Source organism: Mya arenaria, chromosome 2 (genome assembly GCF_026914265.1).
Source record: "Mya arenaria isolate MELC-2E11 chromosome 2, ASM2691426v1".
Lineage (NCBI taxonomy): Eukaryota > Metazoa > Mollusca > Bivalvia > Myida > Myidae > Mya > Mya arenaria.
Window position 1 is genome coordinate 58,438,248 of NC_069123.1, and position 141,674 is coordinate 58,579,921.

The 141,674-nt window shown below is 35.5% G+C and overlaps 8 protein-coding genes across 23 annotated transcripts; 5 read left to right on the plus strand and 3 right to left on the minus strand.

Annotated features, from left to right (window-relative positions):
• Positions 1-1,989: 1,989 nt before the first annotated feature.
• Positions 1,990-33,640, plus strand: LOC128206238 (transmembrane channel-like protein 7). Of its 7 annotated transcripts, none has more exons than XM_052908576.1 (20): positions 1,990-2,192; positions 4,464-4,714; positions 15,771-16,069; positions 16,812-16,990; positions 17,963-17,986; positions 19,972-20,053; positions 20,565-20,842; positions 21,098-21,252; positions 21,536-21,680; positions 23,554-23,715; positions 23,941-24,101; positions 24,364-24,508; positions 25,868-25,965; positions 26,583-26,693; positions 26,955-27,030; positions 28,432-28,458; positions 29,728-29,858; positions 30,195-30,362; positions 31,215-31,293; positions 31,522-33,640. In XM_052908576.1, exons 2-20 carry the CDS (start codon positions 4,482-4,484, stop codon positions 31,582-31,584), a joined length of 2,616 nt encoding a protein of 871 aa, XP_052764536.1. In that variant the 5' UTR covers positions 1,990-2,192; positions 4,464-4,481; the 3' UTR covers positions 31,585-33,640. The 7 variants fall into 7 exon arrangements, with proteins under 7 accessions (XP_052764536.1, XP_052764562.1, XP_052764571.1 ...); XM_052908586.1 differs by having other exon boundaries at positions 2,173-2,305; XM_052908602.1 differs by lacking the exon at positions 17,963-17,986 and having other exon boundaries at positions 1,992-2,192.
• Positions 33,641-35,260: 1,620 nt separating this feature from the next.
• Positions 35,261-40,842, minus strand: LOC128216249 (WD repeat-containing protein on Y chromosome-like). Its single transcript, XM_052922822.1, has 3 exons — positions 37,750-40,842; positions 36,534-36,818; positions 35,261-35,952 (listed from the first exon to the last, which is right to left on the minus strand). The coding sequence occupies exons 1-3, from the start codon at positions 40,840-40,842 to the stop codon at positions 35,470-35,472; spliced, it is 3,861 nt and encodes a 1,286-aa protein (XP_052778782.1). The 3' UTR covers positions 35,261-35,469.
• Positions 40,843-41,320: 478 nt separating this feature from the next.
• Positions 41,321-59,683, plus strand: LOC128218557 (ADP-ribosylation factor-binding protein GGA1-like). 4 transcript variants are annotated; one of them, XM_052926252.1, is made up of 18 exons: positions 41,321-41,369; positions 45,117-45,277; positions 45,901-45,999; positions 46,330-46,488; positions 47,000-47,074; positions 47,351-47,431; positions 47,661-47,798; positions 49,061-49,145; positions 49,497-49,598; positions 50,076-50,102; positions 50,539-50,652; positions 51,328-51,437; positions 51,790-51,961; positions 52,252-52,381; positions 52,779-53,059; positions 54,253-54,416; positions 55,372-55,482; positions 56,383-59,683. In XM_052926252.1, the coding sequence occupies exons 1-18, from the start codon at positions 41,327-41,329 to the stop codon at positions 56,470-56,472; spliced, it is 2,142 nt and encodes a 713-aa protein (XP_052782212.1). In that variant the 5' UTR covers positions 41,321-41,326; the 3' UTR covers positions 56,473-59,683. The 4 variants fall into 4 exon arrangements, with proteins under 4 accessions (XP_052782212.1, XP_052782217.1, XP_052782225.1 ...); XM_052926257.1 differs by having other exon boundaries at positions 50,539-50,646; XM_052926265.1 differs by lacking the exon at positions 50,076-50,102.
• A 2,581-nt stretch (positions 59,684-62,264) lies between these two features.
• Positions 62,265-77,786, minus strand: LOC128209623 (AP-5 complex subunit zeta-1-like). Of its 2 annotated transcripts, none has more exons than XM_052913746.1 (19): positions 77,702-77,786; positions 77,325-77,462; positions 76,601-76,787; positions 76,299-76,339; positions 75,888-75,985; positions 75,061-75,228; positions 74,555-74,820; positions 73,828-74,284; positions 72,096-72,133; positions 71,764-71,926; positions 71,377-71,555; positions 70,846-71,135; positions 70,139-70,225; positions 66,105-66,227; positions 65,670-65,802; positions 64,707-64,895; positions 63,855-64,006; positions 63,533-63,580; positions 62,265-63,261 (listed from the first exon to the last, which is right to left on the minus strand). In XM_052913746.1, exons 1-19 carry the CDS (start codon positions 77,740-77,742, stop codon positions 63,189-63,191), a joined length of 2,871 nt encoding a protein of 956 aa, XP_052769706.1. In that variant the 5' UTR covers positions 77,743-77,786; the 3' UTR covers positions 62,265-63,188. The 2 variants fall into 2 exon arrangements, with proteins under 2 accessions (XP_052769706.1, XP_052769698.1); XM_052913738.1 differs by having other exon boundaries at positions 71,350-71,555.
• LOC128209638 (dynein intermediate chain 3, ciliary-like) lies at positions 77,786-85,394 on the plus strand. 2 transcript variants are annotated; one of them, XM_052913766.1, is made up of 13 exons: positions 77,786-77,873; positions 78,566-78,782; positions 79,337-79,498; positions 79,953-80,071; positions 80,410-80,552; positions 81,051-81,164; positions 81,358-81,620; positions 81,976-82,199; positions 82,511-82,646; positions 83,093-83,239; positions 83,544-83,648; positions 84,002-84,142; positions 84,863-85,394. In XM_052913766.1, the coding sequence occupies exons 2-13, from the start codon at positions 78,600-78,602 to the stop codon at positions 84,902-84,904; spliced, it is 1,779 nt and encodes a 592-aa protein (XP_052769726.1). In that variant the 5' UTR covers positions 77,786-77,873; positions 78,566-78,599; the 3' UTR covers positions 84,905-85,394. The 2 variants fall into 2 exon arrangements, with proteins under 2 accessions (XP_052769726.1, XP_052769717.1); XM_052913757.1 differs by having other exon boundaries at positions 77,813-77,879.
• Positions 85,395-88,642: 3,248 nt separating this feature from the next.
• Positions 88,643-96,401, minus strand: LOC128209649 (uncharacterized). The gene is made up of 10 exons (XM_052913779.1): positions 96,260-96,401; positions 94,138-94,239; positions 93,645-93,768; positions 93,280-93,343; positions 92,638-92,718; positions 92,256-92,404; positions 91,709-91,858; positions 90,783-90,822; positions 90,083-90,273; positions 88,643-89,629 (listed from the first exon to the last, which is right to left on the minus strand). The coding sequence occupies exons 1-10, from the start codon at positions 96,327-96,329 to the stop codon at positions 89,590-89,592; spliced, it is 1,011 nt and encodes a 336-aa protein (XP_052769739.1). The 5' UTR covers positions 96,330-96,401; the 3' UTR covers positions 88,643-89,589.
• A 217-nt stretch (positions 96,402-96,618) lies between these two features.
• On the plus strand, positions 96,619-100,700 carry LOC128216259 (ribosomal RNA large subunit methyltransferase E-like). The gene is made up of 2 exons (XM_052922832.1): positions 96,619-96,961; positions 98,178-100,700. The coding sequence occupies exons 1-2, from the start codon at positions 96,619-96,621 to the stop codon at positions 98,615-98,617; spliced, it is 783 nt and encodes a 260-aa protein (XP_052778792.1). The 3' UTR covers positions 98,618-100,700.
• Positions 100,701-106,029: 5,329 nt separating this feature from the next.
• LOC128205787 (Golgi-specific brefeldin A-resistance guanine nucleotide exchange factor 1-like) lies at positions 106,030-141,342 on the plus strand. 5 transcript variants are annotated; one of them, XM_052907749.1, is made up of 35 exons: positions 106,030-106,273; positions 108,176-108,348; positions 108,791-108,922; positions 109,233-109,351; positions 109,727-109,835; positions 110,074-110,183; positions 110,409-110,660; positions 111,160-111,324; positions 111,588-111,755; positions 111,974-112,169; positions 113,256-113,473; positions 113,795-113,893; positions 114,258-114,452; positions 117,499-117,766; positions 118,247-118,359; positions 118,741-118,943; positions 121,994-122,117; positions 123,204-123,329; positions 123,624-123,706; positions 124,061-124,297; positions 124,542-124,818; positions 125,362-125,625; positions 126,113-126,228; positions 126,578-126,975; positions 128,328-128,494; positions 128,794-129,010; positions 129,333-129,514; positions 129,819-129,966; positions 130,329-130,459; positions 130,751-130,852; positions 131,304-131,417; positions 133,013-133,181; positions 133,898-134,026; positions 135,543-135,871; positions 138,963-141,342. In XM_052907749.1, the coding sequence occupies exons 2-35, from the start codon at positions 108,180-108,182 to the stop codon at positions 139,179-139,181; spliced, it is 6,048 nt and encodes a 2,015-aa protein (XP_052763709.1). In that variant the 5' UTR covers positions 106,030-106,273; positions 108,176-108,179; the 3' UTR covers positions 139,182-141,342. The 5 variants fall into 5 exon arrangements, with proteins under 5 accessions (XP_052763709.1, XP_052763724.1, XP_052763717.1 ...); XM_052907764.1 differs by having other exon boundaries at positions 135,543-135,836; XM_052907757.1 differs by having other exon boundaries at positions 133,901-134,026.
• The last annotated feature ends 332 nt before the right edge of the window (positions 141,343-141,674 follow it).

The window sequence follows — 141,674 nt, forward strand, 5'->3', positions numbered from 1 at the left end:
GTCAACGTCGCTGTGACCTCTAATGTAAAAAAATATTTCCGTGCAATATCAGGAGAATGCTTTGTTCGTTTCCGATCGATAACTGGAAAACCGCATGACCTAGGATCACCAAACTTGGTAGGGAGGTTGGTCGTGAGGTGTAGAGGATCCCTATTGTTTTTGGGGTCACTAGGTCAAAGGTCAAGGTCGCGGCGACCCCCAATATAAAAAAACATTTCTGCTCAAAATCTTGAGAACGGTTTGACCTAGGTTCACCAAACTTGGTAGGGAGGTTGGTCGTGAGGTGTAGAGGATCCCTATTGTTTTTGGGGTCACTAGGTCAAAGGTCAAGGTCGCGGCGACCCCCAATATAAAAAACATTTCTGCTCAAAATCTTGAGAACGGTTTGACCTAGGTTCACCAAACTTGGTAGGGAGGTTGGTCATGAGGTGTAGAAGATCCCTATTGTTTTTGGGGTCACTAGGTCAAAGGTCAAGGTCGCGGCGACCCCCAATGTAAAAAACATTTCCGCTCAATATCTTGAGAATGGTTTGACCTAGGTTCACCAAACTTGGTAGGGAGGAAGTACAAATTTCATGTCCATCATTGATTATTTCTCACCTACGACCACACAATGGGGGAGACATGCGCTTTTTCAAAAAAGCAATCTCTAGTTGTTGTTATATATCAAACTATTTTTTTGGCAACCGTGTTGTGAAAACTGAAATTTTATGATTTTTTGAGCGAGAAAGAGAATTGCACTGCAATCAGGGGCTGTATTCAAAGGCATATATTATAAGGTGATGATCTTGCTTATTTTCAGTTTATTTTTGTACAAACATAATATTTTTTTAAATTTAACTTAGAAAAATAGCAATTTAATTTACTCTAAGTTAAACATTTTACTTAGGTAGGTTGCTTTATGAATATGGCCCCTCGGTCGGTATTCATTAGACATCTTGTTCTTATCATATTGCTTTAATTTTTCATATTCAAATTAAAACAAAAGTAAAAGGGTTTTTAATTTTTTTTTATTGTATATTCAATAAAATCAATGACAATAAAGATTTCAGATATTATATCATTTGATCAGTTAGATACTTCACTTAAAGGAAAATGACAGCAGATAGGAAATGACTTAAGAAGTTTTATGACTACCAGCCCATATATAAATCAGTATTATATAATTGCTTTTTAGCATGTCTGTTTCACTAAGATTTTTTCAGGTATTTTGATATTAATCTGCGCCTAATCAGTTTAAACTTGGTCATTGCCCAAAACTTGCTAGAAATATTAAAATAAATACATGTACTCAGAGACAAAAGGCACACATGTAGCAAGGTCCTTAACTCTGTTAATCTGGCTTTAATAATTGTAAAGTTATGCTCCTTTTCCACTAAAGAATGACAATAGATGAATACTGGCTTACCCTTGTTGTTGTTGTTGTTGTTGTTTTGTTTAGTGTTGAATTGTTGAAACTGTTTTGTTTCATTGTTATATCAACCTGTTATGTCTAATTGTTAAATAATTATTGCAACCAGTGATAAAGTTTACCATTATAATTTATCTGTACATACACCATTGTTTTAACATTAAGTGATGTTTTATTTTATTCCTAGCATAAAATGCATTTGTTTAGATTATCCGGAGTTCAGTCTTTCATTATGTGTATTTTATTGTTTTGTTTATGTAAATCATTTTAATTGGGTATTATTAACTGGATGGTGCTTCACTTTTTTTGCTGTTTAGTCAGAATAATCAATATTTTATCATTTATTATAATAGGCATTTAATTCAGGTATTTGGCTGATTTCTGTATAGAACCCCTTGGTCCATTTGGAAATAATTAACGTGTATCATTTGTTTTTAGTATGATATTGTGAAAATTATAATATTTCTCTGGAACAATGTACGAGAATAGAAGCTATATATATAGGTGTAATATAACTTTTGTTTATTTCTGAATATGGTCTAATGATTAAAAATCAACATAAAATGCAATAAATACAAACATTCAAAAAAAAGTTGCTTTATTGTGGATTCATGTTTCTAATTGCCAGAAGTTTTGGTCTGCCTGCCTTTACACATTTCAATATTGGTTCCCAGCAGTTGACTACTATTTCACTGGCCCCCATAACTGTGTTTTGTAGGGAACCATATCAGCAAGGATGTAAACACAAAAGCAAGTTTAAACTTTTGGAAGAGTTTAAAATGTATGAAAAAATTGTTTATGGATTTATTATAAAACTTAAGTATATGATAAGCAATATAAGTACACATTCTGTTGGAAGTGAACTGATTAGATTTCAATTTTGATGCTTAGACTGTAAGTAACTAAGTACAATTAACATTAATACTGGATGTTTATGATTAATAATTTAATCATCTACTGTTTAATTGTTTCAATAATTATTTTGATAATCTATTTTGGTTTGTTTGTGTATTTAAAATATGACTCGTCATGAGAAAACCTGCCTTGAATGACAAGCATGTGAGATTTTAATGTTTTCTGAACAAGGAATTAAATCTGAACATTTCCATTAAGTTTTATCATATTCTACAATTAACATGTTCAGATGTACCCACTTTAATGTCTCTGCCATATAAAGAAAGGGGTGTCTCAGAAGTTTGTGGACTTTTCTCCTTACGTTCATAATATATATCGAAAAGAACAATTAATTTACCAAAATTTAATGTCTGTGATATTACTCTCAAAAATCTATCACTAATGACGGAGAGGTAAATTTTATACTGATTGATACAAAGGCACCAACACCACCGAGACGTCCGTTACAGTCTTTCACATCACTTGAAGTTATTTAATACACGTCAATTTTTCTGATTTAATCATCGGATGGTTATACACACTTTGTGGCGCGAGATCTTCTTACTGTAGGTATCTGTGCACCCTAAATTGTCAAATTGAGAAACAATTCTCTGTGTTTCCACCTTCAACTCGCATTTTCGTCTGTAGAGTTGGCATCAAATTCCTCAGCATAAAATGAAAAAGAAATGATAACATATTCTGTAAATGCTGGATCAAATTATTACGTACAATTAATCTCTAAAACACATAAAATGTGATTGTCTGCATAAATAAACATTTAATGAAGCTATATGATGCTATGTTGAGGATTTTGGTTAATGTTAATTGATATACCTTATGGTCTGTCCCATCAGGCATCTGGTGTATTAGGATCATCCCTCACCTATCCATAAACAACACAAGCATTTGCTTTTTACCCGATTTCATAACCTCGCATTTTTTGTTGGTGGAGTGTTGATTATCTTCAGGGCAGAAGACTGTTGTTCTGATTTGGGGTCGTAATGCCATAACCAGTTCCTATCTTGCGTTATGATGCCATCTATGGGGGAATGGCCACAATGTACATCGTCTGGGATGGATTGACGCCTGTCCTTTTTGTCCATACCACTAAAACACCTCATTTCTTAAAGGACTCGCATGAATTTAAACCTCTGCATAGGCGTTATCAATTGCACCTCACTAAAATGTAGCACTGCCTGAGTTTCATGTCACAACTCGACGTCATGATTTTCTTAAGTCTCTCTAAGACAAGAGGTTGTTGTTTCTGTACATGACAGTGTTACAACCATATAACAGGAAATGATGTTTTAAAATCGCATTGTGTTTTGGAGAAGACATCGATTGTAATTGGTAACATAAAATTCCTCTGTGCTTGGTTGACATTATTAGGTTTCCATAGAAACATACCGGTATGATAGGTTTAATATGAATGCAAATCCACCAATTTTAAATTTATTTTATTTCATGAAGACCAATAGTTGTTAGCCATTAATGACAAGTTAATTTATCCATTTAACCAAAACTTTTGTGAAAAGTCGACACACTTCTGTCACTCAGACACCGCTCAAATATAAAGATGTACGGATTCAATGAATAGTGACTTAATTTAAGTTAAGTCATTTTTCTGTATGGGCTTTTTAAACCACATTTACATATAAAACTCAGTATTCAGTAAGATGTAGCTTAGAATAATTGACTATGTTTGCTCAAATTAATATGATTTTAAAACTGGTATGTGTAGACCATCGGGCAATATTCATGTTTACAAAATCTAATAATATAAATATAGAAGGTAACCGGTTTACATATTATACAAAATGTAGATAAATTGATTATGAAATACTTTAGCGGACTATCAAAGGGAGGCTATATTTTAACTTTTTCTTGTAGAAGTACCCTATAATTTAACCTTTATGTGCAGATTATTTTCTTTAGAAACCTGTTGAACCATGGTTGAATATAAACATGGTCCATTGCCATACCATATCACTGTAATTGCCACAATTACACTTCTTGTGTTATTTGTGAAATACAGGCTGAATACACCCCAAATATTTGTATGTTTTAAATAACTTTAAAATCAGAGGCTAATCTACATGACAGAATGAAAATATTGTTTTGAGGTTGTTGATTTAAATGGTAATTACATTTCAAATAGGACACACATCTGGAAGTAATGGATAACTATGGATCCAATAATGCGCATTTAAACCAAGGTTACAGCCCAGATATTGAGAATACTTCAAGAATGGAGTCATCAATGACGGGGAATAACTCTGCATCACCAGAGAGGGGAGATGATCAACAATTCAGGGGCAGTAACTCCTCTTCTCGGGCCCACTTTGAGAAGAATCCATTGAGCCATTCCCATGGACACAACATCCACATGCCAAAACATGTGTATGACAGGTAACTGGACAATTCTTTCTTCCTTATTAGGCCATACCAAAATGTTTTAATGTTTGCGTCAACCCTTAGTACCTAAACCTATATAGCTATCCTGAAAAAACAAACATGCCCCGAAAATAAATATGAATACTAAATGAGTGACATCCAATGTAGCATAAAATTATAGACACCAAAGCCTCCTTAGTCCATTCACTCGTGGAAAATTATAGACACCAAAGCCTCCTTAGTCCATTCACTCGTGGAAAATTATAGACACCAAAGCCTCCTTAGTCCATTCACTCGTGGAAAATTATAGACACCAAAGCCTCCTTAGTCCATTCACTCGTGGAAAATTATAGACACCAAAGCCTCCTTAGTCCATTCACTCGTGGAATGCATCATTTTCTGTTACAATTCTTGAAATGCCTAGAATACTAGTACAAAGTTTGAATCATGTTGTTTACACTTGTGTTCTCTAGTTGGAATTATAGAACAGAACAGACTGTTTATTTGACTTATACAAGTGTACATCATCGTTATACATAATTATAGTTGCATATATAAATATATAAAATTATAACGAAAGGAAATTGTGTTGTTTTGTTTTTATTGGGAACCCCCAAACCCATCAGTCCGAGAACGCTAAACATAGAAACAATTTGGTATGGTCTTATCTGAAGAAGTTTATGTATTGTCATCATAGACTTGGTGTCGTGCAAACTACTGAACGGTGGGGGCCATTTCAATGAAGAATTTTCGTCATAACTTCAATAATCTTAAATCTGTATAAACATCACAAAAGGCAACACACTGATTGTTTTATTTCCCCACCTCTTTGTTCATATGTAGTATTTAATCCACCCAAATATATAGCAAAATGATGAAAAAACTACACCTAGATCATTTCAATACAGAACTACATGTAAAATGGAATGATTTTTATTAAAGGGTTCCAGGACACAACTGAGGTGTTTAAGATACAATATGATTGATTCATGACACTTGGACATTATACACATGTATTGTAGGCCCTTTTTTTTTACTTATTGACCATTATTGACTGAGAAAAACAGATGAGGGTTTGCATCAGCTTCCATTTGTCGCGTTATTTTATCATGTTTTTTATAACATCCTGATTATCAAACAAGTTTAATTGCTCACTTTAAATTTAAATTTATAACAGATAACATTGATAGAACTTTACTTTCTTCTGTTCAAAAGATTTAATAAAATCATCTGTATGTAATTTTTTTACTATGGATGACAAATAGGATGAAAAGATATTGTACAGATGTACTTTTATTAAACAAACATCATGTAATGTTCAATAACTTCCTTAAAAAAACTGATATGGCTCGATTTTGTTTAAACAGAAAAATTAGCATTTGTGTGCATGCCTGTTCAAATACATGCCTTTATGTTGACATAAAAAAAGTTGGCAGTAATACATATTGGCTGCAAATTTTAAGGTATCGGTATCTGCAAAAATGTAAGTCGTATTACAAGACGCTTGTCACATGGTGGAAATTACTGCAGTTAATGCATGGCTGTTTTTGCTTTTCTGCTGGTGGGTTGTAAAGTAAATATTTAAAGTACCAGTAGATGTCATTGTATTTGGCTTTGGTTTGCAAAAACTTCAACCTTATTGAAATCTAGAATAACATTCAAGACATTCACATGAAACTTTGTAACATTGACAATTTGTAGCCCACAACTCTTGCTTTAATAATTGTTGAGTCTTAACCCTTGTTTAACTAAAAGATAAACAGCTTGCTGTGCTCTGATTTTATATGATTTTGAGCCCTACCAAAGTTCTAACACAATGAACGTTGAGTATATAATTAATGAACTAGTATAGAATTCAAACAATATACATTGTAATTGAAGGAATATGGCTGCAATGTATATCTGAATAAGTTAGCCTTTCCTAAATCCCTTTTGGAGTATGACTAGGAGACAGTGATCAAAACAGGCTTTATGAATTTTTATCTGATAAGTAATATGTTTCCTGAGAACAGTGAAGTTTTTTACCATTTTCGGGCTGATTTAAGTTCTACATCATTTCCAAATGAATGCTTAAATATTCCTTCCTTTTTTCTTAAAAGGTAAAATGGAATCCCCAATTTATTATTTCTCCAAATATTGGATCCCCTAACTAATTAGTATCATTGTGAGTAAAACAATTTTTCTCATCAAAATAGACAAGATGTCCCAGACAACATATTATTATTAAGCTATAATCTTTGCAGTTGTTTTCTAGTTAAACTGTGTCAGATAGAAGTCACATAACATAATTGCAATTAGGGCAATGTGAAAAAGTCATGAAACTGTTGCCCCAAATCATGATTATCAAACAACAGATAAAGTAATAAATGTGGTGCCGGCAAACAAATGGAGTCAAACAAATCTTTTGAAAGTTAACTAAATAGTAACAAAAAATGGATACATAATACTCAAAAACTGTGTTTAAGTGATAATCGGGAATAGAATTACCTGCTGAAAGTAAAGAATATCATCCTCCTGTAAAGCCAGTCCTACTCGTAATTAATAAGCATTATATCAATTTTAATAAAATATGTCTTTTTGACTAAAATTTGGAAATCAAAACTTGAAATGAACAAGAATGCATTATAAAGATGGACTGTAAGACATGATAATGTCCGTTCTTTAAGAATTCACTCATTCTACCATACAAAGGCGGCATTGTGGTCCCATGTTTTGATGAAATAACACTGTTTTCAATTCTGAAAAGTGATAAAAGCAGGTGACTTATTCAATTTATGGAATTCTAGTATTATGGAGTGCCCAATATTCCTACAGCAGTTCTTAAACAATTCAGAATTTTGAAAATCTCCTTTTATGAGTGAGTGACCCCTCCTAAAATGTACACCTATAGCTACATGTATGCACTTCGTGACCCCTCCTAAAATGTACACCTAGCTACATGTATGCACTTCAGATGACCTTGTTAACTTTAATATATTTTTGATTTACATTCTTGAAACAACTTGCTCAATTGCTCAGAACCCTTTTAAGGTCAACAATTCGAGATCCTAGTTATTTATGATATGCTCATATATTTGATTGAAACAGGTACAGCTGAAACTGTCCAGGGAAATACTGCAGATCACAAGTGTATCAATTAAACTTCCTATTAGATTATGAAAGATTTCAGAGTTAACAACCCAACAAAGTTCTGAAAGGTCAGCCCATTCGTCCTCCATTGTGAAATCCATCAAAAGAATAGTTCTTTTTATTATATGCTTTCTGGTGGTTTATAGAGATTTATCAGTGGAATAAAAATGTTATTTCACTGCTTCAAACACAGTGAAATAACATTTTGATATTTCTAACTGTTATGAAATTTTTGCCCACTTTATCCAAATCAAACGTCAGCGTGCAAATGGCTGGGAAACAAATTCAACAACATCATTTTCAAAATGATGTTACGTTTGCATACCATTCATTTTACTGTTTAATATTGTTTGTTTTTTTGCAAGATTGCAATAAATTTCACTTCATGAACACCAGTTCTAAAGAATATATTTAGCCTGGGCTACAACCCATATTTAGTCCTACAACCCATGTTAATGTCCTATTTATCTGGGTCCCCAGAGACATACGAGTGGATTGTTGATTTCGTCCCATTAGCAGACCACAATATCATGGATCCTTTCCATGCTGATGGATGCTGTGAAGGCCACATTTGTTTGCAATTATTGTGACATTGCCATAATGTTCAATGTTGGTATTTGAACTTCAACAATGCTGTGCTTTTGTGTACACAAAATAATACATTTTAAGTCATTGTGAGAAGTTGACCATAGAAAGAAGGTCATTCTATTGGTATAGCCAGTGTCATGCCTGTATGCATGTATAATATGCTCTTATTAGATAGATTAGCCAAGATTGTGTTGCAAATTAGGAAAGTTAAGATTTCAACAGTGACTTGTATGTTTGAATGATTTATGGAATCCTGATTGGTTTTTATGTGAGATGAAATACATATGTGTATGCATCATAGATTTTATTAAGAATTTATATCTTGAACGTTTTTGTGATGTATATTTACACTATTCAGGACATAGTTAGAAAACAAAAGGTTATAAATGGAGACTGTGATGAATACACTTACATATCTTCAGTTTTATGAATAAATTTAATGAATAACTTGTCATGTAGGTTAAATTACATGCCTGGGATTGTAGTTAAACATTTGAAAAGGACTTAAGAAATGTGAATAAGTAAGATCTATATTTGGCAATGTGACTGGATATATTAATATATTGTACACCATACTGACGACTGAAGATCGTGACAAGAGGTCAAAATGTCGTCCATCCCTCTCTTAGTCAACCACAGGTAAAGTTGAAATTGATCAACACTTGATAACATCAACCATGATGTACGTCAAAGTTATTGAACACAGTAAACATGTAGCTATACTTGAAATTGATTTTGTTTTCCAAATGCAGAAACAACACCGTGTTTAAAATTATATTTTGTCAAATGGAATAGCAGTATTTAAACCTGCTATATGTTTATAGTCAGCTGTATTGATTTTAATCAGGTGAAGTTAACAAAATCTTATCGGGAACACTCAGCTGATTAGAGGTTATAAATTTGCAAAGCTTGTTAGAGGGTTTTAAAGCTGCACTCCCACAGATTGAACGTTTTGACACTTTTTTTTATTTTTTGTCTTGGAACGAGCCAATTTTCGCAAAAATCCATGGAAACCAGTTATATCAGACTGCTGACAAGAAAATCAGATCACAGATTTTTATATTTAAGTTCATTCATTTATCTAAGCCATAACACATTAATTTTCAAACAGAATTATGAAAATCTAATATTTTGTCAGCAATCTTTTCATTGGTTTGCAGATATTTATGTAAAAATTTGCTCTTTCCAAGACAAAAAAAAAGTTGTTAAAAGGGTGAATCTGTGAGAGTGCAGCTTTAAGTATGCATTTACCAGTGCAACTGTTAATCACATTGAACCATTGATTTTGGTTTATACATACTAATTAACTTTAACCAATTAGTCTACATTCAATTTAATGTTTGCATGAAATGCACAAAAAGTTTTCAGTATAGTTAATTTATCATGATTTTGTGGGAGTAGATATGTTTTGCCAACAAGTATCTTACGGATTACTGTAATGATATACCAGTTCATCTTTTATTTGATCAGATTACAAATTTTAGCCGGATAAAGATTCTTTAGTGTTCTGTTAAAAATTTAAATTGTCATACAGAAGTACAAATATAGAAGTATTTTTGAAGCAGCACATCTGGAAAAGGAAACTTCTGAAATAATTTGTTTGATTTTAGTTTGGAAAATGCTTACATTTAATTGGACAGATATGCACCTTTTTCTTAGTGGCGCAAAACAATTATACCATATTGTAGAACTTCAATAGATGATCTTTTTATGAAAAGTGAACTATATTCATGTTGATAATAACCCAATAAGAGAAGACTGCTTCCTCCTGGTGGATTCTGAGTGAGAGCTACTGAGACTAAAGGTTACTATTTGTCGGTGATTCCTTCTACATGTATGCTTCACATTGTAATTGTTCATGAAATAAATATGTTTAATTCAAACATCGCAAAATTTATTAATATTATATATTGACAGGCTTAGGGCAGCATTTTGCAAGGCAAAAATAAATAAATATATATTATTGTTAAAGCATGCTACCCTTGAAAGCCATTGTGAGAGGGTATGCATTCTGTTTACACGTGATTAATTTTTTGCATCCTAGCTAACAGTGCTGTAATGAAAGAATTGCTTCAGCATTTGTTTGATGTGGGAAACATAGTTGTTTGGTGTTCGCATATTTTTGTGGAACAATGACAATCGAGGATTTACCCCATCTACTGTAGCTCCATATCATGTGAAGCAGACATGAAGGTGAATACAAACATTTATTATGTCTCCCCCATTCATATTATTTTTGCCCTGTCCGTCAGTCTGTACGTCACACTTCGTTTCCGCTCAATAACTATAAAACGCTTAGACCCAGGAACTTCATACTTGTGTGTTGGTTGGTCATGACTATTAGATGACCTTTATGATTTTATGATCAGTAGGTCAAAGGTCAAGGTCACAGTAAACTTCAGGGGGAAAAAAAACGGTTTCCGCTCAATAACTAAAGATCCTTTGGGTTCAGGAACTTCATACTTGGTATACTAGTTGTTCATGATTAGTAGATGACCCCTATTGATATTGATATCAAAGGTCAAGGTCGCGGTTACCTTCAGAAAAAAAGGATATGTTGGTGTGACCTTAAGCTTAAAAATGGTTTCTGCTCAATAACTAAAGAACGCTTGTACCCAGGAACATCATACTTGGTAAGCTAGTTGGTCATGACCAGTAGATGACACCTATTGATTTTGAGATCAGAAGGTCAAAGGTCAAGGTCACCATGACCTTGAGGTGAAGAAACGGTTTCCGCTCAGTAACTAAAGAATGCTTGCACCCAGGAACTTCATACTTCGTATGCAAGTTGATCATGACTAGTAGATGACCCCTATTGATTTTGAGATCAGTAAGTCAAAGGTCAAGGTAACCTTGCCCTTGAGGTAAAGAAATGGTTACCGCTCAGTAGCTAAAGAACGCTTGCACCCAGGAACTTTAAACTTGATATGCAAGTTGGTCATGAAGATGACCCCTATTGATTTCGTGATCAGTAGGTCAAAGGTCAAGGTCATGATGACCTTGAGCTGAAAAATGGTTTCCGATCAATAATTGAATAACACTCGCGCCCAGGAACTCCATACAATACAAACTTTGTTTACATTTTCCAAGATTAATCAACACTTTCTTCTCTTCACTATTTAATACGGGTGAATAAATCAAAATTCACTGTTGGTTCATCCAAAATTACAAATTTCATGCCCATCATTTATTTTTTCTCAGCTACGACCACACAATAGGGGAGACGAGCGTTTTTTCAAAAATGCAATCTCTAATTTTAATAGTGAATATTTTGACAGTCCTCATAATTTAGTGAAGTTTTCTATTTGCTATAGTTTACTGTTCGCTCTGCACATGCGTAAAGTAACTATGATTGACAGCTTAGGTTGCCATTGTCTCAGGAGGCAGTTGAAGCTTACATCATGAACCCAAATTTAAAATAGATGTGTAATCACCTATCAAATTGTATTTACAACTACTGGTAGTCAGTACACATTTAAAATATTTTTGTGAAAATGTTCAAATAAAAATTCAGTAATTGCGTTAGATCTTCTTTTATGATTTTCTTTCTAATAAACAACCAAGCAAGCACAATTCAGTACCAAAATGTGTTTTTTTTGTTGATGTTCAATTTCATGCAAAAATAGATCAAAATAGCATAATTGAAAAGAGCATATTAACATCACTATGAATGACAGAATTAACAATATCATCCCAGTAACTATACTATGCAAACGTATGGAGGTATTTGTAATAATCTAAATATGTACAATTTGTTGATTTTTAACCAAAGGTACCGTAAATGTTCATCTTTCAGCTTTTCCCTTATTGTACAACCAACAATTGAATTTATTTTCTATTATGAAATATTCTCAAAGCTGCAACAATTTACCATTGCATGGCACTGATTTAATTAAGCTATAATGATTGTGCAATTATGCTTTCGTGCCAAAATACCACATGACTACATAAGAGGGCGGAGCTAGTGAGTCGAACTAGTGCGAACAATAAGTGCTTTCTCGGCCTACAGCCTTGCTGCGCTTGCTCCATTCCATGTAGATGGCCAAAATGAACTCCGACATATACAAGGATGTGAAACATGATAAAAATGACATAAATTTGTTAATCAGCTTGTGGTGGATGGATTGGGATGGAAAAGTTTATTGACATTGATTTTGTCACACTGCCTTTTTTCTCTCACTTGTGTTAGAATTTTTTTATCCTATTTATGTTTGATAATATTACTGTAATTTTTTATTTCATATTCCGTTTACTACATATGCTATTTTGAGTAATTATAATTACAATTAAGTGTTTCTGACATTTCTGATAAGATTTTTACTGTTTCTTTTTCTTAATTATTATCACCTTAATTGTCTCGGATCCCATTGCTTAGACTTGACTGTTCAACACTTCTGAATGTTCTCAGACATCGTTTACTTGACTCTTTTGACAATGCCATTTTTATTGACACTTCCTTATAAATCTTCACTGGAAGATTTTTATCATTTAACTCTCTTTGGTAACTTCTGCTCTTTCAATGTAACACATTTTTCATAAATAATGGAAAAATATGGAATGAATCAACTTTGAAATAGACCGTAGGAAATAAATAGGAAATTAATTACTGTTAATTGTTTAGTAACTTAATACTTTGTTTACTTAGGAAACAGTGTTGAAGTTGCTTTTATTGTGATAAGATCATTAAAGATGAGAAAATTCACTAACATTTATAAATTGTTATCACATGGACTCTAGGATGTTTTTTTAAGTGTTTGGATTTATTTTTAAACTATTATAGTTTGATTTGGATTTAATAAAGAACATATTTTGAACATCTTAACTAACTTTCGTTTGAAATTGAAAGTTTTTAATCATTATTCTTATTTCAACAAGAACTCGACGGTTGTGCCAGCTAATTCCCCAAATTAATGGCAAACTGCTTGTGCCAATTTGAGACTCAGACTCAGTGACCCCCTTCTGTTTTTTGGGTGTATATATCCTGTCCTGACACGGCACGACTTAACAGGGTTGCGGGGTGGCATATTCACATACCTCTGCATATTTGATCCTGCATTGAGAAAGTTAGAATAAAAATACACTGTAGTTCTGGGTGGATTTTAAGGGTGAAGTTTTTCTTAAAAGTAATAAAGTTAATGATTGTTTTTGGGACCATTTACTGGATATCAGTGGATATATGAGAAAAACAAGGTGAGCGATCTGTTGGATTCTTTTCCTGGGGTATGATATTTCTTCTGATGAAGTAAGGTTTCGGCAGGGGGATATTATTTTTGCGTTGTCTGTCCGTCCGTAACATTTTTTCCGTATTGGAACCATATTGTGCTACGGATTTGTCAGATGATGTTCAAACTTGGCCAGAATGTCCCCCTTGATAAAATCTCCATTGTCTGTAAATGTGGGTCACATGGGCTCAAAAGCTTGGTCACGAGGTCAAATCTTAGGAAAATATTTGGAACACACTAGAGACATAACATTTTGTCCAATACTTATAAAACTTGATCAGAATGTTTTCCCTCTTGAACTTAAGGATAAATTTGAAATTAGGCATACATGCCATATTTCTGAGAGGCTTCCCAGGGGATTTTGGTCTGAATTCCAGGAGATTTTGATATTACACCAGCGGATTTTTACGCTGCGAAATTTTGCGCAATATCTGCATTTATAATATAAGAATAAATACAGAAATACACTCTAATTACAATAATTTTTGGACTTAGTCATCATGGTCCTTCATGGAATTTTCACACCCATAATGTTATGGATGCTTTCCACTGTCAACCTTAAGCAAGTAAAATTTAAATTCCAGGGGATATGGATCCCCTGGCGGGGGACCAGAGGATGGGTCGGAATTCCGGGGGATTTTTTCCCCCGCTGGGGGATATGGCATGTATGATAAGTTCATGTGGTGTCAAAATCTAGGTCACTAGGTCAAATGTTAGAAAAAAACAATGAAGTGGTTATATTTATGGACCATTCTTAGCTGAACTAAAGGTTTTAGATAGAATATATTTTTTAACTATGGGTCACTTGGGGTCAAAAACTAGATCCCTATGTTGAATCTTAGAAAAACAATCAAGAGGCACATTGCTTCTGTTTGGAGCCATATCTCAGTATGGATTGCCATTCATACCACAGTGGCTGTCATACATGGAAGATTTTCTCGTAAAAACAAGGACAAACATCAACACAATCTTCAATGCTGTAAAGAGAATTTTGATCATAAACTTATTCCTACTATCAACTTGTTTCAGCTTCATAAACAAAGAAAAAAAAACAATGTGTCAAAAACTACACATGTTGAAATGTCAAAATATGTGGTCATATTGCCTCAGTTTCCAACCCGTACAGAATGGGGCATGCCTTGTCAGTAAACAAAAATTATCTCACACAGTGCTAGACTTGCTAGAAGTTTAATTTCCGTAAAGACCTCCAAATAAACAATACCCTTTTATAACTTATCTCACTGGAAACAAAATAAATCGTGCATTCATTAATTCATTAACAACTTTCCAGAATAAAAACAGGTTATTGTTTATGATATGAGGAAATAAACCACAATTATATGAGGTAGCATTTACTAGAACAATAGTTATGATTCTCTCTTGTATAAAGTTTACTACAGAGGAAGAATAAACCGTATCAGCTGTTCTGGTGATTATGTTTTATTCATTACATTCATTGGAGTATCAATACTTCATGTGCCTCAATTGATAAGAAAAAAAAGATCCTACTACTTAGTATTATTAATGAAAACAAACTAAGTTCTTTTGTGGATTGCATTGTTGTGAGTAAAAGTTTTAAAGTAAACATGCTCATATCAGGAAAGCTAAATGTTTCAAACCAAACTGTTTTATACTTTTGCTGGTTTTTAAAGTTAATTTTTGAAATATTTTCATTCTTTGATCAAATGCAAACATATTTTTCAGTGCTAATATGTGATAACGTTTGTAATTTTTCAATATACATGTGGGTTGTGGAAATAAATGGATTTTCCTTCTAAACTGCCTTTTCCTCAGTTTAAGTATCATTTGGGTATACCTCCCTTCTCATAAATAACATTCGATAAGCAGTTTGACTTAGGATCAAAGGAGAAATGGAAGATTAGATAGCTTCATACTTTGATATTAGTTTCAGCTAACTGGCTTTCAACCAAGAAGCCAGCTTAAACTATGAAAGCATTTTTTTCTTGACCGGAAAGGAAAAAGGGATATAAACTTCACATACTTAAAAAATGATATTTGCTGGAAAATAACAGTAATAAATGCTGATTTTAATTGCATATAAAACTTTCATTTCATGAGAATGAAAACATACTTGTGGTGATATATTCAGAAACAATAGTTTTTGTTTGCAGGTACCCAAACAGAATGGGTGACCAGCCTTATTTGGAGGACAAACCGGACAGTGCTAGAGGCTGGCAGCAACAGGGGGATGATGTACCCATCGATATTGAGATGCACACACTGTACATTCCTAAGCATGATGGCGGAAAGACTTTAATGCGTCGGCGTCGGACCTCCTCCAAGCGGAGGTCGTCGTCACGGAAAAAAAAAAATGAGCACATGGACATGAATGATCTCCTTGATGATGAAGACAACCACCTGCTGCCAAGTCTCCGCATGCAGCGCAGGCAGCGGATCAAGTCACTGAAGGGTTGGTAGTCGATTTTGGTCTGATTTTGACCAGATTAAATGATTACTTGTGTATCATTTTCATTGGATTTGGTTTTGTTGTTGACAAAATGGAGATATATTTTGTTAGGTATTTGCTCCTTGTTAAATCCTCAATAAATAAAAATTACTCCACAAAATTTATCAAATATAAAAAATTATGAACAGTTGTCAAAATTAGCGCTAGCCCCAAATGCTGCTTTGATCAAGTACTTTTCAGCCTTCTTTATATTCTTAATCTAATAAAGCAGGGCTTATTCAAAAAAATTATGCCTATGCACTATCGTATGATTATGGAATTGTTCATCAGAAACTTTAATTTTGATAAATATATATTTTTCAATTTATATATAAAGACTAATTTATTTCTTAAAAATATACTCTGATGTTTTTGAATGTATACATACTGCTGGAAGATAACCTGATTTGCATACAGTGGGTTATGGTACCCATCCCCGGACTCTCTGCAATTTTAATGAGCCTGAGGAAACTTGAAACCAACATAAGGCTGTGATATCACAGTTTGTATTATTTTCAAAGTCCTATAGTACACAGATGAATTTTCAATGAAATTTTATATTATTGTGTAGAGTTTTAAAGTTGGTCAAATATCTGACTTGAAGCAAGAAATTACAAACAAAATTGTTTTGTTTATAAGCCAAATTATTTTGTTAATGCAAATAAACGTCTTATATATCATCACATTATTTCCCATACTTGAACAGACCGTCGCCATGACCTTGAGGATGAAAAGCGAGCGGAGGACGAAGAGGAGGAGACACTGAAGCAGCGTTTTCAGAACATGAAGAATAGGGACGACATCGGCACCTCCCACCTTGCTGACCTCCTTCGGTCCTCGACGTTACGCAAGATGAAGAAAATGACTGACTGGAAAGAACCAAGGGTAGGTTATAGGTTATACACTATTAAGTAATTTCCCTATACATTTCAATGTTAATAGGCAAACTTCAGATTGACAAAAATGCCATTTGAACTGTTTCATGTATATGTCAACCATACAATTCCTTCAAATTCAGTTCAAAATCAATTGATTTAAACAATAATACAGGATTGTCATTTTTCTCTTAAAAATATTCACTTGCTTTTTCAAGCATTTTTGTTGCATCAGGCCAGGAGTTAGCGTAATTCTAGTCCAGCAGAAACGTCCACTTAATCTCTGGATGTATTCATGATTTTGTTCTCTGATTGCAGGTATTGGACTGAATTTAAAGTACAACAAATATAATTTATGTGCATGACTCAGACTTAAACAAATCATCAATCTAATGTAGCATTTTCAATCTTAAATATAGAGAGTGCATCCTGGGCCACGTCCTGGTACTTCGCATTTAGTTATAATGTACCTATTGCTGTGTGCAGCACTCATCCATTATAATGGCTGGAATATATCATCGATTATTGTCTGGTCAATGCACATGTAGGACTGATATTTGATAAGATGTGTTTCTTTTTCTGATGCCATTGTTTTACTGAATGATGTTCCACTGGAGATCAGCTTAGTTTTATGAAATGCACAGAGCAAACAGTGATAACAATTTGATAAATACTGGGTAGTCATCTTGGGTATCGTTTTCCAGGCAGATATTCATTGCCCTGTCTACTTTAAATAAGTGATGGACATTGTTTGTCAGCGTTGTAGAAAATAATCCTCTTGATTATGAAATTTGGAATAGTAGTCAGAAATTTTGTAAGAAGTATTAATCATTTCAAGACTTAATGGGGAAATGCTTCTCCCAGAGCAGTAACATTTGAAAGCTAACAAGGAAGCAATGACTGCTATTATTCAGCCACAAAATATTATACAAATTTCAGTCAATTTATTTGTAGTCTTATTTATTCTGTTGTCATTTTCCAGGTGTTTGAACCAAAACATAATAGGGTATGGGTGAAAACAACAACTGTCTGCAATACAGTCTTGTCTATCTTGACATAGTTGATCATAGCTATAACTAGTCCTTTCTAAAATATTTTTTAAAAATCTGTGACAAAAAAGTACTTAAAATTGCATATTTACTATTCTAACTTATGTACAGAGATTGAAAATTATATTTCTATATTAAAGTTTAATATGAAAAGCACATTAAAACATGCTCTTCTTTCTAGCTTCTTCTTTATGACTAACTGTGTGTGTGAAGACAATAGTTTATTGATCACTTCCAAACTGTCTTTATTAACAAGAATTAATAAAGTATATGCAAGGTCAACTACAGTATATTATGTATACTTTATTAGTGCTATGAAAAAAATTGTGAGTGCTGTAAAGTAATCATCCTAACTGTCCGCACCAACACCAAGGATTTATGTGTTTTACTATCAAACCTGTATTAAGTGGCCACACTGGGAAGAGGTCAAATTGGCTTCTCATGATAGTTGTCCACTTAATGTAGGTTGGACATTGCTGCCAATATTTTTTAAATGACAATTGTCCATCTAAACCACCACCAACACAACCAGCATTATCATATCATTAAAAAAGTTCAAATACAATTATAGATAAGAAAACTTTATTATTTATGTTATAAATGAAATGCAGTAGATAAATATATACCCATACATCTATGTAATAAATAGCAAAAACAAGCAAAATATCACCAAAAATCAGTCCACGATTACATACACAACTACGCCAGAAACAGTGACAAGATGAGCACATGCATTATAAACAATGAATATCAAAGTTCATTGAGTTCCTCATGTCCCATATTCGTTATCTGTCTTTTAGCGTTTAGATTACCACTACTCTCATATTCCTCCACAATTACACGCTTACGCTTAAACAAGAAATTGAATTGTGTTTGTCAACAGCTAAATTCCTTGGCAACACTTCTTGCAGTATGATCATTTTCTATTACTTTTAACCCAACACGTTTTTTTCAGAGTCAAACAATTGCGATTTGTTTAACGTCGCCCAAGATCAAAATATAAAGGAAATGACACGCATTACAATGTATATATTGTAAAAATAGAAAGATACGCACTTTGAAAATTGATATTGAAATTAATACAAATCATAATTTCAGTGCAATCTGTGAATTCATAATGTATTTCATCTCCCGTTGACTAAATAGTTAGTTGAAGTAACATAATGTATATAGATCATCTCCTCTTGACTAAATAGTTAGTTGAAGTAACATAATGTATATAGATCATCTCACGTTGAATAAATGGTTAGTTAAAGTAACATGATGTATAGTGATCATTCTGTTGATGACCAAATTGTTAGTTCAAGTAACATAATGTATTTCGATCATCTCCTGTTGACTAAATTGTTAGTTCAAGTATCATGATGTACTTTGATCATCTCACGTTAACTGAATGGTTAGTTAAAGTTACATTATGTATTTTGATCATCTCCCATTGACTAAATTATTAGCTAAAGTTACATGATGTACTTTAATCATCTCCCATTAACTGAATGGTTAGTTAAAGTTACATGATGTACTTCGATCATCACCTGTCGACTGAATGCATTTTAATGGCTAGTTAATGTAACATAATGTCTTTCAATCATCTCCTGTTGACTGAATGGCTAGTTAAAGTAACACAATGTATTTCGATCATCTTCCATTGACTAAATGGTTAGTCGCAGCCATCCCACTTCTATAAAATTTCCTTCATTGTATGTAAGATCTAGGTATATTTGTGATTTAGCAGCCCTTGCAATTTCTATATTATAAATTAAATTCGAAAAATATGGTAAAAAAATGTTTGTTTTGTAACTAATGTGCAACATTGAAGAGTTGTTGATTAAATCGTCACCTTATTGCAATAACTCAATAACTGCATAATATTTTCAAAATAACACAACTGTACTTTAGATTGCTGGCTTACTGCTTCTTTAAATAAATAATCTGCTATTTACAGAGAATGGAAAGACTGAAAAGACGAAAACGTGAACTATTGTCACGATTTTCAGTATGGCTGACGTCATTCAAAATCATTGAAGGTTAGTATAATGTATTGAGTTTCATGATTTATCATGTCATTGAATTACCCCTTCATTCTGAAATGCTACACTTGAGGTATGGTGCGCTCCATTGACCTGTTTTATTTGAAGTAACTGTAATTGAATGAGACTTTTGGGCGAAAAAAGATTGAAACTTAATCTTAGTTTGTTCATTTGTACTGGGTATCTTTTTTTGTATTGCTTGTTGAATAGAAAAAAAATGTACATGTTTTTTTCTACGTTTCGAAAGATAGATGCAGCTGGTAGCATTTATTCAAAAATTAGTGAATAGCATAGTATTAGCAAAAGACTTGAAAGCCTTTTAAAGCGTGAATGGCTTAAAAAATTACTTACACATACAATTGAGCCTTGTTTTCGTTCACCAGTCAATGTTCTACATGTACATTCTACTACAGTAGTATCTCCTTATTAAATTATGCTAGCATATTTTTCACGTAAAACCAAATTTGGTTCAAATTGACTAGCAGCAAATGCTGATTTTGTTTCACAGGCAAGTTTGGGACTGCAGTGATGATTTATTTCCGCTTCATCCGCTGGCTCTTCTTCCTCAACCTATTCCTAACCCTTGTCTGGATCTGTGTCATTATCATCCCCTTCCTGGCCCAGGGATCCATCTCATTTTCCCAGACTGTGAACATCCCAACCATAAACTCCACCAACTACCACGGTTTGGCCACAAACTGCACGAATGAATATCACGTGTACAGTAGCACTATACAGAAGAAGGATTCGACATTTGAAAAAGTGTTGGATGTCCTGCAGGGAACTGTAAGTTCAAGTTTGTTTGTTTGTTTATTAAGGGATGTTATGTATGCAATGACTCAGTTTAATTCACAAAATAACATGATACATGTAACACAGCTGATTGCAAAATGAATGCGTATCAGAATGAAGAAAGTTTCAGTTTGATATTAATCATAAAAAGATATTCTGATTTTACAATCTGTAAAAATCATTAAAATATTTAAGAACAGATGGTAGAACGTAACCATATAGGTCTGTGTTTCATTGCTTGTATTTCAGGGTTGGATGGAGCGCACAGTGCTGTTTTACGGATACTACTACAATAGCACACTTAAGGAGGGGCATGAGGATTACTACAACTACAACATGGGCCTGGCATACCTTCTCTCATTTGGAGTTTCTTTCCTTGTATGTCTCCTGCTCATTGTGAGGAGGTGCGTGGTTATGTTAATTTTGGAAATTTCTAGCCTCATGGGAATTTTAGAAAATATTATATTAGTCAGATATGACTTGTGATTTCAGTTTTTCATATATGTTAAGTTTATTGTTAAAATTTAATACGTAAGGTTTAGCGTCTCTTAAAGAATAGACAAACTTGTGAAAGGGCAAAGAGTGTTGTATAACCGTACACCTTTGAAATGCATGGTCTGCTATAAAAGCATTGGCAACAAGTCAAACATGCTGGGTTGTAAATGTTTTTTTTTTACATTCCTCCAGTTCAGCACAGTCTGTGAAAACAACATTTGGTTTGGAGACATCAGTGGCAGCCTACACTAACAGGGTTATTGCGGGCTGGGACTTCGCCATCTCCAATAAGAAGGCTGCCAAGGTCAAGAAGGCAAACCTATACTTTGAATTCAAGGTAAATACCATATATCATTGAATATAGGATGTTAGTATATATATAGAACGCACACAAAAAATGCGTGAAAAAAGGAAAAAAATCTTCTTATCCCAAATATGGTATATAGGACGCAATGAAAAAATATGTTAAAATCGGTAGATGCCATTTTTTTTCAAAATCGGCAGCTGCCATATTTGTTTTGACGAATTTTATTGAATCATGAAAATTGCAAAGGTTATTAAACAGTACAACACATGTACATAAGCTATAAAATATAATTCAATAACAATGCTACACAGCACATAGTTAATTGCAATACTGTATAGAGTAATCAATAAACAACAATAATAGATATGTCATCCCGATGTCGCTCACTGCGAAGCCCTCAAATTATTTGTCGTCGCCACTAATTGGAACAGCCATATATTGTACCCCCTTAAATGTTCTCAACACCAAAGTTAAGTAGTTCAAACACGTGGGTCGAGCAACAGTTTGTACGATTGGTTGTAAGCTCACAGTCGTATGGTAGATATAGATGGAGTTTTTCCCACCTTTACATATTGACAGTGCACAATGATGCCACTTCACATGGTGCATGTCAATTTGTTTTAAATACAGAATCATACTAAGTTAAAACTCGTAAAATTTCGAAACATTAAAATAATTAACCACTTTTATTTTATTATCGTCTGCTGATGCCAACCGTACCTGATTTCTACTGCTGTTATAACTAATTCCATCAATCAATGTGAGTAGCATCCCTTAATGAAATGAATTTACGATATACTTCAAATGTTATAAGCAAAAATTATCATAAAATTATTGTTTTAATACGATCATATGTTTTTAGGTTGATAAAAATCACCAACTCTAGATGGTGAAAACCTTATTTTAATGGTCACACTGATGATGAATGCATAGAAAAATTATAAGTCAATTTTATAACAAAAGAACAAAAGCCATCTTGCAACCCAAAATGAATACTCTAGCAACGTCATATTATAATTATATATCATGTGTTTCCGGTATGGATAGAAAAATCTAACCCGAGGGCACACGCGTAAGCTGGTAACGAGGCTTGCCAAGCTTCTCGCCACACAGCGTGCCAGAGGGTTGGATTTTCGATCCGGACCAGAAATACATGATTTATATTTTTTCTTGCATATCTGAAATTATCAATCTGTGGAAAAATTTGAAAACAAACTTTTGTACATTTCACCAAAATGTGTGTGTGATGTTGTTTACTGAAGTCATAAAGCGCAGTAATTTTAAATCACTATTGACGTCAAATTGCTCATCTAAAAATCACAATTTTATGATTATTTATTTTCAATTTTAATTAAAAGTCATGCATACTTATATATTTGAGTGTGCTTTATTGAAATGGAATAACATACTTTTAATAAAACATACAATAAAAGAAATAAGAAGTGGTCCTTGTTGTGGTATATTGTTACGCATGACTCATCTTACATGGGGGGTGTTAGAAGGTTTTTTCCAGCACTGGTCTCATAACTGAAAAAACACGTTCAGTATGCAAGAAAGTGGTTTCTTTCATTAAGACATAACTTTAACAATGTTGTGTATCAGAAATTTTCAAGCTCAGGAATCCCATTTTGAACTAATTGTACGTCTTTGGACCCCTAATATAAAATGGAATTGAGTGTAAACCATTACACTGCTACTCAATATAAATACCAGGGACCCCCACATTGTCAACCATTAGGGTCATGGGACCCCTTGGCATGTAATTCTTGGAAAAAAAAACTTGCATTCTGGTTGGCTTCTTTGCATGTTTCCATAAGATGTCACCCAAGAGGTTTTGTATATTTCATGATTGAGTTACCCTATGTAATAAACACCGAAGAAATAAGAAAACTTCATATTTTAGTCGAGCCTGGAGGAGGAGACAAACAAGAGACGTCGGGAGGATCGAACTGCCAACGAGGTGGCCACCATTACATTTATCCGCATCATGGTTCACAGCACTGTTCTTGGACTCCTGGCTGGGTCACTCTTCCTTGTGTACTATACTACTGACAAACTGCTACAGGTAAACATTGTCTAGGATTCCTGGTTTTATCTGAATGGCTAAATTATTTAATAATCAACTTGGTATTTAACATGATCAGGGTTACTCTGAATCAGAAATATTAAATCCTTAGGACCATCAGGCCAATATGAAAGTCATTAGGCGATTATCACATTATGGCCTCATTAAATTCTAAATGAATACTTCAGTTAAGACTACCATGACATGTACATTTTAACTCTTCAGCTGCAAGAGCGTGACTTGAGTGAGATAGTGGCCCTGATTGTACAGTACCTGCCGTATCTGACCATCACCGTGCTCAACTTTTCCATCCCCATCGTGTTCCAGAAACTAGTTGTCCTCGAGGATTACTCACCCAACCTCGCACTCAAGCTTACTCTCTTCAGGTTTCCAGGCAGCTCTTATACTAGCTTTATTTAACCTTACTTTATGTCAAAAAACATTTTTATTTACATAAATCAAGTATATTGAAAGGAAAAATAAGCATCAATATTATTTTCAGCTTTTAAAATATTTCTTTTGGAGATTATTTTGCATAGGCAATCGCTAATCGCTAAAGTAGTCACATGGCTTAATGATGATAACAACTACATCTTCCTTCACTCTGTCAATGTTTGTCCATATTTATCACAATGAATTGTACTGCAGGTCCATTATATTACGGCTTGCATCGCTGGTTGTGCTGATAATATCGCTGTACCGTCTCCTCATTAGCAACTCTGACCCCGAGGCAGGCTTCTGCGGGAACAGACTCTGGGAAAAAACTGCAACTGATGTCAAAGGAAGCATAAAGGTACATGGAACATCCATTTATTTTATTTTCAACAAGGGCTTAACAGACACTTGAATTTTTATCCCCTGTTGAAAGGTGAAGTAGAAACGGAGGCTGTGTGTACTTGCATCCCAAGCATTTCTGTCCACAACATAACTCAAAAAGTATTTGAGGTTCTGATTTCAAACTTGAAGACAGCTGGATCATATTGAGCAGAAGTGCAGTGCAAAGAAACCATATCTCTGGTTGCTATCTTTTTTCAGTTATTTGCATTCATATTTTTCTTCAGAGCACACCGGTAACTCAAATAGATTTGCAATGCATGTGAACCATTACTCTGGCTACAACATTGTTTGAGTTACTGCCCTTTTGTTCTTGTTTGAGTTACTGCCCTTTTGTTCTCTTTTATACTTTACTTTTGACTGAAGCATAACTCCAACAATTTAGGTATTGACTTCAAACTTCTGACCATCAGTCTTTCCCTTTTTGTCCTGTATTCATTAATTGTTGGATTTTTAAATTATTTGGCAAAATTGACCACCACAACATGAGGATGTGTCACATTCAAGACCAGTGCCTGTACCAAGGTCACAGCAACCTTATAGACTTTGTTATGCTATAAAAACTGTACTGATAACAGTTTGTGTCTGTTCCATATCTTTCTCATTCATGATCGGATTTTAATTTTTTTTGGCAAAAGTGAACACCAAAGTATGAGGATATGTCGCCTTTAAGACACATGTCCCTACCTTTCTTCATTGTCAATGTCACAGCAACCATATGAACTTGTATGATTTGCTATACAAGCCTTATTAGTAATACTTCGTTTTCCTGCCATATCTTTGTCAAACAATGTTGGATTTTACAATTATTCAACAGAAGTGACAACCATAGTTTGAGGACACTCAAGAACCATGTCCCTACCTTCAAGGTCAAGGTCACAACTACCTTCTGAATTCTTGCCATATAAGCTTTACTGAAGATATTTGGTTTCATGATAGGACCAAAATTTTGCCAATCTTCCTCATGTTTCTACATTATTGGCAATTCTGTGGCATGTTTATGAAGGTTGAAACACTTTCCACTCGATTTCTTCAATTGTTCTATCTACCTCAGACACTTGGGAGTGTGGGGGTATTAATCACATTGTGTGATAGCTCTTGTTATGCTTTGTATATAGCACCATACTGACAATTCGTTTTGGTGTGATGCCAAAAATAAGTATCCATGGACACTTGTATGTCTTTATAATACTTCCGGAAAAAAATGACTTATCTTTTGCTTTACTTGTCTATGAAGGTATAGGTAGAGGAGCTTCCCCTGGATCTTCTGAAGAGATAGTAACTTAATTCTCATATACTTACTTTGTTTTCTGTACAGTGTTGGGAGACGTATGTGGGACAGCAGATCTACAAGCTGGTCTTGCTGGATCTGATTGTGGAGACGAGCATTGTTGTGTTCATACAGCTTCCTCGCAGGTACAACACATTTGTCTGTCGCTTGACAGCGTAGTTGTGTCTATTAACATAACAGTCATGTAATGAAGCGATATTCTCCCCTAATTTTCTTTCATTGGAATGGAGCATTTGGCTATGATATCAGTGGTGTTTGTCTTCTGGTACTCTTGCTGAATTATACAACTTGCATTCGGTATTCATGTTATTATTAGTCTAAGGTATCAATCAAAAAAGGAGTTTTGTTTATTGTACCATAAGAAAGCATGTTTTTTATTATTCAATAATTCTCATATCAGACATTTACCAATAGGCGAACCCTTTCTGTGCAAAAGGTAGAGTAGTAGTGTGCGGATGAATTCATCATGAATAATTTATACACACGTTACTTACTCAATGTCATTCTAAGCATAACGATACAAGGCAGTTACTACCCTTAGCTTCATGATTGTGTATAATTTGAATAACTCAGATTGTGGGTGCAATAACTATGACTGGCATTTCTTGCATGCACTTGTACCTGGCAGTCTAAAGTCTTAATTTATGGCAATGGTTAGTAAGTGTTTCTGATGTGTCATTGCTATGTTAAATTATATTTCAATTAAATTATATTTTAACGTTTGTCTTGTTGTTTGTTTCAGGTTAATCTTTGATAGATTTGGCGATACTTGGCTCATCAAAAAGATAGGACCCAATGAGTTTGACCTGCCACAAAGCGTTATAGACATCATATACTCCCAAACTCTCTGCTGGTGTGTGTGTACTTCTTCAATAACTACATTTTTATATTTACTGTACCAAATATTTTTTTAATAACTGTAACTTACCAGTCCCAATGTGTTGAACTTTCTTCACTTAAATAGTCACTTTTGTAACAATGGATGAATGTTATGTTGTGTGTGTGCGTGTGTGCGTGTGTTTAAATCAATGATGCTTGTAATATCATGTTCATAAAGGCAATAGTGACTGTTGTGCAATGTCGTAGGTTTTATAAACGTTCATTTTGTTTTCAGGTTGGGGATGTTTTTCAGCCCTCTAATCCCACTAATGACTTTCATCAAATGCTTCATTTTCTTCTACCTTCGAAAGGTGAGAAATATATTTTTTATGGTTTTAGCTGATTATTGGTGTAGTGTTCTTTTTTGCTTCTCAATTTTTGTAATGTTTAACTATTTAGCTTGTCATTGATGTAGTGTTGTAGTTTTGAGCTGCTCATGATCGAGTATCTAGTTTTTTTTGCTGATCATTGGTGTAGTCTGGGACCAATAACAAATCCATAATCCTACTCCCAGCTGTAGTGTTATTGTTTTAAGCTGCTCATTTATGTACCATAGTATTTAAAGAGACTCGACACCAGATTGTCCAAAAATTGGCAAATAAAGTATTTCCTCAAAAGAAGCCTAGAATTGTCAATGGGAGCCAGTAGGAGGCTGATAAAACATCATTCTACAGGATTAAAAAAATAAATGCAACAATCATATTGTTGTCTCATCTGTGTTTCCCTGTTAAAAATGGCATAATGGTTCCAAGTTTAAACAATATTTGTTTATGAGTACAGATAGATATAAAGTCACTATTTTGAAAATTGACTGGGATTCACGTGGTAGGCAACCCCAGTCTATTTTGAATTGGATGAATACGCAAAAACTGTGAAAGATGCATGTATCGTGAGTAATGTGATACATCAGTAAGATTCAATGTGTTGAACACAACAATATCAATTTTATGTAAGCTTTTGTCAATTTTCTTATTTTCTTGCAATTGTATCATCTGGTGTCTAGTCCCTTTAAGCTCTAACCTTCTCATAGATGTAATGTAAAGGGTGTAGCATTCAAGTATTAAGCTGTTCATTAGTGTAAAGATAAAGGTCTTTGTATTGGTGTTATGTTAAAGGTCTTAGCTGCTCAGATATGTTATGTTAAAGGTCTTAGCTGCTCAGTGGTGTAAAGGTCTGAGCTGCTCAGTGGTGTAATGTTAAAGGGCTTAGCTGCTAAGTGGTGTAATGTTTAAGGTCTAAGCTGCTCAGTAGTGTAATAATAAAGGTCTAAGCTGCTCAGTGGTGTAATGTTAAAGGTCATAGCTGCTCAGTGGTGTAATGTTAAAGGTCATAGCTGCTCATTGGTGTTATGTAAGGGTCTTAGCTGCACATTGGGGTAGTGTTGTGCATTATTTTGTGAACAGCTCTATATGTTGGTGTGCATATCATCTTCCTCTTATTTTGATTTAGATAAAAAAAAATGAATTTGAGACTAGTCTTTGCTCAGTCAAGTATACAGTCTGGGGATGGAATCTGTTCCCAGTGCTTGCTACACTCTGAGCATTGAGCAAAGATGACTCACAAGCATTACATGCTATTGATGAGAATTTTTTTTTATCTTAAACAGAAATACAGTTCATGTACGTTCAAGGCCTTATACAATTAATACAAACCAAGTAACATGAATATGGTGATGACATTATGTGTGGTAAAAATGCTATTGGTTCTTTCAGTGGGCCTTGATGTATTTGAATGCAAAGGTAATTCTGAAGTGCATGGTGCTTTCTTGTCTAAATGCAACACTTGGCGTTAGCGTCACTCCTGGTTTTTTATTCCTAATAGTCATACCGACCAATTCTTGTTCCCATTATACCTTATTTATGGCAAATGAAGTTTGAGGCGGTGTATTGGAGTCACCTCGTGGTCGGTTTGTTGGTCCCTAGCAATTGTCTTTGTCGGGAGCATAACTTAAAAAAATACTTGTTGGAATTTAATATAACTTCATACAAAGCTAAAGCACAATGAAAAGAAGTGCACATAACAAGGACAATAACCCTATTTCAGCTTATTTCAGAGTGTTTGCCCTTTGATACTTTCCTTGTCTTAACTTGAAAACTACCAGTTTAAATTTAATTAAACTTTATACAATTGTTTAGCGCATTGAGAGGAAGTACAGTGTACAAGAATCATAACTCTACTACAGCTGATTACAGAGTGATTGCCCTTTGTTACTTTTTTTTTTTGTCAGGAGCACGACATGAAAACTACCTGTTGGAATTTAATTAAACTTCATACAATGGTAACACAAAATGTCAGGAAGTGCAATGAACAAGAACCATAACTCTATTTCAGCCACTTACAGAGCTATTGCCTTTGCTAATTTTTCTTGTCTGGAGCATAACTTGAAAACTATGAGATGGAATTAAATTAAACTTCATACAATGGTAAAGCACAAAGAGAGGAGTCCAGTTTATAAGAGCCATAGCTGTATCCATGGCCTTACAGATTTTAGGTGGGATTTCTAAAATAATCCCCAAAGGGTGTTTGGGGGTATAAATCAAATTCAGTGATAGCTCTAGTTAAATATTTGTAATGAATGTATCCTATCAATACAACTTCTGTTCTAAAGATTTCAATTATCACTGCTACAATTCACATGAATCACAAAACTTGCTTTCCACACTATTAAGGTTTTCATAAATTATGCATGAGTTGGTATTTCAAAATTACATGGGAAGGATCTTTGCTGTCGCTTTCTCTGTTAAGAAGATTATCATTAATGATAATTTAAATGTACTTACACAATAACATCTACATGTACATCTTAAATTTATTCAACCAACTGTTGAACGTCATTCACTTGCAAAACATACCCCGGTAATAGACCTATTGTCTTATTAAGCAAATTTAAGGTTTTTTTTAATTTGTCTTGCCACCAATGCATGGCAAAGTGGTTCAATCATGTATCACAGCTGTACATAGCTTGGTCATATAATTTTATTTAATGGAAGAATCTATATCTATTTCAGTGGTCGTTGCTGTCCCACTGCGCCCAAACAGAGAACACGTACCGCACATCACGCTCACACTCCCTTTTCATGTTTGTTTTGCTTCTATCCTTTGTGTTCGCATTCGCCCCAATAGGATATATGATCAGCAGGTGAGAAACATTTCAAATATCAGGAATATTTTCATTTGTAGTGTGCGTTTCTGTTACTTCACATGTTCTGAATCAGTATTTATAACAAATAAATTGAAATGTTTAAATGAAAGGCTATTTATTTTATCAAACAACATTTACACAGTATCTGACGGTTTTCTTTTTGAAACTAAGGCATTTTTTAAGATAGAGTCTTCAACAACATATGAGCCATTGTCTTTACTGCATTTTGCATTTAATGTAATAAATGTAGTAGAAAGCTACTTTTTTGTGTGCTTACATTGAAGTCCATATGTCTTAATATGAAAATGTAAGCAATACACTTCCACCTTCCAGTATGACCCCGAGTCAGAGTTGTGGACCTTTCCGGGTGTATAGTTCCACAAACTACACAATGTTCACTGCATTGTCTAACGAAGTGGAGACATGGCCAGGGACTCTAACCAAATTTATCTTCTTTCTCGGCTCATCTGGATTCTTCATCCCTGCCATTATTCTACTTGGGTAGGGTGATTTTCTTTGTGACACTTCATTTTTATTTTTTCCCATTTGATGAGACAATCACTTATATATGAGCCGTGTCGCGCGATTTAGGGCCTTCGGACATATTTTCACTATTACAATGTTTTAAGGTATTTGAATGGCATGATATTTCAGAAAGATATTCTGAGAATTTCATGATGATATCACTTAAATTGCGGAAGTTACATGTTTACAAGTGAGACCATGTATTGCGCATTTTGAATGCTAAATTTGACGTCATTCAAATGACGTCGTAACGAAAGTGCATTATTCAAATATGTGCAAAATTATCGTATCAACATTAAAACTAGCTGATGATTTAAATTATTTTCTTATTACAGAATCTTTAAAGAACAAAAATTAAGATAAAAATAATGAATCATTTTTGTATTTTTAATACATTTGGCCGTTTTAAACACAGACTATCAACCCAGTCAAAATATGTCGGGACAAAATCCATGGTTGCCATGGAAACATAATTAACCAATGGTCATAAATTGTCGAAAAATGATGCACCAATGACAAACCTTAGAGAGAAAGAAGCCGGGAAGAAATTGATTTACATAGGAAAAATCATTATTTTTGGCATTTTTTATTAATGATTATTTCATTTGTAATAATTATGTTCGAAGGCCCAAAATCGGGCGATGCGGCTCATATAACACTTCCTTCCTAGAAGGGTCAATATCTAAAAATGTAAAGGAATTATTTTTAGGAAATTTGTTAGGATACCAGTGTTTGAACTCGTTGAAAAGATATGTGTATAATATGATGATTGGTAACATATCGTTTATGTCTGCAACCAATGACTAGCTGTTATTTACATTGTTACAGGTTACTGATGTACTACTTTTGGTTACTAAGCCAAGGCTACAAACACAGAGAAAAGATCCTTAGCGAGCAATTGAAACTAGTAAGTAAACCTCTGATTGTCCGTAAGAACATGTACTGAATATTTTTTATTAATAATCTTTGCTCAATTACAAAACTGGTTTACAAAAGCATTTTATATTATGATTCTTCTGCCAATTCTACACAGAGAATTAAATAACTGAACGTACAAATATGTTCTGAAAATAGATAACGTCGGAAGAATCGTAAAATTGACGTTGATGTCACATGTGCATATTTTATTTTACAGGTTTCCAAAGATAAACAGTTTTTACTGAACAGAGTCAATGAAGTTTTAGTTAGTTCCACATAGCAGCAGTGCACACACAATCCATAGTGTATTACCTTAAGTGCTGAAATGAACAACCATAATTGTCTATTGCAATTTAACCTAGGATTAGTGCCGATAAGAAATGAACTCTAAAGTTATGAAAAACAAGTTTTGCAAAATAATGTGCCTCTATGGTTAGTGCCAAGAAAAAATGAACTAATAATGAAAATAATGACAAACAAGTTTTGCAAAATAATGTGCCAAGAGTTTTAGCTCCAGCAGGTTTTGCACAATTGTAAAGACATTAACTACTGTTCAAACGTTTGGAAGTGAAAGTGTTGATATAGCAGAGGATTTATGCATACATTCTGTGATTACTTTATACATGTACATGTTTGTGTTTTTTCAACTGCCGCTCAATTATTCTGTGCCTTATGTTTGGTGTAGATAGCTGCTGTATTTGATGTCTTTCCATACAATAACACATTGTCTGGGACAGTATTATTCAGGAAATTGGCATTCAGAAATGTTCAGACACAGCCTTCCAGTCTTATACAGAACAACCTGTTTATTGTTTTTGCCTCTTTTATCACCTTCAATGCCAATGCTCATTCTGTTTTAAAATAGCTGATGGTATTCCTTTTAAGTTCCCGGAGGTTAGGCCAATTAAAATCGCACTGTCTGCTCATCCTGTTTTGGCATGTCAGGGCTTTAACTTAGTGTTAAACAGTTGGATTTTGAAATTAACCTGGCTCAGATGTTCAACAAACAAGGCAACATGTTGTAGGCAAGACCCATGTCCCTACCTTGATGGTCAATGTCACACCCTAAGGCTAATTATAACAGAAAGCTCCATATATGCACATAGCAAATAGGGGGTTGTGTCAGAGCAGTAACTTTGTCATGCAAGGGGGGATATTGTATAATATGCCATGTTCAGCAGACAAAGGTGACATTGTAAGATGCAGGTTCATTGCTCTGGATGTGTGACTTGCAAATCCCTGGTCCTTACCTCATAGTTCATTGCTCCCCCACACTTGAAGTCAACAATCATGGGGTCTTACATACATGCTTATTAACTATGTAAGCACTTTCTGCATGTATTATTTGATAGACTGAGACCTTCTGATTTACACTTACATGAAAATGTGCACCTCTTAAGACTTGAGTTTATATTATAAGCTAAAAGTAGCTAACTTTCTGAAAACAACTGATATAGATTATAAACTGGTGTCTGTCAAAGTCTACAAAATTCTCAATGATTGTATATGCTGACTGTAACTTGAACATAAACTTATACACACAAATATAATTAAACCTATTTTTATTCTAAATGAAGACATGTTTGTCTAAATTTTGTTTCCTTTTCCTATATGTTTGTATTGTGCAATATACTAGTACCGGGGGTATGTACAACTCTCAACAGATAAATACCAGTGGTGTTTCATGGGATTAATCAGCTAAGGAGTTTATATATAGTACCGTAATATAATGTTTGGCAACATTATTCATTTACAAAATGATTTAACACTGAAATATATATTTTAAGTTGTTTTCTTTATAGGTCTGTTCACTTGTGATTTTTTTATTATTTACAAATCGGATGATTTCCACTTTCCAGCAGTTTTTTTCAAAATGTTAGGCTTATTTACAATACGCCTTTATAGATATCATGTGTTACAATGAAAGTGCAGTTGTCTGGATATACTCATGTAAATCTATATTTTACTCATGTCTTCCATCCATTTCTAGCATATGTTTTTTCTTGTGCATATGTATTTAAGTTTTATTTACTCAAGTAATTGCTTTCCCTATTTGATATTATGGATATTATATATAACAATTACAATAATAAGAAACTCAGTTCTGTCTGAACTATGCAACTTTTAGCATATGCTCATAGGAAATGGTCTGTTATTAGTATAAAGTTTATTGGTATATAAAGGCATTTTATTTTATGTTATTATCTGAAAGCTTATGTGAACCTGTTGGTTACTTTTGACTGTAATTTATACAAATATAGAATGTTATGTTACTTTGAACAATGTTGAATTGTTCATTGTTTTTATATATAATAAAGGACAATCTCATAGAAATGTTAAAACTTTGTTTTGTTTTTCCAATATTCCTTTTTAATTCCCCACCACGGGGTGGGGAGGGGATAATAGAAATGCACTTCGTCCGTCTGTCAATCCGTCCGTCTGGCTGTAACATTTTGTGTCCGGGCTATAACTTACTTTATTATTATGCCCCCCTTCGAAGAAGAAGGGTTTATATCGCTTTGCACAGACATGTCGGTCCAAAGCTTGTCCGAGTGATAACTCAACAATTCCTGGACGTATGGTCATCAAACTTGACATGAAGGCTGGGCCTGACCAGTTGATGACCCCTATTGATTTTAGGGCTCATCGGGTCAAGGTCACAGTGACCTTTAATGGTAAAATAATTTTAAAGCTTGCCTGAGTGATAACCCATCAATGCCTAGACCTATGGTCATCAAACTTGATATGGAAGTTGGGCCTGACCAGGAGATGACCCCTATTGATTTTAGGGCTCATTGGGTCAAAGGTCAAGGTCACAGTGACCTTTAATGGTAAAATAATTTTAAAGCTTGTCCGAGTGATAACTCATCAATGCCTAGACCTATGGTCATCAAACTTGATATGGAAGTTGGGCCTGACCAGGAGATGACCCCTATTGGCCAAAGGTCAAGGTCACAGTGACCTTGAATGGTAAAAGGTTGTCCAAGTGATAACTCAACAATGCCTGCACCCATGGCCCTCATAATTGAATTGGAGGTTGGGCCTGACCAGTACATGATCCCTATTGTATTTGGGGGCCATCGGGCCAAAGGTCAAGGTAACATTGACCTTGAATGGTAAAAGGTTGTTCATGTGATAACTTGACAATACCTGCACCCCTCAAACTTGACTTGGAGGTTGGGCCTGACCAGTAGCTGACCCCTGTTGTTTTTGGGGCTCATCGGGTCAAAGGTCAAGGTCACAGTGACCTTGAATGGTAAAAGGTTGTCCGAGTGATGTCTCGACAATGCCTGCACCCATGGCCCTCAAACTTGACTTGGAGGTTGGGCCTGACCAGTAGATGACCCCTATTGTTTTGGGGGGTCTTCGGGCCAAAGGTCAAGGTCACAGTAACCTTGAATGGTAAAAGGTTGTCCGAGTGATAACTCAACAATGCCTGCACCCATGGCCCTCAAACTTGACTTGGAGATTGGGCCTGACCAGTAGATGACCCCTATTGATTTTAGGGGTCAAGGTCACAGTGACCTTGAAAGCAAACTTGACAATTCCTGGACCTTTTGTCATCAAACTTGACATGAAGGTTGGGCCTGACCAGTAGATGACCCCTCTTGACTTTGGGGGTCATCGGGCCAAGGTCACAGTAACCTTTAATACAAAAAAGTTAACAAATCTTCTCCCAGTGATATCTCAAGAATGCCTGAATCTATGAGCATCAACCAGTCAGGTTGCGAGAAAAACAAAATATACTAAAAAAACAACCTCGGGGGATATAGCCGTCCTTTGGACTGCCTTGTTAGTATTCAAAATGATGTTCTTGTCAAACTCATCAGAAACAAATAATCTAAGGTACCCTATGGTATCCTTTAATATGTTTGTGTCATATGAAAGGAATTATTCCCAAGGGATAGCATATGTACATGTAAACATTATACTGATAAAAAAATAGTGAGCGCATATTCATGTCCGGTACATAAGAACTTCGTTAACTCAAAGTTACTTGCCCACATCAAATCTGCACATAACGCATTTTCCCGCCGCGTACATGACCGCTAATGTCAAGGACAGACATGAATAGAAATATCGAACTGAACAGGAAATAAACATAGCGACATGTGAAATATTTATTCCATAATGGATGAAAACGTGATATCAGTGTTGGGACTGGTTAGTCGGACAAAAAACAGACGTGGCGCTCAAGTGGAAAGTCAAACTCCTCCATTGTCTCGTCTGCAATCTCGGCACGTGACTGCCTAGACTGATCCTCGTTCTGAGATGTGTCGTCTGCATGTTTTTCGAGATTTTTGATTTTCTTAGTTGATATTGCCCGTTTTTGTAGGACGGATAACTGCTGCTGTTTCTGCGCCTGCTGCTGCTGGGCAGATTCCGTTTGAATGGGACCTTGAAACCTTTCCGCGACTTTCTTCATACGGTTTGCCGGTGGCGGTTTACGTGGAGAGGTTTTGGGTTTTGTAACCATCTTAGTGAACAAGGACATGAAGCCGGGCTGGTCCTGTTTTCGGTTCTGCACACCCCGTAGGCGGTTAAGGGCGATGTTGCCAGCCCGGCGGTCATGAATCTCTTTCATGATACGGTTGTTCTTCTCAACCGGCGTCAGCTCCACAAACGACAAGGCGTGGTATACCGCAACCTGGGGAATATAGAATATGTTATAAAGATCATCTTACATATCCAATACATATTTTGAAAAATTTAATTTTTCATGATTAAGATTTTTTTCAATTTAGCAATGGCGTAGCCTGTGGCTAATCGTATTGTCATGCATGGAAATTTGAAATTTTAATAATGCAAATATTGTCAAGCATAAACATCTAATATCCTTTTTAAAGATGCACTCTTACTCCCAAATAAGATTTACCACAATTTATACAATTATTTTAATTTACCAAAGAAGATGAATAAATGTCGAAAGCAATGCTTTTTATGAAGGATGCCGTATTTAATTTGAAAGAAAGGTGCTGAAAACACGTCGGTATTTTTACCTTACGAGACGATAGTAGATAACAGTAAATTATTTAGCCTTCACCAATCATTTAATATTTTTGCGTTTCCAGCCATAGAATACACGGTTACAATCTTGTTATCAGTAATTAATATTTTTCATAAATGCATTATTTAGTAAGTAGTTAAAGGTTTATCAGTCAAAATAATTGTCTGTAATACATGCGTATGTATTGATTTTGAATAAGAGTGTCACTTTAAATACCATACCGATCCAGGGGTCTCTATGAACTTGGGAAGCTTAGGTGCCATCCGGTGCCGGGTGGTCCGCTTGTATGACTTGCCCAGGATATCACTGGTCACAAAGTCTCCGTCCCCGTGATCCGATTCATCCCTCGCCTCGGCAGTGGGTTGCAGGTGGTCAAACTGCTTTTTGAGACGCTTGAAGCCCCTTTCGCGCAGGATGGATATAGCACTCTGCCACCGGGGCGTCTTCCCGCCATGCATTACCTTCAGCGTCCGTGCAGACCCCGTTCGTTTGATATCGTTGGGAATCTGTGTGTACATTTTTTTTTGATTAGCTCAATGACCAAAAAATAGTGATTACTGGCTGACCTTTCTTCGCACAGAAATAGAGTTTGACTTGAATAACTCGAGAAATTTTGAATATTTTCGAATGATGTTTCACAGGGAGAAAGTGAGGCCATCCTCTGATCTTAAACATATTACTCACCGAGTTAGCACCGAAAGGTATATTTCACGAATACCGTTGCCACGAGTGAAATAATAACCTTTGGTGTCTCGAGGTGAAATATATTGCAACCTTATACACTGAAACCATCTTTTAGTCTTTTTATTAATACAAGTGGTGTTAAAAGAAATTTCATTTTATTAGAAAAACGAACTACAATATATGCTGACTGAATAGGTAAATTAGTGGAATGCAAGCTTTTTTTCATCTTATTGTTTCGAGACAACAAATAATTTTTACATGCATACCTTTAAAAATCACCTTTCACGGATAACCTATTTGAAATATTTTACTGGTTTTAAATTTTAGCCCGTTCTGCTTAAATATCAACATAATAAAATATATCGAATTGATATTTCACTGTTTGAAACACTGGAATATCATTTTGGTTTTACTGATAAATCTCTATAAACCATCGAAAAGCGTGTATGTATCAATAATTTATATTTTATAAATAAAAAAAGTTGCTCTGTTTAAACAGTATTTTCATGAAGGGTAAAAATATCGATATTCCACGCTGAAAAATTACTGGGCAATTTTAACCAGGTGCAATTTCAATAATACTGATAAACGGCTAGTTTTTAGAGAAAAATATTATTTTTTTTCTATTAAGTTTTCGATGATAATTGATGCATTCTGATATTAAACGGTAGAATGCATTGTTTCTTTCATCTTGGAAAGAATGCTTGCATTTCAATGATTAACCTATTCAGTAACATTTATGGCAATATTGACCTGCGCCAGAAAGTATTCGTTATCCACGACTTTTGGGAGAGATTTCCATGCCTGACCACCGAACGTGCCGATGTACTGACCATTGATCGTCCACATCCGGACGGAACAGTCCCTGCTTGCTGTAATGAGAATTTGGCGGTGGCTCACATACTCAACACTGTGAATACAACTCGTGTGCGCCCGGAAGGAGTTGACGAGCGGTGGGTAGCGGAGCGTGCGACCCGGCTCACTAGATGCGGGAGGAGGACGGTTGGCGAACACATTCTTCAAGTGATCAGGAACGGTATAAAACTGCTTCTCGCCCTCGTAGTTTTCCACTCTGTAAAATGTAAAAGACTTTCTTAGATAGTCAATACGCTCTCTCTTCTCTTTCATATTTATTTTCTTTGAAATGCAGAAGTCCATGATATCCCAAACTTTAACGTAGCCCTGGGTGTCGCCTGTGACCAAGAAAGTCTCGGCAGCGTCACACTTGATGGCAAGGACGCTTTCTCCGAACTGATGGGCGGCGTTAAACTGGCCAAGAAGCCCGCCCTCGTGGTGCATTGACCAGAACCGGATCCAGCCCTCGGCGCCACTCGTCACGATGATGGCCGTGTCCTTGTGTAGCGGCTCCCGGCTTTCCAGAAATAGTATTTTCTCCACAGCGGACTCGTAGTGTTTACATAATGTGTCGTACTCGGTTCTAGTGTGTACTGTCTTTTCTTTGGTGCTGAACACTTTGGAATCCAGAGCGTCTAAAAGAGGGTGCTCACACACTTCATCTTCGTCTCGTTGATGACCCTGAAGGCTTGCTAGCATACCAAAAGTGCGCGTTATTTTAGCTTTACGCTTCTTCCACTGTTTCGAATGGGTCACATCCATCTGTGATTCGTCACTGCTGGTTGATTTCGGTTGCGATTTTGCTGAAGAATTTACCAGGTTGCCATGGTGTCGCGGTGCACACTCCGTCACCGGTTTGACGCTGTTGAACGCGTTCAGACGACAGTAAACCTGACCAGTGTCACGTGACCAGATCACTACGTCCCCGTCGTAGCCGCCAGTCGCGATGAGGTTGGGTGGAAAGTGCGCGATACACAGGATGTCCTCCTTGTGACGCATTTTCCAGCTTTTTCGGTGGTCCTCGCTGGCACCGTCAATGTAGATGTGTACGATTTTCCCCCAACCGCTGGTGTATATACTATGTGCGGTGCATGCAACTCCAGTCACCGCTGAGCCGTCGGGGAGTTCGAAGTCCTGCATTCGCAAGCCATTGTTAAAATTCCACACGTGCACAGTTCCGTTTCTTGCGCCAGTTACCAGCCGTCGACCATTGTAGTCAAAACACAGAGCAGTTATCTCCACCGGAACCTCTACTCCCCTCTGCACGCAGCTGTGTGCGTTCACGAATTGCATAAGCTTGTCCCCCGTGTCTGTGTCCCATACGCTTACCACAGACTCCTGACATGCGCTCACCGTGGAGCCGAACACATGACTGTAGAGCGCGGCCACCACGGGCTTGTTGTGGGACATGATATCCGCGCACTTCTCTTCATCATCGCGCTTCTCCAGCATCACTATCTGGTTCGCTGCCAGCAGCGTCGTCGGTATCACCGGGTTGAAATACACCGCCGATATTGGGAGGGGATCAAACTTGATCATGCGACCGCTGATTTGTTGAAGGCAAGTTTGGTCCCGTAGGTCATACACCCTGAGTGATCGCCCTTTGTCGATGCTTATAACTTGGTTCTTGGAATCATAGATGATGACGTGGTTTACCGGTTTAGTGTGACCCTTTAAGAGAACGATGGCCTTGTTGTTTACGTACGGGTTCCACACTCTCAGCAAGTAGTCCATGCCGCCCGTCACTATAATGTTCAGTGTCTGGGAGTAGTCAAAACTGAGGATACCTTTATTCACCTTAAAGTACACGTGCGATTTCTTGCCATTAAAGTCCCCGAAAAACAGCGCAGTATGGGGGCACTGACATGAAGACAGAAAACAGTTGATATCAGGGAGATATTGCACTTTGTTTACCCAATCATTGTGTATGTTGCTCTTTTTCTGTGCCTTTACGCCAAACGAGAATCCTCGGAGCACTTCCGGAAAAATGATACGCTTACATGTGTTCTTTTTGCCGTTCACGGTCCCAAATGGCCCACCACGCAGAGACGAGTCGAACATTAGACAAAATACACTGCCAGATTGGTCGCCCAGCAGCAATAATGCATTGTTCATGTCTTCGAAGTCAACCCAGTAGTCCATGGCAGTAATGCAGCTTTCGAAACCAGTCAAATAGTAGCGCATTGTAAACTTTTTGCCAGACAAATCAAATATGGTGATATCGCGATCGGTAGAAGTGATAGCTAGCATGTTCACATTGTACATCGCGACCATATCAGTGAACCAGGGCTGCGTGTTTCTGTTTGTGTAATGGTTGGCATTGTAGTATTTCAAGTTCCGCATCCCGAGAGTCCAAAGGCCAAGTGTACCTTCTTTGCTTAAGGTCATGTATTTGCCAACTTTCAGGTCTACTGAACCACTTTTGGATCCACTTTTTCTAACGGCTGGATAAAACAAGATTTTAACAATGGTATCGCGATGTCTGCTATCGATGTCTTGGATTTCATTAGGAAATGGTTTCTCTCGCAACATTTCTAACATGCGCGTCTTTTCTTTATATTCAAGTAAATTATAGGTCACATATTCCTCCCAATCCACAGCACCGTCGCAGTTTGCGTCAACTTTCATGAACAGCAGTTCAATTTCGTCCTTTGTGCTGTGGCGACCAACAGTATTGCGCATAGCGGCTTCAAACTCGTCAATCGTCAAACCAGTTTCTTCTTCCTCCTCTTTGGCATCAAATATCTTTTGAAGTTTTCTTAAAAGTTTTTCATCATCAACCTGTTCGGGTGTTTCTATTCTTTCCTGTAGTTTCTGAAGCGCAATCAGATCACGGCGCCCGAATCCCAGAGGCGCTCTGCTAGTTCTTCGCTGTGGCTGTATTGTATTCGAAGGCATCTTCTGCTTTTCCCCGAAATCATCGACAGCTCTGACAAAGGACACAGGTTGGATGGACCTGGAAACCCGCCTCTCGTGTGCGCCTTTCAACATTTGTTTTTGATATTATAGCATACAATATGGAGTAATAATTAACTGCAATTGTTTTTGGAAATGAATGTGTCCCATTTTACGTAGGGCGCCATTTTATTTGATGACAAACAAACGACGTCAGAATCCCAACGTCAGAATATTTTGCGCTATTTTTTCAAATGCAACGTTCTTCTTCGATTTCCTACGCAGAGATCTCCTTGGACGAGCAGAGGGGATCGATTGATTGATTGACTGATTAATCGATCGATCGATTGATTGATAAATTCATTGATTGATTTACAAATCATATAAATTATAAATTGAATTATCTATTGATCAGTGTTTTATTTATTGATTGATTGCAATATTGCATACATGAATAAATGAATTAATGTATTGCTGAATCGACCTATCACTCAATTCACCAATCATTCAAAAGCCAGTCATGCAATATATTTAAGTCGATGACGACAAAAGTTTTCGATATTAAAGTCAACCGTTCAAAATGGCGACCAAGGAAGAAGATTTGACGTTAGAGAATTGTTTAAGTATGTCCTTTGAAGGAATTTTACTTTCACGACAACCTCTGATTCGAGACGAATAAATTTATTTTCTTAATTCTGAATAAATGACAATTGCTTTTTAAATATCTATTTACTGATATAGAAATCCAACTCCAACAGTACCCCAGTTTTCCCCACCCACTAGATAGCCAGATACTGAGATAAAGCTTTACTCCAAATACCAATTGTGCGTGGACGTTTTTTATGGCAAGGCATTCGTTTGGAGATAAAAAGGATCCCATTTATTTAGACTAGATAGATAAATTGAGTGTTATTTGTGTTAAAAAATGAAGCCTTATTTAGCTTATTTATTTACAGTTTAATAAGGGATTCCAAATCAGGGGTAGTTCCGAATCAGTCGTTTAAATTTACCTGAAAATATCTGAGAATGACCTGCATATGAAGATTTTTCTTACATATATATTGTGTTTGACGCTTTGTTATTGCTTACAACAATTTTAGAACGTGTACTCATCAAAACTACCTTTGTGTACATGTTTACAAATATGGCACATGGAACAATTTTACTGACGCACCGGTAATGGAAATGCGCTTTGGATGAATCAACATCAAATAAATAGGTAAATACTTGTTATTTTGGGTTTTAACATAAGATATTTAGTTTAACAGATGCTAGCACCCCACAAAAATATATTGAGAATAAATATTGATTTTACATTGAAAATGAAAGTGGGTTATTGCGGGAATTCCGAGTCACATGTTGGGGGCTGTCTCAAAGTCTAGTGCATTGTATAGTGTACAGTAAATAACGTTCTGGTAAACAATTCTGCATTCTTGTGTAAAAATATTTGTTGAAAACTCAACTTTCTACATAAAATCACTTTTTAGTTGCAAGTAAAATTCATAGTGAGTGGTTTAAAGCTGCACTCTCACATGTATACCATTTTTACAACTTTTATTTTTTTATCTCAGAAAGAGCAAATTTTTGCATAAATATCTGCAAACCAATGATATAAGATTGCTGACAAAAAATCAGATTGTAGACTATTATATTTCCGTTCGAAAATTTATGTTTTATGGCTTAAACGCTTACTTAATACGGTTAACGGTTTAAGAAAAATGCATAAAACATCATTTTTTAAACTTAAATATAAAAATCTGTGATCTGATTTTTTGTCAGCAGTCTTATATCACTAATTTCCAGGGGTGTTCGGAAAAATTGGCTCGTTCCAAGACAAAAAATAAGAAATAAGAAAAGATGTCAAAACGTTCAATCTGTGAGAGTGCAGCTTTAAGAAGTTTGAACCAAAAATACTTGTCTGAAAATTAAATGATAGAAATCATGGCCTGAAGTTTACAAAACATTACTAAGCCATTGGTTCAGTATATAAATTTATGTTATAGTAAACTTGTTCATAAAATTTTAAATGTTGCTAGATCTTATACTTAATAGTAGAAGCAACTGATGGCCATGAGGTTGTGGGTTTGCAGGGGCAAACCTGGAAATTGGAAGTTAAGAGGGGTAGAACTTGTGGTTGCAAATTTGTAGCTCATTTTAGTTAGAAATCATCAGTGAGTATCTTGTAAGTTATTTAGTGTTTTCTTTTTACTTTATTTCTTAAAAACTTCGATGAGCTTAATCACCACATACAAGTACATTTACATACAATTCATTGACACAGTATGAAGTGTTTTACTAAAAGTGTGTTTTATTTCCAATTTCATGGTGAGAGGAACTGTGTATGCTGAAACATGTGGTGATCCAGTACCAAGTACATGTCAATGGCCAGAGCAAAATGAAGTTACATGGTGATGGTGTGGTGCTTCAATGTCAATACACTATCCAGCCAATGGCATCATGCTTTGATGAAACTGTTAAGAATTTGGAAGATACTGTTGCTGAAATGACATCTGGGAGTGCAATGAACCTTGTGATCAGAAATATAAACAGTTGGATTTACTTTGTATTGAAATTTTATCAGATAATGGGACAATTATACTTTTAGCTTTTCTTTTTTGAATTTTAAGAAAACAGTCGAGGAATTGTGATACCCTTGGCATTTCAGATAAGATAACGTTTAAGATATTCAAATGAAACTTGGTACACATGTTTCAATAGCAACTTCATTGGGCAAAACTCCAGCTTAGAAAATGAGTGAGTAGTAATGCCCATTTTCTACTATTTTCAACACCATCATTATCTTATTCCATCATATCTCCATTTCATATATACCATGTGTGTTATCTTTATTTGTTACATATTCTTTTTATTTAATTTCTAGTCAGTGACTGGTACTGCATGTGTTAAAGGTATTAACAAAAAATAAATATAGTTACAAAAGATATTTGTTACATTCAGCCCTACTTCAAATACATTAACAAGATTGATGGCAAAATCAATCATTTTGGATTTTCACTTGACCACCTGTCTGAAACCCCACATCCTTACTTTAACCCACCAGCCTTACTTTTTCATTTGACTAGGACTAACGATTATGTAAAATAAAGTTAAATATGACCAACCTTCATATTTATAAAAAAAAAAAAAGTGCCTGTCAATGAGATACCGCAAGTTCATTATTTCTAACTAGCCTATTTTTTTCTAAATAAAATCCACCCAAACACCCAATTTAATTTTTCAAGTCCGCATGAGAATCAAAGAAAAAAATTCTTTGGCCTTTTCCATGTTTGTTTCGACATGTGTTTGACAGTTCAAGTTGATTTTGAAACGACCCCCAACTTCAGAGAACAGAAGATGCAGTGATTGGATAATACAGCCTAACATATCACGTGATCCTAAACACCTTCAATTGATTCGGAATTCCTACAACGAGTGTGTATATTTAGACAACAAGATATATGGACTTCAGAAGTCTCATCATAATTTGAAAGTAATAAAAATCTAGTCCATATATATGAGCTCCTGAACATGTATTGTTTCATTTAACTGACTATCCTAATATTTATACAGCACTGGATTTGTCCTTACTGATTCGGAATCCCTTAATGGACTGTATATACATCAATTATGTTCCCTTACTATATTTATTTATTTTATGCATTATGTCAAGTGTGATTAAAGTGTCATTTGATATGAACCATGCATTGTTCCAGCTAAGCCTAAATAGCAGGGGAGTGCTTTGCTGCTCTTCAGGCATCCTGCTGCCCATTTTTAAAATGCCCCACTGTGCCCTTTTGTTTGACAGAGCTGCCTTTGATGATTATGAAAGATGTTTGATATATATTGTCAAGCCAATTCAGAAATATGTATGAAAATAATAATTTTACATAATTTGGTACTTAAGTAAAGGCGATAGCTATGGTTTACATAAGAAACTATAAGTATTAAAAGTAGTTGCATAGTACACTGGAACTACTTTTTACTTAAAGTGTACTCATCATCAGTGTTTTAAATAAGAACCACATGCCAGCCAAAATGGACAGTTCAGATGGCAATTCGGCAGGTTAAAACTTGGGAAAAAATGTAATTTTTTAGTAGAATAGTTTGTAGCTGGTTGTTTACTTCACTTCTTGAGACGGTTTAATCCAAACTTTGAAAACCCTGCCTTATGCTATTTGGTTAAGTTTATTGTACAGCTTGGTTTCACTGAATAAAGTGTAATGACGAAAGATTCAGACTGCTTACACATTTAAGTGCAAAATTCTTGATCCTAAATGCAGAACTTAATTGATTGAAAACACCAGACAGAGCTGACTTCCCTTCGCATAAACAAACACAGGAACAAACTGTGATATTCCTCTCTATTTCAGATAATGCCACCAATCCAGCCCACAAGACAGAGGACTGGGATGCCATGGCCCAGTTTACAGAGCTTGTCAATAATGAGATCGAAGGACCACATTATGCTGTGCGGCTCCTTGCTCATAAGATACAGTCACCCATTGAAAGGGAAGCTCTGTATGCTCTGACAGTATGTACTTTTATATAATTATGGGAACATTTATAAATAATGGTTATCAGCCTTATTGTGCAGCTTTAATACTATATAGTATAGATCAGTTGTTAACCGTCTCCGTGGCCTAGTGGTTGAGCGTCCGCCTACGGAGCGGGAGGTCGTGGGTTCAATCCCTGGCAGCGTCATACCAAAAGACGCTAAAAGTTGGTACAAGTAGCTCCCTTGTCTGGCGCTCGGCATTTAAAGGGTAGTGCTTGGAGGGTAGTGCTTGGAAAAGTGGTGTACTCAGTACTGGTTTAACCCAGGAAAGTTGTACCCCGTGTATCGGTGCTTTTCACCGAGCACGTAAAAGAACCAAGGGGTCTCTTTGAAAAAGAGCTATGGTATAGCACCCTGACTTCCATGTATCCCACCACTATCTTTTCAGCAAAAAACAAAGGACCCGTTCAATAAATCAATCGGCATTTAGAATAAGTGCTTGCACTTTCACGGGTTATCCTTGACCCAAGGTCTAAAGAGATACATACAAACATTGCTCCGGTTCACTTAAAGTAAGATTGTACATTCTAATAGCTGATTCATTTCCCTAAAAAATTGAGAATTGTTTGACGTACAACTTGTCTAATATTTCATTACAGGTTATTGAGCTGTGCATCAAGAACTGTGGCAGAAGGTTTCACAATGAGATCGGGAAATTCCGATTCCTGAATGAATTGATCAAGGTCATTTCTCCTAAGGTGAGTGTAAATCTGAATGTAGGTCAAGTCACATGAAGGGTGATAGAAAAGCAGAGTATTCTGGTAAGAAAATGATAGTGAAATTTGCTGTCATAAGTAAGACAGAAACATTTCACAGACTATTTCATGTTTTCAATGGTTTTGTGGGAGAAAGATACATGTACCGGTGCATGTATATTGGAGACATACAAAAATGCAGCTTTGAGAATACCTGTCATTGACATGTGGTCATAACATACATGCATGATGATAGAGCAAATATTCAAGTAATGTGCAAACCTAAGTAGCATGTACTCACATTCTTAAAATATTGTCATTTGTTGATTTCAGTATCTGGGCACGAAGACATCAGAGAGGGTTAAGACTAGGTGTATAGAGCTGATATACTGCTGGCACAAGGGTCTGCCCCACGAGCCCAAAATAGCAGAGGCCTATGTGATGCTTAAACAGCAGGGCATTGTCAAGGAAGACCCTAAACACATGGATGAGGTGAGTATTGAAATAACATTGTTTTACTAATTATTGGCTTGTAAAAGAAGTTTTCATTGTTCTTACTTAATAATTAATTCCTTGGCATTTTTCAATACATTAATGATTGAAGTAAGGTCTTTGTTGTAGTGCACATAGTGCAATGATAGTGTTGGTGGCACATATAATTGTAGGTCAGGTGTTCATAAAATTTTAGCAAAAATACAAAAAAAAATTCTGCAGGATATTTAAAAAAAATATTTCATGACATTTGATTAGTTCTCTTACATACACAAACATACACACAGTCATGCTTTCACACTGGCACATGCACCCTTGACCCGTCAGCACCACAGTCAATGATTGTATTTTCAGGTTCTTTATATTTTGCTTTTTTGGTGTGTCATTTAGGATCAAAAACTATGTCTCTGTAGCTTATCTTTTTTGAAAAGCTGATGTATGCCCCTTGATTGTCAAGAAATGAAATGTTCACTCTGTGGATCTCTTGTATTTGATCGCCTCATTTATACAGGCTTCCCTGAGCTTGCCAAAACCACCTCCTGCTGAGGAAAGAAGAGCCCCATTCGAGGATGATGAAAAAGCAAAGGTAAGACTAGTTAAAACAAAGCAGTGCTGGTATTTGGTATGGAAAGTCCATCTAGAATTCTGCTATATAAGAACAACAGCATACAATGTAAGTTCCGCATAAGGTCTCACTGCCTCCTGATTTCTACAGTTATGTTAGAAGAAATGTCAAGCAGTTCAACTGCCACTTCAATTATGGAAATTTCATTTATTATGAGCAAAGATGTAATATAATTTTGTTGTTATTCTTCTGCATTATAGCCAGCTTTCTTATTTATAATAATATTGTGTGTTTCAGCTGCTCGCAAAGTTGCTGAAGAGTAAAAACCCGGATGATCTGCAAGCAGCCAACAGATTAATCAAAAACATGGTGAAACAGGTACCGACTCAGTGTAGATAACTTTCTCACAGGTCTACACTAGTCATAACTGTGATACATTAATTGTTTTGCTATTATATTTCTATAACATATTTAGTCCGGATTCAAAACATGTGTTTCATGACAACTATGATCAAAAGGCCTTTTAACAGTTATGTAATCTTTATGTAAAACTTCTGAGATTGATGACTAAGACCACATCGTCATCTTGTGCCTATTCTGGCTTCAGGACTCTGATCGTATAGAGCGTGTATCTCGGCGTATCAATGAGCTAGAGGCGATTCATTCCAATGTAAAGCTGCTCAATGAAATGGTCTCCTGCTACAGCCCCCAGTCAACAACCGAATCGGAGAAGGAAATGATGAAGGTATAGAAACTTGGCTCATATACTAGAAAATGGCAATAGTTAATAAGCTTACCAATATTAAGAGTCTTATTTGAGTGTATGGAGCTTTGTCTTTCCTACGGAGTGGGAGGTTGTGGGTTCGATCCCAGGCCGCGTCATGACGAAAGACGTTAAAAGTCAGTACAAGTAGCTCCCATGCCTGGCGCTCGGCATTTAAAGGGTAGTGCTTGGAAAAGTGGTGTAGTCAGTACTGGTTTAACCCAGGAAAGTTGTACCCTGTGTATTGGTGCTTTATACTGAGCATGTAAAAGAACAAAGGTGTCTCTTCGAAAAAAGCTAGGTCTCTTCCGCTGTCCTTTCAGCAAAAACAAAGGACCCGTTGGAAAGAAGTGCTTGCATTTTCACGGGTTATCCTTGACTGCAAAGTCTAAAGATATACATACATAAACTTACTTGAAATGAAAGGAATGTTAAGGATATTATTAACTCAAGCAGTGGTATCTTGGAAATATGACATTTGGATCCACAAGCCATCTTTGAGTGAGAATGATCTTGTGGAATAGGTGTCTGCCTCTAGACCAGCAGGTTTGGGGTTTGTTCCCCCCCATAGACATTATCTTAAACTCTCAAAAGGCACACCAGTACTTGTTTCCAACCAGGAAACACCCTCAAAAGATGTTTATATAAGCTATCAGCTCTCTTCACAAGCTAAAGTACATCAGTACATGTATAAACAAAGACAACTTTCTCTACAACTTGATTATTTTTTTTATAACAAACCTGTCAATGTAGAATTCATCTTTAAAGCAAGTTCACCAAAATGCTTGTGCTTATTTTGACTTGTCTTTTAGTGCCCTACCAGTTTCACTAGGAAAAACTGGTCTGTGCAATAACTCACAAACCTTTGTGTATGCAAGCTAGGTTAATTAAAGTTTGTGGATAGTGGCCCATAAGGAGATTATGACCGTATCTTTCATAACTCAAAAATAATAAAGGCTACACTCTTGAAAGTATGTAGAAAGAAGGCCATTAGGAGTTAATGCTCATCTTCGGATAAAAATTTTGATTGCAAAGGCAACTAAAATAGTGAAAATGCTAGATATATGAAACTGTACAAGTGGCCAATAAAGAAATCATGGAAATTATTTAAAATCTTGTTACTATGGCAACAAAACCAGAAGGAGACTATTGTATTGCCACCAAAACTCAGAGACTTGTTAAAAATGTTTTCTTATTAAGGCAACTGAAATAAAACAAATAAAATACTTTTTTTTTATTTGCAGGAGTTGTATGAGTCTCTAGAGAAGTTGCGGCCCAAGTTGTTCCGTCTTGCTAGTGAGACGGAGGAGTGTGACACTGATGCTCTACGTATGTACTCTTGTGGTAATCATAAAGCAACATATGTGAGAATGTATGGAATATTTTGAATGGAAAGGAAAGTTTAGTTTGCTGGGTCAATAAAGATTCTTTAAATATACATGACATTTGTTTGGTGCAGTTTTGTACCTTTCAGGAAACAGCTTAAATCGAGTGCTTTTAACTATTTCAACATTATTGTTCTGTGTCACTTTGATGTGTAGGTATAAAACTCCAACATTCAAAAAACAAACAAACTGTCTATTAAAATCTTAAACAGTTTGTTGACAGGTAGAGAATAGAAAGAAATATTCTGTTGTCAAATAAGCCAAATTTTCCATGGTTTATGTTTTTCTTGTGCAGAAACTATCCTGAAGGCGAATGATGAAGTGTCCCTGATCATGGCTGACTACAAGAAGACTGTAGAGGGCATCACACAGAATGGACAGGGGGACAACCAGCGAGGTATGCAAGTGATACATATAAGTCAGATGAAAGCAGTTTGTAGAAGTTTTACAAACAAACACATAATGGCATACATGTGCATGTTGAAAAACATTTGGTTAGTTCATAATGTACAATAAATAAAGTAAAAGTGTTCTCTTAAAGGTCAGAATTCTTAAAACATCTTAAGTCAATTCTTAACTTGAGTCGATTTCCTTAAAATGTCCATATTAGAATTTAATGAAAAGTACAAGTGTTTTTAATATAAAAAATGAATATTACATGAAAAATAATGAAAATAAAATATTTTAGGTATTTTCCAGTTATTATATCACATGATTAGTGAGATACTCAATTAAAGAAAACAACTTAAGTTAGGAAATGACTTGAGATGTTTTATGAATAACAGCCAAGTTCTTTATCCTTTTCTGCATCTTATGTTTGAAATACTCATCTATGTTGTTTTGGGGAATTATGGCAGCTGATGTTTATTTTCAGAGGCCCTTATGAAAGCCACGGGCACAAGTCAGTATCATTTCATACATAACTTCCATTCATGTACTGCAGTCAAGTATAACTTCCCTTCTTACACATTTAGACAATCTTACAATGATTCAGAAACATTCATGTTTATTTGTATGTTAAAGTTTGAATATCTTTTTTTGTTTTCCTTGTTTCATTCGTCTATTTATTTTCATTCTACATGCATGCAGTTATTTTAATAGAAGTCATTAGAAATTAGTACCATCTATATTCCTACTTTCTGTTCGGTAATATTTAAACTGGTTTAGAATTTTGTTGAAGTCCATTTTTAGTTTTATTGACCCTAGTCTATTACTCATATTGACCATTATGTTCTGGACATTATACCTGGCTTTATACTTGTAGCACACAGGCAGAAACCATCACATGTAAGTCCACCCTCACCCACATATTATCACCACCCCCTGTCTCCCTACAGGTGGGGGCAGTTCCCTGGTGGACCTTGCCTTCGACCAGCCCCCAGCCTACACCGCCAACATGGCTGCCCAATCGTTCGGGGGCCTTGATGATGAGATGCTCCACCTAGGTACAGGTACATACGGCACTAACTCGACTTGTTACATGATATTTACAGGTGCTAGAGTTGGATTAGGCTTTGTGGAGATGGCTTTTGGAGAGTTATGTAGTTACTGTGTTGGATCCATTTACTTTAGCTTAAAAAATATGAAGAGAGATAGGTGGAACAGTATTATGTGGTAATTGAGCTGCAGATAAGATTTTTGGTCTAGTTCTATTTTAAGCCCTGATATTTTAAGCAAAGCTTCACTCTTAAAAGTTCAGTTGATTAATACCTTACTTACGGCTACAGGTACACATCCCGATCCATTAATAGGATGTATTGATTAAATGCGATGCATTTTGATACACGAAGGATTAAATCCCTTGCATTTTTTTAAAATAATTTTTAATGCTTGTATAAACATGCACCTTATCTGGAACTGTGATAATTTCCCTTGAGCATGAATGATGTATATTCAGTTGATAAAAAAAGTACAATTTTTGTACATTTAAAACATTAAAAAATATTTTATTTACCAAATGCATGTTTTACAGGAATTTATTTAATTTTCCAAGTCTGAAGGGTATGTTATGACAGTCCAAGATTTTCTTTATAAAAATGTTTTCTCTGTACTCAACTTTTTATTAAAAGTTTATTTTTGTTCTTCAAGCTGAATAAAATATTTCAAACTATTCAATGTGTTACCAGGTCTACGGTCTCCAAGTACCCCAGGAACTGGAACCACCCAGACCTCAGATAGTCTCTTGTCGGACCTAGACTCAATATTCACATCAGCTGCACCGACTCAACAAACAAATGTAAGTGGACATCATTTATTGACAGCTCCACTGCAACAACAAACAAATATATCTATCTATCTCTGTTTAATGTCAACTCCTCTTCCGAGTGTTACTGACATGTAATATAAGTGGACATCATTCATTGACAGCTCCACTGCAACAAGAAATAAATGTAAGTCACTTCATCGGCCCAACAAATATAAAGGTTTGCTTGTTTGTTTTTGAATCCAAACATAGAAAGGGTTCATTCAATAGTGAATGTTGTTCTGGCTAGAGTTAATATTGAGGATGGTATTCAAGTGTTATTTAGTCTATCTTATAAAACAGATTTGAAAGAAATATTAAACACGCCTCAATTATTTTTTTTCAGTTTTTCCCTGGTCAGCAGATGACCACATCACTGAACACTATGTCCATGAACAACTCCGTGTCTTACCCCGGTATGGGGACACAAGCTGGGGTCAGTTTAGGGAATTACCAGCCCCTTAACCCCATGCAGACATCTCAACCTCCAGTCAGCACAGTTCCTGCCACAAAAACAGGTATGCAAAGATACAGACGGGATGGAATGTTATTGCCATGGGGGTCTTTGGTCTTGATATATAGTTATTTGTTTTGATTTTTGACAATGAACATTCTCTTAGTAAAATTAATTTAGCATTAGGTAATTTTATACAATACTTTTATGATATTTAGAGACTCAAGGAGTTTCGCAGATAGTATTGTAATTCTAACATTTATGTTTGTATTTGTTTAATGTGTACCCTGGAACCTGTATTGTGGTGGTTATATATGTGAAATTTGCCTGATTGTGCCATTCCTGTTCCTATAGGTTCAGTGTTTGACATGAGCCCTGCTGTGCCCTCATCCCAGGCAATGGAGGACCTAGACTTGCTTGGCCAGTCTCTCATGCAACAGAGCCTCAGTACAAACAAGGCCAGCTACTCATTTGAAAAACCAGTGTAAGTACATCATCATCATCATCATCATCATCATCATCATCATCATCATCATCATCATCATCAAAACCAGTGTAAGTACATGTAGATAGATAACTTTGCTATCATCATCATCATCATCATCATCATCATCATCATCATCATCATCATCATCATCATCATCATCATCATCATCATCTCCAGTGATTGCATCACTCTGCAAGGAGAATTCTTGCAATTGCTTTGAAATGGATATGGTATTTATTTAATATTTATCTTCGAGCTAGAACATGATAGTCTTAATACAAGTAGTATAACAATTATATTGATTTACTTTAAGCACCAGTACTTGTCAAATAACAAATCAACTATTAATTTCATGGGTTTTATTAGTTATTTCATCGTTACTTTTCTTTTAAAGACCTGTAGAGAAAAAGACGTTAAACCAACTGGCCTCCTCCAGCCAGGCTACCCCTGTGTCCTGGCCTGCACCCACTTTCTCTACCCCAGTACAGCCCCAGGCCCCTGTTGCAATGACAAGCAAGCCTATCCCCGCTGCCATGGTGAGCCACCCTCCCCCAGTATCCACAGTTACCGGCTCAATGACAACAACAGTGATGGGAACCTCACAAGCCACTCCAAACTCTGGGGAGGTTCAGCCCCTCACTGATGTGTTCGTGCCACTTGAGAGTATCAAACCAGGTGTGTACCATTGAATATTTGTATTCATAGAACATTGCATAGAATATTCAATAGCTGCTTTGACTCAATTAATTGAGCGCAGTATTAATTCTGTTTGCAGAATTACTTTTCAAGTTTTGAAACAGTGAAATGTTAGAGGCTTTAACTCTGTGCTAATTGGTCAAGTGAATTTTCAATCAAGTTCAATAGTTTAGCCTGTTGAAGGACTTTTCACATCAAAGACACTAACTGCCACCATCAGTAATTTGACCTATTCTTTGATGTATCACCAGAAGCTAAATACTGAAGAGGCCTGTCCATATCCCCCAAAACATTCATATATTACAGTTTGCATTGGTTTCACTTTAATATAAGTGATATCTTAGGTTTAAATTTGGTTGAAAAACAATGCAGTGACCAACGAAATGGTTTGAATTTTTGGAAATGTTGGTTTTTAAGAGAGTAGGACGTAACACCTCTCGCTTATTGTTGTATAGTTGGACAAAACAAGCCTGATCATGTTTACAAGGTCAAAATACCACCTAAAGTTTTGAGTAGTGTGGACCAAATCTTCACCAAAACACCAATCAGACTGAACTAACTGGACTATACATGTGCTAGGAGCTAAAAACTAGATGCTAAGTAACACTTTGTAACAAAGAATTGTTAGTATATTGTTAGTATATAATATAACAAGTGTCATACTAAAGTTAGGATGAAGGCATTTTTTAAAGATTTAATTCCGGGTCATAAAAGAGTGTTCTATACTAAGTATAATATGTTAATTCTATAAACCAGTGAGTGTGATTTGGTTCAGGGGTGTTTTGTCCACCCTTGTTAAATCATTAGGTGATATTTTGTTGTCTTTGTAAACAATATATATATTTTTTGTGCACCTATGCAAAAATGAGCAGGAGGTGTTTTGTCAGGGGGTTGATTTGTCCGGCTCCGCTTTGAAGCTCATGTAAGAGCCATATAAATTGGCTGTGTCTTCAGGTGGAAAATGGCATTGCAATCATGATTTGTTATAAACTGATCGATGTGCAAGTTTGTTGCACACAACAGTATTTTTAAGATAGTTTTAAATTATCTCAAAACGTTTCTTAAAGAGAAAATAGTGAATATCAAAGATTATGTTGCCATTGGTGGATCCAGTTTTTTTGTTAATACACATGTAAGATGATTATTTGATTTTGGCATATGCAAAATTGCAGGCACAACCCCCCCAGTTACAGCTTATGACAAGAACGGCCTGAAAGTGTTGATCTTGGTTACCCAGAACACGCCGCGGGATGACGTCACTGTTATGGTGATCTCCGTCATCAGTATCAACACTGTTCCTGTCAAATCATTCGTGTTTCAGGCTGCAGTGCCAAAGGTAAATTAGATTTTTGAAGATTGTTGTTTCTGTAGATTAAAAAATGTAGAAATATAAGGTCTTGAATTTACACATGTATAGTGATAATGATATCATGAACTCCAGGTATTGTTTATACATGTTTCTGTGAATTATGACTTCTCATAATTGCAATCATGAACTCAGGACATTGGGAATTCATGTTAATGTACATAATGACACTCATAACCTCAAGGTATTGGGAATACATGTTAATGTACATAATGGCTTCTCATAATGGCAATTATCAACTCAAGGTATTGGGAATTCATGTTAATGTACATAATGGCTTCTCATAATGGCAATTATCAACTCAAGATATTGGGAATTCATGTTAATGTACATAATGGCTTCTCATAATGGCAATCTAGAACTCAAGATATTTGGAATTCATGTTAATGTACATAATGGCTTCTCATAATGGCAATCTAGAACTCAAGATATTGGGAATTTGTGTTAATGTACATAATGGCTTCTCATAATGGCAATCATTAACTCAAGATATTTGGAATTCATGTTAATGTACATAATGGCTTCTCATAATGGCAATCTAAAACTCAAGATATTGGGAATTTGTGTTAATGTACATAATGGCTTCTCATAATGGCAATCATTAACTCAAGATATTGGGAATTCATGTTAATGTACATAATGGCTTCTCATAATGGCAATTATCAACTCAAGATATTGGGATTTCATGGTAATGTACATAATGGCATCTCATAATGGCAATCAAGAACTCAAGATATTGGGAATACATGGACCCGTACATAATGATTTCTCATGAATGCAATGCTTAAGCTGTCCAGTTTTAACAGAGTGTGGCAAAGTCTGGTTCTGTTGTCTTTGACAAGAAAACATAATAATTGGCATTCATATGTTTCTCATTATTTACATTTCTGTGGTACATAGTGATACACACTTGTGTATACTTCAGATAATGAAGGTGAAACTCCAGCCCCCCTCTGGAACGGACCTGCCGGCCTTCAACCCGATACTACCCCCTTCTGCCATCACGCAGGTTTTACTGCTAGCAAACCCTCAACAGGTATAACTGAACTCATTAACCTTAATCAGGGGTTCTAAAGTTCAGGATTGATCCTTTCATCTTCAGACTATTGTGCAATTGTTAAAGATTTCTTTTTGCATCAAAAACAGAAACAAGTACCTTGAAAAAAATATATATAACCTTGGAAGCAATTATTAAAAGGGATCAAAGCCTGCCTTGGGCATGAATCCCTCAACCAAACAGTCTGTCTGGCTATTTTTTTTAGGAATGACAATTATCAGCTGTTACGAATACAATGTGTTTATACCACGTGATAAATTACGTCATATATGCTACATTGGAAGGCAACATTTTGCTTTAGTTTCATCAAACAGTTTGACAATCCTGTTTCCAAAATAATATTTTGACAGTGCTCCGTCAGACAGCTGTATTGTAAACAGGTTTGTTGATGTGTTTTAAGAAACTAAACACTAAATCAAACTCTGGTTAAAGGCATCGGAAAGTTATCTTTGTTTAAAGTCTTCATTTGATGCAGCATTTATGACGCAATTTATTACATGGTATAAACACACTGAAGTAGAACCCCTGCTTGTTGAATCCCGTTTAATACAAGCTAACAGTTTGTTTGTTTTAAAGAAAAAAGTTGAGGTACTGCTATAGACTTGGTGGCTTTAAGTGCAAGCAGTTGAGATATTAACATAAAATTTGTAACTATTATTTTTAGCAAGTACCATAACTCTAGCTAAATTATTTATTGAGTTATGACTCTTGATCAATAAGCGTTGACAATCTGCTTGAAGTGTTATTGCTCAATAATCTTAAAAGTTTGATTTAAAACTGAAGCACATGTATGTATTGTAAATCACTTAAAGTCCAACATTTGTACTCGCCTCAGCTTTAACTTATACATAATTGCCTTTTTTTTTCTCTTTTTTTCAGGAGAAGATTCGTTTAAAGTTCAAGATATCATATATGCTAAATGATCAAATGCATTCCGATGTGGGAGACATTGATGGTTTTGGTGTATAGCTGTGCAGTATGTCATGACTGTACAGTATAGTATCACACGGTGTATAGCTGTGCAGTATGTCATGACTGTACAGTACAGTACAGTATCACACGGTGTATAGCTATGCAGTATGTCATGACTGTACAGTATAGTATCACACGGTGTATAGCTGTGCAGTATGTCATGACTGTACAGTGCAGTATCACACAGTGTTTAGCTGTGCAGTATGTCATGACTGTACAGTATAGTATCACACGGTGTATAGCTGTGCAGTATGTCATGACTGTACAGTACAGTACAGTATCACACGGTGTATAGCTATGCAGTATGTCATGACTGTACAGTACAGTACAGTATCACACGGTGTATAGCTATGCAGTATGTCATGACTGTACAGTGCAGTATCACACAGTGTATAGCTGTGCAGTATGTCATGACTGTACAGTACAGTATCACACGGTGTATAGCTGTGCAGTATGTCATGACTGTACAGTATAGTATCACACGGTGTATAGCTGTGCAGTATGTCATGACTGTACAGTACAGTACAGTATCACACGGTGTATAGCTATGCAGTATGTCATGACTGTACAGTACAGTACAGTATCACACGGTGTATAGCTATGCAGTATGTCATGACTGTACAGTGCAGTATCACACAGTGTATAGCTGTGCAGTATGTCATGACTGTACAGTACAGTATCACACGGTGTATAGCTGTGCAGTATGTCATGACTGTACAGTACAGTACAGTATCACACGGTGTATAGCTATGCAGTATGTCATGACTGTACAGTGCAGTATCACACAGTGTATAGCTGTGCAGTATGTCATGACTGTACAGTACAGTACAGTATCACACGGTGTATAGCTGTGCAGTATGTCATGACTGTACAGTATCACACGGTGTATAGCTGTGCAGTATGTCATGACTGTACAGTATCACACGGTGTATAACTGTGCAGTATGTCATGACTGTACAGTACATTATCACTCACAGTGTGTTTACATGATGACTAGAATTAACATGTTCTGTGATATGTTAAAGAGATAAGCCAATACTGTGAAATCACAATTATACATGTAGTTCAATGGATTCTACTTGAAATGACAAATAATTTAGACAAGAGATAAATGCTTTGCTTGCTTCTTAATCTTTTACATTGGTGCATTTTCAAATTGGCAGAAAAACAGTTAACTATATATTTTTATTCGATGCTTTTTCATTTATCATATAATATTACATTGAAACAAACAATAAATCTGTATACACACTCTTTAAGTAATGAATTTTATTTCTTGAGGCTGTGGGAAAATTTAATCATATCCACATTAATAATATTTTTGAACTGATTTGCACAATACATATACAATTTTTCTTATCTCAAGTATATGTACTTGTTATGAATATTTGGATATTGTATTTTTATATTAAAAAGTGACAGTGACCTGAATGTGACCAGGTAGCACTAGGGTGTAGTCCGTTGAAATATCACATAAGACACAATGTTTCTATTCAAGTTGTTGTTTATTTATTCATTCTTCTGTTCTTTCCTAAAATATGACAGTCATTTATACTATTTCCATTTCCATTTGAACTGTGTACATGGTCTGAAATTCTGAATGAAATGTGAAATGTGGTACATGTGAACATGTTATTCAAGGAAAGCTGGGTCTTTTTTCATGTTTGGGTCTTTTTTCATGCTCGCTTTAGTTTGCTTTCAGTTGTCTGTGATCTGTAGGGTAAGATTTCAATACCCATCAGCAGTACATTGTATAAAACTGGTTAAATTTTTTGGTTTTGTCAAAAGTAATCAATCAAATACTCCAAATATGCATACTAGCTAACTGTGGACATCTTTTCTAAGCTTTGTACAATTGGCTGTAGGCTGTTCATTTTTGCTTTAGTAAGTTGTTCTTAGTGACTAACTCTTCACTTTTCCGATGGAAACTAATACATGTATTGATAATCAAAGTAACATTTCTATTATAGTAGTGAAAAAGTAATTTAGCTCGGGGTAGTTATAGGGGTGTGCAATATACAGGTAGAAATTACCAAGTTCCTTTCAAAGGCTTACAGAAAAATTTGGCTTGCCACAATGAATTATGTATGAGAAGTATCATTTTAAGAGCTGGTATTTAATATGGCATAATAAATTTAAAAAAAACCTTGACCTGGCCCAAATTTCTTAAGCAATCTTAAGTTCCTTGTAACAGTATTCAAGCTTGGTATATTATCGTTTTATACCTGCACTCTTACAGATTGACTGTTTTGACATTTTTTTTAGCTGATTTTGGAATCAATGCCTACTATTGAGTTATATAAGATAACTCACAATAGAACAGATCACAATTGTTTGGGAAGTTAAAATTGTTAGTAATGCTTTTAGCCGTAAAAAACATCACTTTTTAAATGTAAATATGGAGCACTTCAATATGATATTTTATCAGCAGTCTTGTATCACTGGATTCCAGATATTTGCACATAAATTGGCTTATTCTAAGTCAAAAAAAGACAGAAAGTTGTCAAAATTGTCAATCGGCGAGAGTTATGGGACTTTAAACTAAATTATCTTTTAGAAATTCATGTTCAACTTATGTGTGTTTTGTAAAATAAATCTTAAAACAAGTAATTTGGCTGAAAGAAATAACATACATACGGTAAGCATTTTACTTGAGCATGATAAGCTTAAGATGTTAGAAATTTGGTCCAGTCATTCTCTTAAGTCAATTGAGTAAGCTGAAGTACTGGAGGTAATGTTCTTGAAATATATGTTAAGTTTAGTTTTGCTTTATCATTTTTTGTGGGGATTGATTGTTTTTCATAAAAATATGTTGTTTACTTCTGTTTAACTTTCTGTCTTGCAGTAGTGGTGCGTAGTAGTGAAGTATTTTAGTTTCAACAAAACCATGTTCTTTTCCTGTTTAATTTTGATATCACTTCTTCATTATCACTATAGGAGAAAGCTCTTCTGTGAAGACTGTCTTTAAAAAGAAATTCATGTACACCAGTGTGTTGTACAGAACTTATTTGTTTCATGAATGTGGTGTAAACAGAACATTATTTAACATTAATTTTGATGTTCACAATAATCTCATTGATAAGCTGTATACTCATTGTACAACATTTATTTGTTTTAAAATGGAAATTCATTCTCTCCTTATTTAACTTTATGTTCATAATGTATGTTACAAATAATTCTATGAACAATAAAATATTTAATCTTAAGATTTAAAAAAATGTAGTTATCGTTTGTTTCCAACCTTTTGTCGTGATTTTAAGGCATTTCATATCTAATATTGATTCTAGTATGTAAACTTAAATCAAAGGGAAATAAATATTGGTACGTTTTTATAGTGTCCTTGCCCATTGCAGACAAATTGTGTGTCACTGAAACATATTTAGCAAATGTTTCTTACACAATTAAAAGTTCTTTCCTTTCAGTTAAATATTTATTTCCATTGACAGATTAAACTACTTGGGTGTAAGCTTCAGCATTTGAAGAAAAAGTCACTCTTGAGAGGGCGGTCAAACTATAGCCTGGGTGTGTTGCTAAGGAAAGGGTCAATGTTTTTGTACAACAGTAGAGTCCTATTACTATAAAAATGACAAGGGTCAAAAAGCACTTCAGCTAAATATAGATAGAATTATCCAATAGAAAGTGTGGGAAAGTTAAACCCCTCCCACAGAAAGTCCGCTTGTTTTTTAACACGCAGACTCAATGCCACAACCTGAATCAAAAAAGTGCCTCAAAAATCTCTAGATATCAGGCACTCAAGCAATCTTACCTTTGGTAGGATTTGCTTGCATGGCACTCCCTGTAAAACAGCTTAAGCCACCATCATGTATGTATTATCTTAACAAGACGCCAGATTTTTTTATTTGACGATGCAATTTTGCAAGCCTATCATTCGAGCTACTGACCTAGTTTTTTAACCAAGAAGACCAATATTCATACTTATCAGAGATATATTCATACAAAATACCTATCAAATTTCATGAATATCAACAAAAACTTCCATTTGTGTGAGGAAAAATGAATTATTTTTTTTATACATCAGCTTTTCCTAAAAAAGGTAGTTCAAGAGACCAAGTTTTTGACCCAATATGACACACTTCACCATCTAAGATTTCATACACACAAATATTTTTAAAAAGTCAATTAAATCAAAACATTTTACCTAATGACTAATTTTTTTACTCAAGGTGACTCATATTTACAATAGCTGAAGATACAGACAATTTTTCAAGAAGTTTAATGAAATTTTGATAGAAATTTTAAATTTATAACATGGGGAAAATATTTACGAAGATTTGACATAGTTATTGACCTGAGGTGACCCATATTCGAATATCTTCAAAACAACATGTACACAAGGATTATGACAAAATTTCATAACCAATTGGATATAAACTAAGATTTGACCTACCATACTTTTGACCTGAGGTCACCCATATTCACAGCTGTTCAAGACAGTGTGTTGACCAGTTTTCCTAAAAGTTTCATAACAATAGGATAAATTATATTGCCTTCATGACATGGAATGCAGACTTAATGTCATTTGTATCATCAACCAGATAAAACTATATAATATTAAAGTGCAAATTTTGGCTCTTAAACACTTAAAAAAAATGCTCGACTTGCTTTTTTCTGAAAACCTGTACATCAGCAGCATTTTGCACCAACTTGAACCTTGACCACAACTTATAATCCATTCAAGATATTGAATATACATATATATATAAATTATATGTATTATATAAAAAATAAAAAAATAATTTTGATGAAACTTCACAGGGATATTCTTTAAGTGGCATTCCATGCCAAACTGGTTGCCCTGGGGTCAAAATTGATCTCACCCTGGGGTCACCTGTTTTACATAGATATGAAGGAAAATCTTCATGTAAAATCTGCGCCTACACCCTTGATATTTTGTATGTAGGATCATATAGTGGTCCTCTACCATGTTTGTTCATTATATGCCCATAGGATCAAAACTGGCCCTGCTCAATGGGTCACCAGTTTTTTAACAATTTATATGAGAAAACCTTTGAAAATCTTCTCGTCTCAAACCACAAGGCCCAGACCTTTAATATTTGTTAAGTAGCATGACATGTTTGCCCTCTACTAAGTTTGTTCAAATACCTTGGGGTCAAAACTGGCTTCACCCCATCTGACCTACTTTCTTATTTTTGTAGCAACAGCAATATAATTTGGAACATTTATACAGTTTTTAATACAAACATGAATTTGTACTTGGATGAAACTGACTGTGAAGTTCTGACATACTATATTTTTAAAGCTACAGCAATGGAATTATGACAATGAGTAGTTTTGAAAACAAATATCCAGGCAATCTTGTCCAGAGCATAATTTGAAAAGTCTTAAAGGACTGACCTCAAACTTTATCTAGAGATGGATGTCATTTCAGAGAAATGCAGGGCACAAGGACCATAACTCTGGATGCAGTATTGTTTTAGTTATTGTCCTTTGTTAATTTTCAAACATATTCTTTTTCCAAAGCATTACTTGAAAAATCTTTACGGTATTGACTTCAAAACTTCATACGCAGATAGATCTCATTGAGAAGTGCAATATTTTTTGCCCTTTGTTATTGTTGGTTAATGTTCCTTGTCATGAGGCAACGTTTATACTATTCTCATTTCGGCAGGGGATATGACAGTCTGTGAATGCTCTTGTTTTGGCATCTCAACCACAAGTGTCCACCTCCCCACACCAAAAAGGATAGATGGACACATGTTTATAATCTTTATGAGTCTGAATTGTGGAATATAGAATGAACTACAATCTAAAATATGTTTTGTTTTATTATTTAACATTATTGCACTTATATATTTTATCACAATATATACATACATACATACATACATTTAATTAATACACATCTTTCTCAGTAAATGCGTCTTAACTTCAAAATTTCATGGTGTAAACAATATGCAACACTTATCATTTATATGTTTTAAAAGCCTTAACTCTAATTCAGTATGAATGCAATGAGACAACTTTCTATATTCAATTGTAAGCAAAAAAATGCTTAGCTTGAAATGATGTAATTATTTAACATATTGGCACAGATTCATGTAAAGATGAGCGGTACAATAACAATTGATACTTAATAGGAATATGTTAAATGTTGTCCCTGTATTTCAACAAAGACATGTCTGTATAAAGAAGATGGTTATCTAGACTGGGAGCCATTTCTGTATAAAAAAAGGACTGGGAGCCATTTTAGTGTAAAGAATGGGGGATTCTAGATTTGGAACCACTTCAGAATGAAGAAGATTGTGTTTTTAGACTATGGGAGCCATGTCAGAAAAAAGGAGATTATCTAGGCTTTGGGAGCCATGTCGAAATGAAGAAAGGGTTATCTAGATTGTGGGAGCCATGTCAGAATAAAGAGGGGTTATTTAGACTGTGGGAGCCATGTCAGAATACAGAGGGGGTTATCTAGATTGTGGGGGCCATGTCAAAATAAAGAGGGGGTTATCTAGACTGTGGGAGCCATGTCAGAATAAAAGAGGGGGTTATCTAGACTGTGGGGGCCATGTCAGAATTAAGAAGAGGGTTATGTAGACAGTTGGAGCCATGTCAGTATGAAAAAGGTTGTTTCTAAGTTATGGGAGACATGTTGATATGAATAATGTGACTGGTCTATACTATGTGTCCTTGTGTGCCCTGGAATACAGGAACCAGGAATGTAGGACAGGGTTGTTCTAGACTGTAGGAGCAACAAGCCTATGGGTGAACCTCAGCAGTGTGGCAAGGGAAGAGTTGTCCTCGTGTACTCTGAAAATATGAAAGACAGAAATGATAGTGACAATTTTACATCATTCATAACTCATACAAGTCATATGCATACATGCACATATACATGAACCTATCAAATCACATGTACGTGAAGAATAAATCTTTAACATAACCTATCAATTTACTTGTTAAAGAAGTATTTGAATGTTTTTTAACCCGTGTAAGAGTGTTTCTGAAGGTATTGTGTATTACACTTCTGATATTTCATTTCCTCAAGGCTCTCAATCTATTATAAAGAATTCATGTATACCTGTCTGTTTCCAATGTTGGGGGTGGATTCAAAATAACTGATGCAAAGCTGGAAGAAAATAAACAGCTTTGTCAAGTTGTCACAATTACTCAATACATAAAAGGTGGAGGTTCAATTTACTTATATATATTTTAGTTCAACTAAATTTGACAAACTTGTTTAAGAATAAACTTGTCAGAAGAAAACTATGAATGTATATTTAAGTCAATGAGCCATTTCAGACCAACACAAAATAAATAAAATTACTGTTATTCTATAAAAAACATTATATGTCTACTATGTTTACAAAACAAATTGCTCTTTCTTCTTAAAAGCAGCTTACTTTGGCATTTTAAGTAGATTGATGAGTTCCTGAGCCTTTGTGAAGAGTATTTCCTGGTCTTCCGTTGCCACGACATCACTGCGGTGTTGCCTAGCAACCTTGGTAAGGCACAGGATGGCGCGAGGAATAAGGTCCTGACAGCGACTTGCAAGCTAAATTGGGTGGTAAAGGTTATAAAGGTCATGTATAATATATCATGCAAAAGACATATATCCTTCATTTCTGCCTTAATGAAATATGTGCATGGATGGATGTGTACCCTGTATTAAATTTAATTTGTTTACATGATATATTCAGCACTTCTAAAATACCATTTAAAGCAATATTTAACTGCTATAGAGACCAATGCAATAAACCTGTGTCTTAAAAAAAGGTTAAAGCATATTACATTCTCAAATTCAATTAAAGAAACATTTTTATGATATCTTGTTCAAATTTTATATGAAAAATTCAAATTAATGTGCATTAATATTTCCTTATGAAAAACACATGAAACCGCAGCTTGCACATTTCATGTGGTATGTACATTTTTGAGTTAGAATGTATTATTGATGATTAAAAGAGACATAGGTCAGGTTGCCCGGTTGGCTCTGTGGTTAGCGCACTCGCTTCTCACCTAGGACACCCAAGTTTGATTCCCACCCTTGGCGCATGTGAGTTTGGTTTGTGATCACAAATTCTAACAATTGGGTTTCCTCCGGGTACTACTGTCTCCCCCACAACACAAGACCACACTGTCAAGAAACATAGTGCTTGAACGAGAGTGATTAATATAATCAAATGTTGAAACTTGTTTCACAATCATTGTAAACTAAATAAGTTTAAATAAATAAATAAAAGTGACATACATACCTTAGCAAGTGTAGACATGAGGTAGGAGACAACCTGTACACTGTAGGGAGCACTTGCGGCAGGGGTTGACCCTGTGACCCCAATGACCTCGTATGTAAGCAACTCCAGGGTCTCATACATCTGACCTACGACCTCTGCACTGCAGTCAGGGCTGTATGCTGTGGACAGGAACTCACCAACTGCCCACACCTGCAATTACAATAACAGTTTATAATACCTCTTTGGCTTTTTACAGCATTTTTATACCCAGAAATGCATCATGAATTCCCCCCACAGCTTGAATGCCATGCTAAAATATCACAAAGGCATTAGCTAAATTTCCATTAGAAATCAAGACCATATACCAATAAAGCCCCATTTGTTACGATAAGACCTTCATGAGCATGTAACTAGGTAAATAATTCACAGGAAACTTTGCTTAAATAGTGAACTCATTGGGACATTCAGAATATGTTATTTTCAAAATCTTAATATATATATCTATATATACATATATATTGAACAATTTCCCTAAAAAAATGTTTGTTTATCAAGCTAAAATATATAAAGAACAATACTTTTTTACATGTATATGGTGGAAGCAAACATTGATTTACTGGATTTGTAAAAATGACATGTGCCTTGCCCATGCCGTCAAAATATTTCATTTGGATGGGTACCTGAATGTTATGCTCTCTTACGCTGTTAATTTTCTTTTTCCTGTATTTATCCTTTTTCTAAATGTAATCAAAAACTCCATCCATACAAATTTAATTAAAATGTATTCATTGCCTATGACATTATTAAAGATATACCTATAACAAAACGTTGTCCTTATATTGCTTTAAGGAGAATATATGTTCAAATCCCATCTATTCATTATTGGGTTTTCCTTATAACCCAAGTTGTTATTTCGGGTGTCATTATAAACAGAGTTTATAGTAGTATTAGTAATAGTACATATTTATTTGACAGAGCACTCACCAGCTGATTGAAAAAAGCTTCCCTGCCCAGAATGTTGCTGGTGTTGGAGAGAAAGTCCCCAATCTCGGCTCGCTGTCTGACTACAGTTTCTGGAAACTTCTTCAACAACAGCACCAAGTTTTCTGTTATTATCCTGAGGGAAATGTTTGGAAAAAGGAACAAGTTTTATGAAATCAGTCATGATAAAAAGATACTGGTAAATGGATTGTTCATCTATAAAAGGTGATTATATTGTCCTTTAAAGGTTAAACTTATTATATTGTCTTCCATATCTATATTTGGATTTCCAACAGATAACACTCAAAGACTTGACCAAACTTAACCCAAACTACAGAATATCACAAATCATTCAATGTATATAAATGTTCATATATTGAGTCTCCATCTATAAATTTTTATTCATTACAAACTTGAGCGAGTACCAGGATTGCTCACCTACGAACGTCCTGTTTGTACTCAGGGATACCGTATATCAGCCCAGTTCTCTCTATCAGCACCGACAGCAGGGCAGACACAAAGTCACTCTCAACATTTTCCAGGATCACAGTGAACCAACACCTGACAGCAAAAATAAATGTTTTTTAAACTGTCAATTAGCAATCTTCTTACAAATAAGACCATTTCAATACATTTCTTGAGTTTCTCATTTATATTCTTGTTCCTGATAGAAACAATAAGTGATTTAAGCAAATAAATAATATAGTTTCTTGAGACAAGTCCCAGAGACCCAGTTTTTGACCCCAGATTTTTTTTTAAAAGGTGTCATTCTCTAAATACCAACACCAGAGTTGAGTGTAGTCTGAAAATTCTAGCATAAACAAAGGGGGGGGGGGGGGGGGGGGGGGTCGTCTTATTTGACACAAAAGAAGCAAAATATTAAGATCTTGAAAATACCATTCTTGTACACCAGGGTGATTATGCAGAAATAGATTTATTATTATCAACCCTCTGATGAATGAGACTGGAAAATACAGTCATTGACTGTGGTGTTGACAGCTACATGTAACATAACAACTGAATACTTGTGTTTTGACCCGAGGAGTATGGAAGCAGCCCAGTAGCACACCAACAACAAGAGCCGTCATAAGACAGCGTGCTCGACTTCGCCGCTTTGACTTAGTTTGGTCTATTTATGTCAAACCTAACTAAAATTATTCAATACATAAGGTGACTTTGATGCTGCCCTCCCACCACCCGAAAAATGACGAAAGTCATTCAAATAACTTGATTTCCCATTATGAAAATGTGGTAAAGAATATACAAATATGCCTTTCAAAAGAAATTAAAAAAAAAAAAAAAAAAAAAAAATAATAATATAAAAAATTCAATGGCCAAATAGTATAGCCCTCCTTGTTTTCCCGTGGTAAAAAACTGGTTAAGAATGTAAAAATGTGCCTGTCAAAAGAAATTTAACAAAAAAAAAAAAATATTCAAAGGACATAATTTGTATTTAGGGTTAAAATGGAGTTATGTTTCTTGTTGGCAGATGGTCGTAAATAATTTTGAATTTTATTAAGTGCATTGAATGAAAGGTATAGAAGTTTTTTTTTATTAAAATCCCAACTTGCCCTTAACTTTTACTTGCCTTAAACTTTAACCTAAGTCAATCAGGGGCCATAACTTGTATTAAGGATATGGAGTTATGTAACCTCATTGGGTGATGGTCCTGAACAACTGTGTGAAGTATTAAGTCAATTGAATGAAGGGTATAGAAGTTTTTTTTATTAAAATCCCAACTTGCCTTAAACTTTAACTTGCCCTAAAACTTTAACCTAAGTCAATCAGGGGCCATAACTTGTATTAGGGATACTATTGAGTTATGTAACCTCATTGTGTGATGGTCCTGAACAACTGTGTGAAGTATTAAGTCAATTGAACAAAGGGTATAGAAGTTATTTATAAATATCCCAACCTGCCCTAAAACTTTAACCTGAGTTTCATAGTCAATCAGGGGCCATAATCTGTGTAAAGAATAATATGGAGTTATCTAACCTCATCATGTGATGGCCCTGAACAACTGTGTGAAGTATTTACTCAATTGAATGAAAGGTATTGGAGTTTTAAGGGAAAATCCCAACTTGCCCTAAAACTTTAACCTGCCCTAAAACTTTAACCTAAGACAATCAGGGGCCATAACTTGTATTAAGGATAATATGGAGTTATGTAACCTCATTGTGTGATGGTCCTGAACAACTGTGTGAAGTATTAAGTCAATTGAACAAAGGGTATAGAAGTTATTTATAAATATCCCAACCTGCCCTAAAACTTAAACCTGAGTTTCATAGTCAATCAGGGGCCATAATCTGTGTAAAGAATAACATGGAGTTATCTAACCTCATCATGTGATGGCCCTGAACAACTGTGTGAAGTATTAACTCAATTGAATGAAAGGTATTGGACTTATATGTAAAAATCCCAACTTGCCCTAAAACTTTACCCGGCCGCCGACGCCGCCACCGATGCTGGGGCAGGTAGTATAGCCCACCTATTCTTCGAATAGTCGAGCTAAAAATCGGAAGATGCCTGGTACCACACCAACACTAGTGTTTGTACATGACATTCTCACCTGAGGGAGACTGGAACCTGCCTAGTAGCACCCCAACACTTGTGGATGTACTGGATGTTCCCACCTGAGGGAAATCAGAAGCTGCCTAGATGCACACCAACACTTGTGGATGTACTGGATGTCCCACCTGAGGGAAATCAGAAGCTGCCTAGTAGCACAACAACTTTTGTGGATGTACTGGATGCTCCCACCTGAGGGAAATCAGAAGCTGCCTAGTAGCACAACAACACTTGTGGATGTACTGGATGTACCCACCTGAGGGAAATCAGAAGCTGCCTAGTAGCACACCAACACTTGTTGATGTACTGGATGTTCCCACCTGAGGGAAATCAGAACCTGCCTAGAAGCACAACAGCACTTGTGGATGTACTGGATGTACCCACCTGAGAGAATTCAGAACCTGCCTAGAAGCACAACAGCACTTGTGGATGTACTGGATGTTCCCACCTGTGGGAAATCAGAACCTGACTAGTAGCACAACAACACTTGTGGATGTACTGGATGCTCCCACCTGAGGGAAATCAGAAGCTGCCAAGTAGCACAACAACACCTGTGGATGTACTGGATGTACCCACCTGAGGGAAATCAGAACCTGACTAGTAGCACAACAACACCTGTGGATGTACTGGATGTTCCTACCTGTGGGAAATCAGAAGCTGCCTAATAGCACAACAACTTTTGTGGATGTACTGGATGTTCCCACCTGAGGGAAATCAGAACCTGACTAGTAGCACAACAACACCTGTGGATGTACTGGATGTTCCTACCTGTGGGAAATCAGAACCTGACTAGTAGCACAACAACTTTTGTGGATGTACTGGATGTTCCCACCTGAGGGAACACAGAACCTGACTAGTAGCACAACAACACCTGTGGATGTACTGGATGTTCCTACCTGTGGGAAAACAGAACCTGACTAGTAGCACAACAGCACTTGTGGATGTACTGGATGTTCCCACCTGTGGGAAATCAGAACCTGACTAGTAGCACAACAACTTTTGTGGATGTACTGGATGTTCCCACCTGTGGGAAATCAGAACCTGACTAGTAGCACAACAACTTTTGTGGATGTACTGGATGTTCCTACCTGTGGGAAATCAGAACCTGACTAGTAGCACAACAACACTTGTGGATGTACTGGATGTTCCCACCTGTGGGAAATCAGAACCTGACTAGTAGCACAACAACTTTTGTGGATGTACTGGATGTTCCCACCTGTGGGAAATCAGAACCTGACTAGTAGCACAACAACTTTTGTGGATGTACTGGATGTTCCTACCTGTGGGAAATCAGAACCTGACTAGTAGCACAACAACACTTGTGGATGTACTGGATGTTCCCACCTGTGGGAAATCAGAACCTGACTAGTAGCACAACAACTTTTGTGGATGTACTGGATGTTCCCACCTGAGGGAAATCAGAACCTGACTAGTAGCACAACAACTTTTGTGGATGTACTGGATGTTCCCACCTGTGGGAAATCAGAACCTGACTAGTAGCACAACAACTTTTGTGGATGTACTGGATGTTTCCACCTGAGGGAAATCAGAAGCTGACTAGTAGCACAACAACACTTGTGGATGTACTGGATGTTCCCACCTGAGGGAAATCAGAACCTGCCTAGAAGCACAACAGCACTTGTGGATGTAATGGATGTTCCCAACTGAGGGAAATCAGAAGCTGCCTAGTAGCACAACAACGTTTGTGGATGTACTGGATGTTCCCACCTGAGGGAAATCAGAACCTGACTAGTAGCACAACAACACTTGTGGATGTACTGGATGTTCCCACCTGAGGGAAATCAGATGCTACCTATTAGCACATCAACACTTGTGGATGCGAGGGAGAATACAAGAGGGCTTGGTAACACTCCAACACTTGCGATTATACTTGATGTTCTTACCTGAGGAGTACGGGAGCTGCCTGGTAGCACACCAGCACACGTGAATGCTCCATTAAGTCAGCAATAGAACTGTGGAACTTGTCAAGTCTGAAATAATTGCAGTTTTCTTGTCTCATACAGGTTTTAGTTTCTAACATAGAGAAGTATGCAGCAAGTCCACCAACACAAGCGGATGTTCCATCTAGTCAGCAATAGAACTGTGGAACTAGTCATGTCTGAAATAATTACAGTTACTTGTTTTCATACATGTTATAGTTTCTGACTTATAGAAGTATCCAGCAAGTCCACCAACACAAGCGGATGTTCCATCTAGTCAGCAATAGAACTGTGGAACTTGTCATGTCTGAAATAATTACAGTTACTTGTTTTCATACATGTTATAGTTTCTGACATATAGAAGTATCCAGCAAGTCCACCAACACATGCGGATGTTCCATCTAGTCAGCAATAGAACTGTGGAACTTGTCATGTCTGAAATAATTACAGTTCCTAGTCTTCTTACAGGTTATAGTTTCTGACATAGAGAAGTATGCAACCAGTACATGGATTTTTTAACCCAGGTCCCTGTTTCCAAAATTCCAAGCAGGTTCTCTAACAACTAAGCTAACTGGTATGGATAACTCACATAGTATCTGATGTGATCAAGCAACAAAAGTAATCGTTCTAATGAAATAAAATATCCTTGACAGTTATACAACATCGAATACCTGTTAATGGTATCTCCATGGCCACCTTCTGCCCTTGTGAAGAAGTTGAACATTGGTCTGAACAGAGCATTCTTGAAGGCTTCTATGGCAGAAGTAGGCTCTTCCTCACTTGGAGAAGGCATAGTGGTGAGATCCAGAGACTTAGACCGTTCCTCAACGTACAGAGCCACTGTCATGCAAGGGAGATCTATAATGGTGTGGAAGACTTCCAGCGATGTGCCCAGTGACATCATTGCTGGCACAGTATCCAGGAAGTCCCCAACATAGGTGTGAGGGTTCCAGGCAAGGATCTGCAAAAGGGCAAATCTTGAAATTATGTAAAGTAAAACAAAATTCCCTAATGAAGTAATCAACAATTAAGAATAAACTTTAAGCTGAACAGTATTTGTTCTCAATTTCCATAAAGGAAATATAATCTACTGTTTTGCATAAACAAATGATTACTGGCATACAGACAAACTAAGTCATCTGGTAACATTATAATAACGTTGAAATAGATAATACCAGTAAAGATTTCTTTTTTTCTAAAACCTTGAACAAGTTTGGGAAGTATGTAGCCATGATGTTGTAGTCATGTGTGAGCGACTCCAGGTTGTCAAGGGTGAACATGACGATGTCGAACGCGATTGCTGTCAAGGTGAACTTTCGGGACAGCACTCTGTGGAACAGGGTACGTAACTCCTGCTGGGGGTCATATGCCACTGCCTTACCTATACACCAAGTATAATCAATTAATGTCATAAAATAATCAGGCAAAACCTGTTTCAAGAGGCTTCCCTTATTACATTATTTTGTGCCTGTTTTAGGTATGCTTTGGAAATTATGTTATAATTCCAATATTTTGGTATTGATTATCATCTTGTTTTATCCATAGCACACATACCCAGTAAACCAAGATAACTAATGGCACTGACTTACTATGATTAAGAAGAAACTGAAGGATGACAATGAGAAGCTTTGGGTTGTTGTCATCTGAGGTTACCATGGTAACCAGCCTCTTGAGCTCGCGGAATGTGCGAGGAATCTGGGCTGGGTCTATCTTGCATACAAGGTCTAGCAACTTGACCGTCTCCAACCGACACTGGAATATGCATGTACTTCATCACATGCACATCTAGCTATATATTTTTCAAATTTTTGTCAATGTAATTTTCAACTTTTAACATAACTTGTACCACTTCAATGTTTAAACTGTATGCTAAATATATAGTGGGTCTTATATGTAGTACAATCTAATGCTTAACACTCACAGCATTTTGCAGTTCAACATCCTCCTGCACTTTTGGCTCTGCAAGCAATGATCATTCACTTTATAAAATAATCACTTTATTGTATCAAATAATGTGATTGTTCATAGAAGTCTACAAGAGCTGTCAAAGTCAAGGACAAATACCCCATAAGTGCCAAGCAGTTCAATGGATTATGCAATAACTTATATGCCTATATTTAGAGCTAACATAAACTATAAGCATATGCCAGTCCCCATGCAGGTTGGTACGGACATGGCCACCTACGGTATACTGTATATATGCATATATGCAGCATTCCATAATGATTAAGCTCTAAGTGTTACCGTGAACTTTAAAGTAGGGTACTTTAAATCCCTCCCTGCATCAGCTTTATGTACCAAATGGAATTCATATTTAAATACCTAATGTAATGTACCAAACACATGTGCCAATTTATTTTAAAATCCCTCTGTGCATGACAAAATTACCTACTAGACCAAGCTCTAGCAAAATTAGTTAAATTCCGCACTGCACTGAAATCGTTACAGCCAAGACACAAGCAATTTTGTATAGGCATACTGTGAAATCATTTATATTCGTTGGCATGAAATTTTGTGGTTTGCCGAAAATTAACAATTTCGTGGGTACTTGAATTTGTGGTTTTTCATTTTTGAAAAAAAAAAATCGAAACTGCAATCGTCCTAGATCGTCTGCATTATCTCCACGCGCTGGCCCGTGATTTCCGTCCTCTACGTCACTCGGTTTATGACACTCGCTAAAGTGGTACGACATGCCAATTTGTGCATATACCCATGTCAATTATCAATTTAATTGGAAATTAAGGTCATAAAAGAAGATGTACCTTGATCATAAATACGGACAGGCGAAGCCATTGAACGTCAATTAAGAATTTTGCAAACTGTGAAAACACCGAGAAGGTCCATATATTTGAGTAAGCCATCACAAAAGATAGCTGATGTTTACAAATTCAATCACTTTTGAATATCGTCTTATTTCATATCAAATCATTTCAATATCTATTCACACCTTTTTGTTTAATAAGTAAAATGAACACGTTGTTTTGTACATTGTCACGTTGGGTGCTCAGTAGCCTCCAATGTATTCGATTAATTATTTCATTAAAGAAAAACATCAAAAAACCGACACTCATCACTCACATCTTGTCAACCTGGAGATTTTCATGAACAGCACACGTTTAGGCACGTGCTTCTGTCATTTGGTTCATAAAAAAACACATTTAAATGATTTGGTTTATAATTTTTAAAGGCAGATATAATATATTACCAAAACAATTATAGTAAGATATACAGTGAGACGGATATTTACGCTGTATACTGCGGCCTCTGGTACGAATAAACAAGAGTATGTGCATAACATGGCAATTGAAAAAGTGAATAAAGGGTCTTTATTTTGTGGGATCTTGAATTCGTGGATCACCTAACCCACGAAAACCATGAACATTAATGCCCCACGAACATTAATGATTTCCCAGTATATGCTACATTTCATTATATGCATGTTTATTTGATTACTTAAACATACAACCTCTTTGTAAATTTTGTTATTATGCATAATTTCATTGTAAAGAATCATCAAAACATTCAAAAGTCAATGCATTTTGTCTAGTTTTCTTGCAGTTTCTTTAAAGGAATATAAAGAATGTCTTCTTATTTTTCAATGGCCCTCTAATATATCAAACAGTTGTGTCCTTTTAAGAATGATACAGACTTACTTCTATCACACTGGTCAATGATTCTGAAGCAGTAGTCAATGGTCCTCCCAAGCAATGTCCCAAACGCCTTCTTTACAACATTCCTCTTCTCTTCACCCTCTCCCTTGTCAATGCCAACATCATGTGGACTAAGCAGCTCAACAGGAGTCATGGCCCTCTCTTTAGATGGTGTGGAACCAGTCTGTCCATGTTGAGTGATCTCCCTTTTCTCTGAGGCATTCAAAGTGGTATCTCTTGTAACAATGTCAGAAATGCTGGGTTCATCATCATCTTCAATGGAGTCAGGTGTTGTCACTCTTGATCCTCTACCTGCAAAGCCTGTGGATCCAACTGAACTCAGTGATTCAGAGAGGGTGTCTTTTTGCTCTAAGGAATATGCCTTTCGGAGGTCAGAGGGTGTCACTGATCTAGGCAATTGTTTTACTTCTGCTGATGAAGTTCTAAATATAGCCTGCTTCTGCAATTTACCAGAACAGTGTGTTTAAAATGCAGAGGACACAACATATCCTTTTATCATCTTAATCCTATTTATTCCATGTACATGTACTTCATGTAGTGTTTTTAATATTCTAGGCATGGTTAATGTGTCTTTGTAATTTGTATGCTATATTTATCCTGAACTATCAAAATACTTGAACCTTTTATATGTAGATTACCTGCTGCTTGTCACATAATAGGCCATAAGTTTTAATTTAGACATCACATTAATACATGTATCAAGACACACCTCTAAACTAGATGTAGAGCTTGGTGATGCTGTTCCACCTGCTGTTGACCTTGACACCAAGCTTGACCTTGATCCTGATCTGATGCGCTGTGGCTGGGACCTGTACTGCTGAAGTTCATCATCCATCTCACTTGAGTCTATGTCAGGGTCATTGTCAGTGGATACAAGGTCATTGTCAAGTAAAGCCTGGTAACTGTGCTCTATCCACTGATATAGCATGGAAAAGCTGTATATGTTTACAAGCTGGTCATCCGTGTAATACTGACCTGAAGCAAGACAGGGAAGTCATTGTATGGACCTTTACTGTATGATCTTGCCAAACTGATTTGCTGCTTTTGTTTAATTCATAAGTGTAAGTACATGTATGTCTTTAAAAGTGATTTATGTAAGTTGTCTAAAAAAATAGTTGAATGGTTCAAAGGAAATGGCTTTTTCTTAAATGAAATATGAAGCATTTTAAATCATCAAACAATACATGTATATGTGTAAACATCACAGCATCATACCTATGCTGAGTACAGTGAAGAAGTTGTTGCTGGTTGATCCATCCACCTCTGTGACAAGGTTGTTCTGGTTGCGACGGAATGGATTGGAGGAGTAAGGATTGGGAGCCTGGTAAAGCCCCGCATTCATCAACCAGCCCCCTAGCACATCATTCACAGAGAGTACCTTTTCTGAACAAGAGGCAAAACATTTAAATATTTTCCTTATGTTGATTAAACATTAAGTGATATTTAACCTCACAGTCATTTATGTGAACATTTTGTGATTAGATCTTATAAATGCTAGTGTTTCACAATAATAATTGAAAGGTACTTAAGAAAAACCAAACTAACCATGAATATGATTTAAAACTTAAGCACATGCCCAGACTTTTCATTAAGAAAAGTTGTCAGGTATTTTTGTGTTAAGCAGCCTTTAAGCATTCGAAATCTCAAATAAAGTACAAGACTTTTCTTTAAAGCGGAAGTAAGTTAAGACTATAAATTCCATTACAATTAAACTATATTTTTTAATCAGACCAAATATTAAACCATCGTTCTGAAATCAAACAGAATATGCTAACAAGAGCCCCCACCCCCTCCTCCCCAAGCCACTGACAATGCTTGTATGTATTTCTAAAAGGATCAAGGGCTACAGCCTTGAGTTTTGGGCCTTGCTACACATGTGTATATTGTCACTGTTATTATGTGTACTAACTTTCATGTGAATACATGTATTGTAAAATGTTTTAATTATGGTCAAGGTTATTTGCATTAAACCACACCACTCACAATACCAATGCTGTACCAATTCTGTGACTTTCTTTTAGAGAAAAACTTTATTAACTAACCCTGTGTAAGGAGGGGTGAGTGCAGTAAGGATATGCCCACCAGGAATGTAAACAGACGTCTCTGAATCTCAAACTCCAAGTCCTGGGCCTTCAACCACCTGCAATATTAGATGTACAATTTTGTTCCATCATTTATAGTTTCATAGATTATTATATACTTGATAAAAAATACTTTTAAATTACAGTACATCTAAATGTGAGCTATTTAAAAAAATGAAAATACATTTTATTATATTCATTTTTTTTAATTTTAACAGCACCTTAAATACTTAGTTACAACATTTAAGTGATTTTTTTATGTGCATGTATGACAGACAAGAAATCTATCAGAATTATAAGATTTCCTCTCCCCTTTAATACTAAAAAGCAAGCATTGTCTCATTCAAACAATGTGTCTCACAACTACAATACCTAATTGCCTTTGAGTAGACTTTAGCTATACACTCTGTATCCTGTAACATAAATAAATGATAAATGCTCATGAATACAACAACAATGTTAAGACCTACTTTGATTTATTATATTTTGAATACATTTCTTTGAATCTTTTTTTTTAATCTATGTCTCATCTAAACCACTTATCTCTTTTTTCATGTTCTACCTGTACCATTAATAAGACTCGGTTAGCATTAAAAAACACACACAAAAACAGGAGTCCATGTATAAGGACACAAGAGTGACATGTCTTTTGAGCTACAGAAGACGAACCAGACCTTAAACATCTGTAGATGCCAGGGACTTGGGATCTTATCCCTGATTTTTCCCAGGTCATTGTCAAACTTCTGGTCAAGGGGCAGTAACTCCTGTAAAATCCTCTGACAAAGCACACACTCTTTAAGCTTGCCTTGATCCCTGGAGGTCACAGACTGGATCATCTGTATGACCAAAGGTGAAGGCAAACTGGAAAAAGAACGATGTTTATGGTTAACAGAAAATAGAACATAAATCTGTAGTAATTATGTCGTTTTGTAACTGGAAACCTCTGTTTTCTAGGCTATAATATGTCAACACAAATATAGATATTTTCAACAAGAGGGCTATGGAGGTCCACTTATCACTCATGTGACATCAGGTACTATATCTTTTTATGCAAAATCAAGCCTCTAAGATGGATTAAATTGGTTAGAAAAAGTGACCTGTAGATTGTCAATAAAGACTTAACAGTTAACTATCAACTTATTTTCAAACAAACCAATCAATATAGATTTTAGCAAACCATTCCGGCCAGTTTCATGAAGACTAAATAAACAAGATTTAGACTATCAAAGGGACTCTTACACATTTGCACTTTTAGCCTCTTTGTCACTCATCACCTCTTGAAAAGACCTTGACCTGACATCAATAAGACAACATTTTTGACCAGGTTCGTGAAGTTACGTTGAAATTTGGCGAACTAGTTTTTTACCCCTTATGCCTAAAATGGTTGTCAACTTCTACCTTGTGTTGCTGTCTTTTGCTTGTAAGATGAAAAAAAGTTGCCGCAAAAGAGCCATGGTTTCTGCTGACTTCTCTGGTAAGCAGAACACCGACACAAGGCTTGTGCATATTTTAACCACATCCTCATCAGTTGCTTTTCTGAAATACAACATAAGAATGTATGTACCTTCACATATTTTGACCAAGGCTTGAAGGCTAGTGTTTCCTTGTAAACCACTCATATGATCTACTAAATAATAATAGTAGACTGTAACCGTAAACTATCTTAACAAGATAAAGAAGTTTTATCTGAGTGTCAGTCATAGAGAGATGAATAGACTTAAAATTAACATAGAACTGTGTGTAAGACATCACATATTTACTGGAAAATAGTTTACCTTGCTTGCGAATGCAGTTTATCTATTAATGTCAGAGACATACTTCCGTAAATATTTTGTGAATTTTACAACAGAAATACTTCACGAGCACCTGCTAAGCGGACTGGGCATGCGCTGTGGATTGTATCTATTAGCAACACTTAGCAGCAGTTTTGTTCTCCACACTTATTAAGTACGGGTAAGTTTTTTTCCTTATATTTCCTCAGATATACGGAGTTTAGCTCCATTGGTTTATTTTATAAACTAAGTAACATCGTTCATCATCTACCGTTCTATTGATATGTTTTTCCACAGTCACGAAGCTGATTTATGTGAATGTATAAAGTTGTACAGTTTGTTGACAAAAACATTTTGTTGAATTTTACTACTCACTTTACCGTTGCATTGGCATATATCATAAAGCAAGTATGATATCTAAGGGATGTATTTGCATTCTTAAGATTTATTAATATTCCCTTTTGCCATGTTTTATGCGATGATGAAAAGTAACAACAGCAGCTTTTCTGGTTCAATGTATCTTTTTTTGAAACTACCCATGGTACGCATTTTAGAATTGGGCTGTTTTGATTTAGTTCCTTTAGATGGCCTGGGGCTATCCTATGTTTTTTGCAATTTGTGAAAGAAGGTTTGGCAATCATTTTTCTATGAAAAGTGTTGAGTGGCAAAGGAACATGCATGACACCATTTTACTAGAAAACAGCAAAAATCTTTTTAACATTTGTAAAGCTTTGATAATGGCTGCATTTAATGGTTTAATTGGTTACAAAAAACATGCAATGTATTTAATGCAAAAGATAAATGTATGCTTCAACTCAATCTTCACATAATTTAAATTAAACAGGTATTTAAATTTCATCTTTTCAGAATTTGCTGATGTTGTGAGAGAACAAAACCAAAAATGGAGATCGTTTACGTGTACACAAAGAAAAGGGCGGAGTTTGGTCGACAATGCAACTTTACCGACCGCTCTGCAGAGTTGCATGTAGACATTGTGCCTGATCCAAGTCTTGCGGAAAACTTTGTTGAGAGAAATCCAGTAGACTCAGGCATACAATGTGTCCAGGAAATGTCAGAACATGAGGTAAAATTTAGGAATAGTTCAAGAGAATTAACATGGTATCATAAGAAAGCCTTGTTTCCAGGTCAAACCCACAACAACCTTAACACCACCAGGGTGCTCTATTTATGGGGCTAGCAAGGTGACCGATCCTTACCTACGCCGTTCACTCCTCTCCACATTAACCCTTGTGGCCATTCCTGTCACCAGCTTTTACTCCCAACATCAGTGAAGTTAACCCCGTTGTAGGGCTCAAAACTATGACCCCTGGAATACTAATATGGCACTCTATTGATTGAGCTTAGAGCTGGTCCTTACTCACATACACTATTTCAAATTTAAATGTTAATGGCTTGATAAACTAAAGACTAACTTTATATTTTTATTTCTTACATAACATTTTTCATGATTTTATTAACAAATGTTAAAGAATAAAGATATTGATCTTACAAGTCAGGTTACTTGTCCCATGTTTACTTGAAATATAAGTTTTAAGTTCTGAGCTGTCTTAAAGACTTTAAATATGTTTACTTTTTTCTGTTGAATATCCATATCATAACATTTTTTTCCAATAAAAGGTCAACACAGAGAGGTTTGAGACAGGATCTCGTGGCATCAACCACACCGAGGGCGGCTGGCCAAAGGATGTGAACCCACAAGAGGTGGAGCAGGTGACAAGGTACAGGAAGAAGGTGGAAAAGGATGAGATGTATGTCAACACGATTCAGCAACTCGGAACTGTGAGTTAACTATCAGTACACTCTTCGCATTATAAGGTACATGTATTTTACCACTTAATAGCTACTTTTGATATATTGATATTATTAAACCAATCAATTGCTTCAATTAAATCATTTTCCATTTTGATATGTCTTGTATCTGAAAATAATTTTAGTATCATTTGAAGTTGTTTTGATGGTGGAGTAGCTACAAATATGTTAATCAACTGAAAACAGTATTGAAGTTAAACATTATTTATTTGGAGAAAATATTTTGAAAGAACACCTATAAATGTATCATTGTAAGACAGGAGGAAATAGCTGAATGTGTATATTATTACCTTTCTCCTTATTCCTCTTAATTACTATATGCTTCTAGATATTAGAGCTCAGACAGTACAATTATGTCTTAAAAACATTGATTTTGATAGTTATTTGGTTATTTTATATTTTTGATTGATTGTTTTCTTTTCAGGTGATGGAACATTGTATCAAACAAAATAATGCAATAGACATTTATGAAGAATATTTTGATAGCGTACTATTAGATGAAGTAGAAGAGTCACCATCAGCAAAAACCATTAATGTATTTAGGTAAGTCAAAATAAAGAGTAACAAAAAGTGGAAACAATCATAGATGTAAGTTAATGAATAACTTACAGTCATTTATCCAATTTACAGTTAGGGTAATGAGTCTTTTGGATAAACAAGCTAAAATTCTATCTTGAGCACTTAAATTGACTTGACATGAAAATATGTGGTTTATAAAGTCCAGAATTTGAGCAAGCACTAAAACATATGCAGGCTTGTGCTATTTCGAAATTATTACCATGAAATATGTATTATTTTAAGGCATTAAACGAAAAGAATATCTTTTTCTAACAGTAGTATTTTATGTGGCTACATTTAATTTACCTTTATTTTACCAACAGAGATCCAAATGAAATGAAGCGCACAGCAACCCACATCTCCTGGTTCCCTGATGGCCCAAGGAAGCTGGCTGTTGCCTACTGTAACCTTGAGTTCCAGGGATCCTCTCCAGACACCAGCATGGACTCATATATCTGGGATGTTGGTATGTGCAATTACTGCTGTAAACAATGGTTAATTAAATTTGTGTTTGTGCTTGGCAGAACAGAATTTTTAAGCAGAGGTGTTGTTATTAGAATATGTATATCTATACTAGCAATAATTTAATGTTCAATTCTAAAAAAGTGTAAGTCTTATACCATTTGTGTTTTAAATAAATCAAAACAATTTGTGTTTTAAACAAACCATGGTTTGAAAAACTTCTGCTTGCAAATAAATGTAGCAAAATGTGCTAGTCAGTTTGGTGCTGTTCTTGCATGTATAATTTATAGTTATAAAAGGCTGATTGAAAAGCAACTTCTATAAATGCAAATTGCACATGTATGGATTCTTGTCCTGTAGTGAGTCTGTCTTTTCAGAAGTAAGTTCCATGTGATACAGCAAGTGATACACCAAATGGCTTATGCTGGTAGTCGGTGTATCTTGGATATATGTATTTGATTGATAGATGTTGCACTTGATTCATTGGATGTTCTTCTTTCAGAGAATCCAAATAAGCCTGAGATGACCTTAAAGCCAGTATCACCACTTGTGTGTGTTGAATATAACCCTAAAGACTCCCATGTTCTGTTGGGAGGATGTTACAATGGACAGATTGGTAATTTGTGGTTTCCAGTAAATTTTTGTCTTACATTAATAATAAGTGATTGAATATGATGCAGTTTTCTTTTATTCGTTTGATCAAGTTTGTCATATATCTATTTTGTTGTCATCCTTTTTTAAGAAAAAATGAACTTCAGGGATTTGTGTTGATGTTGTTTTAAATTGTGTGCAATGTTCTCTGGTTGCAGCATACTGGGATGTACGGAAAGGTTCCCAGCCAGTTGAAATGTCACCAATTGAGCACAGCCACAGAGACCCAGCTTACAAAGTGATGTGGATCCAGTCAAAGACTGGCACCGAGTGCTTCTCCTCCTCCTCAGATGGTCAAGTGCTGTGGTGGGACATCAGGAAGATGGGAGAACCCACAGAAAAACTCATACTCGACCCAACAAAAAAACAGGACATGTCCAAGGCTCAAGGTGCTATGTCCTTAGAATATGAAACTACAATGGTGAGTGTTGATGGAATTATCTGTGTGTTTTATATAGTTAAAATCCAAATATAAACAGCTCAGAAATTTAATAAGTTTTCCTTTATTATGCTTTCTTGTGGTTGGTTATGCTTTAAATGTAGTGACAATGTCAGGATATTTAGGGTATGAATGAAAATATCCAATAATAGGATAAATAATAAACATGTTTCTGTACAATTGAATATAGATTGGAATATTGACTCTGATTAAATCTAGTGCAAAATGCTTTTTTGATATGCCTTTTTAGATCATTAAGTGCACCATTTCTACATTAAACAACTTGATGTCATGTCTGTTGAATAAGATATTATACTTGGAAAAAAATCCTTTTTAGCCCACAAAGTTCATGGTTGGTTCTGAACAAGGAACAGTGATAGCTTGCAACCGTAAGGCCAAAACTCCCGCAGAGAAGATAGTAGCTGTGTACCCAGGTCACCTTGGTCCTGTGTACTCTCTCCAGAGAAACCCCTTCTTCCCGAAGAACTTCCTCAGTGTTGGAGACTGGAAGGCTAGAATCTGGAGTGAGGACATTAGAGAATCTTCCATCATGTGGACCAAGTAAGAGTTGTACCATTGTGGTTAAAACTGTTTAGTGTTTATAGTATCAGGTTAACTGGACAATTGTTTGACTCATAACTTATGTTTTAATGTTAAATCATTACTATGATTAAATGTTGATTCAACTTTGATTAAAAGATTGCTGTAGAAAAGGACATAAGATGTACATGAATACACTTGCATCGACATGTATAATAATTTTATTTAATACACATACATTTATGAAAGCCTATATTTATCCTACATTGAAATAATACAGAAATTGTACTGAAGGAAAACACATGTTTAAGATGAACAATTGCGTGTTATAGACAGTACCAGTCTTATCTTACGGATGGCTGCTGGAGTCCTATTCGACCCTCGGTGTTCTTCATCACCAAGATGGATGGTACACTGGACGTTTGGGATATCATCTTCAAACAGAATGACCCTACACTCAGTCTTCAGGTAGAAATTATTTTTGATTTGAATATTACTTTAAACTACATACTATCCAGCTATAATACATAATCCTTGTCATTAAAGCATATTGCTTTTGTAATTGTTTTTAGTATTTAAATAGCCTTTAAGTGTTGTTTTTGTAAACTAATGTGTCTTTTAAACTAATATCATAAATGACGACAACACTCAACAGTGAAAATTATCATTATATATTTTCAATAAATATATTTAACTGGTTTTATAATTTTTGACTTTACATTATAAATAAGTAACATTGAAATGTACTCGATATGTATCGATGTTTCATGTTTTTATTACAGTAAATCTTCATATTAGTATTCATGAATTTATTATAGAATCTCACATTCATAGCTATTCAAAGTGATTAAAATTTCATTTTCCTGTCAGTATAATATATGGCATGATATTACACATGTATCCTTGTTGTACAGGTATGTGATGAGCCACTGCACAGTCTGCGTGTACAGGACCAGGGTCGCCTGGTGGCCTGCGGCTCCCACACAGGTACAACCACACTCCTAGAACTCTCCGACAGTCTCTACACCATGCAGAGGAATGAGAAAAATCTGGTCACAGCAGTGAGTAGTGCTATTGTTTGCTGCAAAGATTCTAGGTTTTTAAATGGTATTGATATGTATTTTGTCAGATATCTCAAAAACTAACTCTTTCCAGGATATATTTTTTCCCCCTAAAATTGAGTTTTTATTTAACTATGTATCTACAGTTTAAATAGTAATTGTAATTACTATTGATATTAAGCCCAATATATCACTTTATTATTAGAATGGTGGTCTGACACTAACATTATTTTGAGAAAGTTTAATCATTTAAGAGCAGTAAGTTGTTCAAAATGAATAACACCTGATAACCTTCGTGTTGCAGATGTTTGAGAGAGAAACCAGAAGAGAAAAGATCTTGGACACCCGACACAGAGAAATGAAACTGAAAGAGAGAGCGAAGAGCTCTGCAGATGGTGGAAAAGACAAGGTAAGGATAATGATCCAAGAAATAGAGTATTTCTTTTTTATGTAATATAGTGTCTTTTTTGACAGTTAAGTGTAATTGTGAGTGTTAAGTGTATTAAATGGTTTCAAAACATTAAGTGTAATTGTGAGTGTTAAGTGTATTAAATGGTTTCAACGAATAAATGTTTTGCACAGTAAATCCCCCCAGTTCTGTTTCTATGAAAAGAATTGGATATAAACAATTTGCAAAGTTGTTTTATATTTGGATGTTACAAACCCCTGCTTGAATACATTTTCCCAAGCCTGTTAAGTGTTTTCAAGTTTGATGATCTTAATCATAAATGCAAAAGCCTGAATGATGTTGTTGTATGTCAGGAGGAGGAAGAAGAGCCAGCCCTGGATGAGGAGGACCTGTACACAAAGGCTGAGTCGGAGTTCTGGTCCATCATCAACCAAGAGAAGAAGAACATAGAGAAGAAGAAGGATGCAGAGATGGACAAGGCTGATGCTGGAAAGGTCAGTTTCCTAATCTAATGCCATCCACCAATTTCCTTCATGATTGACAAAGGACATGTCCGTGCCAGAATTCATTAAACATCTTATGTCATGTTCTAATTTTAGTGTCCAACTATTCATAATATGTATACATAATAAATTGAAAATTCTGCAATGTCAAGCTTAATTGAAAATACAGTTTTTTTAGTTAAAACACATTGAAGTTGACAAAGGCAATTTTAATAAATTGACTAAAGTTAAAAAATGACTTCATATGTTTTTTTAAATAAGAGCATTGGTGTCTTGTAGCTGTTAGATGATCTGTAGTGATTACATGGAGTTCCCAAATTTCCATATATAGTATAAGTCCTCAGACCTATATACGAAATAGTCAAATATTGAAAGTTAAAGAGGTCATTCCAAAGACAGGTTTCAAAACTTGCTATGTTTAATCAGAAACATTTAATCTAAATTTTTGGTATTGTCATATAGAAACTGTTGAATCTAAAATAATGTGTATCAAACTAGCACAGGCTACTGCTGATATCATTACGTCACTTTAGTGCAATAATGTAATAACTGCATATAAAAATAGAAGCAGATATTAAGTTATTGCACTAAGGTGACGATTAGTACAACTTCCTATAGTTTCAGAAAATAATCATTCTCCAATATTAAATAAACTGTTCTTAATTTTCATTGGGAAAGAACACATTCTCACTTAAATTTGGTGTTTAACAGCAATCCCCAATCCCAGAAGATGAAGAGCAGGAGCAGGCATAAAGCAGGAACAGGGGAGCCATATGACATTACAGGAACTAGTTACATACCAATATACACTGGCACTACTGCTCCATGCGGCTTGCGGGGATCCATAAACACTTAACAGCCAAGCATTCTTCATTTTAAAGTGTGATTTAAATGCTTTGAAGTCATTACCAAGTGCAAGCAACTCATACAGATTATTTTGTTTTGTGATTAATCATGCTTTGAAGAACAACTATATTATTGTGTTACATGTATTTGAAAGGCCAGACAACACCAAATTTTTGACATTTATTTGTTACATTAGTAGTTTTAATGTGCATTTTATTATTGACTTCCTAAAGTGATCTGTTCTGTTGAGAATTATCCACAGAGTATTTTCTAACATGACCAAAACTTATGTCCAAAATTGTATCTTTCATAATTTATTTTATACTTGTGATATTAACATCTGATGTTACGTTTACAAATGTTACAAGAGTAAATACAAGAAAAGGAAAGAAGAAAATATGTTTGTTTTTGCCTTGAAGTCATTAATTTCCCAAACAATTAAATATTTAAGCATTATGAGATGTGCTAAATATTTAGTGTAAATGTTTAATTCTTGTACTGAAATAACAAGGGCCTTAAGAAATCTAAATAGTAATATTTTTAATAAATACCATAATTTTTACCCCGCAAAAGAGGTGTATCCAATTTCAGCTGATATTTTCTTATCTGCAACTGAAATTGCTGATACAGGTACTCCCTGGCACAGGGGCAGGGTGTATGGCTATGTCACATGCCTATAACTCACTTCTGCCCCTTACTGTATTAAAAAAAATGTTTCTAGATTTATAAATAATCAAAGGGGAACTGTAACTAGTACTTAGGCACAATAATTGTATTTTTATTATCTTCATTCTTTAATATTTATTTATATTACAGGGTAAAGTTAACCTGAAATTATTGTTTAAGAATTAGTTAAAATTTCTCTATACATGTATATAGACGAGTTTTAATGAACCTGGGTATATTTTTGTACATTTTGCAATTTATCTTGGGAGGGGGTGGGGGCTATAGGGGTGTGGCACAACCCTGCCCTTGTGCTGCATGGAAGGCTAAATAAGTGCTACATAGCATGAGATTTCAACCTTCATATTCTGTGAGAAATAAAGATTTAAAATGGTGTGTGAATATTTCATTTGTACAGATTTCCCTTAACTTATCAAAGGGGACTAATTCAAATATTTCAAAATTTACTCAATATCAGTTATGGTATCCAATATGAAGCTCAATTTACTTTCAACAGCATTATTACTTATGTTGTGAGGTATAAAAAAACTAGCATTTTGCAGCCAAAGATTCAATGGGTAAAATGCTGTTAACTAGATTAGTGATATATCATAAGTTGGGGTATTTTATTATTATGGTATTAAGTTGAAGGGATTTCATGATGAGTACAGAAGGTAAAAGTGGTATACATCCTCATTTACATACTGAAAATGATACTAAACAAACAGAAGCTGGCGGGGTCAATCATCAATATGTCCTAGGAACATGCAAACATAATTGTGCACAGCATAGATTTGCAGCTTGGTCAAAGGGAAGTAACTGCTACATGGAATTCATCCCATGACATGAAAAGATACAGTTCAAGCCAAAAGTATCATATAATTGCAGTTATATAATTTTAAAATACATTAAGAAGTACATTATTCGTGAAAATGTAACACTATTTTGATCCATTGTCTAAATAAAACAAGAGCAGTTTCATTGATTTTGGATTTTTTTATTTTTTTATAAAATTTCATTAGACCCAGGTACGTCGTTGGTCTCAGGTGGGTTTCAAACAGGTGGTTTCCACTGAAAAACTGAAGAACTGATGTTTAGTGACTAATTTTGTTATGTAGGTAGCTTTGGTCAACACTCCGGATTCCAAACATTTGAATTGATAGGATCAGGCCCTAATTTTATGGAAATCTGAAGTGTAATAATTAAGCTTAAGTATCTCCAGTCAATTCCGAAATGAGGTTAAGTGTGCATACAGTTTGGCATATTTTCTAATAAACTGCAATTAAATGTTCAAATATCACTTTAAAGCATATCATAAATAAGGAAATAAAGGTTTGTTTTAGTGTAAGATCTCAATGTATTTCACCTCATGAACAACCACATGATTATACACCACTTGTGAAATAACAATTTTGGTGCTCACTCAGTGAAATATATTACAATATTATAATGAAAAAATAATTAACCCTGAATTCTCCATTAAATTAACATTAGTTACCCAATCATTTTTATAAAACAGAAGCTCTAACCTGGCCAGCACCTTATCAATTCATGTCTACCCATTGTCTTACCCTAATACACTATATAGTTATGTCCTTGTCTTACCCTAGTGCACTTTGAATGTATTTTTGTCATTTTCTTACCCTAGAGCACAAGCTTTCAAGTGCTGTCTTAACAGTACTTTAGCTTGATCCTGTTTCAAAGGACTTAAGATTCTTCGAGAAATTAGGGGCAAGTTCAACTTTACAGTTCCCAAACATCGAATCATGGCTTCTACTCAATGACTTCAATAGTGTTGAATCATACATGCCATATCCCCCGGCGGGGGGAAAAATCCCCCGGAATTTTGATCCATCCCCCGGTCTCCCGGCGGGAGAAAAAAATCCCCCGGAATTTAAAAAAAAATTTTTTTTTTTTTTTTTAGAACTTTTACATCAGGCAATAATGACAAAGTAAGTGAAACCACAGTATGTGAGTGAAACTGAATGTAAAGAAACAACTCCACAAGGGTGAAATGCCAAAAGGAAACTTTTACAACAAGTGATCAATTAATTTGTAGTAATTATCAAAGGCAAAGATATATTACTATTTTGGAAGGAAGAAATTAATAATATTTATTCTATTCTCTTATTGTCTGAAAGTCATCAAGCTGATAGAATTAAGCACATTTTTTTAAAAGACTGTAGGAAGGTACTTGCGTCTAAAAATACTTTAAAATTTCGCCAACTTAGACCTGCTAAAAAAATCCCCCTGAATACAACCAAAATCCCCCTGAATTTTCAGCCTTTTGAACAAATCCCCCTGAATGGTCTCCAGAAAATATGGCATGTATGTTGAATTGATAGATAGTGATGCAACTTATAATGAAATTGCTTTAGGGGTCAAGGTAGTTATAATTAAAAATAGAAATAATGGTTTCTGCTTCAAAAAGTGACTTTGGATTAGCATACTAGTAAAAGCTGTGCAACTTGGAATACATATTAATGGCAAGCTCTTGTGAAGATATACCTTGGATTGCATTATGGGTGATGGAGTTAAAGTCAAGGATGTTTTTTTTTTTTAAAAACATTGACTATTCATCAATTGCCAAGAGTAGGAATTACCTATCATAATTAAGACAAAGTTTGGGATCATATAAAGAGGTGTGAGGTCAAGGTTGCTGTTCGTTAAGTATTGTAAAACAGTTTCTTCTCTTTTTCACATTATTTTCTATAATTTGAGTAGATAACCCAGCTCTTATTTAGTATCTGAACATATAGGCACTCATCAATTCAGCCAAACCCTTCTCAGCACCATTGATCTAAGTCAATTTGGTTCCTTTAGCGAACTAATTAAGCTAGCATATAGTAGCAGCTTTGCCTGTGTGGCCGTCCGTACGCCCATTCCATCTGTACGTTCCAGTTTCCATTGGTAATCTTGTTAAAATAAATCTAACTACGGTAGTTCAATATGCTCAAATGTATGCCAATAGGGATATAAGAGTTTTATTTTTTTGCTATTTTATTAGTCGGCTCAATCATTAACAAATACACCTTATTTAAAACTAAAGCAGCATGGCAGCCTTATATAATAAAATAGAAAGTGTCTGTTTGATTTGTTGTTTAAAATCCAATACATTCCCAACAGTATCAGTTGTTTTGTTCAAACATCAACATGGTTTTACAAGAGAAATGTAATAAAATCACTGCAACAATATTCACTTGTAAACTAGTGAAAATAATGTCTACCAAATGACAATACTAGAATGTTAGAAAACATCCATTAATGCACATGATTTATAAAATCATACATTATACATAAGTAATACAAGTATTGTGTACATATACCAGGGTATTGTCTATTTCGATAGCTATAAACCTGGGCCGTTATTTATAAAACATCATCACTTCCTATCTATCAGTCAAGAAGTTAGTACACGTTTGAACTAGTCTTTCACTAAAAAGTAATGGATACTCTTACAACATGCTCTGTGGAGATTACTAACATTGCCTCGATGACAGTACTTGAGTCTTCAAATGCTTAAAATCTAATGTTTGATGCTGTCTCTTAGAGAAGACAGTTTAAACACAGAAGCATGGTGAATGCTGTATATATCCTGGCCATAGTATGGTCTGGTAATTTCGTATCTATCATGTACTGCAGACTGTTTTAATTTTGTGTGGGGTTTTTCATGGATATATCAGATTTTGTTTTAAATTCTAGCAAAGTATCATTTTACCTAAAGGTGTTTGTTGATGCTGGAATATTGACAACACAAATTGTAAACACTGACAAATTGGCTCTATCCAAAACATCACCATAAAAAGAATGTTGCAAGATTTACACAGTCTACAGTACAGGTATTATGCACTTCAGTGACCATATGAGATAGAGGATCATGAGAGGATCACAGTCTGTTGCTCTGGTGGTTTTACCGGCCTCTAGGGATGTCACATGCCAGGCAGCACTTGTTTGTCTGGTAACACAAACCTGGAAGAATTATAGGGACTACTAATAAATATATACTATGGAAACAATAAATAAATATGCAGGCAAATAGGGAGCTTTAGAGAGTGATTTTATATAGGCCAGATTTAGACTGGCTGCAGTAAAAGTTTTTTGATGCATGGAACACCTCCAACACCAGGTATTTTAATTTAGACAACAAAATTTGCAGTTTTTCTGTTTGTGTAAATGCATTTGGTGTGTTACAGACCAGTGGAGCAAAACAGATAGAAGAAGAACTGTCATTCATTTCAAACTAAACAAATTAATTGATGGAGTAAGTTCGAAATTCAGTGCATTTTTACAATAATTTAAACATTACAATGGCTAAATACTGCTTTAAGTGCAATTCAAATTAAGTAGAAATCATTATTTGCAAAAGACAGTTTAAATGAAAGTTTGTTTTTATGTTAATAACATGAAACTAAAAGTTCCTACATTTGCTTAGCTTCTGGTTGGTTGAACCTCTCGTTGCTGTAGTATTTGTACATTAGACTTCGGTCCAGTAAATGGCCATTTTGTTTCAGAAAGTATTCAAATGTTTCTATTGGATTACTGGTATTGTTTATGGCATCTGCTATCACAAAGCAGTAGAACATGGTGATGGTCTCGTGGTAGCCGGTCTTGATCTGAAACAACATTACATTACATTAAAGGGACTCGGTCATGTTTTATAGGGTCAGATATTATTTTTTAATTACGATAAAACATTATCAAAAAAATTCAGATGACAGCTTTTCTGTTAATTGATATTTGAAAATGGAATTGCGCAGCATTTCAAACATGTGCAGTGATTTTACAAAACATATACCAGGTAAATGGCTGTTCAATTTACAAATAAATGTTTAATTTATTAGTTGAGGTTATACAATATACCGGTCTTTACAAGATTCAACTTATTTATTTAGTAACTTGAACACAAAGCGCTCCTCATTACATGATAGATATACTGGTAATACATTCAATTAAACATATATACAACGATAACATGACAGGTTTGAAATCTCATACATGAGAAAAGAACTGATAATCAATATTTTAACATGAAACCATTAAGTACTTTTAAAATTAGTCCACAGTCTATATAAATCATTCATATATATACATGTAAAACAGGGGGGGGGGGGCATGTACCTACCCTGTCTTTGTGAACTTCATTGAAATGTTTTATTCCGTCCCTGTAAAAGACATATGGTAAGGTAAAGAATTTATTTAAAAAAAGTAAACTAACAATGTCCTAGACAAAAATCAATCATCTGCCTCAAGCTTACAAACATTCTAGTAGTTCAAACGTTCAAGAGTATTAAAGAGATTGAAAATTTGCCTGATCTTTTGGTACAGACAATTTTTGATCCCTTATTTTCAAATCACAAAACAAAGGCAAACTTTGAAAGAAAAGGGTAACCCACACTAAAAACTTACAGTACACTTTATAATTAGAACAGAAAGTGACTCCTGATAACACCAGGGTACCTATTTGACTGTAAATGGCAGAACTTATCATTCTCAACAAAAACAAGAGCCATCACAGGAAAGTACATAAGTGGTGTTACTATGCGAATATGGGCCATACAGTTTTGGCACTGAGTGGAAAATCAAATTGCCATCTTTACCAAGCAAAAGTAGCATCAATATAATTTTTATAAGAAATAATAAAAACCATGGGAGATTAATTAGGGACCTATGGATCACAGAGTTATGGTTCTCCAAAGGGGAATTTACACTCATAGCCTATCAAATCATTTCCGATTTACATTCTTTACCTTGAAAATTGAATAACTTTCATGAAACATACATGTATTTGTCTGTCAAAGGAGGCAATATTGGAACAAATTGACAGTTACGGTTCTTGAAATGTGCCCAAGTCCATATAAATAACCAAAATAGAGATGTTAATCAAACATAACACCCCCGGATTGACAGATGGATCACTAACGGACCTACAGATGCCTTGACAGACAGGTTCATTAGGCACTGCAAATTGTTTGCAGGGCTCTAATTAGGTCAATGGATTAGAGATAAAAAATAAATATCCAAAGGCTAGAAACGAAGAAGTGTGCTCACCTGATCAAGGGTAAAGCCTGGTCCCTGCCGTAATCACGGATGTAGTTCCAGGCCATACGTAAATGGGCCTCGTGTGTCCAGTCCTCAAATGGAAGGGTGGCGTCCTCGAAGGACTGGATAAATATCTCATCTCCTACAGATCTGAATGTCCTGCAGATGGAATAGGCAGCATATATGGAATGAGTTTTAAATTACATAATACCTTAATCAATGTGAAATTAAGAAAGACTCACAGCTTATATAAACACAACAGTCAAAGCAATCAGTGTTCAATCAGTATTTTTTTTAATGAAATTCCCTAAATACCATCTATTTGATCTTCATAACATCAAAACAAACCATAATTTCCATTTTTGATGCATCCTTTAATAGATTTTTAGAAGTGGCTCCCCTTTTCAGTTGAAGAAGGTTCAATAATGTTTTTGATCAAAGGCACTACAGCTGGGGCAGGGGCGACAGACATAATATTTGGGCTTAAAATAAAAAAAGGTCAAGTCTGCAAATAAACATGCTTTTAATGATACACTCACCCCTAGGAATTGCTTACCTGCACTGATAGAGCATGGGGTGGGCAACATTATCGTCTATATGAGCCTCATACACGTTGCCATACCAGACGTTGTGGTCACCAATCTGGTGAGCAGAGTCCGCTTCACACTCCATCACTCCCGAACAACCCAGGATCACTGGTATACCCTGCAGGACAAATATCCCTGTTAACAGTGTAGTTAGATAAATGTGTATTGACTATTACATTCATTATTTTTTGGCATTACAAGTAATAAGTTGTATTTAACTGAATAGTGTTATTCAATTACAGTATTGTCATTTTCCTCTGTGACATGGATATAATTTTCTTATTTCTTACAGGAATATTTGCAAAGTTTAAAAATATAATTCATCAATACTAGCAAATTAACACTTCTTACCTTTTTACTTTCATAGTGTGGGACCTTGTCAAACTGGCACACATTTGGTATTGACTGGGCAAATGTCATCCCATAGCTAACCTGTGGATGATTACATGGTATACTGTATACATCATACCAAAGAGTGTAAAGGTCTAGAAAAAAAGCCTATTACCAGTAGACAGACATCGAATACACCATTTATGAACAAGACAGTGATACCTGGTAAATATATATTTATTATCAACAATACATATTATATATATATTGCTGTGGGCTAGCTCTTGTCTGAAGTGCTGAACAGTTTTGGGACAGACTTTAGGCTGACACAATGATTCTTATGTGACAAATAATGATAACTGTTACAACATTTATTCACTTGACTAGGTTTTACATTGACATAAAAATAAACTGAGAACAAATGATCAAATCATCAGTTGTTAGATGTTAAAATGTTCTTATTGTTTACAACTAAAGCAGTTACCATAAATTTTCCCAAATTATGGTAAGAAGCATTTGCTTTATGGATCCTTAGATTCAGTTTACAAGCAAAAATATTTATCTACAATGCAAACTACCAGTGTTTTGTGGAAATATGGTATGTGTTGTCATGGAGTATTGTGCGCCATAATCAGCCCTGCGTGCAAGATACTAAGATATTACCTGGTGTCTGGCAAGTGTGTGAACAGCAAAGTGACGCGTCTTTACGATCAGGTCATGGAACTTACTGAAAACAAATGACCACATTAATTAAGGAATATTCAGCTTTGTAAATCACTTAATGTAAAATGTACTGCCAATCGTCTATAACAGGTGCATATATCAGCATTAAAGTCATGTGATCTCAACTTATGACAAAATACTTTTGTTTATGCGTAATGATATCCAAAACAAATTCATTTAGAGTAGTTCATACACATTTTTGTCACATATCTGTTTTCAACAACAACTTACAGTTCTTAAAATAACATGACATCTATTTTCACAAGCATATCAAATCATACATATGATAAACCTACTAAACATACCTTGGAATTTTTAGGCAAATTGAAACAATGGGGGGAGTAAAGGACACGCTGGTGAAAGATGTGCATGTCATTCCTTTCTTGTGCCACTGTCCTCCCTCATGGTATCCAGACGTCACCACCACCACTGATATCAATTATCATGATCCATATATATATATATGTCAGAGAATAATGAATTACAAGCGGTGTAAAACTAAAATACTGAGGAATATGTTGAGATGTTATTTGTTAAAATGTATTGCAGTACAGCACTTTTTATAAAAATAGCTTAATGATACATGTACTTTTAAACATTGTTTATGTTGTTGGTTTTTTAAACTTCGGACAGAGCTGCAAACTTCAGTGAAAGATAGATGAAAATATCATATTATATACTTTTGAATGAAAAGACCTTAAGTTACACATAAGCTTTGTCCAAAAGACAAAAAACTTTTTTCATTTCTATCACACAATTTATGGGTAAAAACTTATTTCAATGTTTGAATATTCCTACCAGGCTGGGGAACCTTTTGCATAATGGATTTGTACACCTTCCTTGTGTCACAGTCATCTGCATCATGGTGCAGCCTATCTGTCTGTGTGAGAATCTCCTCAACTGGAAAAGAGACTTACCTTCATGTAATAAAAATATAAAATAGAAAATAGAACTTACTTTCTATGACCCATGGGATTGTTTTCTTCATTAACCTTCAAGGCCTAGTTTAAGGAATGTTTGGCATGATAATCCCCTGCTGTGCATATCCTGCTTATTGCACTGGTGTAATAGTAGGGGCCAATTTCCTGTGAACAAATACACGGTTGGGGGGGGGGGGGGGTTCACTTATAGAAGGCTTAAACTAGGCCTTTAATGTGTAATTTACAACAGCATTTGACCTTGTGACCTTATTTTTATCAAATGTGACCCAATTTTAAGTAGGTCCAACAGTTCATCAAGGGGAAACATTTTGATTAAGTTTAGAGATTAGTGGACCAAATCTAAGATAAGTGGACCAAATCTAATACCTCTAGTATGTTGCAAAGATTTTTCTTATATTTAACCTTGTGACCTAGTTTTTGACTACATGTGACCCAATTTTAAAAGCTGTTGAAACTTGATCACGGGGAACATTCTGACCAAGTTTAAACATAAACTAACCAATCTCTACCAGGATATGGTTTCGATGAAATGGTTCCAGACAAAAAAAAAAATGACCAAATTACCTATTTTTGAATCCACATGACCTAGTTTCAAATTCATGATAAGAGTTTATCAAGGAAGACATTCTGGTTAAAGATGAACATTGGGCCAAATATATGTGTTCCAAAGAATTTATTTTTTTAATTTGACCTAGTAACCTTGTTTTTGATCCCATGTGTCCAACATTTCCAAGCAAACCAGATTTCATGATGGGAACATTCTGACCAAGTTTGAACATCACCTGAAAAATCTGTTGCACGGTATTGTTACAGACAGAAAAAAAAGTGAGACTGACAGATAGACAGATGGAACGATGAACAGACAGAGCGAAAAAATATTCCCATCCCCAAACCTTTGATTTGGCGGGGGATAAAAAGCTGTCCATGTACAATATTTATTTTTTCTACGACAGCTAACTGTGGCCCATTTGTATATACCCGGTACACATAAAAAATTTATTCATTAATACAGAAATTGCCAATCATATGGGTTTTTTTATTTGAAAGTATCAAAATCTGTTGTATCGCATTGAAAATATTAAACTCTGTTGTATCGCAAAGATCGGTTTAGATTATAAGAGGTCGACACATTTTGTAATAGTCCATCTAAATGGCAGTCAACGAGTCTTTTGCTGATTTGTCTTTACTTTGGCAGAATCATGAAGTCCACCATCAGCATTGTGGGAAAAATCTGACGAGTTGTGCACATGTATAAAAGGGTATTCGTGACCCAGAATATATTTAGGTAAAAATAACAACTCTCATACAAATTCAATCACTGTCAGGTAAATATTGAACGATTATGTCATTATTATTCAACATTGATGCATAATATTACTATCCAGTATATAATTTCGCCCGGTGTTAAATGGTAGAGAGTTGTAGCGCCACAGGGATGTATAAGAAATGTCAAAATAATAAAAAAAAAACTATCCCTGATCGCTCCTAATTGTAGCTTTTTTTATAGATTCCGTGGCCCAGTGGTTAAGGCGTCCGCCTTCAGAGCGGGAGGTTGTGGGTTCGATCCCTAGCCGTGCCATACCGAAAGACGTTAAAAGTTGGTACAAGTAGCTACCTTGCCTAGCGCTTGGCATTTAAAGGGTAGTGCTTGGAAAAGTGGTGTACTTAGTACTGGTTTAAACCCAGGAAAGTTGTACATCGTGTATCGGTGCTTTACACCGAGCATGTAATAACCAAGAGGTGTCTTCGAAAAGAGCTAGGGTATCGCAGCCGGACTTCCATGTATCCCACCACGCTGTATCTTCCTTGTGCTGTCCCTTCCGCAAAAACAAAGGACCCCGTTGGAAATAAGTGCTTGCACTTTCACGGGTTATCCTTGACCGCAAGGTCTAAAGAAATACATACATACAAATGATACATAGTTGTATTTAACCTAATGTTAAATATTTTATTTATATTTCACATGTCAATGCCAATACCTTTGGATGAAAACAGTCTATTGCTGCCTATACAATAACACGCTTTATAACTTCTGTGAAAGAGCAACATTGTGTTTGTCTCAAAACAGATTAAACGTTTTGAACTGTTAGAAAGTAGTGACTTTCTAGTGGCTCTTTACAAGGTCAAGGACGTTGTACGCATCTGCGCCTACTTTAGCCAGAATGTCTTTCGCAAATAATTAATGTATTTAGATCTCTCAAGTAATATAATTTAAAAATATGTTTTGGATTAGATTGTTGCTTTTATTTTTCTTTAAAAAATATCATAAATGTCCTAAAATATATTATTTAAGAATATTCGAATACATCCGATTAGCTCAGCTTTATTTGTAAACAACATGGCAGCGCCCGTGTGTCATGTGTCAGCTGTCAAACACATAACACGCCGATTTTTGTCATGTTCGGTGGCATTACAAAAAACTGGTCTGAAAAAATCAAAAGGAAATCAATCTTCCAACAACTGGCTTCAACGGCAATTGAACGATCCGTACGTAAAGAGTGCACAAACTGAACATTTCCGATGTAGAAGCGCCTTCAAGCTACTCGAGATCAACGATCGCTTCAAGATAATACGTCCCGGTGACACAGTAATTGACTGTGGGGCAGCGCCTGGTTCTTGGTCACAGGTTGCAGCTAGGGCAATTAATAAAAAGGATGGTAATAAAAAGGACGGCATGAAAGGTTTGTCGACCTTTTTATGTTGTAGTCATGTACCAAACTGTAAAATAAACAACGGTTTTTAGCACAGCTAGGCGTTTGACAAGCAGTAATAAACAGCATATATGTATTTTGCTACTCCAAGATTTGTAACGATTAAAACGATTCCATTGGAATTTGATGCACATATAAGATTTTTTTAAAAACAACAATTTTTATTTCTAATGTTTCCCTGTAGGATTGGACGGTGTATAACAGGGAGGTAAATGACCGTGTTATATTGCTGCCAGATTGTAGGTTTGGGAAAAGTTTCAACATCAAAAGTATCTTGAATATACTCATTTTCGTACAGATAAACAGAGTGGAAATGTAAAATGATTGTAAATATATGCACAATGCGCAAGTTTAATAAGTTAATATCAAGACATGCGTATATATACTTAATTACATCTAGTTAGCACCAAATATGTTTGACCAATGGTATTAAAAGACATACAGATTCTATACAATAAAAGGAAAGATTCTATACAGTAAACGGAGAGGTAACGTTATTCTATAAACGAATGTAAGTATCCCTACCTAAGTTGTACCATAAAAAATGGATTAATGTACCGTTTACACACTGCATCGACACCTTGATTTTAATCCATGATGATTGGTTCAAACACACATCTAGATAGCCAAATATCTATTGGACGTCGTTTTAATTTTAAAACTTATTATGAATTATTTCAAGTAGTGGTGTCAGTGATTCGACGCGAAAATTTCAAGCACATGTCGTGGGCATGTCGAATATTAACCAAATTTAAAGAAAACTGTGAAATAAACTGTCCAAAGGTCGGGCCAACAGTACATCGACGTTTTGTGATTTTCTAGGTGTCGTAGTCGACGGCGTCGTCCGACAGATGTTTTAAAGGTTGTCCACAACTAAAAAACTAGTGAGGCTTACACGTTATGACAAATGTTGAGGCGAGTGTGAGGTAAATCGGTCGCTTGAAGTATACATGTAGAAATATAATTGCACGGAACCATAATTAGAATTTCGGAGCCACAAGGGTCGTGTCTGCAATATATTGACAGATAGAAAAGCACTGAACTGTCCGAACAAGACAGTTACAACCGTTATATTACACATGGTCATACACACATGGCTTAAGTAGAATCACTCGTGGTGGCTGAACGTTCGGAAGCGTTCTGAAAACTTGTTTTTGTCCATAAAAATAATAATATTCTGTTGCAGGTTCTCAAACAAGACAGAATGACAGAGATGGCATGGTGATCGGCGTCGACCTTCAGGAGGTAGAACCAATAGAAGGAGTCCTCATGTTTTCTGGACACGATTTCACTTTGCCAGATACTCAACATAAAATCCTTAACACTCTCGACAATATGTATGCCAATGTTGTTTTAAGCGACATGGCACCATCGGCGTCGGGAAATAAGGCGTTTGATCACGAAAGAATTTCAAAATTATGTCTTTCGGTGCTTAAATTCTCTTCGCAAGTTTTGGCAAATGACGGACACGTTGTCTGTAAACTTTGGGATGGATCTGAACGGAAAGATCTTTTAAAAGTTATGGAGAGAATGTTTAGAACTGTGAAGGTGATAAAACCAGACGCAAGCAGATCCGATTCTGCGGAAATTTTCCTACTTGGAATGGAATTTTATCTTCGGAAATAGCGGCAGATATAGTATGAGATTTAAAACAAATAACCACGGACCTATAAACAGGTCCGTGAAATAACTGATCGCAAGAACACGAAAACACATTTTTCTTTAGCATATTTTGTGTTGTAAATAAAGTGAACCTTTAAAAGGTAGTGATTTATGTAATAAATTATGATATTTATTAGATTGTTTTGCCAGACCTCTTAGTGTAAATATTCCATCGGTCAAAAGCTATGCATAGCTTGTGTTACCCTACTGTAATTTTGTGAGCATTTTACCAACGATACGAGCAATGCCACCTCGGGTTACAAGGCATAAGAAATGGCAGCGCCCAGTGAAACGGTATTATAGTTTTTCTATTTTTTCTATTGTTTTTCTTTATTTTATACACAATAATTTGCTATCATCGCCAATGTCCCAGCGCTTATTTTCACCTGTAATTTGACACTTTTGTCACGCCGAAGAGTTCTGTAGTTTAGCCGGAATGCATGTCACAATTAAATGTATGTGTACGCAAAATGTGTTACGAAAATCTGCGAACAAAGCAGGAGCTTTCATTTTGTCACCAAAAAAAAAATCATAAAAATTGCAGTTCATTTCCCATGGCTGGATTCGCGTCTTACAGATATATAGCCTTAATTATTTTTAGATCCAGGCATGAACATACTATCAGAACCAAGAGCAACACAATTGTTTACGTTGTGTGTGTTTCTTTTTCAGACTGATAAACAAGCCGTTCAACCAGCTATAAACGAACATAGATCCTGTATAAGAATGATAAAGCGGTTGTACAATACCTAGTCTAACAGTGTTTTATTCCATTTAAATTAAATTGATTTCAAAAACTGTGCTATTGAAAAATCTGAGCACCATGGTGATAAACATGTTAATTTAAAACAAATACTAAGGCGATTGAAAATCAATGACCATTAGAACTCTCATTAGTTATTTAATATTCATCAAATAGTTTTCTACAAAGATTTTATAATGTTTGAGAGTGCTATATATGATTGTAGTTCAATTCATAACAAGATAAGACAGGGTATGAAATGATGGATTTGGCTCTCTTCATGTTGCTTATGCACAAGGTGTTGTCATTTAACATTGGTTTATATACGCATTTTCAATCGCTATTGTATTTATAATATGCCCATTTATTTATATACATGCAAACATTTACATGTTTATTTCGTGACGGTACGATTTAGCTGTCATTGTATATTTTAACTGTAATATGCAATTGTAATTCACAGGGATCAGGCACTTGGTTCATCTTCGCGGAAATGCCAGTTGACACGCCGGAAGAAGCACGCCAATGTGTCAGATGGTCGGCCGTGTCAGATAACATCGCAACGTTGACTGACACTCTGGGCGTGAGAAGGGAAAACGCCCGTGGAAATAACTCCAAGATGCTAACTGCAAAACATATTAACTTAGAATGAATAATGATACAGTATCAGTGTGTGTATACCACGTTTATTTGTAAACATTGCCTCCTAAGCCACAATCTGTTCAATAACTTTTTTATATTTAATGTTATGAAACCTAACTAAGATGTCGATCGAAGAATATGTTTTTCGCCACATACTGGACGCATACATTTTTCAAAATTTAAAGAAAAAGTCCACTTACCAGGCAAAAGTGGGAACATGAATCGGTATTTTTCATTCTAAATCCGCCATTTTGTTTGCCATGAAACATTTTTCTCACTTAATGTTTGCATGAAACGCAACTAAGTCCTTCCACTTGTTTTCCTTGCTCGCCTGCTGCGCTTCCCCACGGCAAGAGGAGGCCGCCTCATTCTGAAAAAAGAAAACATTTTTTTGATTAAACCCTTGACAGGTCAATGGTTTAATCAAAAAAATGTTTTCTTTTAATAAAGAGGGTCAATGGTTTAATCAAAAAAATGTGGAAGGACTTAATTAAAACCATTAAAACAATTGAATGTAACTTAAACATACTTTTATTGAAGTAAACGTTGCCATTTTGTCTTTTTTCACTATCAAACTTGATTAAATGCATATTGACACACATATGTTAAAGTGGATACTTCAGGGATAAACCATGATGTTGAACAACTGAAGCAAAACCATGTTTATCGGCACAATAAAGACTCTTAATAAGACTCGTTTAATGGTTTTAATTGAAACAATTAAGGTGAACTAGGTGCACTTCAAACCTAGCGACGACGCACAAACTCTTTTTTTGTCAAAAAATACCAGACAAGGTTATGAAGAACATGCAACGTCTTGTTGGAATCATGAAGTTTCCTGATAGATAGATTGAGTGACATATTAAGCAGTATGATGGTGACATTTAGTTGTCATATATATGCCTTTTAATTGTTGTAAAACATAACCGATGCTCAGACCTACTGGCTATGTAAACTAATATTGCAAAACGGGTTTTAATTGGGCTCATGGCAAGAAGGAGGGAGGTCGGCAATTGTTCCTCCAGAAACTGCTTTTCGTTATAACCAAATAGTTTTTGCTTTTCGTCATAACAAAATAAAAACATTTGATATGTTTATGTAGTGTGTGCCTCATTTGTAGGTGTGAGTATATCCTGGGGATAAAATATGCATTCCGAGACTTCCGTTTTAAGGCAAACATGGTGAATAGATATATAAACAACTTATCGGACATGGTTAAGCTACACAAACAGAACTCACAAAACGGAAAAAAAATATGTTTTTTATATTTATAAATGTAACCATTCATTCTCGAAAAAAATGTCATACAACCTCAATGCGCTACATGTGGTACAGACTACGTTGTCTAATGGGCTACGAGGATTTCCAAATCATCACGGCCGGTGCTGTTTACGAAGCCCTGGAAACTATTTCCTTGAAATGTTCAGTGGTTTTACTCGTTTTTACTTAATGATTCTGTGTATGATGATATTATGACTTTGTCTGCACAAGACATAAACTTAACCTAGAGTCGTATCCATAAAGCATCTTTGTCAACAAATTGAACGTAGTGAAAATGCTAGATCTTTTTAAGCTGAATTTTATAAAAGGCCAAGTTCAAAAGAGAATCTATCGCTGTTTATTTCCAAGAACGTTTAAATTAGTGGTGCACCCAAATCTAAACTTAGGGTCGATAATTAAACCTTATTCCTCACAAAAGCCTACAAATAAATCGGATAACCCAATAATATTCGTCAAAGACAACATATGAACACTAGTTTCTGATCAAGAGCTGGTTACAAGTAAAATAATTTAACTTCACATCAATGTAGCAGAAAATATTGGAATGTCTCAAACACGGTTTAAAGATAAACACCTTAGTTTTTACAAAATACAGGAAATTGTCAAATGTCAGCTGATATTCATTTTATGCCGGGCACCGATAAAAATATTGGAACATATACTGATATGTTAAAACCAAAAAAGCAACTGAAATAGATCTGATTCATCCAAAAATTATCATTGCTGGCAAAGATACTTTTAAAGTTCCCATCTGAAAAATGGCCAAGGATCATTTCCAAATAGTCTTAAGCTAGCACACGTTACCAATATTTTCAACAAAGATAGCCTCTTTATATAAAAGAACTTTAGACCAATCAATATTTTATCACCAATGTCAAAATTATACGAAAATGGGTCATAAGTCAGCAACTGATCAGTCATTTTGATCAAGAAATTCATCCTTTCCTGTCAGATTTCAGAACAACACGAGCTTGTCAAATTACTCTGTTAAGGCTAGGGATGACCGGAAAAGCCCTTGATGGGAACAATCATAGGCCAAGGATCATTTCCAAATATCCTTAACAAGTTACCCATATTTTCATAAATGTCAGCAACTGATAGGTTAATTTGATCATACTGTTCTGTTAGCTTTCAGAACAAGACAAGAATTTCAAACTACCTTGTTAAAGCTGGTGGATGACTGGATGAGAACAAATATGTAATATACATGTAGGTGCAGTTCTTAATGGACCTCTAAAAAGCATTCGACTGCCTGGTCCATGATCTCAGGCATCTTAGACAAGTTAAATGCATATATGGTATCTCAATCCCAGCATGTAAACCAATACACAGCTATCTTAAAAACAACAGGTCAAACTTGGTCAAAATACCAGTGATTGGGACTCCATCCTAAAAGGCGTGCCACAAGCATCTGTATTAGGGCCACTATATATAGTCTTCAAATTCTTTCGCTACGACTTATTCATTCTACTTAATCAATAAGGCAGCCAGATGCAATACTATTCCTGTGTGTGATAAAATTCCTGATGATGTTAAGACACTTTTGAAAAGGAAAGTAAACTTTCATCGAATCAAATGCAGGCTAACCCTGACAAATTTCAAACAGTTTCAGTTGACTACCGTCTTTTAAACTGAAACAAAGCCATTCGTTATACTTAAATACACGTTTGTTTGTGATAGCAAGTAGCACTTTTAGGCGTTAAGGTAGAAAGTTTATTTAATTTTGATGCCTAGATTTCAAAATGTGCAAAAAAGCAGCTAAGTAACTGAATATCCTTCAAAGACTAAACGATTTCTTGGAAACCAAATTTTGTTGCTAACATTACATTCGAGCAGGGTACGAACTTCATGATGCGTCGCTATTGGAACTTACAAATGTATGTACGGTATCTCACCAGAACATGCGCATATAACCTTGTATAATTTAAGACATGCAGTTTATTTTTAATCTCAGATATGAAAACTGTGTAGATGTAGAATCAGTATGAACAACTAAATGGGAAGATCTATTTCCACTTTGAAGCTAGTCAGCCACGGAACAGCTTTCCAGAGCAGGGGCGTAGCTTGACGAAAGTATATGTGTAGGCCACTTTCTGAGGAGGGGGGGGGGGGTCACGAGGGCATGCACCCCCGGGATTTCGTTTTAGTTAGGTGGTCTTGGGTGCGTTTTAGCGTATATTTCTTTGTTGTACAAACATGAATGAGAGTAACGATATCAATATGTTTTACCTTAAATAAATGTTGTATGTAATCAACAGCGTCAAAGCGCAGACTACTGGTATGCAAATTTCGACAAATTATATACGTAACATTAATGTCGTATGAATGTGTATTGTAGTGAAAAGGAAAACGATAGATTTGAAATACCTGGTTTCCGATGTATTAATTAAGTTTTTATTGCACATTGCCAACTTTGGAGAAATCCGCTGAATCGAAAGTGCCTATAGAGTTATATAGGGAAAATATGGTTAAACAGTTCTCACGACTAAGTCTTTCAACAGATCAACTTACTTCCTACATATATGTTAGGATAATTCTTGCCCTTGAAGATGGTGGTTTTGTTTTAATTCTATGATTTTTACATTTTGGTCCTTTTTAAGGGTTTTGTTGGTCATTAAAAGTTACATTAAAATAAGAAGGAGCTAAAAATTGTTTTGCTATTTAAATTTATTATAGTCATCCGATCGCTTAGCTTCCAACGGATTACAATGCAGATTTTTTTCTCTTTCAAATGCACTTTTCGAAATAATGATTTTTTTGAATATCTTTTGGTCCTTTTTGAACATTTATGTAAAATTTGTAGAAAATCGATGCCCAGAAAATGTGTATTCAACTGTACGATAATGGTTTTATGGCACACCCCGCGGCGTATTCACAGCAGGATAGAAATAATCCATCGGCAAGGTTATGACACTGGGTATGACATGTGCACTGAAGTTTGTCATTGATAGCAATAAAATTATTCCATAACTATTTCGGTTCCCTCCCCCCTTTCTTGTTATTATAAAATTGAAATTATATATGATACTCGATTATTCATTTACATTAGTAGTTAAGAAATGTCATATTTTTTGTGTAAAAAAGGAAAGTAATATATTTAGCAAAAATTATTCCCATATTTAATAGCAATCACTATAACAGACAGTTAAAAGGTAACACTTTTCTTATAATATGTTAATGTTTCAAGTTTCAGTGACAATTTTGGAAAAACATATTGGCTATGAAACATAATAAATAAGGGTATTCAAAGATAATAATTTACATATCTACATCAAGTCAACATATTCATTAGTATTGCTTAAGTTATAATTCTTAATGGTAAACATTTTGGTCTACCATTTTGCACTCAACCAAACATGTTTATAAATTTAGCGTAAATATAATTATTTTGAATAGGTAAGAAATGTCTTTCATGGAATTTTGTCAGCATATTTTTAGTAACGAGTGCACTAGGTTTTCATAACGTGTCAAAATGCCATTAAATCAACGTGTTGTTAGGGAATAAAAAGGTATACCTGCCTTATTGTCAATACAACATTAATGACATTTTACTTGACTTGAATCGTTAAAGACCGGTACTAAATGATAGCAACTGCAGTTAATATTTCATTTTAGCTGTTCCTATTCGAAATTTCACACCCAATTTTGTGTAACACTGCTACTAGAAAAATTACCAAACTGTTAAAATAAAGGTGTGGAACTGGCCTCAATTTAATGTCTTGATAAATGATCAATTAAAGACTTAAACAAAAAGACGAAGCATATAAGATGTAAAAGAAGTAAGTTTATCAGATACAATATGATATTTACAGTACTTTATCAACTAACGTTCCCCCTATAGAACAACTCTACCTAATTATGGCAAAATCTTAAAACGTCTAAAACAGAAATTTTCTACCGCAACTTGAAATAAAAGGACGGGTCAACTTTATGACCCTCATAAATTCTGTATTTCTTATCTGCCTTGGGTGCAGTAGATAAATAAGTGCTAAACTAGCGTATCTTAACGCTACTATTGCACTAAGAGGTGAAATCGATACCGTACGTAGAGACCGTCGTTACGCTGATAAGCTCCAAAGTTGGCAATGATTTGGTATTTTTATTTTTTGTTTTTGTTTTTCTGAAAATTGTGTAGGCCGCGGCCTACACGGCCTATAGGAAGCTACGCCCCTACAGAGGAAATAATTAAGGTGCTGTCAAAACTACCTAGAATTTAGAAGGCTGATCCGCACCTGGACAGTTCCCTCTTGTAAATCCTCAATGTGCAAATATGTTTAATAACTTATAAATAAGAAGTAAATTAAGGAGGATGAGGAAGTCACCATCGATTAATATCAACAACAACAACAACATTTTTTTTTAGATTAATAGCAAGGAGTCTTTGCTGTTTGCTGCTCTGCCGAATGATTAAATTGAGAGAATTTTCATCAGAATTAATACATGCATACAGTACAGTACTTACTGTACTCATTATATATTTATCAAGACGGAGATTTCATCAATATATTTTGTAGAAAAAATATGCCTACACTTCATCTATAACACATGAAGTCTTTAATTGGAAAAAAATTCTTTGGTTGATCGGGCTCCTTTTTAAATAGTAAAATTAACAGTACGGTTATTATGACCCATTTGTGACGCAATAACATTTGTGTGCGTCTTAGGTTATTTCCCCTTATTACTCTTTATTCTATACGGTACGATTCGGTGATATACCACGTCATTTTGTCAATTTGTAGAATTGTAGCTGTCAAAAGATATTTGTACGGTAGAAATGTAGTTGTTGTTAAAATTATTTGACAGACACAAAGTTATTGAGATGGACACGATTTTTCATCAGAATACATACTCTGTTTTCCAAAAATGACCATAGTTTAGTTGATTTCTTCGTCGTTGTTGGTATTGTTATTATAAACAGGTCAATTGGAAACATATTTCTTCTTATAATTCGAAAAGTAAGTTGAACATATCTTTAGATCTTTTGTTAATAAAAAGTCTGTAGACAATAATTTCGAGGGAAAATATCTGTTATCAGGGTCGGTTTGTTAAGCTTCTGATTTCTGATCATGTCACAGTGTTGTATTTTTGAACCCTCGATTTTTACTAATTTAATCCTCTTATGTCATAGAGGTCGAAGTGATGGTAGGTAGGGGCTGCAGGCATGTATATAGACTTCAGTTTTATTACATCATGAGATTTTGATGTCAATCGGAGTGCCCATTCAGAACGTTATATAGTATTATTTTTATAAAAATGATACAGAATATAAAACCCAAATAAACTTTATAAAGGATAGTTGGGTTAACTCTTATACACCAGTCAATTGTAACCACGGCCCCCCAGGTCCGGGGTATAACGGTTTTGTTAGAGCAAAATATAGCGGGGAATAGGCCTTACCTAGGCATTTGGCAGGGATTTTACCATCTGAGTTCGTCTCCGCAGGGCGGGGATTTTTCCCGGGGTTAACTTGACCAAAAGTCAAAGTCCCCACTATTCCCCGGACCTGGGGAGGCAGTGGTTACAATTGACTGGTGCATTAATGATACAGTATGAAATGAGTAAAACTCCATTTTATGCTTAATATTTTTATTCTCGGTCCATTCTGAAGAAATATTTTTCAAAAATGTTTGAAATATTAGTAAACTGACTGGTTTAAATAACACAATTTGCTCAGCCATGAATTGTGCATATTTCAAAACATCTAAATCACTTACTCGGCCACGGATTTATGAACCAGGTTTAATAGTCTATATTTACACCTCAACTTCCATTCCTTAGATAAACTGCCTTTCGGCAATTGCGTTTATCAATTGATGAACGCAACATCTTCGGATATGTTCGCATCGCAATTCATTGCATAACATTATACATGCAAACTATTGATTTAGTTATTGTTTGTATTGTGTCAGCAGGTCCCGTAAAATATCAATTAACATTTTAGAAAGTGTTTCTTATATTTTAAATGTATAGTTGCCATAAGTGTTTAAATTTTATTTTTAAAAGTGATATCAAGTGGTTTATTTTTTCCCACGTTATTGTGACATCATTTGAAAAAAATGTTTCCGGTTACAGTCGGGTCTTTCTTTTTACAGAATGGGTAAGAAAGGATTACTGAAAGGTTTTCTTAAATGAAATGAAGTATTTTTTTAACAATTATTAAATAAAATAATGGACTATTGGTGTAAATATAAGTAATGAATTGCGGGTTTGATGTCATTATCGGGGATATGAACGCAATTTGGCTGGTCAAAGTACACATGGAGTTCTTCGGACTCCTCACACTTTGACCAGCCCAATTGCGTTCATACCCTGATAATTACATCAACCCCGCAATTCATTCCTTAAGTGAGTCAGCCTTGGAAAACAAACATATCATAATAATCTTTTGAGTTTAAAATATAAATATAATATTCCCCAAATAAAAAAATGTATTCTGATTCATTATGCAATGGTATTTTTGGTGTATTCAAGTACATTATCAACCTCCTACATTGGCCTTTCCTAGTAGCAAAGACCTGAGTAACAGGATACATGTTAACTGAATACTAAGAAAACAATCATTCGTTGAAATTCAGACTTAATGATCATTGTTCATCCTCTTTGGACTGTTATATATCATTTTCTGGAAATTTCCTGATCAATGAAACTCATTGAAGAAAAGTGAACTTCTATTAAAGCGATAAAATTTGCTAAATATATTACAGGTTTCGAGATGTATTGATGTTATAGACACTGTATATTAAGGCTACTGTATCATGCTTGAATGTAATTTAAAGATGCCATTTCTAAAAACCACCACAAACACTTTTAAGCCTTATTCATTATAAGAACAAGACTTTATCTTAATTTTTAAACAGAAAGATGGGATCCCCAAGCAATGGGATCTACATTGTACAGGGGGAGATATCGCTGGTTGTGATGGCCATGCGTCGCTCAGCACGCTGGACCTCCCATTCACACAGGGATGACGATGGCGACCCACTTATTGCCAGCTTCTCACAGTTGAAAGATATACTTAACAATATCACAGGTATTTCTACCATTATGTCTCATACCGATATATAATTTAGTTTAGTTTAAACTTATTTATTTTACAACGATTGTGAAGCAAGTTATTACAACATTATATTTAGCACTCTCATTTGCACAATTTAACGCAAGATCTTGTGTTGTGGGGCTTGGTGACCACAAACCAAACTCTCCTGCACCCAGGCCAGGAATAGAACCCGGGTCGCCTTTGTGAGAAGCAAGTGCGCTAACCAGACAACCTATAATTTATAAGCAGGGGTAAAACAACTTAGAAAACAGGCACATAACGACATTCATGAGTCAAGACTTTGTGAAAACGGGTTGAATGATAGCACTTGCAATCACTAAAAGATTAGTCATTTTCACATTAAAAATCAAGTAATAGTTTTATCACCAATATAAGGTACTCCAATTGTTTTTACAATGCTTAATTTTTATTACAGAGCTGCATGAGGTAGAACCTAATGCATTTTTGAGCCCATTTCTGGAGGTAATTAGGTCGGAAGATACAACAGGTCCTATCACAGGCCTGGCTCTCACCTCTGTCAATAAGTTCCTTTCATATGGTCTTGTAGGTAGGTGTCAGCATTTATATATTTGGACATTTATTGTAAATGGCATATGAAGTGCAATAGAATTGTAACAAATAGGAAATTTAAACTATTATAATCAAGTTGTTACTTGAACTTATCTGAAAACATTGGTAAAAGTGTTGAGGTATTTTTATTAACCTTATGAAGTTTTTCAGTAGAATTTTTTTATCTTCGATAAGAAACGGAGGAAAAAATATTACTAAGAGAATTTTAACATTACCCAAATGTTCTTGAAATTGATCACATGATATGACAGACGTGTACATGTAACTAGTTTTCAACTTTTGTCCAGATCCAAGCCGTGATGATGCCGCCCCAGCAATAGAAAATATTGCGGATGCTGTAACACACGCCAGATTTGTGGGTACTGACCCGGGCTCTGATGAGGTTGTTCTCATGAAGATACTCCATGTATGTACAACATATATACCACAAGCTCTTGTCTATTTTCCGATTACTTCTGATTATCAGATGAGACATAGAATTTCATTTGTTTTACAAGTACATGTAACTTAAATACAATGTAAATACAAGTGAAAAATATGAAACAAATATAAAAAAATCACAAACTTTTTAATGTGGGAAGCTTAACATTCCTTATATTAATTTTTGACTTATTACTCCTATTTATTTATCCTTAGGTATTTCACCCATTGCAGAAGCTCAATTTTGATAATCTGAGAAATAAAAAAAAAATCAGCTTACATGTGACTACTGTTAGAATAAATAGTTCTGGACCCTCTCAGGCATCCTTACAACTATTCTTACATCATGTTTCTTTTGCAGGTGTTGCGGACATTACTGTTGTGTCCAGCAGGAGTCCTGTTGAATAATGAATCTGTCTGTGAGATTATGCAGTCCTGTTTCAGAATCTGCTTTGAAATGAGACTCAGTGGTAAGATTTTATATCCTTCTATGAAATTAGACTTTTGTTTGAGCAAGGCCTAATTATAACACCAGTTCTTAGCATCAACGTTTTTAACAAGCCCTGTGATATAAAATCAAGAATTTGAGCAAGCCCAGAATTAGAATTATACCAGTGCAAGGCTTGTGTATTTTTTACCAGTGATTTAACAAAAGCTGTCTCGGGTTTGGTTCAAGAGTGTTAAATGATCATAACCTTATGCCTTCAGAGTTGTTGCGGAAGTCGGCCGAGCACACTCTAATGGACATGGTTCAGCTGCTTTTTACCAGATTACCTCAGTTTAGGGAAGACCCTAAATGGAATGCAAACATGAAAAAGGTGACCATAATTTTGTTATGAATTTGTATTGATGTTTTTCATGTCTTAAGATTTCAATATGCATCATTCATTTGATGAGAAATTATGAAAAATGGGCATACTTTTATTCTGGAATATACAAGTAACATGTTTTTTGTTGTTTGGAAACTCTTGTTAAAGATAAGATAAAAAATTATAGATAGAAATCTGACAGTTAAATTTTCATATGACATGCTTATTTTTCAGCTGAAAATGAGGACGGGTGGAGTTGACCAAGCAAGAATGGGCAGGAGGAAGAAGTCTCCCAAGCCTAAACAGAAGAAAACGAAGCAGACCAACTCTGCCTCACAACCATCCAGTCAGCTCTCAACTACACTGGAGGAGGGAGGGAGGCCACCTAAGGAGGGGGAGGAGACTCGAGAGGGTCCCAGCACGAAGGAACAGGAACTAGAACAGGCGCTGAATGAGGAGAGCGAAAATACTATAGAAAAGCAGGAGGTATGTTTGTCTTTACTCTTCACTAGATATTTTCTTAATGTTTGCTTTGTATGTAAAGTTATTAAAACAGTGTAGATAGAAGAAAGGTTGTTTAAGAGGCATGTTCCTCACTAAACTGCCTTTAAGTAAGTGTTTTTCCTTGACATATCCAGGTTTTATACCAAAGAATCATGGCAAATTAAAGTATTTCATCATTTGCTTACATGTAAGTTACTAAATTCTAAATGTAACTGTCATATAAAGCATATCGAGATGAAGAATTTGTTACATGTATTTTGTATTTTTTTAATATGAATGAAATTATACATAGAAGTTCTATAATAAATTAATTATTAGAAACTACAAAATATATAATAAAACTATTTGTAGTGTGATTACTTGTAAGGAAGGGTCTGATTACTTAGTTACCATCAAGAATAAGGCACTGGCCCAATATGTTTGTGATATTAGTATAAAATCAACAACAACAACAGGTGAGGTATATGTTTTTTCTTATCAGTGTGGCAGTGTAGGAGGGGATACAGTATCTGAGGGCCAGGATAGTGGGGTGGATCCAGGCACCGCAGTAGACCCGGGTGTGGCATACCTGGAAGCCACACGGGAGAGTATAGCCACAACACCTGTAGAGGGCACTACAATAATTGACATTGTTAATGGTTTCCAGGTACAAAGATACAAGTTCATGTATGTCATATAATTTGGGTAGGTTCGATATATGAAAGTAATGAATTATTATAACAATGAATATTTAAAATGCTGTTAAAATTTTTAACATTATATTCAAATAAAGTATAAAGTATTCAAAGTATATCGTTAAAATAAAAAAAATGTTACTTAAAATTGTGATCTTTTAATTGATTCTAAAAGTAGGGCTTCCAATGAGTAATTGTTATGCTTACAAAATAATAAACAAAGTGCATTTTGTAGGCTGCTAGTGATAATGTATATGATGAGTCTCGGGAAGACCTGAGCCTGCCACCAGTTGAATCCCTTGGGGAGGTCAACATGTGCGGAACCAGCTCCTCCACAGACTTTAAGGAACATATCTCCCTAAATATACCTGAGAGTGAGAGCCTGGTCAGATCAGCAAGTGAGGTAAGCTCTACTCCGATGTGTATCTTATCTGAGCTTATTTAAACCAACAGATCTCCAGATTGAACAAACAAATATACCCAGTATATAGGAGATATGGTATTGAATTTAGAAAGGGCACCAATTGGATGTTTTTATTGATAACATGCACTCAAAAAGTAGAGTACTTTTTGATGAATAAATAATTGTCAATGAACTGACCTCCAACATTTTTAAACCAGATGAGTCTGCCAGTGTCCCAGTCAGAGACAGAGCGCGATGAGGAAGACTCCCACAATATAACTTCTGAGACACAAGAATCCCAACCACTAGACGTCTCAGACACGAGCACCCATGAGGGGGAAATAGGGGAAAAGGATGAGATGGTTAACCCCAGGGGAGTACGCTTCATCCCCCATCAACACCACCACAATGAAGGTCAGTGCAAAAGTCACATTTTTTAATAAATATTATGTGTAGATATCTAGCCATGATACAGTATATGTTTAATCCAGTATCAGGAAGCCTTTTTCATGGAATAATTATACCCCCCAAAACAAAGTTTGGGGTAGGTATACTGGAATCGGGTTGTCCGTCTGTCTGTCTGTCCGTCTGTCCGTCCGTTTTTTTTTGTCCGGGATTCATCTTTGTTGTTATTGAACAAATCTTTTTCAAACTTTCAAATATTAATGACCATGATGTAAACCTGTGCCTCCGTGGATTTGGTCAGAGTCGCATGATCCTGAGTGGAGTTGTGGCCCCTTAATGAGTTAAATTGGGCAAAATTAGCTTTGTCCAGGATTCTTCTTTGAAGCTATAGAGCAAATCTTTTTCAAACTTTCAAATATTAATGGCCATGATGTAAACCTTTGCCTCCATGAATTTGGTGGGAGTCACATGATCCTGAGTGGAGTTGTGGCCCCTTAATGAGTTAAATTGGGTAAAATTAGTTTTGTTCGTCCTACTCCTTCGTCATTTTTGAATGAATCTTTTTCAAACTTTTAGCCATGGTTAGAACATTTGCCCCTGTGATTGTGGTTGGAATCACATGATCATGTCTCCAATTATGGCCCCTGAATAAGTTAAAATAGGCAAAAATTATACAGCTTTGTCTAGCCTAATCCTTGGTCATTTTTTCTCATTTTTTCTATAAATCTTTTTCAAACTTTCAGATGTCAATGACCATGATATGAACTGTTGAATATGTGATTTGGTGCACCTGTATTAATCAGAATGTTTGCATGGCCTGAAAAAGACCTTTAATTGATTTTGTCCTTAAAAAGACCATCAAAAGTCCTGAAGTTAGGTGCATACAGGCCTTAAATTTGTTACAATATTCGCTTTGGTGGCCTACTCCTTTGTCCCTGATTCAGTAATAGGTATTCTAAATAAACTAAATAAATGTATTGCCTTGTGCTTTCTAATGATACCATAACTAAGGCCAGGGCAAACAACCTAGACAGGGAAGGGTTGGGGGGTATTCGTTAGCCTTTGGCTTACAGTTCTAGTTTCATACTGTTTCAGGTGTATCGTTAATCCCGTATGGTTTGCCATGTGTACGAGAGCTGTTCCGGTTCCTGATCTCGCTGACCAATCCCCTGGATCGGCACAACACGGATGTGATGATTCATATGGGCCTCAGTCTGCTCACTGTCGCCCTAGAGTCGGGGGCAGACCACATTGGCCATTTCTCCTCTCTTGTTTTCCTTGTAAAAGACGACATGTGCAGATTTATGTTCATGGTAAGTACATGTACATACACTGTATGGTTTGTTTGCCGTCTACCTAGCTGCTTTTCGTTTTTCACGTCTTATGACACCATTTTACGTTGATGTTATTGGTGTGGAAGAGTTCTTCTAACCTGGAATATGAATATTTTTTAGCTATAACTATAAACAATTCTTTTTTATGTAAATGATCTTTACTAGAACAATTTCAACTATAAATAACATTTTGAAATCAAATTTATGCTCGTTTTCTGATGTTACACTGTCAAATGGGAATTTCAACTATTACTACAATTATCATAAATATAGTTGACCTCATTTCCTACTTATGAACAGTTGGTGCAGTCAGAGCGGCTGTCCCTATCAGCAGCAGCCTTGCGGGTCTGTTTCCTGCTCTTTGAGTCCCTGAGGGCCCATCTCAAACTACAACTTGAGGTAAAGAATAACTTTTTCATTTTTTTTTGTTATTAAAGAATATTTATGATCATGGAAGTCATTGTATGTTATCATATAACCTGTGTGAACTTAAAACTTTGAAACCAGAGTATGGAAACATTCTGTGTACACATAATGAATAACCTAAAATGAATTCGGCTGAAATATAAGAAATGATCAGATTATATCAAATCCTTCAGAAATCTTTTTTTTCTGAGCAATCTTCTCAGTTATTAATAAAGCAATTTTTAACCTTCCCATCATGTCCTTACATATGTCTTTTGGTATTTGAAAACATACTTTGATCTTGTTCCTTATGCTACAAATTATATATAAGTATTGTAATAATATTTGTATCTTCCAGATGTACCTGACCCGCCTGAGTGAGATCATTACATCCGACCATCCCCGGATCACGTACGAGGTGCGGGAGCTGGCTCTCGAGTCGATCGTCCAGCTTTGGAGAATACCAGGGCTAGTCACTGAGCTCTACCTGAATTATGACTGTGACCTTTACTGTACAAACCTCTTCGAGGACCTCACGAAACTCCTGTCAAAGGTAAAAAGCAATGGCGAAATATGAAACGAAACAAATTCTCTGTTATTTAGATGTAATTCTCAAATTATCTGTTATTAAGATGTATTTCTCAAAATTAAAAAAAAACAACAATGGATCTCCTGAAAACATATCAAAGAGATAAATTTAAACATGAAATTAATTCTATAAATATAATAATAAAAAACAATCAGAAAAAAAAGAATGAAAATTTTTTATCCTTAATTTTTTTTAGTCTGTAGTTTGGAGTTGCATCTACTGTTCCACCATAGACAGATATTTTCCTGAGGGTTTACATAACATAAAAACACAGTTTATAAATGTTACTGAATTTTCAATATTGCAGCAAAAGTTATTGGTAATTTAAATGTTATTATTTGATATGTAAGGTGACCATACTTTTGAACAGTCTTGTTCCATTCATGGAAACAGCAAACATATTATTTAAAAATAAAGAGATAAAAAATGAATTATTTGTGCCAAATTTATTTAATTCACGTTTACTGAGTATACAAATCAGATATAAAACCAAAATTAAATACACTTGTATATTGTAAGAAAATGGTAAAGCACATATGACATTCTTAAAATAGCATGTTTGTTATGCCCGTTTGTTTTCTACTTGCTGTATAGAGAAATTACTTCTTCACGTAACTTTCAATGTTGTCGAATTTTTCGATGATGTCATCGTTGACCTAAATTGTGCGTTTCAATGTATAGCTTGATCAACAAAAGACTCTTTCATCAAAAACATAAACAAACAACTTTAATTATTCCCACTTTCCAATTAACCTCCAATTATGTCAGTTTGTTATTTTGACACGCACCGTAATTTAGCGACACGCCGCAAACCTTCATAACAATTTTCGCTCCTACAACTTGATCTACAGTTCGACATAAGGGACAAGGAAAATGTGTGAAATTCGACCACTGGACTGAAATAGGAGGTCGACATAGCGAAAAAATCAAGATAGAATAATTGACACAAGCAGATTTCTTTTATATAGATTAAGAAAGAATAAATTCGGGACCGGAGAAAAAAGTCTATATAACCAGATAGTCGAGATATCCGACGTCGACATAGCGATTTTGGACTGTAGTTTTAAAAGTGTTTAACATGTTATACTTCCAGCTCTATGTTTGTTTAATATACATATTCCTTATAAATATCTTTTATGATAAATATTAGGGATGCAAACGAATGGCAAAATAGATATTCGAATATTCTTTAATTCTTTCGATCGAATATTCGAATATTCGATTACCGAAATTCATATTTAAGAAGATGTAGTAAACTACTATTATTATTTGTTAAAGTAATAGCCGGGACATTTAAACCCTATTTTGTCGTAGCAAGTACGTGCGGCGGACCCTGATTTTCCTCAAATGAGCCTTTGAAATTCTCCATTTTTAGGAAGAAAAAAGCAATACATTATAAGCAGACAAACAACAAAATCGAATTATTCAATTCCGCTGTCTTTTGTAAACAATGTGAAATTAGATGGAGTCCTATGTTTTGCGCCAATAGGTCTTTCCGTAGGATGATCAGCCTCGTTCTGAGATTGACCTATAAACTGACTATTTATAACTATGGAAATCCCAAACCAACTCGTTAACTAATAGTTGTAGCCCGGAATTAAAGCTATTCTGGTTTTTCCGACCTAGTAAAACGAACACATTAGAGAATTGGACTCATCTATTGTACACCAATAGAAGAAATATAACCTTAAATCCATTTCAAAGCAAAAATTGTATCGAAAGATGGAAACAGTTTAAAGCACATATACAGTGGAAACTCACTAAACCGGATCTCCACAAAACCGGAATCCTCGGGATACCAGACTTTTTTCAGAGTCCCGGTTTTCCCCTTCTATTTTCAATGTAAAATAATCCCCACAAAACCGGAACCTCGGAATTCCGGATACCGGACAAAAAATCGAGAAAATTTGTTACTTGTCAACGTAATTTTACCTCACAAAACCGGACTTATATTTGTTCAAACATGTCAAAATGATGTTGTTTATTAGGAATTCGCGAATTGCGTGTCACTTGGTCACACTTTGTTTTGACAGCCGGTGCGTCGTTAAATATTGCACCTGTGATGTTGTGTTAACTCGATAATCGATAATGATGATTGCGCTGTGGATTGACTGCCGCGCGATAATCAAACGATAATCAAACTTGTGAAAAGAAAATTGATTGAAACATTAATTTGTTTGTTGCAGAAAATAAAGAACTAGAAACGGTTATTAAGTGATCATTTTGGAGGGTTGTTTTATCTAAAGACTTCTATGATTGAATCAAATAAGAGCGGTGCGTTAATTAAACTATCAAACATACTTAACAAGCATTAAATTACGCGAGTTGTTTTATTTTAAGACTTGGAAAAAAATATGATTATAAAATCGCAGAAATGTTTAATTATGTTTATCACTTTTGTATGTGCTTTAATCATGTCTCAACCTCTGTCTAAACGTCAACTTCCCTTTAGGTTAACTCAGTTAATAATTTGAGTAAACTTACTCCGTACATCAAATCCTGACTAAACCGGAATCCTCACTTAACCGGAAATTTTGCCCAGTCCGGACCTTGTCCGGTTAAGTGAGTTTCCACTGTATGTAACAACATTATTGAGCACAATATTACATTATTGTGGCAATCATATCATCACCTCGATTCGCGCTATGTTGCACAGCATAATTTGCAGCCAAGATAAAACATTCGTGTTAAATCTGATCCCTAGCCAGTTAATGTAAAAATAGGGGGACTTTTTATAGTACCCGACGATATGTCCCTAAATGACACATGACGCGTGTCTTGTCATCACATTCACACCTCTGGGATTAGGGGCCAATCGTAGTAAAAACAAGATAAACGAGCTTTATAAACACAACACCAGTGATGAAGGCACAATGTGTTTTGTTCTCTTTATCAAACTTTCTTTTCGAATATTCGAATACCGATTTTGACATTCGAATACCAAACGTTTGATCGAATATTCGAATATTCGTTTGCATCCCTAATAAATATCAATATATCCTTACTTCAGAATGCCTTCCCGGTGTCAGGACTGTTCTCTACCCACCTACTGTCGCTGGACGCCCTGGTCACAGTGGTTGATGGGATTGAGCAGCACTGCCACACCCGCATCCTTACCGCCACCAAACCCCAGCAAGACCTCACTGATCCTGCAGGGCCAGAGGAGACCGGTTCAGGGGAGATGAAGGATGTGGTAGGGTCAGATAAGGTCATTGGTCCACCCACCACTGGCTATGCCATGGCTAAAAAGATCATGCAGGCCAAGGATTTAGTTCCAAGTGAGTGAAAGATGTGTTATATAAATATAAAATAAATGTATGTTTGATGAATTTTTTGTTAGGTAAAAAAAAGTTGGTTTGGTTAGGGTCACTTCCTTTTCAAAAACAGGTAGGGTAGGTAGACTTTTTACATTTATAAGGCTTCATATTAAAACATTATTGTCATCATTTGGGAATGGCGTTTTATAATTCTTTCCAAGAAAGCTTGAAAGGTTTTTAAAGTACACACTTTTTTTCAATTTAAAAAACAAACCAATGGTCAATAAAAATTGTAATGTCGGGGCCTCACCAGTAGGAAGGGCCTGTTTTTTTTCAGGCCTTACCATTTCATAAGATGACAATCAATAAAACCATGCTTGGAATTTGATAAGTAAATATAGAAATAGAGCAATTAGAACTATCCAAGGAAATGTTGTCATTTTCCAAAATGAGTTTTGTTTAAAACGTGTTTAATCACATCAAATATGTGTTCTTTTTCAGATAAAAAAGGAATTGAGCCTAAAAAGGGACCTTTCATTAAGCCGAACAGGATGAAGGTTTCTGAGCACCTGCCGTCACATGATGAGCTGAACGCCCTCAAACAGAGGAAAAGGGTATGAACATGAACAGTATTTTCCATATTAAATGTAACAAGCATTCATGTGGCAAAAATTGAACTAGCACATGTATTTGTTCACTTATCTTCATGTAATAAATATAAAATCCAACTCAAACAATATCTCCGGACCTCAACAGTGAAAAGAGTGATACTGTATATGTTTATCAGCATGTATACCTGAATTCAGTATGATGGAATGGTATCAGAGAGGTGCTTGGAGTTCATCTGTTTATATCATGTTGTTAGTCCCGATTTAAAAAAAAAAAAATCAATTTCAAAAGCTGACCCATGTTTTTAAATTGTGTTTGATATCACTGTAATCTGACACTAAATGCCATTTGCATGCATTATAAACATTCTAACATGTTCCCTTCAGGTGTACAACACCGGTACAGAGTACTTCAACCAGAAGCCAGGAAAGGGAATCCACTATCTGCAGGAGCAGGGCCTCCTCAAGGATCCCCTTGACCCCGGGGAGGTCGTCAACTTCATCAAGGAAAACCCTAAAATAGACAAGAAGGTCCTCGGGGAGTTTATCACCAAGAGAAACAATACACCCTTGCTGGAGGCTTTTGTTAAGTATGCTTACAATATGAATATGTCATTCTTCTTTTTGTCTTCAAAACTCTGGTATCTCTTTTAATTCTTTAATTATGCCCCCCTTCGAAGAAGAGGGGTATATTGCTTTGCACAGGCATGTCGGTCGGTCGGTCTGTCGGTAGACCAAAGCTTGTCCGAGTGATAACTCAACAATTCCTGGACGTATGGTCATCAAACTTGACATGAAGGTTGGGCCTGACCAGTAGATGACCCCTAATGATTTTAGGGCTCATCGGGTCAAAGGTCAAGGTCACAGTGACCTTAAATGGTAAAATAATTTTAAAGCTTGTCCTAGTGGTAACTCAACAATGCCTAGACTTATGGTCATCAAACTTGATATGGAAGTTGGGCCTGACCATTAGATGACCCCTATTGTTTTTTGGGGTCATCGGGCCAAAGGTCAAGGTCACAGTGACCTTGAATGGTAAAAGGATGTCGGAGTGATAACTCGACAATGCCTGCACCCTTGGCCCTCATTCTTGACTTGGAGGTTGGGCCTGACCAGTAGCTGACCCCTATTGTTTTTGGGGCTCATCGGGTCAAAGATCAAGGTCATAGTGACATTGAATGGTAAAAGGTTGTCTGACTGATAACTCAACAATGCCTGCACCTATGGCCCTCATAATTGACTTGGAGGTTTGGCCTGACCAGTAGATAAACCCTATTGTTTTTGGGGGTCATCGGGCCAAAGGTCATGGTCACAGTGACCTTGAATGGTAAAAGGTTGTCCATGTGATAACTCGACAATGCCTACACCCATGGCCCTCAAACTTGACTTGGAGGTTGGGCCTGACCAGTAGATGACCACTATTGTTTTTTGGGGTCATTGGGCCAAAGGTCAAGGTCACAGTGACCTTGAATGGTAAAAGGTTGTCCGTGTCATTACTCGACAATGCCTGCACCTATGGCCCTCAAACTTGACTTGGAGGTTGGGCCTGACCAGTAGATGACCCCTATTGTTTTTAAGGGGTCATCGGGCCAAAGGTCAAGGTCACAGTGACCTTGAATGGTAAAAGGTTGTCTGAGTGATAACTCAACAATGCCTGCACCCACGGCCATCAAACTTGAATTGGAGGTTGGGCCTGACCAGTAGATGGCCCCTATTGATTTTAGGTGTCATTGGGCCAAAGGTCAAGGTTACAGTGACTTTGAATGTTAAAAGGTTGCCCGAGTGATAACTCAACAATGCCTACGCCCATGGCCCTCAAACTTGACTTGGAGGTTGGGCCTGACCAGTAGATGACCCCTATTGATTTAAGGGGTCAGAGGTCAAGGTCACAGTGACCTTGAAAGCAAACTCGATAATTCCTGGACCTATGGTCATCAAACTTGACATGAAGGTTGGGCCTGACCAGTAGATGACCCCTCTTGACTTTGGGGGTCATCAGGCCAAGGTCAAGGTCACAGTAACCTTTAACGCAAAAAAGTTAACAAATCTTCTCCCAGTGATATCTCAACAATGCCTGAATCTATGATCATCAAACTTGACATGTAAGTTGGGCCTGACCAGGAGATGACCCTTATTGATTTTAGGAGTCATTGGGTCAAAGGTCAGGTTCAAAGTGACCTTATATACGAAAATGTTTCAAGTGATAATTGGACAATGCCTGCACCCATGGCCCTCAAACTTGACTTGGAGTTGTGTCTGACCTGTAGATGACCCCGTATGATTTAAGGGGTCATTGGATCAAAGGTCAAGGTTACAGTGACCTTGAACGAAATTGCTTGTCTGTGTGATAACTTGTCAATGCCTGCACCCATGGCCCTCAAACTTAACATTTAGATTTCTGGTGACCAGCTGATGACTACTATGGATTTTGAGGTCATAGAGTCAAAGGTCATGGTCATAACACACTCTATCCTCAAACTTTGAATGGTCATAATCTTAAAACTGCCTCAACGGCATACAATGTTAGCGACAAATCAGCTGTCATTTCGGTCCATGCATATTTCATTCAATTGTCCATATAATCCTGACAACATGGCGCTCAGGGGGGGCATAATGTTTGACAAACATCTCTTGTTTTGATTGTATTCAACAGTGGTTGTTTCCATATTAAGTCATAAAATTGAAAAACATGCTGACAATAAGCATTGTCCTAAAGGTACAATATAGTATGATCTTACCATGTACAGTAAAACTGCGATCGCTCGAGGTCGCCGGGGACCGAGCCTAAACCTCGAGAGAACCGATGTTTCGAACGACCCGATTTTCAATTCTCCAGTCTGTAATGAAATATCTTTCAGTGTATTTTAAGTTTGAAGTCATCTGTTTACTAAGACACAGATTGTGTGTTGCGTTGTGGAAATCGCACATATGTTCAAAGGCTGTCGTATACTATATGTATACTAAATATAAAATGTATAAGAAATATCAATAAATGAATAAATAGTAAATTTTATTTTTACAAAATTGCCATATTGCAAACCAAAGTGACAAGAAGGAATTCTCAGAGATTCCGATGTTGGATCAATATGGTAGTGTTTATTCATATTTTTGTTACTCAATTAAATTTCTCACAATTAACTTCTCGTCATTCACTTCTCATAATTATCTTCTTAAATGCCAATATAAACTAATATCACAATGTTAAATGGTTTTTCACACCTTATCAAATTGCCTTTCAACATTTTTACAAGTTACAAAAATTTAATACCTAGCAATTTTGTTTATTTTGGAACACGCGTTCGGTAAAAAGTGTGAGATTATGACCTCGAGGGAGTCATAAGGTTTTGTGCATGATTTGTGTACTTGGGACCGAATATATTGCTCAACTCCTCGACATAACTAGGTTACGATGCAGCGTAGGTATATTTTATATGAAAATAGAAGGACAAAAATTCGGGACCAAGCTCCGACCTCGAGGGAACGCCGGTTCTCGAACGACCGCTTGTTTGAACGACCGCAGTTTTACTGTAATTAAATCCCTATGATAATATTTATATACATTGAACTGATTTTGATTGTAATTGATGGGATCAATATTTCCTTGCTCTTTTGTTGCTTAACCCATATGTTTTCTTCCTAGGTCATTCCACTTTGAGGACCTGCGTATAGATGAGGCCCTTCGACAATACCTGGAGGCATTCAGACTTCCAGGGGAAGCCCCTGTCATCTCCATGGTGCTAGATTGCTTTGCAGACCATTGGCATGTATGTTGTGTGACTGGAGTTTACCATCATGTCTTTTTTATCTTTTCATTATGTCTCCTCTCATGAATGGGGAGACATATTTGTTTTGCTCAAGTTGCCTATCTGTCCCTCTGTGGGTCACATTTCATGTCTGCTCTATATCTTTTGAAGATTTTTGGAATAACTTCCTACAAATGTTAATGATATTGAGAAAATGTGCAGAGCACATGCTACAGCCAGCTCGGTTTGAGGTCAAAGACACCCTTAGAGATCTAAGGTCATATGACTGTAATATGTTCTCTCTTTACCTCTTGAACTGCATAAAGGATATGGAAATAAATCGCCACAATTGTTCACCATATTGAGATGATGTGCAGATAACATGCAACCAGCTATCTCCAAGGTGAAGGTCATATGACTACATTTCATGTTCGCTCCATATCTTTTTATAGGATTTTGAAATATGTCACAACAAATCTACATAATATTGAGACAATGTGAACAGCATATTCTGAAACTAGCTCGGTTCAAGGTCAAGGTCACACTAAGGGGTTAAAAAGTCATATGGCTCTATTTTGTGGCTGCTACATATCTCTTTAACCATTTAATAACTTAACATATTATGTCTGCTCCATATCTCTTTAATCATTAGAATGATATTAAAATAACTTGCCCCAAATATCCTTCAAAAATAGTGCTATTGATAACAGTGTCAGCAGCAATAGGTACTTTATATGTAAGTCCCTATGTTTATGTTTCAAGCATTCTATACATACCATACATATTTTTTAGTATTTCACAATGTCATGTATGTCATGGAACTGAATGAGACAACCATAGGGGATGACATACAATTTTGATCACAAAAACAAATGAATAGACATAATGAATGATTGACCTTTTCTTCTTTCAATTATTACTTGTTCCTTCACTCAAGTTACATGATAAAGGTGGTCAAATTGTGGTTGCATAAATGTACCAAATTTATCTATGACACTAATAAGAAGCATGTAAGATAATATAATCCTTGTAAGATGTTTTGTAATAGAATGACAGGTTAAATTAATAGTAAAAAGCATTTAAGATATGTTCCAATTACTTTTTCAGAAATCTAATGGGGAGCCATTTGCAAATGCAGATGCAGCTTTTACCTTGGCGTACGCCATCATCATGTTGAATGTGGATCAGCACAACCACAATGTGAAGAAACAAAGCATTCCTATGACCATTGATGTAAGTCAAAGATTCCGTATACATGTTCAGTTATTAGACCAGCCATTGTGTCATTGACTTTTAATGAGAACATACTTAGGTCTGAAAGCAAAAAATGTTTAAGAGGAAATTATATATAGGAGAAGGTAGAAGCTTGTGGCTTTCACCCGCTGGATACAATCATGTAGTATTACAGTATAACAGTAGTCAGTTTGTGAAAAAGAAAAATGAGCTAAAATTCTTCTGAAGAGATTATAAACTACTTGTATAAGAGTGTTTTGTATCAGTTTGTTTGAAACCCCATTTTCAATACAGCAATTCAAGCGAAATCTGAAGGCGACCAATGGTGGCGAGGACTTTGAGGGTGAGATGCTGGTGGAAATATACCATGCCATTAAGTAAGTCTTCTGCTCTATCATTCTACACGAATGTTTTGGTAGATGCAAATGTCTTCCCAATGGTGTAGTCTAATGAATAAACATTATTGGCCAGTTGTCATTCAAACAATTTGTTGGCAAATAATAGGATCATATTTTGTAAATAAATATTGGCGATTGCTTTCATAATTCAATGTAAAAACTGCTAAACTATTTGTTATATGACTGGGAATCTGTGTTAGAATACAGTTTCATTGTTAAGAAGTGTATTTAGATAAAGATTAGGATAAAGTTAGTTGAGTTGGACGTATTCCAAAGTATCACAAATATCTACAAGTGTTAAAAATAACTAGTGTATAATCTTTATTTTTCCAGGACTGATGAGATTGTTATGCCTTCTGAGCAGACAGGGCTGGTCCGGGAGAACTACCTGTGGAAGGTTCTCCTAAAGCGTGGGGCCCAGCGGGATGGGGGATTCTGTCATGCTCCCACTGGAGCATTCGACCACGACCTTTTCACCCTGATCTGGGGACCAACAGTTGCTGCTCTCTCATTTGTTTTTGACAAGTCATCCGACGAGGCAATCATATCTAAGGCTATATCTGGCTTTAGGTACTGAGCGGATATATTGCATACTTATTTCATTGTCAATGTTGATGTAATGGTATTAATAATTTTGTTGGTCAAAAAAGAAAAATGCAGATTTTGACAAAGATAAAACTTTCCCTAGAGCTATTGTAATAGATTTATAATAAATTAAAGCTGCTACATTCAATAACCTTAAAAGTTCACATTTCTCATTTTGTAGTACAATTGAAATTGATCTGAATTATTTATTCACAAATATTTGTTTTAGGAAATGTGCAATGATATCTGCCCACTATGGCATGAGTGATGTATTTGACAACCTAGTCATATCCCTGTGCAAGTTCACAACTCTGCTGAGCACAGCAGAGGCCCCAGAAAATATCCCCATCTCGTTCGGTATAAATATGAAAGCCCAGCTGTCCGCTCGGACAGTGTTCACGCTGGCCCATCGGCATGGTGACATATTGCGGGAGGGCTGGAAGAACATTCTTGATTGTATGTTGCAACTCTACAGGGCAAAACTCTTACCCAAGTGCATGGTTGAGGTAGGATAGACTTCTTCATAGTATGGATAGGCAATTGATAGTTTTCACGCTTAAACCTTTTTGGAGCTATAAAAATTAAAAAAAAATAACACAAGAATTTTAGCCAGAGTTACACCATTGCCACAAGTAAACAATTACAAGCTCTGAGATAGTCAGTGTTTTTCTTAACTTATTGGGATGGTGGCCAGGGCCCTTAGAATTGTAAAAATAGTGACAAAATGGCTTAACTTGTGAATTTACCATAGTGTAGACAGACAAAGAAAGAAAGCAAACCTCCCTTTAAGCTCCTGGGTTTCAAGAATTTTAAGAGCCTTGTATTGTTGTTAAACATATATAGCAACTACTAAAGTACTGTTTAAGAGTAAACCTATTTATAGGATTGTGAATATTGACTCTTGCATTTTTTATTTATTTTTTATACCTTTAGGGATTGGGAATGGGTCCAAGTTTCAGCCCCATTTTCAGTTGAAAAATGCAAAGCTGGTAGTAATAGAGTGATTAAAAGTTATCATGATTCATGAATGCTTTTCATGTCTACATCAGGTGGAGGACTTTATCAGCCCTACAGGAAAGATCTGCCTGGTAAAGGAGGAGAGCCAGGGGTCAAACCAGCGGTCCGAGACGGGAGTGTTGAGCAGTTTTTACTCGTACTTCACAATGGCAGAGTCTCCAGGCAGCAAGGGTCCCAGCCCCGAGGAGGAGGAGGCCACCAAGGCTGCCAGCAAGTGTATACGAGACTGCCAGCTAGAACAACTCATAGTGGACAGCAAGTTTCTCAGAGAGGAGTCATTACATGAGCTCATCAAGGTAAAAATATACATGTACAAGACATAAATGTTAATTTAAAACTGTATGAAAAAAACTGTATTCCTCTATCTAGTCCTTTATCACAATGGTTCCATTAAAGAATGTGAAGATATTTCTAACATTTCCACCTTGCCTGTTTTTTCAAGGAAAACTACTTGAGGTATTCATCGTACTGTCATAGCCTTGGTGTCATCGGCGTAGACATTGTTGTGCAAAACCTAAAACTTTAACCTGTCCATAACTAAAAAACATTCAAGTTATTCAAATTAATCAACAGGCTCATAACTCTGACTTAAATACTTGTTGAATTATGCCCTTTGTTCACCTGGATAATAATCAACATACAAGTATTTGCATGATCTTCACTGTGCTATTGTTTGATGGTCTATTGCTTATGTTTATTTCTTGTTCATAATTTGATTATAGTGAACCAACATGATCATTTTCCTTTTACTCTCAGTTAGTTTTGTGTCTGTGTGTGTTTCAGGCCCTGATGTTAGCTTCAGAAGGTGAAGAAGCCCATGAGTCAAAGGGAACCAACTACGATGAGGACGCAGCCGTGTTCTTCTTTGAGCAGTTCATCACCTGTATACTTCAGAACAGGTATGGACGGGTAACTTATTAAAAATTAGTCACAACCTAAATGTGTGTCTAAATGAATGCATGGTAAAATATATTCAATTCTTATTCTGACAGTCCTTTTTTGTTGTCATTGCAGGAAGAGGTACTTAAGCCATTATTTGGTAAACTGTTTTGCTAAATCATTAAATTGGGAATGAAATTCTGAGGAATTCAGCCTGATTTTGAAGGTTTTACCCATTTGGAATATCTGAATATTGGAATGGCTAGAAAAAATCTCTAGACCAGCTAAACTACTTGGCATTGTAACCCCTATTACACAATGTTTGATATTTATCCTGTGTCTTCAGTAATGTTGTATCCTTACATGCAGGGACAGAGTGACCCCTATATGGGAGTCAGTGAAGGAGCACATTTATAACCTGGTGGTGAATGCTCCAGAGCGCACGTTCATGGTGGAGCGGACAGTGGTGGGGCTGCTCAGAATCTCCATCCGTCTGTTACGGCGGGAAGACATTGCCCCACAGGTGTTAAGCTCCATCCAGGTACTGTTGATGATGAAACCACAGGTGGTGCACAGTGTTCAGATATGTCAGCAGGTATCGTATGGATTACATGACATGTTGCGGACGAACGCAGCCAATATTCATGCAAGCCAGGACTGGTACACACTGTTCACGCTGTTGGAGGTTGTGGGGGCAGGGGTTAACCCCCCACCTGTGCTTCAGGTCAATTCTGGGGTCAACCTGCCAGAGGGACTCAGAGAAGCAGGTCAGTGTAGTTTACAGTTTCTTATTGTTAAATTTATTAGTACATGTCATTTTTTAATCTCTTTCCTTAATAAAACTTCTTTCATAGATACATAAATGTATGTATTTACCGTATACCTTATTGGGATAAAGACTCTTTGGAATTCTAAAGGTTGAAATTTGTGCATACCGTATTTTCTCGACTATAAGACGGGGAAATTTGGTCCTGATTTTGAACCTTAAAGTAGGGGCCCGTCTTATAGGCAAGTCTATAAGAATTTCATAAAGAATAGAGTCATAATCAGGAATATTTAACATAAGGTATTCAACTGACTGATTTATTGTCTGTGGATACCCCAATAAAGTGACACGATCACACCCATAGGATTAAGACGACCATAGATCTGCTTTGTTTCGCTACGATGGACACTCAATATAACAAATGTTATCGGTCCAAACACGTTGTTTTTCACAGGAGACATATTTTGTTAATTTTAAAATAAAAATATTTTGACAATTTTTTTTTTTTTTAAATGCATTGTTATTTTTTCTATGTCGTAAATAAAACTTACTTTTTCCTTACTATAAGGCTTTGCATATATATCATGCACATGCATGTAACTAGCAGATTTCAGTACATATTTCATTAATCGTTACATTAATTTATCCGCAATCATCGATGGTTATTTATTACTCAAAATTTAAGTCCCATCAACTGCAATCCAAACAAACACTTGCGAAAATATAACTCATCAACACATGTAATGGAATTTGTTCTGTTTGTCGGCTGCAGATCAAACAGTACAATTTGTGACGTCACAGCACGAGCTGTGTAAAGATCAAAGATGCACTGCAATGGTTTGTATTTAAATAGGTCAATCAAATACCGTATGAACCCCCTTAAATCCCAAAATTGCGTCTAGGCTGGTTCAAACATACCATACCATCGGAAAATAAAAATCAATAATCCCAAGCAAATGAACAAATTAAGTTGATATTTGACTGTTAAGTTTGAACATTATCACAGACTTGGAGAATTTCAAGTGCTGGATTTGCTTTAAAAATCTACCCCGTCTTATAAACGAGTCAAGGCAAAAACACCAGATTTCATGGGCAAAGTAGGGGGGTGGTCTTATAAGCGGATCGCCTTATAATCGGGAAAATACGGTAATCATAATTTTATTTTCATATAGAAGTTGACTGTTAATTACATGTTAATAGTAGTATCTCTTTAATTGCATAGTATTCAGTTAAAATTAAAAAGTTAAATCTTAAGGCAGGATTAAAGTTAACATCAATTGCATTTATAATTGGAATTGAATGCCAGACTACTTTCTTTCTGAATTCATTACCTAACCTTGCATGTTTACCCAGAGGCCCTGAGTGACAGTGAGCTGCCAAGTGGGAATGGTCATCGGGTGGGCGGGGATCGGGACTACAACTCTGACAGCGAGTATGAGATAAGGAACCGCCCCAATGCCAATAACTCACACGGGGAGTTTGAGGTGCAGGCAGTGCCTGAGAATGGATCCTGGATGCTGGTATGTGTGGGTCTTTAATATCTTCAGTGTGCATTGCACTGAAAGAAGTGTCAATAGTTTCCAATTTTATGTCAGTTTTATGTTTCGTGTGTAGTCAACATAAGCTGTTTTAATAAGTTAGCAGTTAATCCTTGTTTTTTAACTATTTAAAGAGTAAAAAGACAAAACTTTAAAGGACGCAATTAGGAAGCAATGGATAAAAAATTCTTCATTTTAGAAAGCTTTATTGTAACTTTAAATAGTTGAAAAGTGATAAAAAATTTTTTAAAAAAATCAATGAGCCCTATTCTGTATTGTAGGTGAATAAAGATGAGCCATTATACAAAAAATTAGCTCCATACAACCAGTACAGTATAGAGCTTAACGAGCCCGTACATTTCTGTGATAGCAAGTCGTTGTTGAAGTCCTCAGAGACCTTGTCTTTCCTGGTGCGAGATGCCGCCCATGTAACGCCTCTCAACTTTGAGAGCTGTGTACATGCCATACGAGCTTTTGCTGAAGCCTCGCTCAATGGAGGTGTGATTTATTTTCAAATACTTTGTGCGAATGACTGGAGAATTATTAGCTAGATACTGGGTTTAAGATTTGAATTAAAATGAAGAAAAGAGTAATGTAAACATCAAGTTATTCCCTTACCTCTGCTGAAATTGTTTAAATTATTACTTTTAGTAAGGTTATATTAATTCTTACAAAAGCATTATAAGCAATGTACCACATCTATTTTACAAAAATGCCTGTTAAATTGGTTAGCTATGGAATTTAAAAATATTACAAATTGATACCATGTACATGCATATTATATGAGTGTAGTTAAAGTCAATTTATATGTTATTAACAGGTCATAAAAAACAAGCCAGCCCACCACGTAATGTGAAGGATAAGAAAGGTAAACAAAAGGGTAAGACAAAACACATGAAGAAGTCTAGCTCATCCCCAGGGCATCTGCACAATGCCACGGGCTCGGACGATGAGGGGGAGGGAGGAGAGCTGCAGGCAGAACTTCACTCACTCTCCATACAGGTATGAGCTGAGTATCTTGTGCTGCAGTTTAATACTCACAAACTAAGGTTTCTAACAATCCTTCTTTGAATTAATGCATTTATATTCTCACAAGCTATAGTTTCCTAAGAATCCTTCGTTGAATTAATGAATTACCCTGTTTATCCTGATATTAAGGATATCATACGACCATAACCATCACAGAATCATTACCAGCAAATTATAGTTTTTTAAAAAGTTTGGCTCATTGAAAACAAGTTTGTAGAGACTTTCAATTAGTTAAAATCTGCTAATCATAACATGTCCTGTCTGTATTTATTTGCAGCTACTAGATCTGATGCACACTTTGCATACCCGAGCCAACAATATCTATTCATCATGGGCAGAGGAGGGTGGGAGCTCAGAACCCGGATCATGTTTTGACATGGGCTCAGAGTCTCTATGGGTCAAGTGCTGGTGCCCACTTTTACAAGGTAAGCATCTGCTATAATCTGATTTCAGAGAAGTAAAAAATCTTGGTTGAAATTTTCCAAAATGAATTTATAATAATAAACAGTTATGACAAAGGTAACAAAAGCGGATGTTTGAATTGAAATGTTCTTAAACATTTATAAATTCAACGCTATCAGTTTGCATCTTTTAATCTGAAAACTTTCAATATAAAAAATGACAAAACTTATTGACATATTTATTGTATTATATTATGAGCACAGTGCCATTGTTGGATTATATGTAAAGATTTATTGTTTACAAATATATCTGTGTATCATCCAAATATATTGTTATTTCACTGCTGAGAATCACTATAAGTAGTATGACAAACTTAACAATGCAGGTATAGCCCGGTTATGCTGTGATTCAAGAAGACAAGTTCGGGGCCAGGCCCTTACCTACCTACAGAGGGCGCTGCTTGTTCATGACCTTCAAACATTATGTGCTGTTGAGTGGGAGGCATGCTTTAACAAGGTAGAGGTTTTGGCATGGTGTTAAGTTATGGTTTATTTAGTGTGAAATTAAATCGCTCCTTCAATCTCAAACTTCTTTAAAAGCAAACCGTATTTTCATAAATTTAACTTTTATGTAATAAAAGATCAAAATCTTATGTCTGAAGCTCTCCAATGAAATGGATTTGCTAGTATATAATTATGATCATGAATGATTACTTCAGTTTTATTCGAGATATTATTTTATGGCTGATGTCATTCTGCTCTTACATATTGTTTCATCAAGAACGTCAATATCCTTTTAAATTTGTAGATATTATTCCCCCTGTTGACCAAGCTTATGGAGAACATTAACGCCGAAGACCCGTCCGGTATGGAGGAGACGAGAATGAGGGCCTCCACCCTGCTCTGTAAGGTAAGTACTGGTGTGGCAAAGTGGTTTGGCGAGTTGGCTCTTTACCAACTGTTTAATAGCATAGTGATGATAAGTGCTCTTGCTTCTTACCAAAGTCGCAAAGGTTTGGTTTTCAGTTCAGGCTGATGTCATTGGTCCCCTTTACTCACCAAGCTTGTTAGTTTGTTTACATAAAAAATGATTTGGTCAATGAAGTAGATGTTGAAGTAAGTGCCCTTCTTGTAAAACAACAAGTGTGATTCAAAAAATTAATTAATTCAACAGTTGATGTACGGTAGTTGAATTGTGACCAATCATGGATTCCAATCAAAAAATATATTTATTAAAATATTTCTCATTATGTATATTTAAAAACAGCATCTTACCTATGTGTATCTAACTTGCATTTCTTTGCATGAGTATTAATGTTACAATGTTTGCTTAGAACTGAATGATAACATGTGTATAACAGGTGTTTCTACAGCACCTGACCCCTCTGTTGTCCCTGAGTACGTTCACAGCCCTGTGGCTCACCATCCTGGACTTCATGGACAAGTACATGCACGCTGACAGGAGTGACCTGCTTGTATGTAATCCAACAACTGGGAATACTCGCTTTCACCGAATGCCTATAGCTGCATCACTCAACTAATGTGAAGCAGATGTTTAATTAAGTTATTAATTTCGATGACACGAAATGGATCAATAAAAGAGACACTGAATGTTTGCTGACAAAGTTTTCCCACACTTTTCCTATCAATATATTTCTTTCCAAAAAAATTAGTATGAGTTTACCGGTAATCAATTTCATTTTATGAATTTTTTCATTAACTACCGTAATGATTTTATGAGAGTATGACACTATATCAAATGCTTTCTTTCTTTTTTATACGCCCATCTTACGATGGCCGTATTATGGGAACACCCATGGCGGGCGGGCGGCTCCACAATGTTGTCCGCTCTCTAACTTGAACATTTCTCATCCAATTTCCACCAAACTTCATGAAAGTGTTTGTTGGTGAAATATCTAGGTCAAGTTCGATAACCAGCCAAATCGCTCTAGGCACTCCAGAGTTATGGCCCCCTGAATTTGTCAAAATTGGGCGGGCGGGCGGCTCCACAATGTTGTCCGCTCTCTAACTTGATCATTTCTCATCCAATTTCCACCAAACTTCATGAAAGTGTTTGTTGGTGAAATATCTAGGTCAAGTTCGATAACCAGCCAAATCGCTTTAGGCACTCCAGAGTTATGGCCCCCTGAATTTGTCAAAATTGGCCATTTTAGCTTTGTCCACTCTCTAACTTGATCATTTCTCATTCAATTTCCACCAAACGTCATGAAAGTGTTTGTTGGTGAAATATCTCGGTCAAGTTCAATAACCAGCCAAATCGCTTTAGGCACTCCAGAGTTATGGCCCCCTGAATTTGTCAAAATTGTCCATTTTAGCTTTGTCCGCTCTCTAACTTGAACATTTCTCATCCAATTTCCACCAAACTTCATGAAAGTGTTTGTTGGTGAAATATCTAGGTCAAGTTCGATAACCAGCCTAATCGCTTTAGGCACTCCAGAGTTATGGCCCCCTGAATTTATCAAAATTGGCCATTTTAGCTTTGTATACTCTCAAACTTGAACAGTTTTTATCCGAATTTCACCAAACTTGCTACTATAAATGTTTGTTGGTATATATTCTTGGCAAAGTTCTATAACCAGCCATGCTCTTCAGGATTATGGCCCTTGAATTGGTCAAAATTTGCCATTTTTGCTTTGTCCACTGTCTAATTTTAACAGTTATCATCTGATCTTCACCAAACTTGCTGAAAATATTTGTTGGTAAAATAAATCGGTCAAGTATGATAATCAGCCAAATGCCCCGAAGCACTTCAGGATTACTGCCCTTGCCATTTAAGCTTTGTCAACTCTCTAACTTGAACAATTCTCATCTGACCTTCACCAAACTTGCTGAAAATGTTTGTAGCTGTGTCGGTTTAGATTCCCACAACCTCCAATGGACAAAACATACATTCTTGAGCCACTGAACTCAGAGAATGTGACAGTAAGTTGTCTTAGAATCCAAGAAATTATTGATGGGCGTATTTTGTGAGTGTCACTCTTGTTAACATATTTCAATTAACCCTGCAGGTCAAGCAGCACACATTAAAGTACTTTTATTGTTGTAACAGGCTGAAGCGATTCCTGAGTCCCTGAAGAACATGTTGCTGGTGATGGACACTGCAGGGATATTCCATTCCGGGGAAGAGTGTGAGTCCCAGCTATGGCGCCTCACCTGGGACAGGATCACCACATTCCTCCCGCACCTCAAGGATGAGCTATTCAAACCAGCACAACCTAGTATGTGAACTGATATTATATAGATATTGAATACAATATGAATATAATGTTTTAAACTTAATGAGACACCAAATGGCGACATGTCCAGCTCGTTGAAAGAGCCTTTGACACAAACATAATGCTGTTTATGCAATTGCAAAACAGAATACTGTGAAACGATGTTTCAGAACAGACCATCATGAACCTTCATGGCAATTTTTTTTAAATCCTATAATGTATAGTCAATATACAGCATGGACAAGGATCTTTTCATCAACCCTTGACCTCTAACCTTTACCTTGGCCTTTGAGGTATAGACCTGAAAATTATGCGTAACACGCCACCTCATCATGGTGAATTGTCATGGCAAGCTATTTTTAATCCTATTATGCATTTATAAGAAAGAGCCCAGACAAAGTTCAGTCCGAAGATGCAAGCACATAAAAGTAACAGCCATTTTGACAACTATGTCTTGCAAAGCGGGCTGGACAAAAAATGATATACACTTTAAAGCTTTTGAAAGTGTTGTTCAATGCTCAAAAAGTAGATTTTTAGCTTTAATACTTTTGTGAAAAAAAATACAGTACCAGATTGTACATTTTATGAAAAAGGGTTCATCCTTCCAATGCATGTAGCTTGAAAAAAATGTACATGCATAATTAAGGTGCATTTTGCAAGGTAATGAAAAATGAAAAGATAACCTTTAGATGTTGTTTTCAAAACTTGCCATTTCTCAGTAGCTCCTGAGCCAACGAAGCTGCACATGGAGCGGGAGGAAACTCCTACACCTGAGCCCAAGGAGTCAGCCCCCCTGTTGACAGGAGAAACCACAGAACATGGGGAGACTGGCTTGGTGAACCATGCAGGTAGGTGATTACAAGCAACAAGGAAAATAGAAATTCTGTTTATTCTAGTAAGCACATTTTTTAGAATGTGTGTACATTTATGTATATTTGATAGTAAGGTAAAGAATATGAGTAATACTAACGGATGTATAAAGTATGCATGTTGCTTTTAAGCACCATTAAAATGTTTTTTTATGCTCTATAATTTACCATTAAGAAACATGACATAAGAACAATGTCATAAACAAGATACAACTAGATGGTGGTAGGAGTTAAAACATATACTGTAAATGACTGGGTATAAGACGATAGGGGGTATTAGACCCAGGCAAAAAAAAACGTGAAAAATCTGAGAAAAAACATTTAATCTAAGTTTTGGGTTAAAGGACGCACTGAAAATATGTCATAATCGTCTGCCAATCTTGGCCACCATGTTTGTTGACAGTGACAAAATATTTTTTTCGTGAAAATGGCGATGGTTATCTTTAAAACCATACAATGGTAATGCAAAATATGTTTCATTTTTATTCGTTTCATGTTAGGATAGGCACTGAAAATTATTTAGTGTGACAATTTGTTTCTGGATGGCACTGAAATGTACCTTTATGACTATTTGTAAGGTATGTTAAACAGGTCTAAAGGCAGTGCGAATTTTTCACACCTTTTCGTACAACTGACAAAAATATTTTGACAGTGCCCAACTTTGTTTTTTATATGCATGTTAAATTATTGTTTTATTCAAATTAATATTGAATAATTTTAATAATTTAAATCGTACATTTTTTTTTTGAAATTATAAACATCCTGCGCTATACCGTATCCCGATCTTCAACTGCCGTTTTAACCTGTATATACTCAATCGATATGATGCAAGTAACTTCCCTTTCTACATAAATCTAAACAAACTCTCGGCCTGAAATCGACAGAAAAAAGTTCAAAAGCTTGTTACTGGGTATTATACGCAGGCATTTTTTTACATTGAAATCTGAGGGAAAAAAAAGCGTCTAATACCCAGTCATTTACGGTACATGTATATAGATTTTATAAAATTAAAATACTAACACTATGTACTATATAGTTATCGGTTGTAGCAACAGATTTATCAGTTATTATCAGTTATATATAAATGATATTTAACTGTTTCAAACATTGAAATGGCAGTTTGATATTGTTCATGGTTTTAAAATTTTAGCCCGCTTTCACTTCTAAATCAAACATCATTCGCACAGTGTTAGGACACGCTTTCAACGACATCATTTTCGCATACACTCTGGCATGCTTTTCTGAAAAATGACAATTAACGGTCTTTTATATCCTTTTTCGGCATGTAATAAAAAAAAATGCTTGTTTGAGCGCAAGGTAATAAAATATTTCACTTTGTCAACACTAAAAGTAAATATTTCACTCATAAAATATAGCTTTTGGTGCTCACTCCATAAAATAAATTACACTGAAACAAACAAATATCCTCTATGTATTACTTCTAACCATGTATAGCATTTAAAGTAATATAACCATAATTAAACTGATTCCTCAGAGGATAATGAAGAGAGGGCATCATCAGTCTCTAATCAGTCCTTTCGGCCCACGAGTCCTGAAAACATGGCTAGTCTCACAGCAGACCAGGGTATTCCCTCGGCAGCCTCCTACTTCCTGCACACACCATTACCCACAGTTCCAACCTCAGGGGGCGTCTCAACAACTTGCACAGAAACAACAAGTCAAGTGAGGGACGTCCAACAAAGTTTCCCAGAGGGTCTTTCCAAAAGTTCAAGTGAGCCAATGTTGGGCCCAGCAGTACCTCTATTGTTGAACCCTGAGTTAATGAAAGGTACAGCCATACATATAGTGTCGCCACAGGTTCATGTAAGTATATAAGTCCGTTTTTGCTCCTTGGTGAATGGTGGGATGTGTCTGGTGAGATATGGACCCTGCATGGACCCTGTGGTATTGACACCTCTTAGGTTTAATTTTAGTTTTGTTTTAACAGCATTATTCACGGGACACTTTTTATCCTTTCCCGAAGGTGGGCATATTGATAAGTGGAAAATCTTTAAGGTCACATCCTTGGTGTTTTAGGTTAGTTGCCTGGACAATACTCCAATGATGGCAATAACTCTGAAACTGGGATAGACATTCACATCGAACTTCTTGTATGTTTTAAAAATGGTGATATTTATTGGTGCCGCAATTCCATACACTCTAGCAAAAATGTTAAATGCCTGCGTTAACATAAAACTGGATAAGGATTGACATCCACTTATATTGCTTTTGGTGTCTTTTGCACAGATTCATCAGTACTTACTAGGGATGCAAACAAGTATTTGAATATTCGAATATTTTATCAAACGCTTGGTATTTGAATGTCAAAATCTGTATTTGAATATTTGACTTTTTGTTGATTAAATAAAGAAAGAATCATATTTTGCCTACAACTATGTTGATGTGTATAAAGCTCGTTTTTCTTGTTTTTATGTGAATATGATGACAATACACTAAACATGCGTCATTTAAGGAATGAATTGCCGGGTTGATGTCATTACCGGGGTATGAACGCAATGGGGTTGGTCAATGTGTGTGGAGTCCGAAGGACTCTACGCGTACTTTGACCAACCCAATTGCGTTCATATCCCCGATAATGACATCAACCCCACAATTCATTCCTTATCTTTACACCAATAGTTTATTATTTCATTCAAGAATATTTAAAAAAAATACTTCATTTCATTTAAGAAAACCTTTCAGTAATCCGTTCTTACCCATTCTGTAAATAGAACAACCCGACTATAACCAGAAACATTTTTTCAAATGACGTTACAATAACGCGGGAAAATGTCAACCGCTTGAAATCATTTTAAAACGTAAAATTGAAACACTTCTGGTACCAATATATTTAAAATATAATAAACTAACACTTTTTAAAATGTTGATCTATATTTTACGGGACCTGCAGACACAATACAATCAATAACAAGATCAATAGCTTTCATGTATATTGTTATGCAATGAATTACGATCCGAAGATGTTGCGTTCATCGATTAATGAACGCAATTGCCGAAAGGCAGTGCATTTAAGAAATGGAAGTTGAGGTGTAAATATATATCAATAAGGGACAAATCGTTGGGTACTCAAACCAGTCCCTGTAATTAAACAATAACTGACTAATAGACAAACAAGTTTCAATTATTTACGATAAATTTAATGACAATGCCAATTAGCGATTTAAGGAATCGGCCTTCACCCCAATTTGTTGTCTTGTCTGCAAATAAAGATGTGCAATATTGCTCAAATTGCTGTAATGATATTTATAAATGACATGTGCAAGTTTTGTGCTTCAAACTGTTTTCCATGTTTTGATATAAGGTTCATAATAGATGATTAAAAATAAACATTTGTTTTTATTTTATTATTTTACAAGACCCCGAGTTGGTTTGGTTTTGCCATAGTAATATTAGGTAAAGGTCAATCTAACAACGAGGCTTCTCGTCATATGGATTAAGTCTCCGTTGGCGCATAATGTCATTTCATCAGGAATTGATCTAATTTCGCATTGTTTACTAAAACAAATGCAGTGGAAATTAAATTATTCGATTTCGGTTTTTTTTTTTTTCCTTCTTTCTGAAATTTGTGTGTTTCAGAGGCTATTTTGGGGGAAATCAGGGTCAATCGCACTTACCCGCTATGACAACGAAGGGTTAAGTGCCCAGACTATTATTTTAGCGAAACCTAATAGTATTTTTTCAACTTCTAAAAATAGTAATTTGATAATTGTATATTCGAATATTTGATCGAAAGAATTATCAAATATTCGAATATCTATTTTGCCATTCGTTTGCATCCCTAGTACTTACCCATAATTTGATTTTAATCATTTTATTCATATTATATGTAACTATATACATCTATATACAGTCAAACCCCGTTGGCTTGAACTCCTAGGGACCGACGAAAATACCACGAGCCTCGGAAAATTCAAGCCAAGCAAGAATGCTGACCTTCAGTTTAAAGAAGCCGGTCATTAGTATCTTGTTCAATCTAAGAGGAATTCAAGCCAAGCAAATTCGAGCAAGCAAATGGGGCTAGACTGTATACTGTATTGAATGATATATGCCAAATAGCAGTTTGCTAAATTTTACGTTAATGGTGTAATTATATCTAATAACACAAAAAAGATGAGATGCAGTATTGCATGTATGAATGTTGTGGTTATACTATTTTAACTTTAGACCTATCAATAATTCTTAGGTACTAGCCATGTCTTGCTTTCTTTTAAATGCGATGACATTTCTAACAAAACAGGTTTGGATAGCATGTTCCTATTTTCATGTAGACTGCATGGCATTCAACATCATTTTTATCAGCTTAAATTATTCATGTATGAGCTGCATCGAGCAATTTGGAATCTTTAACATTTTTTAATAAAATTACATGGAATTATTTGAACCAATACATACTAAACACCTTTCAGTTTCAGCATATCTTATTTTTCTTAAATTGTCTGAAAACCAATACATGTTTGTCTATGAAATGAATATTGGATGTGGCTTATGTCCATGTTATTATCTTTATAATTGCAAATGAAACTTTAATCATCAGCACTAAACACACAGAGTCTGTTCTATCAATGTACAACAAACTTAACTATCCTTATAAAGACCTAAAAGTTTATTTGTTTTCACTTGACACTCCATGTTTTATATATGCATGACTTTTGTAATATGCTTGCAATGCCTAAAAGTTAAGTTTTATTGGTACTGAAACTTACTTTTTAAACAAATGGTTGATATTATATATATAAAGGACATTTGTTACATGTATAAAAGAATTGATTTGAACAAGTGATTGATTGATCTTTTGTCACAGATTCCTTGATAGAACAAACTCTTAGTTTGGTAAATATTTACACATGCAAGTTAGAGAATATTTTTTAAATACGATTGTTTTGTTTCCTGCCAGAAAACAGCGGGGTCTTTGTACCTGGGAGTACACAACACAGTTTCCAGACCAGCAGACCTACAACCCCTCCCCATGGGCATGCAGAACACTCCCACAGCCATGGAACGTCCGGAAGCCCCCAAGGGCACAACCCAATACCCCATGGACACGGAACATCCCAAGGGCACGCCCATGTCCACAGTCCCGGTAGAGATTCCCCACTTGCCAACTATCCCATGAACAGGGTCCATGATATATGAGGATACATTCTAATAAAACAATAAAGGCTGACAGTTGTCGTCTGTTCCCACAAATCAAACATCACAGCCAAGATGCCAGGAGTATGGATTATCTTACGAACTGTGATGAGATAAACTGACCACTTTCATTTCTTAATTGACAAAAAAGTTACCTTCAGACAGTGCATGTATTAAAATTTACCTGATAAGTGATTTAGGAATGACTGTCTTTGCTGAAGCTATGACATATGTGAGATATCATCAGAAAAGGACTTGAGATAAATGATTGAAGTAGTGAAAAAAATCGTTTTGTTTAAAGGGGTGCTGTTTTGATTTTTTTTTCTTTTTGCAGTATTTTTTTTATAAGATTGAGTCTGTAACAGGAACAGGTACTTTATATAACATCTAGCGGTGCATTGTATGAGTTTTCTTTTGTAATCTTCTATCAGTACAAGATGTAGTTTTCAAGTATACCAAAATTCATTATCATAAAATACCAAATTGTGTGAGGTAATTCAAGATGGTATTTACCTGTACACAATGAAATTGTTCTACTTTTATTATTTTAAGATTATTTCAGAATTTACAAGGTCATATTCAGAGAGTTATTGCACATTATGTCATAATGTGTCCCTGACGTTGGGAGAATTTTATGTCCTTAATTCTTATATTTACAAGCTCATATTCAGGGGCTTATTGCAAATAATGTCATAACGTGTCCCTGAATTTGGGAAACATCTTGGTCTCGTAGTTCTTATTACAAGGTAATATTCACAGTGTTACTGCAGATTTCATAATGTGTCTGTGAAGAAGCAAATTCTTGGTCCCCTAGATGAACATAGCCCCTAAAAATAAGCAATATGAAGCCATTTGCACTGAATATGAGAAAGATGTATGTAGATGTACATGTATCGAAGGACCTCAATCAATCCGCAGTTTTATGGTTACCTTTTGCTCGAGTTACAGCAGTTATATTGTATATCATACGTTAATGCCTCATTCGATATTGTACGCCTTGTTGTAAAGGTATTGTGATAAGTTTTACTTATGTTATTTTAGTGCAATACAGTACAAGCTAGTTTACTAGAAATGGTATCAGTGTCCCTGGCGATGATATCAGAGTTACTGATGATGGTTTCAGTGTTTTCATGATAATTTCATTTGTTTTGTTAGCATTTATTTAGGAAATTTTAACGATTGATTTCGTGTTATACGGCTGATATTACTTCAACACCACTATTGTTTTTCTTCTTAAAACACATGTAGGTGTTATATAGACGATATTAGCGCACACTATACAAGTATAGACGGAGGTCAAGGTGTATATTTAGATTTGCTGACCTGAGAGAGGTACTGGTATTGGACAAGAAGGAAGTTCAATTTTAGAGGTCAGCAATACTACTTAAACCTAAACATTTATATTGTATACATTTTATCGAAATTTTGACAAAAAATTAAATTTGTAATGTTATTATGTGTAGAAAGGTCCACACATATTTCTGAGGAGTCTCAACCAATCAAATTTGCACAAGCACATCAAGTATGCAATATATGCTTTGAAGGAATTGAATATCTCTTAACTTTTGATCATGAAATAACATATAAATTTTGTGTGGTACACAAGCTGTCCCTTTTTTATAACAATCTGTATGGTATATAGTAGTTCACCTTTTCATAGGTTTGGTTATCATTTTGTTGAAGTCTTGGTTTTGTTGTTAGTGTTTATTAAGTCAGACTAAGATTTAAAGGTTGTACGACAGTCTGATTATAAGAAAAGCTAACCACATTATTTCCATTACTAATGAAAACTTCTGTTGAATCATCTCCTGCCATCAACAAGCATTGGCACCAATTATATTGCTCTTGTTTCATATCCTTTTACGTCATTTTATTTTTTTGTGTTTTTTTTTTTCACAAATACAAACTATTTTCCTTCTTTTGAAAATGTCAACATGTTTTTTGTAATTATTTCACTAAAATAAGAATTAATGACACTGTTTTTGTTTTCTGGTATTGTGTAGTGAAATGCGTTTTATATACTATTCTGCTCTTATCCGTTGAAATTGTACATTCAAGATTTTATTTTTATGTGACAGTTCTGTTGTATTTATTGACAATGATTTGATCTATGTGTAATAAAACATCAAAAGATGGCAATGATTTGCACTTGTTTTAGTTGTTTACATGACCTCTCATTCAGGTGTACCAGTATGTGTATTTATGCCTTATATGTCAGTAACCCTTGCTTTGTTTGTGTATGGCCAATGAGACCAACTTTTTTTCATTTGGGCTGCCTAGTATATTTAGTGTATGAAGGTTAAGGTCACTATAGACCAGGGCTTCTAAAATCCGGCAATTTGCTGGTCTGGACCGATTTTGACCAAGCCAGACTGATTTCAGAAATTGTAATGTATAGACAACTGTTGTCTGCTGTCTTCCTAACAAGATTTTAGTGTATAAAATCAAAGGATCACAACTCCATTATTGACAATCT

What these genes read in the sequence shown, in the direction of transcription:
- LOC128206238 (XM_052908576.1), top strand. Translation starts at nt 4,482, where the DNA reads ATGGATAACTATGGATCCAATAATGCGCATTTAAACCAAGGTTACAGC. An exon ending in TTGAACCAAAACATAATAGG is followed by an intron (nt 17,987 to 19,971) that starts GTATGGGTGAAA and finishes TGCTATTTACAG; the next exon opens with AGAATGGAAAGACTGAAAAG. An exon ending in TACTCCCAAACTCTCTGCTG is followed by an intron (nt 26,694 to 26,954) that starts GTGTGTGTGTAC and finishes TTTTGTTTTCAG; the next exon opens with GTTGGGGATGTTTTTCAGCC.
- LOC128216249 (XM_052922822.1), bottom strand. Translation starts at nt 40,842, where the DNA reads ATGTTGAAAGGCGCACACGAGAGGCGGGTTTCCAGGTCCATCCAACCT. An exon ending in ACGAATACTTTCTGGCGCAG is followed by an intron (nt 36,819 to 37,749) that starts GTCAATATTGCC and finishes ATGTACACACAG; the next exon opens with ATTCCCAACGATATCAAACG. An exon ending in TCATAGAGACCCCTGGATCG is followed by an intron (nt 35,953 to 36,533) that starts GTATGGTATTTA and finishes TATATTCCCCAG; the next exon opens with GTTGCGGTATACCACGCCTT.
- LOC128218557 (XM_052926252.1), top strand. Translation starts at nt 41,327, where the DNA reads ATGGCGACCAAGGAAGAAGATTTGACGTTAGAGAATTGTTTAA. An exon ending in CACCGACTCAACAAACAAAT is followed by an intron (nt 51,438 to 51,789) that starts GTAAGTGGACAT and finishes ATTTTTTTTCAG; the next exon opens with TTTTTCCCTGGTCAGCAGAT. An exon ending in TACTCATTTGAAAAACCAGT is followed by an intron (nt 52,382 to 52,778) that starts GTAAGTACATCA and finishes TTTCTTTTAAAG; the next exon opens with ACCTGTAGAGAAAAAGACGT.
- LOC128209623 (XM_052913738.1), bottom strand. Translation starts at nt 77,742, where the DNA reads ATGTCTCTGACATTAATAGATAAACTGCATTCGCAAGCAAG. An exon ending in CTTCACTGTACTCAGCATAG is followed by an intron (nt 74,821 to 75,060) that starts GTATGATGCTGT and finishes GTCTTGCTTCAG; the next exon opens with GTCAGTATTACACGGATGAC. An exon ending in TACAAACAGGACGTTCGTAG is followed by an intron (nt 65,803 to 66,104) that starts GTGAGCAATCCT and finishes CATTTCCCTCAG; the next exon opens with GATAATAACAGAAAACTTGG.
- LOC128209638 (XM_052913766.1), top strand. Translation starts at nt 78,600, where the DNA reads ATGGAGATCGTTTACGTGTACACAAAGAAAAGGGCGGAGTTTGGTCGA. An exon ending in AGGAAATGTCAGAACATGAG is followed by an intron (nt 78,783 to 79,336) that starts GTAAAATTTAGG and finishes TTCCAATAAAAG; the next exon opens with GTCAACACAGAGAGGTTTGA. An exon ending in ACCCTACACTCAGTCTTCAG is followed by an intron (nt 82,647 to 83,092) that starts GTAGAAATTATT and finishes CTTGTTGTACAG; the next exon opens with GTATGTGATGAGCCACTGCA.
- LOC128209649 (XM_052913779.1), bottom strand. Translation starts at nt 96,329, where the DNA reads ATGTTGCTCTTTCACAGAAGTTATAAAGCGTGTTATTGTATAGGCAGC. An exon ending in CAGGCTTTACCCTTGATCAG is followed by an intron (nt 90,823 to 91,708) that starts GTGAGCACACTT and finishes TGTCTTTTACAG; the next exon opens with GGACGGAATAAAACATTTCA. An exon ending in CAACCAGAAGCTAAGCAAAT is followed by an intron (nt 89,630 to 90,082) that starts GTAGGAACTTTT and finishes TAATTCTTCCAG; the next exon opens with GTTTGTGTTACCAGACAAAC.
- LOC128216259 (XM_052922832.1), top strand. Translation starts at nt 96,619, where the DNA reads ATGGCAGCGCCCGTGTGTCATGTGTCAGCTGTCAAACACATAACACGC. An exon ending in TAAAAAGGACGGCATGAAAG is followed by an intron (nt 96,962 to 98,177) that starts GTTTGTCGACCT and finishes ATTCTGTTGCAG; the next exon opens with GTTCTCAAACAAGACAGAAT.
- LOC128205787 (XM_052907749.1), top strand. Translation starts at nt 108,180, where the DNA reads ATGGGATCCCCAAGCAATGGGATCTACATTGTACAGGGGGAGATATCG. An exon ending in ACATTGTTAATGGTTTCCAG is followed by an intron (nt 111,325 to 111,587) that starts GTACAAAGATAC and finishes TGCATTTTGTAG; the next exon opens with GCTGCTAGTGATAATGTATA. An exon ending in GCTTTGCAGACCATTGGCAT is followed by an intron (nt 122,118 to 123,203) that starts GTATGTTGTGTG and finishes TTACTTTTTCAG; the next exon opens with AAATCTAATGGGGAGCCATT.